The sequence below is a fragment of the Mya arenaria genome, chromosome 11 (assembly GCF_026914265.1).
Source record: "Mya arenaria isolate MELC-2E11 chromosome 11, ASM2691426v1".
Classification (NCBI taxonomy): Eukaryota; Metazoa; Mollusca; class Bivalvia; order Myida; family Myidae; genus Mya; species Mya arenaria.
Window position 1 is genome coordinate 43,946,747 of NC_069132.1, and position 107,611 is coordinate 44,054,357.

General features: G+C 34.8%; 5 protein-coding genes and 3 long non-coding RNA genes across 12 annotated transcripts in view; 4 read left to right on the forward strand and 4 right to left on the reverse strand.

The window, feature by feature from the left end:
- The window catches only part of LOC128209768 (putative glutathione-specific gamma-glutamylcyclotransferase 2), a 2,908-nt gene extending 1,621 nt beyond the window's left edge, over nt 1–1,287 (reverse strand). The window contains exon 1 of the mRNA XM_052913969.1: nt 1,092–1,287. Within this exon, the coding sequence (XP_052769929.1) occupies nt 1,092–1,271 (180 nt within the window). The 5' untranslated portion in view covers nt 1,272–1,287. The remainder of the gene's footprint in view (nt 1–1,091) is intronic.
- Nucleotides 1,288–9,791: 8,504 nt separating this feature from the next.
- On the reverse strand, nt 9,792–16,247 carry LOC128207194 (uncharacterized). Its single transcript, XR_008256663.1, has 3 exons — nt 16,096–16,247; nt 13,562–13,747; nt 9,792–10,229 (listed from the first exon to the last, which is right to left on the reverse strand). It is a non-coding gene; the product is annotated as an uncharacterized LOC128207194 (long non-coding RNA).
- A 16,423-nt stretch (nt 16,248–32,670) lies between these two features.
- LOC128209116 (uncharacterized) lies at nt 32,671–73,813 on the forward strand. The gene is made up of 17 exons (XM_052912990.1): nt 32,671–32,890; nt 33,622–33,741; nt 34,269–34,414; nt 41,026–41,248; nt 41,863–42,065; nt 42,787–42,960; nt 43,216–43,335; nt 43,633–43,827; nt 44,738–44,841; nt 47,235–47,331; nt 66,529–66,684; nt 67,376–67,571; nt 68,116–68,336; nt 68,604–68,708; nt 69,492–69,655; nt 70,817–70,959; nt 73,149–73,813. The coding sequence occupies exons 1-17, from the start codon at nt 32,812–32,814 to the stop codon at nt 73,217–73,219; spliced, it is 2,517 nt and encodes an 838-aa protein (XP_052768950.1). The 5' UTR covers nt 32,671–32,811; the 3' UTR covers nt 73,220–73,813.
- Nucleotides 51,498–56,285, reverse strand: LOC128209119 (uncharacterized). 3 transcript variants are annotated; one of them, XR_008256941.1, is made up of 5 exons: nt 56,174–56,285; nt 55,006–55,082; nt 54,587–54,672; nt 53,680–53,810; nt 51,498–52,612 (listed from the first exon to the last, which is right to left on the reverse strand). It is a non-coding gene; the product is annotated as an uncharacterized LOC128209119 (long non-coding RNA). The 3 variants fall into 3 exon arrangements; XR_008256942.1 differs by having other exon boundaries at nt 56,181–56,257; XR_008256943.1 differs by lacking the exon at nt 56,174–56,285 and adding an exon at nt 56,050–56,156.
- LOC128209117 (uncharacterized) lies at nt 56,303–63,407 on the forward strand. 3 transcript variants are annotated; one of them, XR_008256938.1, is made up of 4 exons: nt 56,303–56,440; nt 59,458–59,569; nt 59,862–59,985; nt 61,569–63,407. It is a non-coding gene; the product is annotated as an uncharacterized LOC128209117 (long non-coding RNA). The 3 variants fall into 3 exon arrangements; XR_008256939.1 differs by having other exon boundaries at nt 59,458–59,540; XR_008256940.1 differs by lacking the exon at nt 56,303–56,440 and adding an exon at nt 56,469–56,487.
- Nucleotides 73,814–74,457: 644 nt separating the features above from the next.
- Nucleotides 74,458–77,776, forward strand: LOC128208561 (glutamate receptor-like). The gene is made up of 4 exons (XM_052912119.1): nt 74,458–74,496; nt 75,940–76,095; nt 76,543–76,723; nt 77,484–77,776. The coding sequence occupies exons 1-4, from the start codon at nt 74,458–74,460 to the stop codon at nt 77,774–77,776; spliced, it is 669 nt and encodes a 222-aa protein (XP_052768079.1).
- Nucleotides 77,777–84,148: 6,372 nt separating this feature from the next.
- LOC128207614 (cardiolipin synthase (CMP-forming)-like) lies at nt 84,149–94,961 on the reverse strand. The gene is made up of 7 exons (XM_052910653.1): nt 94,573–94,961; nt 93,281–93,418; nt 92,453–92,582; nt 91,385–91,470; nt 87,856–87,924; nt 86,869–86,960; nt 84,149–84,795 (listed from the first exon to the last, which is right to left on the reverse strand). Exons 1-7 carry the CDS (start codon nt 94,900–94,902, stop codon nt 84,699–84,701), a joined length of 942 nt encoding a protein of 313 aa, XP_052766613.1. The 5' UTR covers nt 94,903–94,961; the 3' UTR covers nt 84,149–84,698.
- Nucleotides 94,962–95,150: 189 nt separating this feature from the next.
- LOC128208855 (glucosamine 6-phosphate N-acetyltransferase-like) lies at nt 95,151–105,831 on the forward strand. The gene is made up of 6 exons (XM_052912501.1): nt 95,151–95,273; nt 98,725–98,878; nt 99,142–99,204; nt 100,385–100,515; nt 101,006–101,067; nt 101,469–105,831. Exons 1-6 carry the CDS (start codon nt 95,256–95,258, stop codon nt 101,611–101,613), a joined length of 573 nt encoding a protein of 190 aa, XP_052768461.1. The 5' UTR covers nt 95,151–95,255; the 3' UTR covers nt 101,614–105,831.
- Nucleotides 105,832–107,611: the final 1,780 nt, after the last annotated feature.

Consider the following 107,611-nt stretch of genomic DNA (forward strand, 5'->3'; position numbering starts at 1 on the left):
AATTCTTAATCATTAAGAATTCTCTTCTTGTCATCTAACTACTACACAACCACCTTTGACTAACACGTGGATGTTACGTGGTGCAAAAGTGGAATTGAAACATTAAGTGGGACGGCCATGGTACGCCTTTAAAAAAGAACAGTAACAATGGTCCTGGTTTCTTTTAGAAACAATAATTAGAACATGACCACGTTTGCAAAAAAATACTGTTTCACGACAAATGAAAATGGAACTTCCACATGAATTGTTATTGCTGTAATTATTGTTTTTAAAATCGATTTCAAATCTAAAGACATTCACTATTGGATTTGTGCCATGTTATGGTTTGCTATGATTAAGATTGATCACAGTTCATGATTCGTATACTTGTATACAAAAAGCGATGCAAGCTTAAAAACCGACACGTCTTTCTCTTTTAAATTGTGTTCTAGCTCTTATTCTTATATTGAAGTTCACGTTATAATTAACACTGAAGTAAACACATACATGTGGCGCAAGTAACACGCTGTAAACATATAAAACCTGACCATGCAATCTTTTAAATAACGATTAATCAGCCTGACAGAGACAAAGCAGACTCGCATAAATTATAAAGTATTATATTGTAAAAATATAACATCGAGTTCACAGAGTGTATATTAAGCGAATGTCGTTTTAGGCAGTTTATTTTAAACTGTTTCACATGTAACGTTAGAATTAGACACCTTTTTAAATCGGTTAGCATATATACACCTTATATTTAATATTGTTAAAAACTATTCAGTATATTTATATTTACTTTTTACTTTTTATTTCTTACTATTTAAATGTTCACATCAGTGATGTATCGACAAACAGCATGTAAGGTTAAGTCCAGTACATGTATTTATAATTAAAACTACAGTATAGTTTTAACTAATATTTTTACCCTACCAATATCGAATATATAATATACTGGTAAAAATTGTCAAGTAGAATCTACAAGTATAGTATAAATAGTGGACATGTCAATCGCATTGTCTCGAACTGCGTAGCAATTGCATTGTAACTATCATGATCTAGTTGAATGTCTTCTCAATCATGCTGTACTGGTACAGTTATAATTATCTTACATTTCCTGGTACACCTCGATGATCCGTACTGCCCTGCCAGAATCTTCTCTGGTAGCCTTTAATGAATCCAGTTATCTTCCGTTTAAAAGGAAAATCCACTTTCCAAATAAGAGAACCGTATCCAAACACCCACATTATGCTGTCACTGACAGATTGAGAATGAAAGTAGGTCAATAACATGCGTTTGTTTACCACTGAAAATAATAGTATTACACGTAATCAAGCAGGTGCGCGAAAGGTTAGATTATACTAATTTTATTCGAATACGAATATCGCCGTGTTTATCTTGGACGAATATTCTCCACCGTTATTTTGGAATAGGATTGTTATTGGTCTCAGGAGTTATATTCCAGTTTCAGTTTTACTTCAAAAACTTTCGGGCCCATAGATATTTGTCATTCTTGCATACCGGTCGGGTGTTTCCGGTCACCTGACCAGTGCTGGAAAAAAACCCACCTTACACCCGCCATGTAAGATGAGGCACGCGCAACAACGCGCAACTTTTCATTTCTTTTATTGGATGGTTTATGAAAAGTACATTGTGCCTTTTTAAGCGCAATAAAATATGTAAGTATGCAAGACTTTTAATTAAAACTGAAAATAAATAAATCATGAAAAATGCGATTTTTCAAGGAACTATTAAAGAGACGTCAAGAGATCTAATTCCAAGGCTTTATGACGTCGGTAAAGAACTTCGCACGCGTATGTAGGAAAATGCGTATTCTAAGAATATATTTTTCAGCAATTTGATAATTTTATTTGTGCAAAAAATCAATCATGTTTATCCTGTCCGGATCGAAAAATCTCTTTACCGGCTTACGCGCGTGCCCTCGTGTCAGGTTTTTCTATCCGGACCGAAAACACATGATAGATACTAGTATTATTGCATACCGGACGTGCGTTTCCGGTCATGTGACCAGTACTGGAAAAAAACAGTCTAACACCGTCAATGTATGATGAGTCCGTAAACAACATGGCACGTGCTTGTAAGTGAAATGTACAAAATGCGTTTATTAATCCGTCATTTTCTCCACAAATTGATAATTTTAGTTACGCAAAGAAATATATCGATCATGTTTTCCGTCAAGGATCGAAAAATCGGACTCTCGGGCACGCTATGTGGCCGGTAACTGTGAAAGCCTTTAAACCGGTTAACGCGCGTGCCTTTGGGTCGGATTTTTTTTTTAATTAGGATCTGAAACACATAAAATAATCTTATATTGTTAGTCCACCCGTACTTCCGTTCGTGTGTCACTGAGTTAATCGCCCGTTTGACGTACAATATATATTGTTCCATTTATATCGGACGTTTAAAACAAGCGTGTTTATATATTCATCGTCAGTCAGGGATATTAGTTATACATATATGCAACATTATTTTAAACGCAATAGGCGCCTTCCACGCTCCACTAGCAGTTCTTTTCAGGAGACACTGCATGCTGAACATTGGCAGCGATAACTGGTAGTTTCTTTCCAGGAAACTCCGAATACTAGAGGGCTCCGCATACTGGACAACAACAATTGCCATCCTGCACTGGCAGTATCTTTTCAGAATGCTTCGCATACTGGGCACCAAAATCGCCATCCTCCACTGGCAATATATTTCCTGAAGGCTCCGCTTACTGGGAAACTTCAATGGCCACTGGCAGTTGCTTTCCAAGCGTTGCATACTTGACAACAACAACGGCCATCCTGAACTGGAATTTTCTTTCCAAAAAGCCTCACATACTGGGCAACTACAATGGCCATGGTCCAGTGGCCATCCTGCACTGGCAGTATCTTCCCAGAAGGCTCCGCTTACGGTGCAGCTACAATGGCCGTCCTGCACTGGTAGAATCTTTCGAGAAGGCTCCGCATACTGGGCAGCTACAATGGCCATCCTGCATTGGCAGAATCTTTCGAAAAGGCTCCGCAAACTGGTCAGCTTCAATGACCATACAGCACTGGCAGTACCTTCCAAGAAGGCATCGCATACTGGGCAGTTACAATGGCCATCCTGCACTGGCAGTATCTTTCAAGAAGACTCCGCTTACTGGGCAGCTACAATGGCCATCATGCACTAGCAGTTTCTTCCCAGAAGACTTCGCATACCGGACAGCTACAATGGGCATCCTGCACTGGCAGTATCTTCCCAGAAGGCTCCGCTTACTGGGCAGCTACGATGGCCATCCTGCACTGGCAGAATCTTTCGAGAAAGCTCCGTATACTGGGCAGCTACTATGGCCATCCAGCTCTGGCAGTTGCTTTCCAGAAGGCTCCGCTTCCGGTGCAGCTACAATGTCCATCCTGCACTGGCAGTATCTTTCGAGAAGGCTCCGCTTACTGGGCAGCTACAATGGCCATCCTGCACTGGCAGTATCTTCCCAGAAGGCTGCGCATACTGGTTAGCTGCAGTGGCCATTCTGCATTGGCAATATCTTCCCAGAAGACTTCGCATACCGGGCAGTTACAATGGCCATAATGCACTGGTAGTTTCTGTCCAGTAGGCTCCGCATACTAGGTAGCTACAATGGCCTTCCTGCACTGGCATTTTCTTTCTAGAATCCTTCGCATACTGGGCAGCGACAATGGCAATCCTGCACTGGCAGTTTCTGTCCAGAAGGCTTCGCATACTTGGCAGCTACAATGGCCTTCTTGCACTGACATTTTCTTTCTAGAAGCCTCCGCTTGCTGGATAGCGACAATGGCCATGCAACACTGGCAGTTTCTTTCAAGAAGGCTCCGCTTACTTGGCAGCTCCAAAGGGCATGCCCCACTGGCAGTTTCTTTCCAGAAAGCTCCGCTTACTGGATAGCAACAATGGCCATGCTACACTGGCATTTTCTTTCTAGAAGGCTTCGCATACTGGGCAGCGACAATGGCCATCCTGCACTGGCAGTTTCTTTTGAGAAGGCTTTGCATACTGGGAAGCTACAATGGCCATCCTGCAGTTGCAGTTTTTTTCCAGAAGGCTTTGCATACTGGGCAGCTACAATGGCAACGATCCACTGGCAGGTTCTTTCACAGAAGGCTTCGCTTACTGAACAGCTACAATGGCAACGGTCCACTGGCAGCTTTCTTTCCAGAAGGCTTCGCTTAATGAACAGCTACAATGGCAACGATCCACTGGCAGCTTCTTTCCCAGAAGGCTTCGCTTACTGAACAGCTACAAAGGCAACGATCCACTGGCAGCTTCTTTCCCAGAAGGCTTCGCTTACTGAACAGCTACAATGGCAACGACCCACTGGCAGCTTCTTTCTAGAAGGCTTTGCTTACTGGACAGGGACAATGGCCTTGTCCCTTAGCAATGTTCTCTGGAAATACAAATAACTATAGAAAATTATATTAAGACATGTATGAACTTTATTTTTATCATGATATCTTTTAACAGCCAATAGTATTTCATATTTAAACAGTAAATAATTGAAACAATAGTCACACCCAAATTTCATATACACAAAGCCTAGGTTTGACACACTCATTTGTAGCATTGGTATGCTACGCGAAGGCTGACAGAGGACATAAACACGCAAAAAGTGTGTCAAATATAAATATTATAAAACGTTTTTTTATGGTTAACTAAATTATGCTCTCCAATTAAGTTCCATGTTATGGTTGTAGTTATTGTTAACATAATATGAGTTTGGTATGTAGTCACCAAGCCGGACAAGTGGGTTTTCTCCGTTGTAATAACTTGTTTCACAATCGTTGTAAAATGAATATGTTTAAACTAAAAGTAATGATAAATCAGTATTTTTTAACTATTTATATGCTGCATTTTCTATCGCCGAAGCATATCAAATCTCGATCTGGATTGGGGAAATTTCGAATGTATAGCGAGTATGACCTTACGATAGATTTGCACTTGCAACCCGTTGGAGAGCTACTTTCCTTGGCCTGTTATGATGGTAAAATCACATCATATTTTAAATATGCATTCAATAGAAATACCAAGACTTACTGAAAAACAGCGAGGTCAAGTATTGGTGATGCTTGCTCGGGTTGAAATGAAAACGTCATGACGTCAGTAGAACGTTTAGAAGCCAGAGATATACAATATATTATGAACGCTTTCAACAAACTAGAGGTGTTGCAGATGGTCCCATATATGAAAGTTCACGTGAAACACACCAAGGAACGGTCCGTTTCATAACGTAACGCACCTGCGATGTCTTTGTAAACGGCCGCTAGAACAGCACGTGGTAACGGTATTATGTAGGAATATTAACTTTTTGCGACGTCTTTAAGAAACTCGCCAGCTTATATCAGCCAGGATCAATAATGCAACCACGCCATCGAGTTGCTCGTTTACAGTTCTTGAACAGAAATAACGTCAACGTTTAGCCTTGGCCCGCCATCATTACCAGATAAGAACCCTATTGAGCATATTTGGAACGAGCGTGGTTCCAAGGTGAGGTCTAAAGGCAACATTACCAACCTGTATGATTTGGCAAACGCTCTCAACCAGAAATGGAATACTATTCCCTTTGACTTCATAAGAAAACTTAATTTAGGAAAAGCCTCGTTACCTGGCAACGCAGGTCGGATTTTACTTTTAATTAGTTTATCATACACTTTATGTAAGCATTATTCTGATATTTCAATATATGGTTTCCATAAAATTTAACTTTAACAAAGCTTCAAAAAAAAAAACCTTATGACGTTATATTGAAGGAACTTTTGGATGTATGTAGTGAATAAAAAATACTGCGCGTCGTGACGTCAGTAAACATCATCGCACGCGCTTTTTGGTAGAATGTACAAAAATGCGGTTTTCTATGTCATTTTCTTTCGACAAAAAGGTAATTTAAGGTATGCTAGAAAAAGCATGTATGTCCGGTTCGGATAAAAAAAATCCTACCCTCGGGAACGCTGCGTAGCCGGTAACTCGGCAAGCTTCGTTACCTGGCAACGCAGGTGCCCTCGGGTCGGATTGTTTGATCCGGACTGGAAACACATGGCATATATTATAAGACCATACAACGTCGAAGCTCCAACTATAACCCGAAGTTAAATTATAGTAGGCGACGATGTGATCAAAGTCCAGGTGTCGGGTGTTTGCTAGGAACGTGCAGCCATGTGTATACACCTTGTCTAAGTTGTCTAAGGTTATATTTTGGCAAAATTGCAAATTTAAATAATTGTATTGGTAAATTGTAATTATTGGGTAATCGTTTTGGTTAACTTCGACCAAATAATTAAGTAGTTGTATGAAATTGGTTGCTGTCCTTAAATGGTGAGCTTGATCTTGAACTAATGCGCCTGGAACATTCGTTCTACATTTCGTCTTGATTCGTTGAGCATTTTGCCAAAGTTTGAGGAAAATCCTTCAAAGGGTGTAGGACTTATTGGGGCTTTCACACAGTCCTGCTACCTTGAACGGTGACCATGAACTTTGGTCGGCGAGGCTTAAAATTTTATATGCGTGTTGCCCGGATAGGGTGAATATTTACCCAGAAGAGAACTATAATCCGGTAATGATCTTAGAAGTAATGAGTCAAAACAAACGGCACCATTACTACACGTTACACAAAGAAATTTTCCCAAAGTACATTGTGACTCTGCCGTTGAGCTATGGTCCTGCACATTGTCTCGATGTGGCTAACTCTTGTGATATTTTTTTTGTATAAAATCGGTCCATGCACCATGAAGTAACTGACCGGACATAAACTGCGACGGACGGAATCGAGCAATCCTATAGTCACAAAAAAATAAAAAAAATAATGATCGTAAATGCATTGCGAACAATCATGATTTTCGTCAAACAGATATCAGTATGTTTAATGTTAAAGGATAACATGTTTATGACCCTGTATAGCACCTGTGACCTTGACCTTTGGTCCAATGACCTAAAATTGTCATTTACTCAATATGTTCTAACATCCTGTGCACTATGAGAGCTATATCGGATAATTGACAAAAGCTGTTGTTCTTTTGGAATGTGTGACGTATTCGTATGAACAGTATTTTGACCGATGTTTTTTGTTGTTTTTTTTTACATGTGACGTATTCGTTTTTGTATTCAGGGGGGATTTTCACAAATGTGTGACATATTCATACGAATTAGTCACACAGGTGTGAAGAATTCATACGAATATGTCACATTAGTATGTGTGAAAATTACGGTTCAACAGGGCATGCTGAAGGCTTCAATCGACAAGGCAACGGAAACAACAGAATCAGTTCTTGGTAAAATACAATTGCATCTAATTAGGATAAGTTCATGTAAAAAGTGATAATGATTTATATACAAGCTAACCGTGGTTAGTGTGTGAAAAATTGGCTGTGCATGTTTTAAAACAGTCAAATCCATCGTATGGCCACTCCAGTATGTCTCTGAAGATGGTTGATATTGTTACGACCAAGTCCCTGTGGTTGGGTGGTGCTAAACTTTGGGAAGTTTGGCGAATCAATGTGACCCCTTGCGCTGGTTAGTGAGTTCCCAGTGTGTTCCGTCTTTCTATATTGTGTTGATTGATCCCACAATAACTAGTTCATCGGAAGTACATGTACATCTCAAACGATGTTTACAAGTTTGATAAATGTTGAAAAACAGTTCCCCACGGTAATAAATCATCATTTCTACGTCAGAAAAGTATATGCAATCAAATATTTTAAAACCCGAAAATCAGAGTAAAATGACTGAACTGAAATTGACCCGAAGCAAATTAGGCACTTTAAGCCAAATTAGGTTACATGACCCAAATCGGCTTACAACCAAGAGCCAATCCAAAATAGCGTCAACATAGACAGTGTGAACTATAGAAAAAGTAAAAAAAAAAAACATTTAACACGCTAAAACATGCAGATCGGGATAAGCACGCACAATTATGAATACTGCATTGACATTTCAATTAATTCTGCGCCATGCAATTTGTATACCTATACCATCCAATATTGATACGAATGGACACAAACTAAGCCGCAGAGTTATACACTTAATATAGATTTACTCTATTTTGAGTATATCATTAAAGATGTCACACATACATAGTATGAATATATCTTTATCACAATTCTTCGGCCTAACATTACTAAACGTGAAATATCAAAGACACACCGCAACTGATAATGTGAAACGATAAAAGACAAACACCGCTAATCCTATCAAAGTACAACACACTCAAACACAATACAGGTGTTTCCTTCAATTTAAAAGTAGGCCTTTTTGGACCAGGCCTTTCGGGACCTGGCCTTTTTGGTACTGGGCCTGACTCGACTCCTCTTCACACAAAGCCATACTAGTGTGTTTACACAAAACCCTACTACTGTGTTTACACAATGCCATACTACTGGGTTTACACATTGCCAGTCTACTGTGTTTACACCATGTCACACTACTGGGTTTACACATTGCCAGTCTAATGTGCTTACACCATGCCATACAACTGGGTTAACACATTGCCAGTCTACTGAGTTTACACAATGCCATACTACTGGGTTTACACATTGCCAGTCTAATGTGTTTACACAATGTCACACTACTGGGTTTAAGCATTGCCAGTCTGCTGTGTTTACACAATGCCATACTACTGGGTACACCATGTCACACGACTGGGTTTGCATATTGCCAGTCTAATGTGTTTACACCATGTCACACTACTGGGTTTGCGCATTGCCAGTCTACTGTGTTTACACCATGTCACACTACTGGGTTTACGCATTGCCAGTCTACTGTGTTTACACCATGTCACATTACTGGGTTTACACATTGCCAGTCTACTGTGTTTACACAATGCCACACTACTGGGTTTACACATTGTCAGTCTAATGTGTTTACACCATGTCACACTACTGGGTTTACACATTGCCAGTCTACTGTGTTTACACCATGTCACACGACTGGGTTTACACATTGCCAGTCTACTGTGTTTACACCATGTCACACTACTGGGTTTACACATTGCCAGTATACTGTGTTTACACCATGTCACACTACTGGGTTTACACATTGCCAGTATACTGTGTTTACACCATGTCACACTACTGGGTTTACACATTGCCAGTCTACTGTGTTTATACATTGCCATACTACTGTGTTTACACATTGCCAGTCTACTGTGTTTACACATTGCCATACTACTGTGTTTACACATTACAAGTCTACTGTGTTAACACAATGTCACACTTCTGGGTTTACGCATTGCCAGTCTGCTGTGTTTACACAATGTCATACTACTGGGTTTACGCATTGCCAGTCTACTGTGTTGACACTATGTCACACTACTGGGTTTACACATTGCCAGTCAACTGTGTTTACACTATGCCATACTATTGGGTTTAAACATTGCCAGTCTACTGTGTTTACACAATGCAATACTACTGTGTTTACACAATGCCATACTACTGTGTTTACACATTGCCAGTCTACTGTGTTTACACAATGCCATACTACTGGGTTTACACATTGCCTGTCTACTGTGTTTACACAATGTCATGCTACTGGGTTTACACATTGCCAGTCTTCTGTGTTTATATCATGCCATACTACTGTGTTTACACATTGCCAGTCTACATTGTTTACAAAATGTCACACTTCTGTGTTTACACAATGCCATTTTATTGTGTTGACATAATGCCATATTAATAGCCACAGAAAGTTTGTGTTCATCGTAAATGGTAGGACTGACGAAAAGGTGTCAGTCAGGCGGATATTTTTAACTTGTTCAGCCTGTCAAAACATTCTGAGATTTGGCGTTTGTTGAAGAATAAAAAGAAATATTCCAGTTGCCTCATTTTTTATTTTGAATCCAGAATAAAACAGTCATGTCCAAAAATCAATAATATAAAAAAACAATTCTATAGTTTATATTAAATTATGAATTGAGAATGACCTCTTTGACAGTATTATAGTATTATATATTTTTTTGCAAAGCTTAATGGTCGAAACCAAACAAATTTTGTTCACGTCTATTTTATTCATCACTCAATCAGAATTGTTTAAGCAATACACCGTGATACGTAGGATTGGCTGCACCAACCCGGGGACGTTTCTTTATAATGGCGCCAACCGCCAATCGCCACCGCCGCGTAGTAGTCAAGGGTAACATTCTTGCACCAAAGTCGGTTTCTTACTCTAGAATCGGTGTTACATGTAGCTTTGATATTTCGGTACAAACGGTAGTCGCAAGCACTTCTCGATATTCCATAAGACTTTCCCTGAAAATAAATATTGCTTAAATGAGGATTTTAACATCCCCTAAAAATAAACACGAGTATGCCTTAAATAATTAGTACTATCATCCCTGAAACATAAACACGCGAATATCTTCAACAATGAGTAATAACATCCCTGAAACTTTAACACGCGTATGCCTTAAACAATGGGTACGAAACTTTAACACGCGTATGCCTTAAACAATGAGTAATAGCATCCCCGCAACATTAACACGCGTATGCCTTAAACAATGAGTAATAGCATCCCCGAAACATTAACACGCGTATGCCTTAAACAATGAGTAATAACATCCCCGAAACATTAACACGCGTATGCCTTAAACAGTGAGTAATAACATCCCCGAAACATTAACACGCGTATGCCTTAAACAGTGAGTAATAACATCCCCGAAACATTAACACGCGTATGCCTTAAACAATGAGTAATTACATCCCCGAAACATTAACACGCGTATGCCTTAAACAATGAGTAATTACATCCCCGAAACATAAACACGCGTATGCCTTAAACAGTGAGTAATAACATCCCCGAAACATTAACACGCGTATGCCTTAAACAGTGAGTAATTACATCCCCGAAACATTAACACGCGTATGCCTTAAACAGCGAGTAATAGCATCCCCGAAACATAAACACGCCTATGTCTTAAACAGTGAGTAATAGCATCCCTGAAACATTAACACGCATATGCCTTAAACAGTGAGTAATAGCATCCCCGAAACATAAACACGCGTATGCCTTTAACAATGAGTAATTACATCCCCGAAACATTAACACGCGTATGCCTTAAACAGTGAGTAATAACATCCCCGAAACATTAACACGCGTATGCCTTTAACAATGAGTAATTACATCCCCGAAACATTAACACGCGTATGCCTTAAACAGTGAGTAATAGCATCCCCGAAACATAAACACGCGTATGCCTTAAACAATGAGTAATAGCATCCCCGAAACATTAACACGCGTATGCCTTAAACAATGAGTAATTACATCCCCGAAACATTAACACGCGTATGCCTTAAACAATGAGTAATTACATCCCCGAAACATTAACACGCATATGCCTTAAACAGTGAGTAATAACATCCCCGAAACATTAACACGCGTATGCCTTTAACAATGAGTAATTACATCCCCGAAACATTAACACGCCTATGTCTTAAACAGTGAGTAATAACATCCCCGAAACATTAACACGCGTATGCCTTAAACAATGAGTAATTACATCCCCGAAACATTAACACGCCTATGTCTTAAACAGTGAGTAATAGCATCCCTGAAACATTAACACGCGTATGCCTTAAACAGTGAGTAATAGCATCCCCGAAACATAAACACGCGTATGCCTTTAACAATGAGTAATTACATCCCCGAAACATTAACACGCGTATGCCTTAAACAGTGAGTAATAACATCCCCGAAACATTAACACGCGTATGCCTTAAACAATGAGTAATTACATCCCCGAAACATTAACACGCGTATGCCTTAAACAGTGAGTAATAGCATCCCCGAAACATAAACACGCGTATGCCTTAAACAATGAGTAATAGCATCCCCGAAACATTAACACGCGTATGCCTTAAACAATGAGTAATTACATCCCCGAAACATTAACACGCGTATGCCTTAAACAATGAGTAATTACATCCCCGAAACATTAACACGCATATGCCTTAAACAGTGAGTAATAACATCCCCGAAACATTAACACGCGTATGCCTTAAACAATGAGTAATAGCATCCCCGAAACATTAACACGCGTATGCCTTAAACAGTGAGTAATAGCATCCCCGAAACTTTAACACGCGTATGCCTTAAACAGTGAGTAATAGCATCCCCGAAACATAAACACGCGTATGCCTTTAACAATGAGTAATAGCATCCCCGAAACATTAACACGCGTATGCCTTAAACAGTGAGTAATAGCATTCCTGAAACTTTAACACGCGTATGCCTTAAACAGTGAGTAATAGCATCCCCGAAACATTAACACGCGTATGCCTTAAACAGTGAGTAATAGCATCCCCGAAACATAAACACGCGTATGCCTTAAACAATGAGTAATTACATCCCCGAAACATTAACACGCATATGCCTTAAACAGTGAGTAATAGCATCCCCGAAACATTAACACGCGTATGCCTTAAACAGTGAGTAATAGCATCCCCGAAACATTAACACGCGTATGCCTTAAACAGTGAGTAATAACATCCCCGAAACATTAACACGCATATGCCTTAAACAGTAAGTAATAGCATCCCCGAAACATAAACACGCCTATGCCTTAAACAATGAGTAATAGCATCCCCGAAACATAAACACTCGTATGCCTTAAACAATGAGTAATAGCATCCCCGAAACATAAACACGCGTATGCCTTAAACAGTGAGTAATAGCATCCCCGAAACATTAACACGCATATGCCTTAAACAGTGAGTAATAGCATCCCCGAAACATTAACACGCATATGCCTTAAACAGTGAGTAATAGCATCCCCGAAACATTAACACGCATATGCCTTAAACAGTGAGTAATAGCATCCCCGAAACAGTAACACGCGTATGCCTTAAACAGTGAGTAATAGCATCCCCGAAACATTAACACGCATATGCCTTAAACAGTGAGTAATAGCATCCCCGAAACATTAACACGCGTATGCCTTAAACAGTGAGTAATAGCATCCCCGAAACAGTAACACGCGTATGCCTTAAACAGTGAGTAATAGCATCCCCGAAACATTAACACGCGTATGCCTTAAACAGTGAGTAATAACATCCCCGAAACTTTAACACGCGTATGCCTTAAACAATGAGTAATAGCACTCGTATGCCTTAAACAATGAGTAATATCATCCCCGAAATATTAACACGCGTATGCCTTAAACAATGAGTAATAGCATCCCCGAAACATTAACACGCGTATGCCTTAAACAGTGAGTAATAACATCCCCGAAACATTAACACGCGTATGCCTTAAACAATGAGTAATAGCATCCCCGAAACATTAACACGCGTATGCCTTAAACAATGAGTAATAACATCCCCGAAACATTAACACGCACATTGCTTAAGCAAGGTGTGTTAGCACCCCTGAAACATACCCATGTTTATCCTTTAAACATGCAGTACTAGCATCACTGATCCCTAAACTCTTTAAGTGCATAAGCAAGACGTACTAGCTATGCATGTGAGAAAAGTTGCATTAGTCCCTCTACCAAATATATTGTTACATTATGTACAGTGCACACTAAATACTGCACTACTCTCTAATATGACACCAATAACAAAAATAAACAAACTCGTCTTACACAGGAATAGCAGATGTCGTGTCTATTGCAGTCACGTTCGAAAACGTCCTTGTAGAAATATGGCAGGTCCCATGGAATACTACATCCGTTTATATCCGGGGCAGAGTTGCAATCGCCGGCGACGACTGGACCTAACGCGGCCAGAATGAACAGAATAATGAAGCCGGGACCCATTTCAATAGTCACCTGTGTAAAATATATATTTTAAAAATCATTTTTGGTACGATCATGATAAAAACAGAACTTTGTCGAGTATCAATATTTTGATATCTATATCGTTTATCAAAGGAACTTTCTTATAGATAGCACCAAAATGCATTATCCATTAAATTGACATTAAACTACTTACGACTGTTTTCATTTTGACACCAAGAGCTATGGAGCTTTTTGTTATCATAATCATACCAAACTGTATTTTTTTTCTCATTTCGAGTTATGCTACTTTTCCTTATGCGCAATTATAAATAATAGGTTTGATTGGCCATAATTAGACTCGAATACAATCGGGACATCTCGGCCATCTCCGCAATACGACGGGCCTCGGATAAATACCGGTGCATTAGTAAAATGAGTTCGTAAAATTACTAATATCAATAATGATAAAGTATTGTGTTTTAACGTATAATTTTATTTATAAATTCAAATTGATTTCACTTGAATCGTAGTATTGAATAAATCATTAAGATTGCTGAATATTAAAGTCCTAAGGCTTAACTGCTTAAATTGAAGTTACAACGCGATCTACCGTGGCGTAGTTAAATGTCAATAGTTCTGCAATTATACCATCCATATAGGCCAAACACCACTTAATAAAGTTCTTTTGTACTGAACATTAAACAGCCTTAGAACTTTTTTACGTTTCTCCTTAGAAAAATAAAAATGGTTGAACGTAACCACTGTGTATTCGGTAAAATGACAATATCGGGTTTACGAGGACATGTAAACAATATAAATTAGATCAAGTAGATCCAGCATGTTCAGTCTGTTTTTAAAGCACACACCATTCAGCTTCAAGACCTATAAATATGGGTTGATGGTCTGAGATTGTATAACATGTGTCAATTAAAAGAAATAAGGCATGTAACAATTAGTAGACACCTCCAAATAGGTGTACTTTTCCCTATACATCCGAGGTTGTTTTTGAAGCCCAGGATTTACTACCACACATGTATTTTAGTTTAAACACAAAGTTCCCTACATCTGTAGGGAGCGTACCTGTACATGATACGAATAAACTCCATTGCGTACAAATTCGGACACAGCGGATGGAAAAATGAAAACGTTTCTAACGATAAATATGTAATGATTATCGATGGCTGAGGAGGGGTGAAGCACGCACTTTGCATCGAACGATTCAATATTATCAACTAAAAAGATGACTCAATAAAAATCTCTCTAAACTGTGATAGCACATGTTTTCATATAGAATGAAACTACACTTGTATAAAAAAAAATGAAATTTTTCAAAAGTGCATGTGCAAATTCTTTTAAAATAATCAGGAAACCAATCCTTTCCATTTAAAGGGTGAGAGCGGGTACTTGTAAACATGTCCATCTCTCATTCAAGAAGGTGTGTTTTTTTAATTCCCTTCTCACGGCCTATTAAAATACTAGCACAAGGAATATAAAAAAAAAATCGACTTTATTAATTCGCTAGAATACAGCACAAATCCTCATTTCAAGGGCTTAATTCAAAGTGATGCAGTGACATCCTAATGGGTAACGCAGGAAAAAAAAATCACATGAATGATTCAGAACAGTACAATTATTATATCAATAAATATATCATCATATCTTATAAAAAAACGCTTATTGTTCTTAGTTGTCAATTACTTGATAACAACTTTCAACGGTATTTTAATTTACACACCATACTACTACTGCCTGCTGGAACTGCCTTTATTCGTCTGTTTAAGGTTAATTTAAAACATGTGACTACGTGTTTAGAATAAATAACTAATTCTTTACCAATTCCTTATACATCAGGGTGTGGATACCACGTGATAAATTGCGTCATAAATACTACGTCGGGAGGCAATATTTTGATTTGAAAAATACTTTAAACAAAGATAACTTCACTATTTCTTCACAATTTTGAATGAAACATAACGCAGTCTACGCCACTGACGGAGCCCTGCCTCAGTCATTTACCCTGCAGAGATTGATTGAGAGTTTGGTTTTTTTAAAACACTTCGACAAACCTTTGCACAAAACGGCCGTCTGACGGAGAACGGCCAAATTTCATTATGGAAACAGGTTTGTCGTGTTATCAAACTTCAGTAATAAAACGAAGGCTGGGCTCTTTAAACGACATAGACTGACATTTGTTTTATTTAAAATGGTGTAGTAAAAGAAAGGTTATCTTTGATTTAAGTCTTTATTTTAAGCAAAATGTTGCCTTCCGACGTAGCATATATGACGTAATTTGTCACGTGGTATACACACACGTATGATAATATAAAGCGATCGAAGTCGTTGTTGATCACTCTAACCAAAATCAATCAATGAACATTGTGTAACATTAAAAGTGTTACCTGAAACTAGTAGCTAACACGTTGAAGGCGCGGGTATGTCCACTGATACAGAGGCAGTTCCGACTTGTTATATACCTTTTTCGTATTACATTATTTCCCTATAAGGATTTGTTTTGCAAATGACTTGTCGAATAGTATTGGGAAGAAGGAAACAAATGGCAAAAATAAGTATAGAACTTCTAGTTACGCCCAAGGAAAATAATACTTACATGTGCACAATCAAAATAATCTTCCTTGAGAATTGAACATCATTAGTTCATCTTTCAACAATAAATCCTTGTGAAAGGCTTTTGAAGTCGATTGAAAAGAGTTTTATGTTTATGGATATTTCAAATACCTGACTAAAGGTGGTAAACAAGTTGTTACTATTTAAGTGCAGAGTCATGTGAAGAATAATTCTTCCTCCTTCAGGACACTAGTGAGGTCTCATGTCACAGAACATTAAAAATAACAAAGTCATGTTCCCTTATATTTGTACGATAAGTACGTTAACATATACTTTTAATATTGTTTTTTTTTAAATACATTTGTTGTTGTTTTTATAATGTGATCATACAGATTAAAGGGAAATATGCCTTGAAGGTAACGTAAAACAATGAAGACAGAACGGAAAAGGCCAGAAGCTAAACATCTTAACGAATACCCTGTTTAGATGTAAAACCTTTAGGGCGACAGACTCTAAACGATATACACACACAACGACACAAAACAATAAAGACATACTTCACATGCATCATGATATAATTCACTACCGGATTTAGTGGGGGCGCCCAAGGGACGCCCCCTTACCCCTTAAAATCGACTTTACTTTTTGTGTCAATATCGGAGAAACAACGTAATAAAATATGCTCAAAGCGACCATTTCGTGAAAGAAATTGTTAAAAGTTCGGGGGGGGGGGGGTTACCCCCTGCCTACATTTTAATACACTTAAATTACGCTCCCTCTAACGTTAATTACTGGCTCTGCCCCTATACATGTTTTTATCATAGATAAATGTGGTGTTACCGCCTTCGAACGGTAAGCGCAACAGGAGATCACTGGGGGTTTATACATCAAAATGCCCAACATAGTTGTCTCAACATTTATTAATTTAAGCAAAACCAAAACAATTAAGCCTAGCAACCATCATTTGCAAGACAAGGGAAAATAACTACACCAAATCAAATAACACTAATAAACTAAGTTCAGTTACTCAACGACCAGATACAGATATCATATGCAAATGAATTTATCATGTCTGATTAACAGTTTCAACTCCTGAAAGATACAACACAGTCATACAAAGACAGATATCCGATACACAGGTGTCCGGTACGTTGTTTTGACCCTCAGCCCCTTAAACTACCCCCTCCCCCTACAATCCACAGAAAATATCAAAAATCTCTCAAACATACCCAAGTATTGATTTAACATCATTATTTGACATGACATTCAACTTCTGACAATTTACCGTCTGTGAAAAAGGATATTATCTAAAGGTAGACATGAGAGCCTGCTGAAAATACACGCATACTTGCTATAAACGCCATGTAAGAAAATTGACAATCCTGACAAATAATGAATCGTGTCTTAGGGGAAGGACCCCTCTATAAGAATAACCATTAAAACTACTATCGCTGTTCAAATGTTTAACATTAACAGCTAAAATACTTCCAACATGGCCTAGTGAGATTCACAGGTAATTTAGAATGGTCTGACAAACTTACTAATAATTATTTATGTGTTTGTAATCCGTTTGTGGACAAAACGATGAAATGGTGTTGTTTTTCTTTCAAACTAAATTTAATCAACGATATGTTTGAGAGATTTTGGCAATCTCATAATAAATGTATAATTGTACAAATCAGGAGGTCAAACAGAATAAAAATATATAATTACACAAGGAAATAAATATGCTGTCGAATACACACGAGCTGTCCCGGACAAATGTTAAAACAAATGATTCCGAACTCTTGAAAACAACCTTTTTAATATGAGACTTTACATAGATGTGATCTAATTAAAATAAAGATATAAAAAGCATGATTGTCCATGTCTTTATTGAGTCATTAAGGTACCAAACCCATAATAACAATCTCGTACTCCGTATGATAAAATAGCGGGGAAAAAAGAAAATTGTCTAAAACTGACTTAAACTTGGCATCGATGTGTACAATACATTGAAACTTACCAACTGAAGTACCACAGTTTAGCAGTTATTTCGTATTTTTCCATTATTACAAGATTATTGGGTATGTCTACCAGGTAGATTTCATTCCTTATGCGTGATTGGCTAGTCGTCGTTATCACGTGATATTACCAAGGTAGGTGTATAGCTTAATTATGTCACCAAATTTGTACAAACATTAGTAGCTCAGCGTGTAAGACGCTGCTCTTCAATTTTGGCGACGCGGGTTCGCACCCGGTCTCCGACACATTTTTTTTTTTACATTTTGGTACTTATTTATACAATTATAGATATCATAGCGTATTCTATTAGATAATTGTCCTGAGATTCGTTACAGAAACAAACTTTTTTTGGTGCCAACACAGTCCCTTTAAATTCTAATAATGAATGTGAGCGCCAAGTAAAGGAAATCAAGCGAAGAATTACCGAAAAGGAATTAAAGGTTCTAGAGGTACAAGAGTTAACTCCCTTATAAGTAAGATGTTCTGATACAAAACAATGCAAATGACATTGTATACTCATCTCAACTACCAGATTAAATGAGTCGTGAAAATGGCAGTGTGTCTGATAAATAACTTTAAAGATGCAATACAAACGAGTATTAACAGTGCACGTATTACCTAAGCTATGGTTCCCGGCCAATTATCATATTTCTTGACACTGGGCAGGTGATTGTAGTGATCAATATATACATTCAATATAACAATTGAGAGTGCATCTTTGTAATGTCTTGACTTAGATATATATAGGTTGTGTCACATTTTTTATCGTTTTTCTATCACAGGGTTTAATAACTTAAAGGGGAAAGAGCCTTGTGATGAATTTGCCACATTGCTGTATTATTTCAAATCTGCATTTTAAATGACTTTAAGCCATAAGCTTGTTTCGTTTGTATTTTTTTCAGTGACCCGATGTCCGTGCGCATTTTCACCTTATGCCTAAAACCTAAAAATCGCGGAATAGAACTCATATTAGTTGTGTATCTAATGTTTTATTGATGTTTGTTATAACAGTCTGTTCGAGTGCAGCTTTATCAGTTATTAACAGTTGTAAAAGGTTTATCAGTCAAAATTTACGATGGTTATAAATGTGTATTTTGAATAAAGAGTGCCATTACAAGGTTCATGTCGGCTTTCTTTTTACGAGGTAACTTTCGTTGCTAGATAGTCGTTGCACACAAACATCTCTCCTGTAGGGTAACCAATTCACATTTGGACCTTACTCAATACTTTAACTTCCCAAAAACTGAAATATTAGTTCATCAAATAATTAAACATAACGAAAAATTAATTTTAATATTTATTAAGTTCAAACAAAATTAATATAGTTTGATACAATACAACACTGTAAAAGATATCTTTACGTCCCTCCGCACAAAAGACAAACACATGTTTGCATGGGCAAGACTTCGATATTTATTTTGGCACATGTTGGAGCAGTGTGGCACACACAAACGCATATATTTTCTTTTAAATTCTCTACATAAATACTTTAACAGCACTGAAAAGCTCGAACATACTGTTCCATTCTGTCTAAATGTTGCCGGCCCATCCGGCACATGCCCTGATCAAACCTGTATATTACCAGTCGTCAAAAATAAATAATTACATAGTCTTAAAGAGTCTTACTTGCGCCTCTTAATTCTTATTAACGGTGATACAGATTTGATCATATATCCTTCGTAGGAATGACAGCCGCCCACGAAAAACACCCGGTGGATGAAACGTGTTACCGTAGCGATGCACGCGGGGCTTAAAGATGCACTCTTACTCCCAAATAGGTTTTACCACAATTAAAACAATCGTTTTGATATACCAAAAAGGATGAATAAATTTCGAAAACAATGGTTTTTATGAAGGATACCAAGTTTAATTTGAAAAAAAGTGCAAAAAACATGGTATTTCTACCTTATAAGACTATAGTAGGTCACTGTAAATCTTTTAGCATTCATCAATCATTTAATATTTTTGTGTTTTCAGCCATTAAATTCACGGTTACAATCTTGTTACTAGAAATCAATATTTTCCCTAAATGCATTATTTAGTAAGTAGTTAAAGGTGTATCACTCAAAATTTATGATTTTATACATGTGTATGCATTGGTTTGAATAAGAGTGTCACTTTAAATTTAAAAAGATAACCCCTAATTCATTCCTCAGAATATAGGAACTACGGTATCCATCCGAACATGCATGCATGTATATCAAACATCCTTTTTCGAATAATGACAATTTACACCTGTATCTTAAAGAACTCGCGCAATAACTTACTGTTAAACTGACAATGGAAGAATGTCACTTTACAATTAGAAGGTTACATCAATGTATATATTTGAACCATCAACATAAGAATGTCACATCGATATAAGAATGTCACATGAATATAAAAATGTCACATCGATATAAGAATGTCACATCAACACCTTAATGTCAAATCAATATAAGAATGTCGCATCAATATAAGAATGTCACATCAATATAAGAATTCACATTACATTAGAATGTCACATCAATGTAAGAATGTCAAATCAACATAACTTCAGTATAAGAATGTAACATAACCATTATAATGTCTCGTCCATATAAGATTGTCACATAAATGTAAAAGTCATATCGATCAACACAAGGCCCAAAAAAACAGCGTCAGTGTGTTGAATATTTCATTTTCCATTTTGTTTCTCGTGAAAAGGTCGGATCCTTTTTAGCAATCAAGCCATTGTGTCATCATTGAGGTGTTACCCATTGTGTCATCACTTAGTTGTCACACAGGGCCAAAAGTGTTTAATGGAAGACAGGTATGTGCGGCCTTCGGGCTGAAATTGTATTAAACAACAAACTATCAATCATGGTTAGGTATCTTGAAGACAAAATCATTATCCTTTAGCATAACAAGATCAGCATCATCACCAACAGCACCACAATTATCGTTTTGACAATCTCCATTATAATTTTAATCATCAACTTTAATATCAATTTAAGTTTATATCTTTGTTGTACGAATGCTATTCGAACGAACTAAAGCGATATTTCCATTAAATATTATCTTTATTTAAGTTCTCAAATCCAATCAGGCAATGTTTTGATCATATCGTACCATTTCAAATGCCACCGACGGAGCATCGTTCAAGTTGCAAGAGGTATCACTTCGAGTTGCAAGTCGGGACACCTCCGGTTCCCTGGACACTAAAATATTTAACCACATATGGGTCTAGTGAGGGTTAAGTTAATAATCATCATCATCATAAAAAATAAAATCGATCAAGGATAATAATTTGTATTTATGATATTAACGAATTATGTAATCTTAATGTTAGATGGCCGTGTACAACTGTTAAGAATGAAATTCATTTAATAAACGTCATTTCATATCTTAGTAAAACCCAAAAGTTCTAAGTCGTAAACATGGATGTATGTAACGTTATTGTTTGATGGCCGTAAACAATTGTATCAAGACAACTGAATAAAGAGTATAAAAGTTATGTGAAAATCGCAACTTCCCTAAACAAATTACAAATAAACACTGTACCCAAAACATAAACCCAAGGTTAATCTAAAGTCTATCAGGGGTCATAATTTGTATTTAGTATGAAATGGAGGTATGTAATCTAATTGTGTGATAAAACTGAACAAGGCTGTAAAGTATGAACGCTGACAACAATGCTTAAACGATAAGTACAGCCCTCCCTATTCTTTGAAAGGTCAAGGTTGAAACAATACGATAATTTTGCAAGACCAAATTGACAATCAATAACACTAGTATCCCTTGTACAGCGACTGTAAGTATTTTCCATCAATATTACAATGGATCATGTATAAACGAATCATTGTTATATCATTTCTTTCAACCTCAAGTTTTATACACAATGCTCACCTGCTCCTGTCTAAGTACCATACGTGATATGTCATCCTAAGCTTAATGCATGGAGCATCGATTCCAAACCGGATGGTGGGACACACACTGAAACATTGAATGAACGCAGTAACTTATATTAAAAACAACGTTAAATATATAATTAAATCAAGTTTCATCATCAAATAAACAAATCTTAACCATATGAATTAAAGAGCTAATCAACAAATATCAAAATAAACCCATCCAATGTGCAATATTAAATGAGTACATATTAACACGAGAACATGAAATAGGCATTTTCTGCTACCCGAGTTCAGTTAAAGAAATCTTGGGAAAGGATGCCGGCACCTTTTAGCATTTTCACTGTAAGATTTCTAAAACCAACAGAAAATGCCTTTTAAATTTTCGTGTATTTGGAATGAAGATTCATTAATTCGAAGAGTCATTGATATGTCGAATAAAATAATTTATTTAATAAGAACGTTTAAAAATGAAATACAATTATTTTAATTAATTCATAATAAGGCTATATAAAGTGACCTACTTAGTGAAAACATTCTTTCAAGATGAATTGTTTAAAAAAAAAACATGCTGAGACAATTAGTACAAACAAAAAAGTGTACAAAATAATACATATCTTTCTTGATGAAGTTGTCCACAAAACCTTACGCAAACCTGACTGCAACTGTAGCCGTATTACGCCTCTTCGCCAACTCCACTGCAAAGGGCATCTCTTCCGGTTGGATGGCTGGCCACTTCAGGTACCGTTGACGCTGTAACATTGATATCTATAAAATTATAAAAAAAACGATTCAGTAACTTATTTTAATAAGTAGTTTATATATAAAGTAAGAAAGACCAATAATTAAATAAGCAGTTGTTAAACATGTGAATTAAAGTAGTTATAAACAAATATCATTCCAATTTAATTAAATTATGTTCATTAAACAAATAATTTCATATGCATTAAATCAGTTTTATATTATTTTGCACTCTCATTTCATGAGCCCTTCCTACCAGTTTTATCATAAACCACGTTTAGATTTATACAAATGAAACCCCTCCAATAAGATACATTTTATTTTAAAATATTATATTTTGACATACACGAAAATGAAATAAACATTTTCTGCTACTCGTGTTTGGTTAAAGAAATCTTGGGAAAGAATGCTGGCACCTTTTAGCATTTTCACGGTAAGATTTCAAAAACCAACAGAAAATGTCTTTTCAATTTTCGTGTATTTGGAAAAAAAAAACATAATTTATTTGAAGAATCATTGTTGAGTTAAATAAAATAGTTGAATTAATTAGAACCTTTAAAAATGTTGTCCATATATTATAATTAATTCATCATAAGGCTATGAAATATTAAGTGACCTACTTAGTGAAAACATTCTTTTAAGATAGATTGTTTAAAAATAACAATGCTGAGTCAAATAGTGCAAACCAAAACTTATACAAAACAGTAAGCAAAATAATACATATCTTTGTTGTCCGCATAACCTTACGCAAACCTGACTGCAACTGTAGCCTCATTACGCCTCTTTGCCAACTCCACTGCAAAGGGCATCTCTTCCGGTTGGATGGTTGGCCACTGAAAGTACCGTTGACGCTGTAACATTGATATATATATAAAAAAACCGATTCAGTAACTTATTTTAATAAGTAGTTATATATAAAGTAAGAAAGACCAATAATTAAATAAGCAATTGTTAAACATGTGAATTAAAGTAGTTATAAACAAATATCATTCCAATTTAATTAAATTATGTTCATTAAACAAATAATTTCATATGCATTAAATCAGTTTTATATTATTTTGCACTCTCATTTCATGAGCCCTTCCAACCAGTTTTATCATAAACCACGTTTAGACTTATACAAATGCAACCCCTCCAATAAGATACATTTCATTTTAAAATATTATATTTTGACATACACGAAAATGAAATAAACATTTCCTGCTACTTGGGTTCGGTTAAAGAAATCTTGGGAAAGGATACTGGCACCTTTTAGCATTTTCACTGTAAGATTTCTAAAACCAACAGAAAATGTCTTTTCATATTTCGTGTATTTGGAAAAAAAAATCATTTATTCGAAGAATCATTAAAAAGTTTAATAAAATAGTTGAATTAATTAGAACCTTTAAAATGTTGTCCATATACTTTAATTAATTCATCATAAGGCTATGAAATGTTAAGTGACCTACTTAGTGAAAACATTCTTTTAAGATAGATTGTTTAAAAAATAACAATGCTGAGTCAAATAATGCAAACCAAAACTTATACAAAACAGTAAGCAAAATAATACATATCTTTGTTGTCCGCATAACCTTACGCAAACCTGACTGCAACTGTAACCGCATTACGCCTCTTCGCCAACTCCACTGCAAAGGGCATCTCTTCCGGTTGGATGGTTGGCCACTTCAGGTACCGTTGACGCTGTAACATTGATATATATATATATATATATAAAACCGATTCAGTAACTTATATTAATAAGTAGTTTATATATAAAGTAAGAAAGACCAATAATTAAATAAGCAATTGTTAAACATGTGAATTAAAGTAGTTATAAACAAATATCATTCCAATTTAATTAAATTATGTTCATTAAACAAATAATTTCATATGCATTAAATCAGTTTTATATTATTTTGCACTCTCATTTCATGAGCCCTTCCTACCAGTTTTATCATAAACCACGTTAAGACTTATACAAATGAAACCCCTCCAATAAGATACATTTTATTTTAAAATATTATATTTTGACATACACGAAAATGAAATAAACATTTCCTGCTACTTGGGTTCGGTTAAAGAAATCTTGGGAAAGGATGCTGGCACCTTTTAGCATTTTCACTGTAAGATTTCAAAAACCAACAGAAAATGTCTTTTCAATTTTCGTGTATTTGGAAAACAACCATCATTTATTCGAAGAATCATTGTTGAGTTAAATAAAATAGTTGAATTAATTAGAACCTTTAAAAATGTTGTCCATATACTTTAATTAATTCATCATAAGGCTATGAAATGTTAAGTGACCTACTTACTGAAAGCATTCTTTTAAGATAGATTGTTTAAAAATAACAATGCTGAGTCAAATAGTGCAAACCAAAACTTATACAAAACAGTAAGCAAAATAATACATATCTTTGTTGTCCGCATAACCTTACGCAAACCTGACTGCAACTGTAGCCGCATTACGCCTCTTCGCCAACTCCACTGCAAAGGGCATCTCTTCCGGTTGGATGGTTGGCCACTTCAGGTACAGTTGACGCTGAAACATTGATATATATATAACAAACCGATTCAGTAACTTATTTTAATAAGTAGTTTATATATAAAGTAAGAAAGACCAATAATTAAATAAGCAGTTGTTAAACATGTAATTAAAGTAGTTATAAACAAATATCATTCCAATTTAATTAAATTATGTTCATTAAACAAATAATTTCATATGCATTAAATCAGTTTTATATTATTTTGCACTCTCATTTCATGAGCCCTTCCTACCAGTTTTATCATAAACTACTTTTAGACTTATACAAATGAAACCCCTCCAATAAGATACATTTTATTTTAAAATATTATATTTTGACATACACGAAAATGAAATAAACATTTCCTGCTACTTGGGTTCGGTTAAAGAAATCTTGGGAAAGGATACTGGCACCTTTTAGCATTTTCACTGTAAGATTTCAAAAACCAACAGAAAATGTCTTTTCAATTTTCGTGTATTTGGAAAAAACATCATTTATTCGAAGAATCATTGTTGAGTTAAATAAAATAGTTGAATTAATTAGAACCTTTAAAAATGTTGTCCATATACTTTAATTAATTCATCATAAGGCTATGAAATGTTAAGTGACCTACTTAGTGAAAACATTCTTTTAAGATAGATTGTTTAAAAAATAACAATGCTGAGTCAAATAGTGCAAACCAAAACTTATACAAAACAGTAAGCAAATTAATACATATCTTTGTTGTCCGCATAACCTCACGCAAACCTGACTGCAACTGTAACCGCATTACGCCTCTTCGCCAACTCCACTGCAAAGGGCATCTCTTCCGGTTGGATGGTTGGCCACTTCAGGTACCGTTGACGCTGTAACATTGATATATATATAAAAAAACCGATTCAATAACTTATTTTAATATGTAGTTTATATATAAAGTAAGAAAGACCAATAATTAAATAAGCAATTGTTAAACATGTGAATTAAAGTAGTTATAAACAAATATCATTCCAATTTAATTAAATTATGTTCATTAAACAAATAATTTTATATGCATTAAATCAGTTTTATATTATTTTGCACTCTCATTTCATGAGCCCTTCCTACCAGTTTTATCATAAACCACGTTTAGACTTATACAAATGCAACCCCTCCAATAAGATACATTTCATTTTAAAATATTATATTTTGACATACACGAAAATGAAATAAACATTTCCTGCTACTTGGGTTCGGTTAAAGAAATCTTGGGAAAGGATACTGGCACCTTTTAGCATTTTCACTGTAAGATTTCTAAAACCAACAGAAAATGTCTTTTCATATTTCGTGTATTTGGAAAAAAAAATCATTTATTCGAAGAATCATTAAAAAGTTTAATAAAATAGTTGAATTAATTAGAACCTTTTAAAATGTTGTCCATATACTTTAATTAATTCATCATAAGGCTATGAAATGTTAAGTGACCTACTTACTGAAAACATTCTTTTAAGATAGATTGTTTAAAAAATAACAATGCTGAGTCAAATAGTGCAAACCAAAACTTATACAAAACAGTAAGCAAAATAATACATATCTTTGTTGTCCTGCAACTGTAACCGCATTACGCCTCTTCGCCAACTCCACTGCAAAGGGCATCTCTTCCGGTTGGATGGTTGGCCACTTCAGGTACCGTTGACGCTGTAACATTGATATATATATATATATAAAAAACCGATTCAGTAACTTATATTAATAAGTAGTTTATATATAAAGTAAGAAAGACCAATAATTAAATAAGCAATTGTTAAACATGTGAATTAAAGTAGTTATAAACAAATATCATTCCAATTTAATTAAATTATGTTCATTAAACAAATAATTTCATATGCATTAAATCAGTTTTATATTATTTTGCACTCTCATTTCATGAGCCCTTCCTACCAGTTTTATCATAAACCACGTTAAGACTTATACAAATGAAACCCCTCCAATAAGATACATTTTATTTTAAAATATTATATTTTGACATACACGAAAATGAAATAAACATTTCCTGCTACTTGGGTTCGGTTAAAGAAATCTTGGGAAAGGATGCTGGCACCTTTTACCATTTTCACTGTAAGATTTCTAAAACCAACAGAAAATGTCTTTTCAATGTTTGTGTATTTGGAAAAATAAGCATCATTTATTCGAAGAATCATTGATATGTTCAATAAAATAGTTGATTTAATAAGAATCTTTCAAAAATGTTGTTCATATATTTTAATTAATTCATCATAAGGCTTTGAAATATAAAGTGACCTACTTAGTGAAAACATTCTTTTAAGATTAAATGTTTAAAAACAATGCTGAACCAAATAAAATCTTATAAAAAAAAGTGAGCAAATTAATACATATCTTTGTTGATGAAGTTGACCACATACGCTTACGCAAACCTGACTGCAACTGTAGCCGCATTACGCCTCTTCGCCAACTCCACTGCAAAGGACACCTCTTCCGGTTGGATGGTAGGCTCCTTCAGGTACCATGGACGCTTTAACATTGACATCATATAAAAAAAACGAGGCAGTAACTTATTTCAATTAGTAGTTGATATATAAAATAAACAAGTATCATAATTAAATAAACAATTGTAAAACATGTGAATTTGGTAGTTATAAACATATAGCATTCGAAATCAATTAATTTAAGTTCATTAAAAAAATATATGCATATGAATTAAATATGTTTATATTGTTTTGCACTCTCATTTCATAAGCCTTTTCTTCCAGTTTACTATAAACCACTTTTAGACTTTTACAAATGAAACCCCTCCAATGTGAAACATTTTATTTAAAAATTCATATTTTGACATACACGAAAATGAAACAAACATTTTCTGCTACATGGGTTCTTTTTAAGAAATCTTGGGAAATGATGCTGGCACCTTTTAGCATTTTCACTGTAAGATTTCAAAAACTAACAGAAAATGCCTCTTCGATTTTCGTGTATTTGAAAAAACAACAACATTAAATCGAAGAATCATTGATATGTTCAATAAAATAATTGATTGAATAAGAACCTTTAAAAATGTAATCCATATATTTTAATTAATTAATAAGAAGGCTATGGAATGAAAAGTGACCTACTTATCGAAAACATTCTTTTAAGGTGGATTGTTTAAAAAAAAAAAAAAAACAATGCTGGACCAAATAGTGCAAACAGAAACTTATACAAAAAAGTGAGCAAAATAATACATATCTTTGTTGATGAAGTTGACCACCTATGCTTACACAAACCTGACTGCTACTGTAGCTGCATAACGCCTCTTCGCCAACTCCACTGCAAACGGCACCTCTTCCGGTTAGTTGGTTGGCCACTTCAGGTACCATGGACGCTTTAACATGGACATTATTTGAAAAACCGATGCAGTAACTTATCTCAATAAGTAGTGTATATATAAAATAAACATGTGAGTTAAAGTAGATATAAACAAATATCATTCGAAATGAATTAAATCATGTGCATTAAAAAATATATATCACCACGTTTATACTTATACAAATTAAGCCCCTCCAATGTGAAACATTTAGTTAAAAATGTTAAGTTTCTGCTACTTGGGTTTGGTTACAGAAATCTTGGAAAAGGATGCTGGCACTTTAGGCATTTTTATTGTAAGAATTTGAAAATTGTATGTGAATATTTTAAACCTCATCGATGATACACTTCTCACCTGGTACAGCCCAGTCATCATCAGTGAGTTGTCCCTCATCACCTGGTCACTTAGCCAACTCCACTGCAAGGGGAATCACTCCCGGTTGGATGATAGGACAATGCCGGTACCATAGACGCTGAAAGTACTGAACCATTGAACTGATGCAGTCACTTATTCAATTAAGTGTTTACTAAAACAAATAGTATAATGATTTATTTTCTTGATGTATTTCTTAAGCCAGCAGAAAAAGCCTGTTTGCAATTCTTTAATTTTAAAATTCAATATTTTTATTAAGTATTAATACGAAGACAATTTGAAATATAAAGTGACATATTTAGAGAAAACAGTTTGAGCTTGACTTTTCATGGGTAATGATCCTAATAGTGCCGATCGTCAACAGATCTTGGAGAGACGTCAGCGACTATTTGGACTTTATAAAACTGATTTTAAATACTTCCGGTCAGAGCACTCATTTATAAAATCATTCGACAGAAAAATGTAGATGAAGCTGACATACTTGTAAATATTTCGCTATTTAACTGTTTAGCTGGTACCTTTTGAATGATCCAATGTCCTGAACGATTTGTTTCACAACTAGTCAGTGAAAGAAAGGGACAACTCAATGAAAACAGTTCCGCATAGTCCAACACAATATTAAATCCCAAACAGACGAGATTTTTCTCATGGCAGCCACTATTAGAATTTCTTTTTTGTTTGCTTTCCTGCTTCGATTGACCAAGGTATAGCTAACACAGGTATAATATATCTGCAAGGTTGACCACATATGACTCCGTTCACTCAAACATAATTGTACACATGTCCAGGGGCTAGAATTCATTGTTTGAATATATTATAATCCTTCCACCGTCTATTTTGTTTGGATATTTAAAATGTAGAGTGGTTGCTGTCCTGGCACTGATTAGATGTATTATGTTTATATAGCGCGTTCTGTCCAGGTAGGGCGAAATTAAAGTATGCATTTATTTTGTATAAAACAGGTCACACGTTTTTATCGACCAATCAGCATTTTGCCTTTGGCCGATTACACAAAAGAAATATTAATATGGCCAAGACACAAACGTACATGAGCAAAAAACTTCATAGCATCTGATATAAATTATTAAATTTAACTAAGCTAGGCAAGTTTGATATAATTCAATGTTTTCTACGCATATCACTCTAAGGTGAACAACATATTAGACACTTAAAGTCTGACTCAAAGGAACACATAATTAACATTTACGTTTCTGCCCTTATGTATAGGATAGACAACTTCGTGGACATGTCTATCCGACTTAGACCACTTGAACTAAAGCGAGGAAGTTTGGTTCTTGTTCTTCAATCTAAAGACTCATAAAACCCAAATACCATTTAATTTTGTATACCGAAGACAATGCGTATTTGGGTTTGGCTTAATCACTCAATTTTCTATGGTTAGAGAACTAGTGCTTGCGTACACATTGCAAGGTAATGATTTAAACCTAGTTGTCAGAACTGGAATTGCCGTATTGGAATTCCGTTAAGAGTCCATGGACGGAATGGTATTGAAAAGGGTGGTCGAAAATTTAAATTGAATATTATTTTCTGCATAAATATAATTGATATTGAGATCGGCATGAAAAGTATCTGTATTTTTTTCCATCAAAAAGGGTTCATGTTTGTTCATGAACAAAAAAGCACTTAATGTTTGATTTGTAACTTGTTGGAAAATGTGTAGTTTTTTCAGTGTTATTTACTGTTGTTTGGATGTATAAATATCGCCATTGAACTAGTTATCAACGCTAGTGTCTGCTAATAGAGATAAGTCAAAAATATCTAAAATGAGAAAAGCATCATGCACAAGACTTTAGTCAGTTTGTTATTGATCATTCATTGTCTTTCAATGCTTAAATTAATAAAGCAGTTTCGATGTACATTTTTGTATTAAAAATATAACGAAGAAATGGCAACTCTCCTCCCAGCATGTAGCGTGCTGACGAATAAGCTAAAAAATAATGATGATTTAGAGAACTTATTCATTCATTATACATGCCATATCCCCCGGCGGGGGGGGGGGAATCCCCCGGGATTTCGAACCATCCTCCGGTTCCCCAGTGGAGGGATGAATATCCTCCAGAATTAAAAATTATGAAAATGGTGATTATGAAAATCCGCCGGTATGGGACTCAAATTCCGTGGAATTCTGAACAAAATCCCCTAAGGAGCCTTTCAAAAATATGGCATGTGTGATTCATGAATAGATTTAATGGCAAGTTGTTGTTACAAACCAACAACCTCATGTCATCATTGGGAATAAAACTAACTCTCCTAAAACGCTTTTAAGTAATAAATGGTACAAGGGTGTGCAACTTATTCCGGCATTGGCTGCATCCCAAACTCTGTGCAGTATCAAGTTCTTCCATCTCCTGTGTATGCTTATCGTTTAAATACCTATGTTTATCTTAAAATAACATAAAATTATGTGTGTTTATATTTTAAATTACCAAATGTTACCTTTATAGACTATGTTTATCTTTAAAAACATGTTTACAAAATAAAAATGTGGTAATTTTTAAAACCTTCAAATGTGTTCATCTTTAACAGCCTCAAAAGCATACATAAAACAAAAGAGGAAAGGAAACTATTTAACCTTTACTGAGCGTATGTCATACTGATATGTGTATTTCCTAATTTGCGACGTTCTTGAAATGCGCTAAATTACACGTTTGGCACAGGCGACGTCATTTGGTAATTTCAGCGTTGGCAGTGAAAGGGTTTTAAATCAGACATGGAATAGTATTCCTTTTGACGCCATAAGACGTTCTGTTCGGCCAATTCACTTACGCATTATGGCGTGTATATTTAAGGAATGAATTGCGGGATTGATGTCATTATCGGGGTATAATCGCAGTTGAGGTGGTCTAAGTGTGTGGAGTCCGAAGGACTCGACGCGTTCTTTGACCAACCCAATTGCGTTCATATCCCCGATAATGACATCAATCCCACAATTCATTACTTATATTTACACCAATAGTTCATTATTTTATTCAACAATTGTGTAAAACAGTTTTCCTTTCTCACACATTCATTTAATTAAACGACCCGACCGTAACCGGAAACATTTTATCAAATGACGTCACAATAACGCGGGAAAGGCCCCAAAACATTTTAAATGTTAGCTATTTAAATTAAAAAAACAAAAACAACAACAAAATCCATTTACTTCTCAATATTGTAATATGAAACATCACACACAAGCTTTTGTGAGAAACATATATTCAATGACAAAAACATGAGTGGACACTTTTTTGCAACAGAACAGAGGATATTCTATTCGTGATATATTGAAATGGATTAAAACGAAAGCAGAGCTTATTTTCTCTCCTGGATTTAATTGATTCGGATCTCATGCAGACGCGTGTGCGGAGTTGATTGTCTTTTTTTATTGAAATACGAACTAAACAGACTTAAACAAATACGAAAGATTGATCCCGTAATTACATTTGTATTATAACAAGTGCCATACGATTTACCGATGAAGGGAAAAATCTCACTACAGAGGCAATAGATTTTCCTAGTTTGAACCATGAACTGCCCACCTGGGATCGGAAATCGGTTATGTTCACAATAGCAAAATTGGATCCGCATCCCGAGAGAGTTCGGCGTTAGACGTTGATTGACGAATCTTGGTAGTTTTTATCGAACGTTAAACGATTCTATAGATGTATTGAAACATTTCTGACAAATAGCTATAACGTTGTTTAGTTGGGAACAGGTAGCTTTTAATAGAGTTCCTGTATTTTCAAAATGTGGTCTGTTCTCTTCGGATTTACGATGTTTTTTGTGGGCGAAACATTTGGACAAAACGATGAACCATTGGTTATTGGTAAGCTGTTCCTTTTTTAATACACTTAATTAATTCGTTTTCAAAATGCGCGTATTGACTTTTACTTGTGTTCAATTTCGTTCCGGCATTTTGTTCTTTGCAAATGTATTGTTTCAGAATATACCCATTATGATGAACTTATAATGGTGTAACAAAAAAGGACCCACTTAAAAATGAATAAATACAGTCGAACCCCGTTAGCACGAACTCCCAGGGACCGGCGAAAATACCTCGAGCCTATGATAATTCGAGCCAACGGGAATGTTTGCCTTCAGTATATAGAAATCGACCCTAATCATCCAGTTCGAGCCAACGAAGAAATCGAGCCATGCAAATTCGAGACAACGCGGTTCCACTGTATTTCTTAAGTGCTACCTTCAATCTAATAATCACCCATCATAGAACATGTGCAGAGTAGAAAAACGTAGTGTCAAAAGTATATGTATACGAACCCCTTTGGCTCGAACTCTCATGGTCCGGCGAAAATACTTCGACCCTCGGGGAAATTTGAGCCAAGCATGAATGATAACATTTCAGTATAAACAAAAGCGGTCTTTAACATTCAGTTCGAGCTAACGACGAAATCGAGCCAAGCGAAATCGAGCCATCGGGGTTCGAATGTATACATGTACATATAACTACCAACACTCTTACGTTTGTTACTGCTGCCGAAATATCAACTCCTGAGTTAACAGAGACAAAATATCTTACATCCTGTTTTCTATTTCTAGGTGCCATTGCTTCTGAGACTTACGACATGGCGGACATGACGTTCAACATGCAATTTGTAACGTATGACGTCATTGTGTACAAAGTCGACGCCTATGACGTTTATGACGTCCAAAAGACAGGTGTGTATTGATGAAATCATATTGCTTAAAATGCATGAAGATCGCAAAAGCAATTTTATTATATTAGATCAACGTGTTAAAAGTGCCACCAAAACAGTACCATACATAAGGTTTTGCAGATGACGTCGCTGGAATTAAATAAGCATATCTATATTTTATATATTTTGTATGAACTATATCAACAATAACATTCACATCCCCTTTTCCCATTTATACAAGCATAGAATAGAACAAAATTCAACTCAAAACAATTATCTAAAATACTTAGAGTATCCTATGTTGTTCATGAATACAAATCATAGGCGTCTGGACAATACACACGCACACACGCGCGCACATACACACGAAAAATGTCCCAGAAACAAATAACCTACAATGAATATTTGACTTTGTAGTGTTTTCGAATGCCTTATATTTTGTAATGCCTATTTGCAATTCTGAGCTATCGGTCAATTTAAATAAAAAGAATGGTGTACAAGAATATTGGCACATATAAATGTTGTTTATCACTGTTTTGAACGTTTCAGTCCGATTCCTGGACCGGAACACCACAGTTGACGTCATAGTATTGCTCGAGCTTACACCGGAAGTTCATCGCTTTTCCCACGTGGTCTTGCATACGACACGGGCACCTATCATTGTCTGGGGTGATATTGGTGGTCCCTCGAGTGAGGTAGGTATTTCAGTTATCATGTTTAAATACAAATACACTAGGCATTATATGGCGTCATTGACCACAATGTTGATTTCAATACCATAATGTACAATCGGACACCCTCGGCCATTTTCCATCGAAAACAACTTCGGATTTAAATGGACAGTATAAAATGTCAGAAATCTTTACATTTACCTACGCTGCATGTAGATCGCGTAATAATTTCAATTTAGCAGTTTAACTTAATGCCTTTACTCTGGGAATCTTAATTATTTATGCAATGATACACTTCATCGGCAATTAAGCTAACATAGTAATACCAAAAACACGTTTAAACACTACACTCAATTGATACTACTCGTATTATTAAATACGAACTACTTCTTCTGATGTAGCGGCAAACATCCCATGTTGTTTTCGATGGAAAATGGCCGAGCTGTTCCGAATGCATGATCCCATTTGAAAAGGTAATGCTTCCTGGTAAAAACAAATAACACGAAATTCTAGTTCATTACAGCTATTTCATTGTGTAATGTTTTCAATTGAAATCGAACATGAGATGACCATTTTGCAATCTATATACATCCCGAAAAGCTTCTTATATAATTTGTTTGGTACGTTTGTACATGGACGTATCTTTACAAATTACACCAAAGAAATATAAACTTACCGGCATCTCAAAGTAAAACGCGACCGTGAACTCTTTCTTATCAATTTATAACCGAATTGGTATATAAACATGTATGTATACTTACATTTTAAAACATAGTGTAAGTCATTAACCTTAATGAGTTGTCCACATGCCATATTTTAGCCAGTTTGCACATTTGAATTATTTGATTGATCGATAGTTATTCTTGGATAAATATTGACCAATCAATACAGATTTAGGTTAACTTTGACCAAAACAAAGAGTTATCCAGTTGTATATGTATGTTTTGTACTTGTCGCCATTTTGTATGACATTCGGCCACATGGGTCTATAATCTTCTGGAAAATAAATGTTCTGTTCTGTTCTATAATTTATCTTTGCTCTGTCTGTACATGTTTGAAAGACAGATGCTTACCGTTTCATTTGTGTATTCGCTTTGTTCACCCAATGTAAAACCCATGAACATTTTAAGCCGCAATTTTAAAAATGCAATATTTTATTCATGATAATAGTTATTGCTTGATAATAAATTCAGGGTACTATTTCCCGGAAGGTTGGAAAAATATAGGTACTTCATATATACAGTTGAATCCCATTGGCCGGAACGTTCAGGGACCGGCGAAAATACCTCGAGTGATAACATTTAGTGGATACGAAATCGGTCCTTAACATTCAGTTCGAGCCAACCAGGAAATCGACCCAAGCGAGTTCGAGCTAACGGGGTACGACTGTATTTAAACATGGGATATTCTAAACTTAATGGTACTTTCAAACATACCAATGAACTACGTATGTCACTGCTCCCGTTTTTTTCGTTACATCTATTTTTATTTGGGTTATAAGTACTGAAAATGTAAAAAATCAACATTTCCTATCTAGCATATGCTCAAATTCGTGTCAACCAGTTTCGCGTTTTACCTCAAATAGATGAATTAAAAGTTATTCCCAGGAGTATTGTGGTGGGAAACAATTTCATTTTAACGACGTAGCGGTGTGCAAATAATGCGGTAATGTAACAGTAACTGCATACAATACACTTATCAATAGAACTGTCATGGAGGTTTACCCTTGATTATTAATGTATAGATTAGGCGTAGTTCAATTATATTGTGAAATTCTTTAATCGAAGTCTGTATCGATATCCAGTCATGATTGGAAAGAAAGTTTCCGTAGGCAATTTAAAGACAACCATTACATATGTCAGTTGTAAAGTGCGTAAGAGTTGTATTTTTGTTATTCATGCGTTTAGAGTTAAAGAAGCATTTTAGAATTTAATAAAAGAGTGCCAAAATCTCTTTGACCAAGGGTGGTGGAATGTACAAAAGTTTTAGTTTTAGAAAAAAAATGAACGTAACTGGAATATAACTGAAATATAAATAAGAGAGAGTATTAATAAAGCGTCGAAAATTGCATAAAATTATATGAAGGTTTTTAAATAACAGAAGAATGAAAGTTAATTTTAATTCAACAAATTTCACTTGTATTCAACACTTAAAATCGTTTTCGTTATGTACACTTTTATTATGCATGGTGAGGAATTACATGACTTTAAGGGGTTCTCACAAAGGTCACCACGGATCACAACCGATGTAAACTAACAATTAAGTGACGTTAATTTCTAAATAACTTTTTTTTTACAAAAGCCATGACCGTGTTTTCTCACCCTGTATATATATACCCATCACAAATCCACGCCAGTACACAAAGGTCGTATTTCACTTCGCGATGTTAAACTGATGTCTTAAAGCATGACCATTAAGGCCAGCTGATGCCTTCAGAGAAAAGCAAGCTTAAGCTTGATGGGGTCGACTGGTCTTTATATACAGTAAATTCTCAATCCACATAAAGTCGAAACGTGCGTTTTTGGGTGAAATATTTTCCATTGGTTTTGTGGTAAAACTCGATAATCTCATACTGGCAGAAATATTAATCTGCTGCAATTTCAATAATGCTGATCATTTTGCCCTTTTAAGAGAAACTATTATAGCGTAATTTGAACACAAACTATCATTTGAATGAAGGAACGCTAGGTGCTTCGCTTTTAGAATCGATTGCAATAGAGAATCGAGTTTTATTCATTCGTCTGGGTCCACAAAGGCAAATTAAGCCAATTCTTAAGTGCGTACTCATCATCAGTACATGCCTTATTTATTTTAAAGGGACTGTTCTCCGTATGATGAAATAGCGGGGGGGGGGGGGGGGAAAGAAAATTGTCGAAAACTGACATAAACTTGGTATCGATGTGTACAATGCATTGAAACTTACTATTACTGAAGTACCACATAGTTTACGATTAATCTATTTTTCGTATTTTTTTTCGTATTTTTCCTTTAAAAAATTCACTAGGTATATCTATCTAGTAGAATGCATTCCTTATGCGTGATTGGGTAGTCGATGTTATCACGAGATATTACCAAGTAAGGTTTATAGCTTAAATTATCCAACTGTTTAGTGTAAGCCTTCGTAGCACAGTTGATACAACACTGGACTGCAATTTTGGCGACACCGGTTCGAATCCGACCCGATATTTTTTTACAATTTGGCATTTTTTTTTACAATTATGATATCAAAGAGTAACACATTTTATTAAATAATTGTCCTGAGATTCGTTACAGAAAAAAAAAACTTCTTTTGGTGCCAATCTGGTGTACAGTCCCTTTAATTCAGATGACCGTGCATCAAAGCATGGTTATACCATCTCAGACAATTGGGTACCTTCCATTTTGATAGGTTTTGAAGCTGAATGGTTTGTGATTTCAAAAACATGCTGAACATGCTGGATCTGCTTGGTTTACTTTTTATTGTTTAGATATTCACCGCTTTGTTTGTCCTCGTACATTCGGAACTCCTAGGCCATTTTTATCGAAAACAACCTCGGTTGTATGCCGGTATATCAATTGAAGTAGTTTGTACTTTTTTTTAAATTTTATCTTTGATTAATAGTAGTGTATTACAGTATTATTTATATTGATCTAAGTTTACATTGATTGCCAGTGAACTGTATTATTGCAAACACAATTAAGATTCCCAAGAGTTAAGTCATAAAGTTTAACTGCTAAATAAATTAACTACGCGATCTGCTTGCAGCGGACGTACCGCTTTTTGAGTATGTAAACCGTCCAAATAAATCCGAGGTTATTTTCGATAAAAATTGTCCGAGTGTTCCGAATGGTCCTAGTTCGCCATATTTTTACCGGATACACGTACAGTGGCTACATTCAACCAATTTTTATTTTTTCTAGGAAAAACGTAACTTTTTTTCTAGCGTTGTTCAATGAACAGTACACAAGTGGAGCTTTCTCCCTATGTATGGTGTTGAGAGTCGTGAACCAAGAAATCAGTGTTACGCATATTGATCAATTGACTATAGAATATCTTGGGAATCTGTTTAGTGGTGTCTGACCACAACTTACTGCATACACTCTTTCTTTGGGCTGTTCTATTTTTTCTCTGTAATTTTCAAAGTATACAGTCGAACCCTGTTGGCTCGAACTCGCTTGGTTCGATTTCCTCGTTGGCTCGAACCGGATTTAAACGACCAATGTCTTTATACCGAAGCATTCCCGCTTGGCTCGAAGTTCCCGAGGCTACGGGTTATTTCGCCGGTCCCTGGGAGTTCGAGCCAACGGGGTTCGACTGTATTTATCATTACTTTTATAAACCTTCCTGGCTTTAATCTAGTGATCTATAATGTTACAACTGTACACAAATGACTAAGAAGACAATGATTTAAATTGTTGTCAAGTTCCAGGGATATCTTCTGGTAAATACCTGAACAACTATAATCCTTGCATTCCTCCATTTTCTATTAAATTGTTTTAGATTGGACTGTAAATCACCCTTTCTATTCTTAATACAATATTCGCCTATTAAAACATAGCTCCAATATAAATATCGGTCATGTCAGGACAAACACAAGGTGACTGAATATCCTTTACATCATTTATAAACTATATAAGGCCTTTTCTACTTATTTCATCGAATTTATACTTCCTGCATTTATCGATCTGCATTGCACAACTGCTTGGCATAATGAGCCCTAGTTTCGACCATTGTGCAACTACTAAGCGTTTTGAGCCCCTAATTTCTTCTTGTGCGCCATTACTTGGCGTTATGAGACCAAATAGTGTCGTGTGCGCAACTTTTTGGCGTTATGAGACCTAATTTTGACTTGTGCGCAGCTAATTGGCGTTATGAGACCAAATATTGTCGTGTGCGCAACTTCTTGGCGTTATGAGACCTAATCTCGTCTTGTGCGCAACTACTTGGCGTTATGAGACCTAATTTCGTCTTGTGTGCAACTACTTAGCGTTATGAGACCAAATTTCGTCTTGTGCACAACTACTTGACGTTAAGAGCCCTAATTTCTTCCTATGGCAACTACTTGGCTTTATGAGCCCTAATTTCGTCCTATGGCAACTACTTGGCGTTATGAGCCCTAATCTCGTCTTGTGCGCAACTACTTAGCGTTATGAGACCTAATTTCGTCTTGTGCGCAACTACTTAGCGTTATGAGACCTAATTTCGTCTTGTGTGCAACTACTTAGCGTTATGAGACCAAATTTCGTCTTGTGCACAACTACTTGACGTTAAGAGCCCTAATTTCTTCCTATGGCAACTACTTGGCTTTATGAGCCCTAATTTCGTCCTATGGCAACTACTTGGCGTTATGAGACCTTATCTCGTCCTATGCGCAACTACTTGGCGTTATGAGCCCTAATTTCGTCCTATGGCAGCTACTTGGCGTTATGAGCCCTAATTTCGTCCTATGGCAACTACTTGGCGTTATGAGACCTTATCTCGTCCTATGCGCAACTACTTAGCGATATGAGACTTAATCTTGTCTTGTGCGCAAGTACTTGGCGTTATGAGCCCTAATTTCGTCCTATGGCAACTACTTGGCGTTATGAGACCTTATCTCGTCCTATGCGCAACTACTTGGCGTTATAAGACCCAATCTTGTCTTGTGCGCAAGTACTTGGCGTTATGAGCCCTATTTTCGTCCTATGACAACTAATTGGCGTTATGAGCCCTAATTTCGTCTTGCGCAAGACTACTTGGCGTTATGAGACCTTATCTCGTCTTGTGCGCAAGTACTTGGCGTTATGAGACCTTATATCATCTTGTGCGCAAGTACTTGGCGTAATGAGCCCTATTTTCGTCCTTTGACAACTACTTGGCGTTATGAGCCCTATTTTCACTCTATGGCAACTACTTGGCGGTATGAGACCTTATCTCGTCTTGTGCGCAAGTACTTGGCGTTATGAGACCTTATATCATCTTGTGCGCAAGTACTTGGCGTTATGAGCCCTAATTTCGCCCTATGGCAACTAATTGGCGTTATGAGCCCTAATTTCGCCCTATGGCAACTAATTGGCGTTATGAGCCCTAATTTCGCCCTATGGCAACTAATTGGCGTTATGAGCCCTAATTTCGCCCTATGGCAACTAATTGGCGTTATGAGCCCTATTTTCGCCCTATGGCAACTAATTGGCGTTATGAGCCCTATTTTCGACTTGTGAGAAACTACTTGGCATTGGGGCACATAATTTCTGCTTGTGTGTAATCACTTTGCGTTTGAACTCATAATTCTACTTGTGCGCAACCGCTTGGCGTTTGGAGCCCCTAACTTCGACTTACAAATTTCGTAGCAATATGAGTAGAAGTTTCGATATACGTAGAAGTTTCGTTATATTTTAAACTTCTAGCCATACACATTACGTTGACAAGTTGACAATTGCGCGATAATCATCGACCAAATCCGAACGAATCTTACAACTTGTCGTGTATTTCAAGTTGTCGGTCGACAAGTCGATAGCGGTAAAAAAGATTCCGTATACATAAGCTATATTAAATGAATGTTACCTTCATAGCCCTCTCGTTGATATGATACAAGACAGCCACGTGGCTAAACTAGTGCATGATACACAACGTACATGGTTCGTTGCGTAACAATTCATGTATAACCTTCTTATAGGTGATGGCGACCAACCTGGGAACAACTCCAGATAACAGGCGATGTGGCTTATACCGCAAACCAGCAGATTTCTCCACAAGCACTCCAGCTCCAAGCACCGATAATGGTCTCAAGGATAACCTAGTCTTAGGAAAGACCTTGTATTCCGGTCCACTGGTTATTGCCTCCTTGGTGGAGCGTTTGGATTTGAAATACGTCATCGTCATCTACGAAAATTATACATGTATGTTGTTTTTCATATGTAGTTCTATTTGTTCATTCTGTGTAGGATAATGGCAATTTAATAGAATGTCAATTTTTTGCAATGTATGGGATTTATACGTATTGTGTTTTTAGAAGAATAGGCATTATTTTCCTTAATGTTAAAACAATGTTCAATATCTAATAAGACTGGTTAAGCTGTCGATTCCAAGTTCGAAGAAAGTAGTTCTAGGGCTTGGTATCCTCGTCTACTGAAACACTTTATTGACGTATTTGTATGCAGTCCCTTTAATCTTGCTATTATACTTATGACTTATTACAAGTATTAAAGATGCACTCTTACTCCCAGATAAGTTATACATTTTTTAATTAACCAAAAAGGATGAATACATTTCGAAAACAATGGTTCTTATGAAGGATACCGGTTACAATCTTGTAGTCAGTAATTGATATTTAAATGCATTATTAAGTGAGAAGTTAAAGGTTTATCGCTCAAAATTTATGTTTGTTATAAATGTGTATGTATTGATTTTAAATACGAGTGTCACTTTTAATGAATTATCAGAAGAAAATGGCGAAACCGCTTTCAATGCTTCCTTTATTCTCAAAAATAAATATATTCAATTTTGTTTACAGTACTAGAGTTATCGCCCTTGCTAGACGCGATGTCCGCCCGTCGCGTCCTGTATGCACTGTATCACGTGGATGAGCTGCACGTGCTCAGCACTGACGTTAAACGTTCGTACACAAACTTGAACGGATTCACGACGCGCACGCAGGACAAGGTCGATTTTGTGGTACTGTGCAGGCAGGCCTGTGTAAATACCGTGCTCAAAGAGGTTATAACAATTGTTTGGTTTATTGGTTGACAATTAATGGTTTATTTGTTTATAATTAGCCCGTCTGATAGTAAAAGAACCATCAATATTTTGTCAAAGCCTTTGTCAAAGCCATCAGCGTCATTGTCATCAATAAAAACTTGGTAGCCATAACTTGGGTACATGGGGCCATATCATTAAAACTGCTTAATGAATATTTTCTTTTTTCGAATTTTTAACATACCCACTTTTTGTCATCAAATTTATTCATATAATTTTATTTAGAGTGTTTTCTTGATTATATTCATACTTTTGATGTAAAAGCATTGTTAGATATTATAAATCCAACTTAGAAAACTCTATTTTTCTTCGTGAGATGCTTTTTAATTAGGCCCCTGCTATTCAAGAAATTATCATGAAACTCGGTACATTACTATGGCCTTATCATGATTAAATAAGGAAATCGTAAGCGCATTGGAATCCGCTTGCCGTGCTTTTGTTTAAATTATCTTTTTTTGATATATATGTTAATTTAAATATAGCGGGTATTTATTAACATTTTTCGATACACCAACTAAAACAATCACAAATCGTATATCAAATCAAAGCGCCAAACGCGCTTTAGGATGGTCTTGTTCTATGCTACATTTTGTTTAAATTCACCATTCACTATTTTGTCAGACATAGGTTAAATATACATGCTAATGCAGTTTGTTTGATACAATCTTTATATCACTTACAGGCCAATGATTTCGATTCCAAGTATAACGCGAATAAAACAGTTTTACGCAACTTATCTCGCTGGGTGGTAGCGGTATACGGTGACGTCAATTTAGAGGAGGTGAAAAGAAACGCCTTTGACCTAGACAATGTTTTAGTAGTTCCTGTTCCAGAGATCATTTATGACAAACATGAGGTAAACACCATTGACCAAATGCACACACCTTTAGTACTGAATTGTTTATGAGGACAATATAAAATCTTATTCATTTTTTTTCAAGGAAAATGTCATTATTTATCATATGATTTTATGTATTTACACATGCATAATGTCATTTGTTCTTTTAAAAAATTCGTGACGAATATTTCGATTTTATTTTAAACTTTAAGTATTATAATAAATATTTGAACCAAAAACAAAACTAAGCTGTCAAAAAATCTTTAACCCTAGGTTTTTACGAGCTCACTCAGGACGGTGAGTTTGGACGTAACGTCAAACGTTACTTTGGGCCTCGCCGAAGAGCCGCACGCTGACGATTGGAAACGCAGCTTTATTCGTAACTTAGAACAGGTATGTTGATAGAGCTTGTTTTATCTTTACAAGATATTCATTTTTGAAATGCCCAACATAAACTTTATGAAACGCACATGCTTACTTCCAATGGTAGTTATGGAATAAATCTCATAAAAATCCCAACGTGATGTTCATTTCATTTCGCAACGACGTAAAGCGAGCATCCAGAATATTATTTCAATGAGATAGAAATAGTATGTATCTACTAATTTTAAATTGATACGTTAATGCGAAAAAAAACTACTTATGCTAACCAAGCCGAAAATGTCAATTATTCTAATGGAATTTGGACAGGCTTCTGAAAAAGTTAGTACCCTTGCCGGCTGCGGGGGGATACTCATCGAGACGTTGCTTTGGATACAGACCGGTCGTGACTTTTCCTCTGTCGGTTACGTGACTCCGGCGGGCGAGTTGGTTTTAACTGCAGACCTTTTTCCAAACGTTAACAGTGGTTATAACATGAGACGATTCCACGTCTCAGTCATTGAGGTGAGCAACGTAAAACTTCGGTGTTTTATCACACGATTGCTTTTCTAGCACATTAAAGGGGCTATGCATCGTATGATGATATAGCAATAAGAAATTGACGAAAACTGACATAAACTTGGTATCAATGTGTACAATGCATAAACAATTATGTTATAAAAGAGTAAAACATTTTATTAAATAATCGTCCTGAGATTCTTTACAGAAAAAAAACTTTTTTGGTGCCAATCAGGTGTATAGTCCCTTTAAAAGGGATGAGCAACATATAGGATGACTGTTCTTATAATTCATTTATAAAGATTAAAGAACTATATATCGAAAAAAGACGATGCCCCAATTTCTCGAAACATCTTAAGTCCCTTATAACAAGACTAAGCTCAGCAAACTATTTTTTATTTGGTATAAGTGATGTTATATTCTCTCTTTTAAGTTTAGAGTTTTGAGGCTTGTAAAGGAAATAATATTTGAGATTAACAAGATAGATTACTTTTTGTTTTACAAAATCATAATATAGTGAGTAATTTTGCTGTATGAAATGAGATTCTTCAGTTAGTTACGCTTAAGATTGTTTTGAGAAATTGGGCCAAGAGTTCAAAAAGAACAATATCAATATCTCAATACCTTTTGGCTTTAAGACGCGCATGTTTTTCGTAATCTGCTCGTAATTTTGGTGCCATTTTCAGTTGTTTTATTTATACATATCTATACATATTTACTCTGTGATAAACATACGTAAGAACGGAACATGTTCAACATTTATGTTTATGACGCATCGACACTAATCTACCAATGCGTTAGAACACGATTATACTGTAGTACTACTATGTTATTTAAATTTTAAATAAATTCGTACTGTTTTGCACTGCCAGATAGCTGCCACTCTCTCTTTCTCTCTCTTCTGTATTCTATCTAGTTCCCGCCATATGTTATCAAAGTTAACAACACTGCCAAGGGCGTATATTTCACTGGCTGGTGCATTGATATCCTTCGAGAACTGGCAATTACTCTCAACTTTACGTAAGTTTAAAAAAATAATATAACTTTACACCACTTATACATACGGAATCATGGATTTGCCTCATTGCAGACGTCGGTTTAAACAACCAAAACACAAAACTTTTCTCCTTCGTTCTTGTTGTAGGTCCAATCTTAAAGCTGCACTCTCACAGATTAAACGTTTTGACAACATTTTTATTTTTTGTCTTGGAACGATCAAATTTTTGCGTAAATATCGGCAAAGCAGTGATAAGAGACTGTTGACAAAAGAGCAGATCTCAGCTTTTCATATTTCCGTCCCCAAATGGATGTGTTATGCATTTTTCTAGTAACTGTTTAAGCCATAAAAAATATTGGAATGGAAATATGATAATCTGCTATCTGATCTTTTGTCAGCAGTTTTGCATCACTGGGTAGCAGGTATTTAAGCAAAAATTTGCTAATTCCAAGACAAAAAATAAAAAAAGATGGAAAAACGGTAAATCTGTGAGAGTGCAGCTTTAACAAGCATACTATATGTATATTTTGTTAATGTTTATGGGCGCTTGAGAGCCTGGTATTGTAAGGACGATATATCATACTGATAAGTTTATGTAGTTCCAAAAGCAATTGTTCAAATGCAAAAGTGCGCTAGAATAATAGGAATGGTAAAGTACCCCAAAATGCCTGAAATGATCCAAACAACTATGTTTTGTTATCTTGATCCTGATTTAGGTACCTGTAAAATACTGACCCCAAACATTATCATATAGTAAACAGACGTTTGTCCCCAGGCAGACGGTTTTTCAAATATACCGTGATAAAAATAGTACGTAGGGAGACAAAATAAAACTATAAGATATTTTGTCCGTTTCTTTAATTAAACCTACAGTGCTGCACAGCAGGACATTCAGATCTGACATCTAGAAGACAGCATAGGGCAATAAAGGTTAAGATAAATATACAGAAGTTTTGTACTAAACTAAGCGGATTGAACACGGGGCCGGGGTCACCGACAGAAGGCTAAAAGGAGGCTTTTAAGCTCCTGGACGCAATGAATTATGTAGCGACAAATTTCTTTTTTTTTAATTGGAGTACCTAAAAATAAAACATATTTTCTTAAAATTAAATGTATTTAGTGTTGATACACTTTTGTGTATTTGACTTAAGCACTTTTAAAACGTCAATTTAGTAGTAACATACATATTTTTCGGCTTCCATCATTATGTTATGTATAAGTGGTGTAAAGAAATGTTTGAGAAATAATCTACATGTATTATATCCACATAATATATTTTACAGTATTCGCCAAATGTAATTAAAGTAAATTCATCGGGATCGAACCAATTCGTCGGATTCTGTATTGATGTTTTAAAGCAACTGTCTGTTACTTTAAACTTTACGTAAGATTGTCGTTGTGAACTATGCATGACATATAAATAACATATGCTTTCTGCAAATAAACTCATATTGGTATGTTGTCTGTATCGAATGTCCTATTCGCACAGCAAGATATTGCTATGATATTACATCGTTTACATATATATTAAGTCTTTATATAAACTCTTCATTGTACCATTATATAACCGGATTTACATTGTACAAAATTATATGTATATATATGCATGTCTATGAATCTATCAAGCATTATAATATGTTACCCATCTCTAACCATTCCGGTTTTACCATCAGAACACGAACAATTCGTTCAAAGCTTCGGTGACATGGTCTTCTCTTGACCTATGATTGAATCATTGGTGGAAGTATTTGTTTATAGGGATGAACACACCTTATTTTAAATATATGTGCATTAAATCTGCGATAACTCGAACATGCGATAACTCGAAAATACATTTGAAAAGCAGTTGTAGATATTATAATTATTTCTATAACATAAACACATTTTATAAGTGCATGCATTTAAGGTAAAGAGTGATTATCTCTGGCCGATACTGCTTTCTTTGGGAAAGTTAGTATATTCAGTCGCACTGCATTGAGCAACATCCGTATACAGTGTGTGTATACCACGTGATAAATTGCGTCATAAATGCTTCGACAAACCTCTTCATAATACGGTCGTCTGACGGAGCACTCTCAAAACATAATTTTGGAAACCGGTTTGTCCAAGTGTTTGAAGAAACTAATCACCTTATCAAACTCCAGTAATAAATCGAAAGAGTGGCTCTTTATGCGGCATAGACTGCCCTTTATTTCATTTAAAATGGCTGGTAAAAGAAAAGTTATCTTTGATTTAAGTGTTCATTTCAAGGAAAATGTTGCCTTCTGACGTAGCATATATGACGTCATTTTTCACGTGGTATACACACACTGTTATAAGAAGGTGTTGCTCTTATTCCATGATACTGTTTTATTCAAAAAAATTTTTTGGGAGAAACGATGACATACAACTCATATATTATACGAGTTATTTGAAGGTATTATATAACGGAAGTCCCTGACAACAATTACGGCGTGGTCCTGAACCGCGAGAATATGACTTTCAACGGGCTCGTCGGACAGCTGCAGAGAAACGTAAGTGAATAATTACGATCAACGTTTCCCTTAGAATACTTGCAAACAGTTAAACCATTTTTGACTGCCATGCCATCAAAATAATTACGATCAACGTTTCCCTAAGATTACTTGCAAACAGATTAACCATTTCTGACTTCCATGCCTTCCAATCGCCTCATCACCCTAAATCTGGTGCCGGCATGAAACAGTTTGCGGGCCTCTAGAGAAAATAACGATTTAGTATTGAGTATCATTTATCACTTAAATATTACATTCGTTGGAACAGTGAATTATTTGAATCTAGAAAAAAATATTAAATCTAGAATGCTTAGACCAAGTTGAGATTGATATCTTTTATCAGCACAGTGCATAGACTCTATACACTATATGGATATGCTCGATACACCGTGACAGTACATACACTGGTGTTATATTCTATACCAGTATATACTGTGCACGGTATATATTCTATTCATTCTCAGAGGTGTTGAAGCAGTGTGCTTCAACACCCCTGTTCTCTATACAATGTATACAGCCAGAGATTTTGAAGATTTACTTCAACTCCTCTGTTATAGTCTATATACATTGTGGAAGCGTGCACTATACTCTATTCATTGTCAAGAGGTGTTGAAGCAGTGCTTCAACACCCCTGTTCTCTATACAATGTATACAGCCAGAGATTTTGAAGATTTACTTCAACTCCTCTGTTATAGTCTATATACATTGTGGAAGCGTGCACTATACTCTATTCATTCTTAGAGGTGTTGAAGCAGTGCTTCAACACCTCTGTTCTCTATGCAATGTATACAGCCAGAGATTTTGAAGATTTACTTCAACTTCTCTGTTATAGTCTATATACATTGTGGTAGCGTGCGCTATACTCTATTCATTTTCAGAGGTGTTGAAGCAGTGCTTCAACACCCCTGTTCTCTATGCAATGTATCAACCAGAGATTTTGAATCTTTACATCAATTCCTCTGTTATAGTCTATATACATTGTGGTGGCGTGCACTATTCTCTATCTGTAAATTTGAACCTGTGTTATAGTCTATATACATTGTGGTAGCGTGCACTATACTCTATACTCATTCTCAGAGGTGTTGAAGCAGTGCTTCAACACCTCTGTTCTCTATTCAATGTATACAAACGGAGATTTTTGAACAAAAAATGGAGAAAACTGCACAAAAATAATTTTGATGAATTTATGTCATATCAGGCAACATATTTAATATACTTAAATCATAGAACAATTATATGGCGCAAAAAAGGATTTTTGGGGTAAAATGTTGGAAAAATTAAATGAAAATGACAATTTATGAATTTTGCCAATAACTCTGCCTTATTTTGCAATAAAAACACCAGAACTACTGCAGCTAATATATATCATTTAACATTATTATATATTATATAGAAACACAGTTTTTTAAAAAAAATATGATTTTTGGGGTAAAATGTATGAAAAATTAAATGGAAATGAGAATTTCTGGAATTTGCCAATAACTTTTTCAAATATTGCAATAGAATGACCAGAATTACTGTATTTCATAAATATTACAGTTTAATATATCAAAAGTAAAGAAACTATGTAATTTTGTGAAATGTGAATTTTGGGGAAAATGTTTGAAAAATTAAATGAAAATGAGAATTTCTGAAATTGCAAATTATTAGCACAAATTTTGCAATACAATTCAATAGATACTATAATACAGTATAACAAACCTAAAGTGTAGAAACCATGTACATGTATTGTGTGAAGTGTGATTTGGGGGGTAAAATGAAATTAAATAAAAATCGACACACAGCAGTTATCAAACAACACAAATAAACAAAAATCATTTATGTGCATTTTTCTGAAATTGTCACCTTAATTTTTGAAGCTCTGCATCAATCCTCTGTCAAATCAATTAACCTTGTTCTCTGTATTGATTTATGATGATCCCCTTTTAGTTAATAAATCTTTTGAAATCATTGAAAATTGACCTTTTTCTCTGTCACCTGTATGTCGATGAATTTTATAATGCAGATATTTGCCAGACTCGCAAAATTCATAACAAACCAAAAGCCCAAGGCATTTTTTCAAGAATATAATGCGACAGTCACTTGGGTGTGGAGCCTTGCCCAGCAACGTCTACATTTTTAAATTGTCATAGCCTAAAATTGTCATTTCCCAACATGCCAACATTTAGACATATCCAACATGATAACCCAAACTAAGGTCTCCCTAGGCTAAATACTTTTCCAGCTAGACACTAGAATTGGACCTACAATATCGAAGATGTCCATAAAACCCAATTCACATAACAGGACAGGAGACCAGGACAACCAAAAGACATGGTTGTCTATGTTATAAACAAACAAGACTATGCATTTACCATAACTGTATCTATTTTGAACATGAACAGAACATTAGTAAATTTAATCCTAAGAATCTGATGTCAATAATCCCGTACATGTATGTATATCTATGTCCATCAATATGATAAGAAATGGAAGTTTCTTCTAAAACATACACAGAAACAGCTATTGTTCATATAAACCATAACATAAGGTGTCTTATAATTATGTCAACAAGAGCTGTCTTTGGACAGCACGCTCAATTAAAGAGGCTTTGTCTTAAAAATGAATACAATAATTATGTAATATGTGCCTGTCGAAAGCAATAAAAAGAGTCAAATTAAAAAGTTAACTAGAAATGCTGCAATGCAACAAGAACTTCAGCCTTTATTGTGAGATTCAGTTTTAAATGTATTAAAACTGAAGTTATTCAGTACCAAGCATTTATCTATTTTTAGTTACAGTGACCATGACCCTAGGGACCCAAATCAAATATAAAAATGAATGGAAATTTTGCCTTTAGACAGTTATTAAATGGTAAATAATATTTGACAGTTATCTATGTACATTTACATTTTAACTTTAAAAAGGTTTCCTTGACATTAAACAATCATTTGTTTTTATAAACAAAAAATTAACAAAACAATGTGGCGAACAGATCAAGAATCTAGGTTTAAGAAGTGACATTTCTAGAGGCTTACCATGTGCTCCAATATGTATGGAACTTAATAACCATGGTTTTATTGAATTAATACTGTCATATAGGGTAATGTGCAATATAGTTAACAGAACACTCAAAAGTACAATGAAACATTTAGGTTAGAAGTTAAAATATAATTAGACAATTAGCCATAATTGACCAAGTCAGCATGGAAATTAACAACAGCACAAGGTAACTAAAAAAAAAATATAGATTCAAAATAATAATATATGATTTGCATTCATTTAATTCAAGTTTAAAACAAACTTTTAATAATGAGCTAGCTCAATTGTTACTAAGCAATGTGCTTTATTGCTCACCTCAGAACCAGACACATTATTTGTTTCAATAATATGTTCACAAGATTTTATTCACTAAAATATGAGCCTAATTATTAACTTTTTACATGTTATGCCTTATTTGTTGAAAAGTCTTGCTGGCTAAGTTGTGATTTATGATGAGGAAACAATACCTCTATGAATAGCAATTTTTAAGGTTTTTAATACTTGATTTAGTGACTCCTGTTTCATCTTACCTACATTCATTCTTTAAGGAAAGCTTGGAAAGAGAATATGGCCTATAAAACTAGAACATAGTTTTTTTCTAAAACTTGACCAAATTTCATTCATATAAAGTGGAACTTGAGGCCACTCTAATCAAACACATTTTGACCAATAAACAAGTTTCACCTAATATTATTTAAATGTTGACGAGAATAAATACTGACAAATATCATGAAAATTATATATATAGTTTCTGAAGCATTTACAGTTTATATTATAAGAACAAACAACCTACATGCTTTTTGTCCAACCTGAACAGTTATCAATCTCTACTAAGATTTTTTCGGTAAACATATTCTGGCCAGTATGAATAAAGACCAAAGAGACAAGAGCTGTCACAGAGACAGCGCTCTCGACTATTCCGCTGCTTTTCAGTGAAAGGATTGAAAAGTTTTGGCGAAACATGCATGGATCACTGTTAGATTAGATTTCAATGCAATACATGATGTGCGGAGATATTAACATAAATGTGGTTACATGCAAAATTTTAACCAGAATTTTTATCTAACTTGATTATTCAATTAGGTTGGGTGGTTGTATAAAGTCTCAATGCAATTCATCCAGTAGTTGCTGAGATATAACCTATGTGTGCTTACATGCAAAACCTTAACCAGAATTTCTGAGTGAAATAATAAACGCAAGTATTTGCATTAAATGCAAACTATAGTTATATAACTTGGAAAATTAAGTAGGTTGGATGGTTGAGTACCATTGTATCAAGTCTCAATGCAATACCTCAAGCAGTTGCTGAGATATTAACCTATGTGTGCTTGCATGCAAAACCTTAACCAGAATTTCTAAGTCAAATAATAAAGGCCTATTATTTACATTAAATGCAAACTAGAGTTATCTTACTTGTTTAAATAAGTAGGTTGGATGGTTGAGTACCATTGTATCAAGTCTCAATGCAATACCTCAAGCAGTTGCTGAGATATTAACCTATGTGTGCTTGCATGCAAAACCTTAACCAGAATTTCTAAGTCAAATAATAAAGGCCTATTATTTACATTAAATGCAAACTAGAGTTATCTTACTTGTTTAAATAAGTAGGTTGGATGGTTGAGTACCATTGTATCAAGTCTCAATGCAATACCTCAAGTAGTTGCTGAGATATTAACCTATGTGTGCTTGCATGCAAACCTTAACCAGAATTTCTAAGTCAAATATTAAAGGCCTATTATTGGCATTAAATGCAAAGTAGAGTTATCAAACTTGGTTAATTAAGTAGGTTGGATGGTTGAGTACCATTGTATAAAGTCTCAATGCAATACCTCAAGTAGTTGCTGAGATATTAACCTATGTGTGCTTGCACGCAAACCCTTAACCAAGGGGTGACGCCGACGCCAACGCTTGGGTGAGTAGTATAGCTCTCCATATTCTTCGAAAAGTTGAGCTAAAAATGAGTCCCCATACTAAAGTGTTAACACTGTATGAAACTGTTAATAAAAATGAAGGACAGACTATGATCAATCACAATAGTTCAACATGAGCACTTTGTACTGTGTTGAGGTAAATGTTAATCATCCAACTTATCTAAGGGTAATCTATTTTCAAATCTATAATGTATTTGTCTGTTAAAAGTTAAAATTGGTATATCATTCCAATTTTAGTGAATCTTTATGTGACGGATGTCTTGTCCATTAAGTTGCCTTCAATGAAGATTTTGAAGTCAGACTGTCTCTTGTTGGATGTGGGGAGTTTTCTGAAAGAAAAAGGAACATTAAGCAATACATAAACACAGTTCCATTGTTGGCTTCAAATATTGAACTATTAAGGAGCTTTTCATTCATTTGTGCCATTGGCTTCAATGTTAAAATTTGATAGTTACCCCATATAAGTATCATTTGAAAGGGCTTTGCATACTGATTACTTATATGTAAAATCAATGACAAGAACATATTTTCACCTTGAAAAGTTATTGCTGGCATCCCAAAATCACATTATTGTTCATCAGATACATTAAGTTATTATCTATCTTGCAAAAATGGTTGATTTTGAAATATGATAGTTCTTATACATATTATATCTTAATATTAAAAATTAGCCACACTTTTTGTGATATAGATTTTATATATATGCACATAAAAATATGTAACAAAAAATATACAAATAAATAAGAAACGATAAAAACACACAAATCTTAGTTTATTTTACATTGATAGATAGTTCATATAAACTTTGCTAAACACAGAAAGAAAATAATTGTTTCTATTACAGGATTTGAACCTGGACAATTAATTTTAATGTGAATGAGCATATTTGAGCATGATCACAACTGTGCATTACAACAAAGGATAACATTGAAAACTAACAAAGGGCAACTACTACAAAAAAAATCTTGAGTTATGGTTTCTGTGCACTGCACTTCTGCTAAATGAGATCTATCTGTACATATTTGAAGTTTGAGATCAACACCTCAAAGACTTTTCAAGTTCTGCTGCAGACAAAAACTCAGTATGAAATATAACAAAGGGTTATTACAAAAAGAACTGTAAACAGAGTTATGGTCCCTTAACACTGCACTTCTTCTCAATAGGGATCTATCTGTATATGAAGTTTGAAGTTAATACCTGGGGGATTTATGCTCAAGATTACATTCCGTGCACACGCACACACATGCACACAATTACTGTATCCACTTTGCCTTTTGGCAAGGGATAATCAATAGATTAGTCCTCATCATCACGGTCTTAAACAAACATGATGAACATAATCATAGCATGCATAAAACAGTATACAGTTGTATCAAATCTGGAATAAAAACTGTACCTAGATGAATTTGTAACAGGTGGCGATCAGTCATCACTTTCCTGTTTCCTGTTTCTCATTGTGTCATTCCTGTATCTCATTGTGTCTTAGTTGGTTTAGTACAACTCTGGCCTGGTCCACAATTGCAACAACTGAAAAACAACTGAACAATTAGCAAAAGAGAACTTATACCTTAAATGTACATAATATATTGCTACTAAAAAATGACTCATACTGTCAAACACTTGTTTCCATGAAAAACTACAGCTATCACCTATTGTAATAAGAGGTTTCACTGAGAGTGATGTTTGCTTTTAAGCATACAGTAACCAATTAGGCAATAATTTTAAAACTGCCAAGCACAAAATAAACATAAGAAAATAATCCTTAATATACCAAAAACAGAATAGTGTTTTGTTAAATTAAAGTAAAAAATGAAAAAAAGTTATGAAGAGAAGAAAAAAAATAAAAAAATATAAAGATAATAATCAAAGGTTTACAATTCTTTGACTACCATACACAATTTAATGATTCATATGCACAGCTATTTTTCTTATCACGTCCAATATGTGCATGAAGTTTGAAGTTAATACCTCAAAAACATAGAAAAGTGAAAGAAAAATAATCAAAGACCAATAACTCTAAAATACCATAAACAAAAATGTTTTTTGCACAGCACTTCTCCTCAACATATTTAATATGTGTTAGAAATCTCAGAAGCATTTGGAATTATGGATAAAAGAAGACTTGTCCAAATGAACCCTAACCATCAAGTGGTAGGAGTATAATAGCAGAGACAAATCATACATATGTCTTTATATTTAATATGTCAATGTATGTTTGAACAGAATAATTATGTTAATTCTCATTTCTTGGCTTACCTCATATTTATATTGTTATACATAGAATTAATCCAAAGAGAACTTACCATTCACTGACAAGATTTCCTCATTATACACAGGAGTATAGATCTTCATACTTTTAGAATCTCTCCATTTTTCTTCTCCATGGGAACTGCAATGCATAACACATAAGAAAGGAAATCAAACAATTGCATTTTTTAAAACAATTTGTAGAGAAAAATAAAACATGACTTCAGACACATGCAGAATTATTTGCATTTATTTTAAGCAAGTTACAAGAGTAACTGTACCCTATGCCATCTGAGTAAAATCTGCATGCAACAAACATGTGCATGCAAAATTGCATGGACTTTCATTTATTTGCTTAACAGTTTCAATTAAACCTAACAACCTGACCAAATACTTGAAATATCTTATACTTGAATACATTATGTTATACTAGTAAATGACATTGAGTACATGTAAATATGTGTTAAAAATCTACCTTTCAAATCCAATGCTTTCTTTGCATCAAAACGTTTGTCTGTTTGCCCTTAAATTGGTCCCTCAAGAGTATCTGGTCTGAAATAAATATAAAATTCACCTACTTTTAAGCTAAAATTAGCTATAATACTAACTTGGCTGATCTAAGGAAAAATGAGTCTTAAAGCTGCACTCTCACAGATTGACTGTTTTAACATAATTATTATCTCAGAGAATCAATGCCTTTAATTGCTAACAATAAAACAGATGTCATGTATTGAGAAATCTGCTTATTATTTCATTTTTCTGAAAGTGTTCAAATTTAAGTCACAGAACAACAATTATGAACGTACATATGAAAAACAGCTATCTGATATTTTTTCAGCAGTTTTAAATCATGGTTCGCGGACATAATTTATGCACTAACATTGCATGATTCATTCCATGATGAAAAAAAAGTTGTCAGAATGGTAAATCTGTGAAAATGCAGCTTTAATAACAATCCCCAACAGTTCCTCCCAAAGACTTGTTTAAAAGGGGCTGTAATCTGTTTAATGAAATAGCGGAAAAAAAGAAAATTGACGAAAACTGACATAAACTTGGTATCTATGTGTACAATGCATTAAAACTTACTAACTGAAGTACCACATAATTTACAATAAAAAAAATTCGCCAATATATTACAAGTGAGGTATAAAGATTAAATATTCCAACTGTTTAGGATAAGCCTTCATAGCACAGTGGATACAACACTGGACTGCAATTTTGGCGACACCGGTTCCAACCCATTCTCTGACTTGATATTTTTTTTTTACATTTTGCATTTTGGTAATTTTTTTTACCATTATGATATCAAAGATCAAAAGATTTTTTGAATAATTGTCCTGAGATTCTTTACGATTTTTACAGAATATTTTTTTTTTTTTGGGGGGGGGGGTCCCACCCCTTTCTGGATCCGCTAGTGTGGGTTACTCCCGTAAAATGAACTGAATTTAATTTGGTGCAAAGCTCTAATAAAAATTTGTGTATTCAATTAAATTCATAAAACTAATTAATGTAAACAAACCATTTGCAACTATCCCTGAATAACTTTTAAATGATAGTGATTATTTTCATTTGCATGATAACTAAGAAAATATAAAATAACACTTGAGTGTCCTGTATGGTATCCCGATATAGTCAATACTTACAACTTACATGTGCAGGAATCAGGAAGGAGTTCCATTCTACCAACTTAATACCATTCTTATTTGTCGTCTTCTTAACCGGATGCTTGAATTTTTGTAAACAAACCCAATGAACCCTGTATCGTTCCACTAGACTTTCTCGCTTAATATTTACGCTCGGTTGTGCCTGTATCGAAGAAAATGAAGACCAGTCCAAAACATTGCGTCATTTAGTATTTAGCACGCGCTAGAGTGATTCAAAACATCGAATTTGACCGACACTGAACAGAGGTAAATGGCTATTTTCTTTGAAAATATAACACTTTCTAGTTCAAAAGGTAATTGAATTTATGTAGATACGTAAACAATTGACAGTTTAACGAGTATATTTTATTGATATAACGAAGTACTCCTTAAAGCTGCACTCTCACATACATACATGTATTTTGACAACTTTGTTATTTTTTATTTTTGTCTTGGAGTTTGAATGAGCCAGTTTCTGTGTAAATATATGCAAATAAGTGATATAAGCCTGCTGACAAAAGATCAGATCGCAGATTTACATATTCCGTTAAAAAAATTGTTTTATGGCTAAAAGTGCTACTAACAGTTGGAAGAAAAATGCATAAAACATCATTTTCTTAAAGCTGCACTCTCACAGATTGAACATTTTGGCAACTTTTTTATGTTTTGTCTTGGAATGTACTAATTTTGGCGAAAATCCATGGAAACCAGTTTATAAGACTGCTGACAAATATAGGTCGCAGATTTTTATATATACCAGTTCAAAAATTGATGTTTTGTTCATTTTTCTAAAACGTTTATTAACGGTTTTAGCCATAAAACATTAATTTTCAAACGGAAATATGAAAATCTATGATCTGGTTTTTCGTAAGCAATCCTATATCATTGGTTTGCAGATATTTATACAAAAATTTGCTCTTTCCAAGACAAAAAATAAAAAAGTTGTAAAAATGGTATATCTGTGATAGTGAAGCTTTAACTAAAATATATATGCAATCCAATGTTTTTTTAAGCAGTCTTGTGTCACTGTTTTTCTTGCACTTATGCATTTATTGGCTTGTATAAAGACAAAAAATAAAACAGTTGTCAAAACATTTAATCTGTTAAAGTGCAATGTATACTTGATGCTTGCCTCAATCATTGCCGCTGACGATCATCAGATGACAGCACCAACATCCAACAATGCAGCGATATTTTTAAAGTCTCTTTCACATCATTCTGTATCCTAATATTTTAATTTATTTAAGATAGTTGCTTATCAAGATGTTGAATGCATATTTTACAGCCTTTTAGGCTTTAGAGTGTATTCAATGTCATTTTCAGACAGAAATATCTTGATCGAAGCTAGGAACAAGCTCACAACTGGCATTAGTGAGTCATGCCTGTCAAAACTAATTTTGGGGTACATGCATGTGTCTTTTAAAGTAGAACAGTAGACATCAACTTTACAATGTACATGAATACATTGCATTCATACTTTAGTTATTTATGTATTCATGTACATTGTAAAGTTATTGTGATGTAGATCGTTGATGAGAACCAGCCGTTCAGTTAGCTCAGTTGGTTACAGCGCCATGATAGTGTTCCAGCAGTTGTTGTTGGTTCAAGCTCCACACTGGGGCACTTCTCCTCCCAGGTTTACTTAAATGGTGGCAGCGGTACATGGCAGGAGTGCCTCCGTCAGCTTTAAACTACAGTCGAAACTCGATGGCTCGATATTCTAGGGACCAGCCAAAATACTTCGAGCCTCGAGAATATCGAGCCAAGCGGGATTGCTTACAGAATGTTATTTTTTTATTATTCGTTACAAAAAGTCTTGTTTACCTCGTTTGTTATTGGCTATGCTATCTCCGCAAAGAAGAGTATTAATTGGACATAGTTACACGTCTTAAAGTTCGTAACATCACTTATTCGATACTTAGAAAATATTATTTGATTGTTTTTATTAATTATAAAAATTATGCGAAAACAACAAACAAGTAATTTTAAACAGTGGGTAACAAAAACATAGCTTATTAGTTATATCAGGATGCATTGAAATTTATACATGTATAACAATTAGGGAAAGAACTTAGATAAAGTGATGGCATGTTTATTCAAACTGTTAAGTCATTCAAATTTGATAATAATTATAATAAATTGAATTAATTTTTATCGATTAGCGCCGTGTGCTAAATGAAGCCAACAAAACAAATCAAGGTGTGAGGTTCTTACCTGAACCCGCGAAAATGACATTGACCCAAGCAAACAAAATTGTGAAATTCTTACTTGGAACCGCGAAAATGACTTCGAGCGTGGAGAAATATCGACCCTCAATATATCGAGCCATCCGATCAAATTTTATATGAACAAAGAGTTAAACAAAACCGGTTCTTTTAATCTGGTTCAAGCCAACGAGGATATCGAGCCATGAGATATCGAGCCAACGAGTTTCGACTGTAATATATATATAAAGGGTTAATGGAGAGGAGTGGAGTGTATTGTGTGTCACTGTCAGTGTGTAAGAACCAGCCGCTCCGATGTGGAAATACTTGTACCATAAGTCATGGTTTTTAAGTTTATTGTTTAAAGTTCCATTTTCTAGTTTTGACCTTAAAGGTGCACTCTCACAGATTGAACGTTTTGACAATTTTTTTGTCTTGGAATGAGGCAATTTTTGCGAAAATCCATGGAAACCAGTTATTTAAGACAGCTGACAAAAAATTAGATAGCAGATTTTTATATTTAAGTTTAAAAAGTAATGTTTTATGCATTTTTCTTAAACCATTAGTAACGGTTTAAGCCATAAAACATTAATTTTCGAACGGAAATTAGAAATCTACGATCTGATTTTTTGGCAGCAATCATATATCATTGGTTTGCAGATATTTATGCAAAAATTTGCTCTTTCCAAGACAAAAATAAAAAAGTTGTAAAAATGGTATATCTGTGAGAGTGCAGCTTTAAATTTTATGATTTAATGACAACTGCCTTGAAATAGATACCTGATTTAAGCATTATGCCAATGTTTATAAATTTCTATTATATTTTACTGTGAAATAATGTAAATATATACATATAATTGTTTGTGTTAGTTTAAATTTGCTTGATTTATCATTAACCTAATTATATATTATTTCATTTTTTTTGTATTAACCCAATATTATGTCATATAATATATCTATGGGTATATAATACCAAGGTAAACACATGTATACAAATCACTTATTATTATGTATAGATAGTTTTTATTTCCATGTAACTCATTTGCCTACATACATTTTGGAAAATGTGGTCCATTACAGATAAAACCCAGATGTATACATGGCCTGGATTTCCATATTATGCTGCCCAGAATAAAAGACGATGCAGTCCAGATAAAAACATTGTATGGCTCAATAATCTTTACCAAACTTGGTAAAAAAAACTTTGTCATATTATGAGAAATCCCTGTTTTTTTGTTAATTATGTTCATTCACAGTATATGCAATTCACCAAGCAACACAAGACTTAATGTCCACTTGACACATTTCTAGTATATTTGGCTTGTACATAAACATCACTTTTTCATAAGAGAATAAATCTCATGTAGGACATTTGGATTGCTCTAAAATAATTGCCAAGATGTTTTGCATTTGAATCATAAAGCATACCCAACATTATTTGCATTTATTGTGTTCATGATTGTGTTGTATTCTTCCTTTTTAAGATGCATCAGATGAAGTCTTTGACTATCTAGAAAGGGATTTTGTAAGCTAGTACTGGACATGAAGACAGTCACTTGGAAATGATGATTGTGCAACAGCGGTTAAACATATGCAATACATCATATGGTAATTTCTTTTCACCTCAATGAATATTTAAGTGACCTACCCACAAATAAAGTGATTCTCTAATAGTTCCAATTTCCACTTTGATTTTGTAATCTGGTATTCTTCATTACTACTACCCGTAACTGGTATCTAAAAATAAACATTATAATATTCATCAATAATATCGTAAGACCATGTGAATATTCAGTAATTTATATATGTAATCAATTTGTTTTTGTGTATGTGGTGTTTATATGTTGGAGTTTGTAGTTCATTGTCAGTGATTTTTTTATTGTGAAAAACTCCATTTTCCCCAAAATTAAAAAAAATTACATTACATTCTGGATTAAAATAGCAATGAATTTCTTGAAATATAAACAAAATCTTGACAAGTCTTACTCTTTCACAGCATAAGGTATGCATAAAAAAGTTAAAAAATGTATATTTGCCATTATATAAGCAATTTTGACCTGATTTTGTATTTTTCCCAAAGTTGACTTTTTACCGAATTTGCGAGGTACATTGTACAGGCAGTAAAAAGAATTCATAAAAAAATCACTGATTGTTGTTAAGTGTTTTTTTATGAATGTTGTTCAAGTTTCTTCCTTGGGGTCAAAGTTGTCCCAACCAGAGTTCCCCTGTTACTGATAATAGACTTCTAGAACAAAAATTGATACACATTCAAATCAGGCAATGACTTCTGCAGTAATGTATGAATTCCTTAGAAACTGATGTCTAAACTAAAAGGTATTTAGTTTCAAAGATTATGAAACAAGTTGTTACAACAATATAATAATCACCTTTTGGCAGGATGTTAAGCAAGGTTTTGCCTTATTGAGGAAATCGTAGACCTCGTAGTACCCTTAAGGAACCCACTTGTCTAACTTAGTGACTACAATCCAAACTCACAATGTCTTCCTTAACAACCACTTTATAAGCAACCAAGGACATCCTTATCAAATACTTCATTTACAGCAGCCAATGACTTCCATAAAAAATGATGACTTCCTAAACAATCCTTGGCTTCTTTATCAACCAATGATTGCCTTAGCAACTACCTTCATCCATAGCAACAAATGAATCCCCATTCAACCAATGACTTCCTTTGCATCCAATTCCTTCCAACGCATCCATTAACTACCTTTATAGGCACCAATGCCTTATTTAGCAACCACTTTTTTCCTGAGCAACAGCCAACATCCATAGCAACCAATTACTTCCTTAGTAATCATTTACTTCCATAGCAACATTCTGGTTCATTACCGTAACATCCATTGACCATGGGAACAACCAGCTTACCATAATTCTCATTTCTGTTAACAAAGAGCAGCCTTCTTTGAGGAGTCCTTATCAACCATCAAATAACACAGCAACCACTAACCTGCTAAGCAAATAGCAACACCTTTCATAACCAGTTGTTACCTGACTGACTTGTTCATGGTCATTTTAATCAGGTGACCAATTAAGGGCCATGCTGGCCCTTTTGTTTTGAATGTACATTTCCTTAGCTTATTCATTTAATTCAGCAAATGTATAAACATAGTGTACAATACTTTCAAGTTTTGTCATTATTATATATTATCAATGTTTTAATTTTCAAACAGGTGACCAGACAGGGAGGAAACTAGGGAAATGGTTATCCACCAACAGCCCAAGTGCTTGGTTGATAAGAGGAGCCACAGCATTAAACATTACTGCACAAAGTGGTGTGCTAAATGCTAACACTTATGATTGTGATTTGATAAAAAAAGCAATGAATGAACGCTCATTATTCATAACTATAACTAAAACATTGATGTCAAAAGTTGTCAATTTTCAACATATATAGTATTTGAGATATTGATCTATAGTTGTGTGCAATGGATTATCAAAGAAAAACAAAAGAGTGGGCAACAAAATGAATAGCATAATGCACCAGTCAATTGTAACCACATCCCGCCCCCAGGTCCGGGGACTTTTGACTTTTGGTCCAGCCTACCCCAGGTTAAATTCCCTGAACTGATCCTGAACTAAAATCCCTGCCAAATTCCCCCGCATCCAACATACCATAGGTAAGACAAAACCACCGCATTCACACCCAGTATACCCCCAGACGGGGGTGGTGGTGGTTACAATTGACATGTGCATTACCCACTACCCATTTACACCAGTAATTCATAATTATATTTGATAGACATGCCTCTTGTCAAAGGTTTTGAAGGGTATGAACGTCAGAACTACCTGCCTATGGCCTTTCAAGATTTTATAACATTGTTAAACTAAAGAAATTATTATTAAGTTTATACTAGATCTTTGTTAAGAGTGACCCCTTTGATAATTCTGGAGAAAAACTATTAGGATTAGGTTCTGTATTTGTCCATAATTTGTCATATGACATGTAAGCAGGAGTTCATTCCTTCAAAGAATTGTGAATCTTATATAATTATGTATTTGACATCTTATGAATTTTATCACACTTTAACCTAGAGGCAGTTCAAATAAATACTGCTATGATTGAACCAATACTGAATAAGGGCAAGAATTCCAAACAAGACAGTATACATCTAGTATCATGTTTGTCTGATAATTTTGAAATCTAAAAGGATGTTAAAGCTGCACTGTCACTGATTAAGAGTTTTCACATTTGCTTTGAAAAAAATAATTAAATAAAAATAGTCTGACTTTTGCATGAATGCCTTCAATCCAGTCATATAAGATAACTCTCAATGAAACAGAATTCAATTGTCTGAAAAACTGCCAAAATTTTCATTTCTTCTCAAGCATTACTAACCATTAAACATAGAGTTTTAAATGGTAATAGGAAAAACTGTGATTTTGTATGCAGTCTCATATAACTGTTATCAGACATGTGCACAAAAGTTTTTCATTCCAAGTTAAAAATAATAAAAATTCATATATCTGTGAGAGTGCAGCATTAACAATGAAAACAATTATTAAAAATGGTATTTCCAACTGTGTATAATAATGCAACAACAATTTACCTTCTACTAGCACATTGAATTACAAGTTCTTCTTTTTCAAAGAAAACTGGCATATGGGAAGTACCATCACTTCCAGCGATATTTTTGTTGTAGCTTTTTTTTATAAGAGACATTGGCAAAAACTGTTCATAGATTGTGTTTTAAGGTGTATGTTTTATAGACAGTACTCCAATTCTCTTTAATATATAATATGTTTGTTTCATTTAAGGCTTTCGTATGTTTTGGGGCTGTTTCAGACCATTCCTGATATCGTATTTTCATATAAACCCTGCAATCATAATTGCATACCTCTTTGCAAAAGAATAATAAACATTCACGGAAATTAAACAGTAACGGAATTTTTCGAATTTTTCTCAACATAAGAAGAGACTTTTGTATTTTGGCCCAGCTAATGTTATTATATTGTTGACTAACATAAGCTTACAAGCAAATTAACAGGCAGAATAGATAAAGAAAAGATGAGCATGTAGTCTTGTTTTGCATACAGAAGTAATGGGCTTAGCTAGCCCTTTATATGTGGATTCATAATTGCTAGGTGGGTCTCGGGGCATGCCCCCTCAGAATATTTTGAAAAACATGGTGCATTCTGGGCGTTCTGAGGTGCTTTATTTTGTACTGGAAAATATAAATGACATTGAAAGGATCATGTATACTGCAACTTTGGCTGATTTTTTTATGTTTTTATCAGAATCATGTGGATTCATCCGCATACTAGTGTTATATGCAGCTTCACGCCTTGTATCTCAGACAGACTTTTTATACCCCCCAAAACAAAGTTTGGGGGGTATACTGGAATCGGGTTGTCCGTCTGTCTGTCCGTCCGTTTTTTTTTTGTCCGGGATTCATCTTTGTCGTTATTGAACAAATCTTTTTCAAACTTTCAGATATTAATGGCCATGATGTAAACTTGCGCCTCTGTGAAATTGGTACGGGTCACATGACCCTGACCAGAGTTATCTCCCCTTGATGTGTTAAAGTAGGCAAAATAAACCCTGTCCGGGATTCATCTTTGTTATTATTCAACAAATCTTTTTCAAACTTTCAGAAATTAATGGCCATGATGTAAACTTGCGCCTCTGTGAAATTGGTACAGGTCACATGACCCTGACTGGAGTTATCTCCCCTTGATGTGTTAAAGTAGGCAAAATAAGCCCTGTCCGGGATTCATCTTTGTTATTATTCAACAAATCTTTATCAAACTTTCAGAAATTAATGGCCATGTTGTAAACTTTTGCCTCTGTGAATTTGGTACAGGTCACATGACCCTGACTGGAGTTATCTCCCCTTGATGTGTTAAAGTAGGCAAAATAAGCCCTGTCCGGGATTCATCTTTGTTATTATTCAACAAATCTTTATCAAACTTTCAGAAATTAATGGCCATGTTGTAAACTTTCGCCTCTGTGAATTTGGTACAGGTCACATGACCCTGACTGGAGTTATCTCCCCTTGTAGGCAAAATTAGCTTTGTCCGGCCTAACTCCAGGGCAAACAACCTAGACATGGAGGGGTGGGGGGTATTCGTTAGCCTATGGCTTACAGTTCTAGTTAGGCTTATGTAGATGTTTGCAAGGCAAGGCTTGGCAAACCAAGGAGCCTGTCTCATTATATTGGTTTCAAAGTGCTTTTGCATGTTGTTTGCAATTGTGCATTTTGCGCGACTGGTAAATATCTGCAATATAAAAACTTAAAATTCATTGATGCCTAGGTGACCAAATTTCAAAAAATTTCATTTCATTTGTCAAACATTGTGCCCCAAAAGCACATTTCACATAAGTATGTAGTTTCTTTACTTAAGGTCTATTATACTGTAATATAAAATATATTTAAAAACAGTAATTCTGGTAATTTTATTGCAAAATTTGACAAAGTAATTGGCAAAATGCAGAAATTTTCATTTTTTTTTCTAACAAATTTACCTAAAAATCATATTTTACAAAATACATAGTTTGTATATTTCAAGTATCTTATAATGTTACATAATATCTGTTTTAAAAAGTTATTTTGGTAATTTTATTGCAAAATTTGGCAGAGTTGATGCTAAGTCCAGAAATTCTCATTTTCATTTAACTTTTAAAACATTTTGCCCAAAAATTATATTTTGTACAATGTGATTGTATTATACTTATAGTATATTAAATGTGGTGTCTGATATAACACAAAACCAACAAAAAAAAATCTAAGCATTTTTCTCCCATTTTTCATTTTCACTGGACAAAGAATAAATAGAGGTGATGAGGTGTTGAAACTCTGCTTCAACACCTCTTTATTCAAATAGAGAATAGTGCACGTCACCACCATGTATATAGACTATAACAGGGGTTCATATCTACAGATAGAGAATAGTGCACGCTACCACAATGTATATAGACTATAACAGAGGAGTTGAAGTAAAGTTTCAAAATCTACATTGCATAGAGAACAGAGAATGAATAGAGTATAGCGCACGCTACCACAATGTATATAGACTATAACAGAGGAGTTGAAGTGAATCTTCATAATCTCTGGCTGTATACATTGCATAGAGAACAGGGGTGTTGAAGCACTGCTTCAACACCTCTAAGAATGAATAGAGTATAGTGCACGCTTCCACAATGTATATAGACTATAACAGAGGAGTTGAAGTAAATCTTCAAAATCTCTGGCTGTATACATTGTATAGAGAACAGGGGTGTTGAAGCACTGCTTCAACACCTCTTGACAATAAATAGAGTATAGTGCACGCTTCCACAATGTATATAGACTATAACAGAGGAGTTGAAGTAAATCTTCAAAATCTCTGGCTGTATACATTGTATAGAGAACAGGGGTGTTGAAGCACTGCTTCAACACCTCTGAGAATGAATAGAATATATACCGTGCACAGTATATACTGGTATAGAATATAACACCAGTGTATGTACTGTCACGGTGTATCGTGCATATCCATATAGTGTATAGAGTCTATGCACTGTGCTGATAAAAGATATCAATCTCAACTTGGTCTAAGCATTCTAGATTTAATATTTTTTTCTAGATTCAAATAATTCACTGTTTTGGGTAACAGTGCTACTGAAACTGCACGGTCAAGCGGACCCTACTATCCTGTCATGGATCGATAAGAAATCGGACAAATATACTTCACCGCCCATCCAGAATAAGATTATTCAGATCAAAATGTATTAAATGTGTTTGAATTACTGTGACAATTTGTAACTGTATTTGGTGCAGAAATAGAAAATATCGTTTAGTAACATTTATTCATGATTACATTTTATATCTCTCAACTATTTTAATCGAACAAAGGTTAAGATAAAAAACATGAAAATGAAACCTGAACTAACTGAAAATCGAGTCTTCCAATGCTTAAAATTGAAAAAAAAAATATCGAGCCCACCCCTTCCGCGGCCCCAATGTCAATTTCCTTTCACGCGCCTGTCGAGTCAATATTGTATCCTAATTTTGCGACCATCGCCAGTATGCACTACACTATTATCCAAGGTCATGATTTGTATTATTACTTTCAATTTTTTGCCAATTTGAACGATACACTTGAGGTAAAGAATACTATTGTGATTTAAATTATCGTCTTTTTAATTGTTCAAAGGAAGTGGATCTTGTGGTAGGCGACTTGGCAACCACGCGGGACCGGGAGCAGGTGATAGACTACACGTACCCGTTCCACTTTGGCTACACCACAGCGATACTGAAACGAGAAAATCTGGACAAATACAAGTGGAGAAAACTCCTCGATCCATTTAAGGTATGCAGTTTATATTATTAAGTGTATTTATAAATGAATGTATAGTTTTTGAATTAATATATTCCGATAGATTGATAGTTCCGAAGCACAAACAAAACACAATTGATGTATGTTAATTGGAAAGTGACTTGGTTAGCAGTAAAGCGAATTTGGCGAGGGTTTGGTTTGCTTGTGGTGTGATTATTTGTGTTTGTGGTGTAATATTTTTGGGGTTTTGTAGTTTAGTATGTGATGTCAATATGTGTGTATCTATAGTTCATTGTCGTTTTGGCCCTTGCATTGTGTCCCTTAAAGGGCTTTGTTTTTGAAGTTTCGACTACTGGGTTTCTCCCTGTATTATTCATAGTATTATTGTTTTTGACTTTAGTTGTTTGAACACCTTCGACACCCTTAAAATAAGCTTGAACGCTTCATGTATTCTTATTCAATTTTTTTTTAATTGATAGTATCTCACGATTACATAAACTTTAAAACAAGAGAATACAACCAATGAAAAGTCCGATGAACAGTTTCAGTTTTAAGGCATCTTTATCCGCCCTCAAAGATTGTCCTTTACTTCCGTTCTTTTTCTTTTTAATTATCGGCCACATCTGCGCAGTCCATTCAGGAAAGTGTACGTGCGTGCAATTTCGTCCAAACATTTTCACGTGTTCATAAACATATGTGAACCTTTAGTGTTCTTTGAATCTAGTGGCAAGTTATCGCGGTGATCGGCGGAACGCTAGTTGCATGCGCGGGTATCGTCTGCGTGATGGAACAGCGAAACCCTTTCTACATTCGCTTGCACGAAACCTCAGCAGAGGAACACAACTGTCGCCAGCAAAAGTGCGGATTCCAGACATATGTTGGAGCCTTCTCCTGTCTGTTTGCCAGCCTTTTTAATGAAGGTAAGGAACAACTTTTGGTAGACGTAGACAATTGTGAACAATCTGGCATTTATAGTATTTGTATTCTGGTTTTGCTGAATGCCAAACCGGTAACCCCGATATTTATACTTGTAAAATGAATGCCAAACCGGTAACCCCGATATTTATACTTGTAAAATGAATGCCAAACCGGTAACCCCGATATTTATACTTGTAAAATGAATGCCAAACCGGTAACCCCGATATTTATACTTATAAACCTAGCATTCTTTGGGCGCTTCTTAGTTTCTAAATGGTTTCCCCGATATTCATAATTAGTTTACAATTGATAAATGGACTGATTATCTGATTTTACTACATGAAAACTTGTAATAATGTTCCTTTTGTTCTATTTTAACTTACAATGATGTACCTTTCATTATATGTGAATTTGCAGTTATGTTCCATTCATAATATGTGAACTTGCAATGTACCCTTATTATATGTGAACTTGCAATATTATACCCTATTTTATTATATGTGAACTTGTAATAATGTACCCTTTCTGGACTTCTAATAAATCTAGGTGACCTCCATGTACCCCAGTCAATGACGGGCCGGTCGTTCATGAGCGCCTGGTGGTTGCTATCTCTGGTGCTGTCCGCCACATATTGCGGAAATTTAATTGCATTCCTCACCGTTACAAAGGAGAAGATGCCATTTGACACGCTCGCTCAAATGGCGCAGATGGCTGGCTCCTATAAGTGGGGAACAATCGGTGGAACGCTCTGGGAAGACAACTTCATGGTATATATGATAGCAAACATGTATAAGACTTGAGGAATGGAGCAAAGATTAGCGGCAGCTCTTGTTCGCATAAGGATAAAATAACATAGAATCAATGTCTTAGTCAGAAACGTAATCAAACGAAAATAACATGAGGTAGACTGCCAAGTAGTTATGTGATAGTCCAACAATTATGTTATTTACATATATATATGTGTGTGCTCTAGTTGGTAATATATTTGATAAATAATTGTTCCCTTTTTTCTGAGCTGTATTCTTCTTTTACAGACATCGGAGAACCCCACATATAAAGAAGTCGGGAATGGCATCAGAGAGTTTAACAAATCTGACCCGACTGTCCTTGCGAAGTCGCCCAAGTTCCACGTTGACAGGGTAAGTGTTACTTTTATAACTCGTGTTGAAACCTTAAAACAAAAACCCTGTTGAAGATGCACGCACGTTTCAATCCACGGGTTTTAGTGTTCATGCACTATAAAATCAATATACTAGGTAGTTGAAGGCATGTGCTTTGCTGATTATATTGAAATGTACGGTCTTTATTCCCAGAAGGAAAAAAATAGCCAGTTCTCGGTATGCATGTTTAAAGCCCAAGTTGCGTGTGCTTTTAAAAATCGTTGCAATATAGAATAATGTACATGCTACATGTAATAATTATGACATTTTGTTTTAATGTGTACATGGCCTCTCAAAATGGCATTCGGATCACCTCAACCATTTTCCATCGAAACCAACCATGGATGTATGCCAGTACATCAGTAGAAGTAGGTCGTAATATTTTCAATAATAGTTTTACTTTATTGCTGCCGTTTGGCGTCTATTCTGTATCACTTAGTTTTAATTGATTCCCAGTGAAGTGTATTATTGCATACATAATTAAAATCCCCAAAAGTTAAGTCATTAAATTTAACTGCTAAATTAAAATTACTACGCGATCTACTTGCAGCGTAGTTAAATATAAAGTATTCTGACATTGTAAACCGTCCATAAACATCCTAGGTTGTTTTCGATGGAAAATGGTTTAGGTGTTCCAAATGCTCAAAATGGAAACCAGAACTGTTGTTTCTCGAAGTTGATTATAAGCTATCAGCTTACTTTCGTCAAAGTCGAACTAAAAGAAATAAGTATTATAAAAAGCTGATTAGTGAACATTTGTAGGTGATTACCAGTGAGAACTACGCATTTATCGGTGACGACGGCACTATCGATATCGCTATTGCAAGTAACTGTGATCTCGCTAAGCTCAAGGAGCGAGTCATCCCACTCACGAACGCATTTGCATTCCCAGATAGGTCCCCACATGTCAGCATTTTTGCTGAAAAGTAAGTTTTTTTTTTTTCCTTATCTCAGCAAATGTGGTTCACGACCAATACATTCCAGTTTCACTGACCGCTTTAAAGCTGCACTCTCACAGATTTAACGTTTTGACATATTTTAATTATTTTTTTTCTCTGGGAACGAGCCATTTTTGCGAAAATCCATGGAAACCAGTTATATGAGACTGCTGACAAAAATTAGATCGCAAATTGTTATATTTAAGTTAAAAAAATGATGGTTTATGCATTTTTCTTAAACCGTTAGTAACTGTTTAACCATAAAACATTTATTTTCGCACGGAAATATGAAAATCTGCGATCTGATCTTTTGCCAGCAATCTTTTATCATTGGTTTGCAGATATTTACGCAAATTTTTCCTTTCCAAGACAAAAAATAAAAAAAACAAGTTGTAAAAATGATATATCTTTGAGAGTGCAGCTTTCAGGCAGTGTCCACAACATTTGACTATTTAAGAAATTTTAATGTAGTCTGCGTTGTTGTGAAATAGTTTTTAATTTTGACTGCTAGGATTGTCTATGTGATTTTCATTTAATTTAACTAATTTTGAGAAAATTTAATAATTATTAAGGGAGGGAACTCTTTCTCAGCTCCGAATGTTTAATTGTCCGCCCTTCTTTATTTGGCGCCTTTCTCACTTGTTTTCTAGTTTTAATCCGGTTCGGACGTGTGTTTTATGGTTATTATGTTCGCACATATGCTTTTTAATTGTAATAATGCAAGTTTACATATATATCCATTAATAGAGCTCAAAGTTGTCCCACCTCAAACATGACATGCAAGAATTAGTAATTAAATATTGCAAAAATCTTGACATTACAAGTACAGTTTCGACATTTAATTTCGGTTTTCAAAAATGCTATTAAGATAATTATGCTCGCAGATATGCCCTTTTATTGGAATGATGCAAATTTACATATATCCTTCAATACGAGTTCAAAATAGTCCCACCTAAAACATGACATGCAAGATATTTAACTGTCAGATAAGGAAAATCATCCAAATAAGTCGATATCTATTCTTTGTCGATATAATTGCAAATTCAGTCTAAGTACATGCAATGTTGTGGATTCTGTTTTGTTCCGACACTTACAACACCCTACACGCCATGGGTTTATGGTTGTGAACAGTTTATGTATATATCCCAGGCTGATGTCTATGCACGAATCGGGGTTGATGGGAAAGTGGAAGCGACGCTGGTGGCCCCAAGGCACCGTGTGTGAGAACGTCCGAACAACCGCCAAACCTATACAGCTTACAGACGTTCAGAGCGCTTTTTACATAGCTTTAAGTATGCACATTATGTATTCTCTGGCGCAGTTTACTGAATTTCTTAATCTTGATTTGGAATGACTGACGAATTGAAAACTACTGTATGCGACTTAAGACGTACTTAGTCAGTCAACATTATGGAGCTGTATTTTACATTTGGTTTTAACATTTTTTATTTCATGAAAAGGTTGAAATAACAACGTATATTTAAATACAATTATTTTCGATTTGCATACTTCTTAATATTTATATTTGAATTTTCTTTCAATATAACATTAAAGGGATGCATTTGCATATGCATAAATTTATTATGTTGAATGTCGATCGCGACTGGTGATTTTTGTTATCATTTGTATTTTAAAAGTGTTGTTCCTTGTTTTAATCAAGGAACAAAACTTTTGAGTTAATTTGTATACTTGTTAGTGACCATTTTTTGTCTATACAAATTGTTCGCCCGTTCTAAAGAACAATTGTTAAGTGATACCATTATGATTATTTTTCATACAAATGATTCTTTGTGTTCAATTGAAGGTCAAAAAAAACAAAAACTTTTCGCAAAAAAAGCAATTTATCAGCAATATTGAAACTGTACCAGGTTACGCCACATTCCTTCCAGCGGGTGATAATTGACTTTTACAACTTAATAAAATGAAAAATATTTCATCCCCAAGATTATAATTAAAAAAGAGCCATATATTCAATTCTATAACATTTAACCAAAAAAAAAAGATAAAATGTTTTGCGGGCAATCGGGAACATTCTTTTGAGATTTTGTATATTATAACAACTATCGCCATATGATAGGTGAATTATTGGTACAGTCTAATGCCATTTCAGTGGGTATTCTGTGATTCTCGAGTAATTCATGAAAAACCTCCATTTCCAAGCGAAAAGAGGTCTGTAATCAATAATGAATCTCCAATATGACAGGAAATTAATTTCAAAAGATATTTTCATGCACTCAGCATGAGTGTACCAGCATCGGTTGATTGATACCGTTGCCGTGTAATTATCTAATGTAAATAGGATATAACGTACAGACAATGGTAAGCGAGTGCAAGATCACAGTAATGAGTCCCCATGCAACGATCTAGGCTGAGTTGTATCGATTCAGTAATTATATAAAACGTCTGATTGATGCTTGTTGCCAAGTTAATACAGACTACAGTTTAATGACTCTATTATTGGCATTGATGAATAGAGAAGTGGTATAATGAATAGAATAAAATTCCCAGATGAAACATTTTGCCAGGAATATCACATAATGATTCAGATATTTAAACAATATCTGATCTTGAATATTGAGTTGAGTTTAGTCAAGTATCGTTTGTTAGTTCATGTCATCTCATTATGATGGTACAGTCAGTATTACTTGATGTTTGAACTGAACTTATATGTCAACATTTTTATGCCCCACAAAGTGGCGGCATATAGGGTTGCCCTTGTCCGTACGTACGTCTGTCTGTCTGTACGTACGTACGTCCCGAAGATTGTTTCCGATCTAATTCTTGAAAACCGTTTGTCCAATCCTCACCAAACTTTAAACAAATGTTTGTGACCATAATATCTTGATCAAGTTCGATAGTCATGGAAATCGCTTTAGTCATTTAGGAGTTACGGCCCTTTTTTGCCAAAAATACTTCAAAAATATATGTTTCCAATCTAATTCTTGAAAAGTATGTGTCCAATCCTCACCAAACTTTACATACATGATTGTGACCATAATATCTTGATCAAGTTCGATAGCCATGGAAATCGCTTTTGTCATTTAGGAGTTACGGCCCTTTATTTGCAAAAAAAGACTTGAAAAATACGTCCCGAAGATTGTTTCCGATCTAATTCTTGAAAACTGTTTGTCCAATCCTCACCAAACTTTTAACACATGTTTGTGACCATAATACCTTGATCAAGTTCGATAGCCATGGAAATCGCTTTAATCATTTAGGAGTTAGGGCCCTTTATTTCCCAACAATACTTAAAAAATATCTTATCCGATCTAATTTTTTTGTCTCTATATCTCCCTTCTCTCACTTTCTCTCTCCATCCCTCTCTCTCTCTCTCCCTCTTTCTCTCTCCCCACCCTCTCTCTCTCTCTCTCTCTCTCTCTCTCTCTCTCTCTCTCCCAATTGAATTGGTGTTGTATGCATTAAAAATTACATCTTTAATCATGAACCTTTGTTAAATTGACGACAATATTTTCCATTTCAGTCGGGTTGTTCCTCGGGTTTTCAACCTTCCTTATAGAGGTTATCATGAACAAAAGAAGAAGAAAAATCTAGCCCCAGATCCCACAGGCGTTCTGTACCGGCATTGGGCAATTGTCATACGGACAGCATGTTCTTACTCAAGGATACATTGCTTTTTAATTTAGATACTTTGTCCTAGTTTATCCGGTGATTCAAACTACTTTGGATGTGCATTCTATATCCGTGTCGGCTGTAATTATTGCGCTCAGGAAAAACAAAGACACAAGTAAAATATAAATTTAATTTGGCCGAAATAAAGGGCTGCTAGATTGTAAATGAAATTAACATAGATATAAAGTTTTGTCAAAAGCAGCCAAAAATCCTCAATGCAAGGATACACTACATCAGAAAGCATAATAAAGTGAAAAAAAACATAATATAATATTCAATATCCTTAAATAAAAGAGGGAAGAAAAGGGGTAACTATGTAAGCAAAGATAAAATTGAAAACTTGTTCGACAAAAAGAAATAAAAGAATCGGGCGGGAGGGAGGGAGAAAACACACGTCCGAACCGGATTAAAACTAGAGAACAAGTGAGAAAGGCGCCAAAATAAAGAAGGGCGGACAATTAAACATTCGGCGCTAAGAAAGAGTTCCCTCCCTTGATAATTATTAAATTTTCTCAAAATTAGTTACATTATTGAGAATGTACTAATATAATGATTCTTACATATTTCATATTTATTTATTTAACTGAGTCTGTAATTATAATAACGTTTTAAATTAAATAAATTACATTATATTTAATATGAAGAATACTTGTATTTCGAATATCCAAAATACGGAGATTAGTTTAAAGCAGTTTAAAGAGTGACAACTTTATTCGACGGCCGTTAAAAGAGGTAAGCATTTTCAGTGTTTCTTTGAGAGTTCAAACTGTATGCAATGCATGAACTTGTTCATGTTTTCACTTGCCTGATTGTTGTCTTATGTTACATGTACCTCGTATGCACACAAATTTATCCTATAATATATAACATATCAGAGATTTCTACTTGTAAGGCTGATATGTTTTAGTCATATTGCTTCTATGTCTGCCAAAATATATAGTATAAATACATAAATTATACGAAAATGCAGCCGTCAGGTCAAACATGTATAAATATTTTTCATATTAAAATATTTAATTATATCTTCGTTCAAGTAACTCTTGTAACACTGCAATCCATAAAATATTATGTCAGACCCACGTGCCTTATTTCCTCTACACAGGTATCGATTAACGGAAGTTCCAGACGGGAATTACGGCGTCTTGTTGGACCGGGATAATATGACGTTCAACGGACTAGTCGGACAGTTACAAAGAAACGTAATGTCAGAAAAATCCATACTCGTATATATGTATATGTTTCATAAAATATTATAACATCCAATTATTTTTTTCTGTGACATAAAATCTTAGTGTTTTTAAGATTTTTTAGAACTATGTTCCCGCCTCAATTAATTATATTTAACATTCAGTTATATATTTATTTATTCAGACATGATCAGAACCATTTGCACAGTACCTCTCATAAAGATTGACCATTTTAACGAAATCGGAGATTCTTTTAAGAAAACAATAAGGATTAATAAAAACACGACCAATTTTAACGTGCAAACTACACAATATCGTATTATAAAGATTTTAAAGTAACTTAAGTTGGAGTCACAGATAATTCTTATGTCTCACGTCAAAACATATTTTCGCGGTAGTTTTTGTTAATGATCATAATAATATTGTCGGATAACGAAATGCGACAGTAGATGGTTGGTTGTAAGATTCCTTTAACATTTGTTATTTAATTGCATCCCAAAGAAATAAAAGTAATTTCCATAACATTCCATTACTGCCATGGTAGATGCTTTTCCTCCCACGTCAGTTTAACAAAATGAAATTAAAATGTATTATTCGCTGGAAGATATGTGATGATCTGTGATCGTCGAACATATGCGCGCAGTGATTCAAAATATGTTAATAGTCAAATCGTTCTTTAAATAGTTCTGAGGATAGTGCAGCATTATTCCTTGAGCGCAGTCTGAACACTTCTTTTGTGCAATTTAAAGCAAGAAATGATTTGGTTGGGTTTTAAATACATGTATTGCCATAAGACATGGTTTCCAACGATTAAGATAGGTAATTGAGTGAAAACAATAAAAAAAAGTTCCATACGGGTACTTTTTCATCATTGCCCAGAAAAGATAAGGATTTCCAGCATGGCTAAATAATTATATCTACCTATCTAGGATAAAATTGACATCTAGAGATCAGCTTAGCACAGGAACAGGAATTGATTTCACTACCCGTTCATGCATGCATCTTGGCACATCAACTCTCATTGAATTTAAACGTTTTAAGAAAGTAGGGATTTCTTGGAAAAAGAACAATTAGTCTTGATAAAAACACGACCTTTTCTCAATGGGTATACGTCAAAATACTGTACGATAAAGAATTTTAAGTGCTTTCAGTAAGAGTCACAATTCAAATAATTTCAACGTCTCTCGTCAAAACTATTGTTATGATTATACCAAAGATACTTGAAAGTACGATACGGATCCCAACGGCTGCCCCTGGCTTACTTTAAATAGATGCCTGTGGTAAAATCAGTCTTGACCCTGAAAAATAATACAACTTATTGGGCTGCTTATCACGTCTTGGGACAACTATTGACCATGATCATTGACAATTTTCAACATATAATCAAAGCTAAAAAACCATTAGGGTTATAAAAGTGTCAATATAACAAGTGATGTATATATATATTACTTACAGGAGGTGGACATGGTTGTTGCTGATTTAGCGGTCACTAGGGACCGGGAACAGGTGATCGACTTCACCTACCCGTTCCACTTTGGATACTCCACCGTTCTGCTCAGGCGGAGTGACCCTGAACAGTATCGATGGAGGAAACTTCTTGACCCTTTTAAGGTTGGTCTGTGAATAATAATCGTTAAATTAAGTATTTTAAATGTATTGGCGACTATGTCTTTTACCAGGTTTTACTTCGTATTGGGATATGTCTGTAATTGGCGTCAACACTTCGTGTCCAGTAGGTAACATTTTTGTTCATTGTTGGATTTTGATATAATTTGGCAGAAATCTTAATCTTATCAGGACAATGCAGCTTTTTATGGAGCCAATATAAACATGAAGTCCTAGACCAATGGCGTTGCGTCATTCGCGATATAGCTGTATACTTTAATTTCGGATTAGACCTATTTGCAGATATTCACATATATTTTCATATGTATTGCTTTAAAATAAGCTGTATACTTTAATTACAGATTAGACCTATTTTCAGATATTCACATATATTTTATTATTGAATTGTTTTAAAATTGGCATGTAGTATACTAGTATTATCCCAACCCTTAGTGGCAGGTGATCGCGACGATAGGAGTAGCATTGGTCGCCTCCTCTGTGGTAATTCTCCTCCTTGAGCGAAACAACCTTAACTACCGCAAGCGGTCTTCAGCAACTCCTGTCAGATACCACTGCGCGTTCCACTCATACATCGGGACCATCTCTGCCTTATATGCCAGTCTTCTCAATGAAGGTGCGTGCATATATGTGCATATTGGGGCGTTTTCTTCGTTTTGTAGCCAATATCGACTCGGTCGTATAAACGCTCGCTTCGAACGTTCTGAATATAGTTATGAACATAGCTTCAAACCAAGTTCAAAGAATGTATACTTAAAGGTGCTTGCTCATGTTTTTGGACCCAACATGATTTTTTCCCCTGAAAACACTTTTTTATGATATCGAAATTGCAGAAAAATACAGTTTTAGTGTAAAAAAGTATTTTGTTTTAGTGGGGCGAACCCACGCCGGGGGATTGAGTTTTATAGTAAATCGAAACCTACGATACACAGCGCAGTTTATCCATTTTTAAGGTTTGAATTGAGCAGCGCGAAAAATGTAAATTTATTTTGACAAGAAGAATCAACTATTTCGTGGTGTTTAATGCTACAAAGCTCAAAATGGATAAACTGCGCTGTGGACCCCATATAACTTACTTCTGGTCACAATATTTATAAAACTATCATCAAACTGACCTGCTGTTTTTGGCACAGTTACAAAAAAGGCACCGTGACAATATTAAGTATGTAATATATTTAATGCAGCTTATATGATTGTCAACAGAGCATATGAAAAAGATAGCCGACCAGCCCTTTTGTTTTACTGTAAAACAAATGTCGTACCATCGACGTCACCGACTTAAGTATTGCATTATCTTCGTTGAAGAACATAGAGTCATATATGTTTGGTTACATACGATGCGGCATTGTCGATTTTCTCTTTTATTTATAATGCAGCTGTGGTTGGGACGCCCCAGTCAACGACGGGTCGGTCATTTTTAAGCGCTTGGTGGCTGCTGTCGATAGTAGTGTCCGCCACCTACTGTGGCAATCTGATCGCCTTCCTCACTGTTACTAAGGAGAAGATGCCATTTGACACGCTTGCTCAGATGGCTGACGTCGGAGGCCAGCAGTGGGGAACAATAGGCGGCACGCTCTGGGAGGATATTTTCATGGTGACGTTTCATGGCAGACCATTCGACGAAGAAGGAGGGCTATACTACTCGTCCTGGTCTCATGTTGAAGTTTAAAGCTGCACTCTCACAGATTGAACGTTTTGACAACTTTTTTATTTTTGTTTGTCTTGGAACGAGGCAATTTTTGTTAAAAACCATGAGAACCAGTTATATAAGAGTGATGACAAAACATTAGATCGCAGATCTTTATATTTAAGTTCAAAAATTGATGTTTTATGCATTTTTCTTAATCCGTTAGTAAAGATATTTACGCAAAAAATGCTCTTTCCGAGACAAACAAAAGTTGTAAAAATGGTGTGAGAGCGCAGCTTTAAGTGCACGTTGGTGTTTTCCCTTAAAACTGCAATAGCCTTCATACAATTCACTCACGGTCATTAAACAATTAAGTTATACCACGCCATATTAACCTTAATACGAATAATGGCCATTGATTGACATTTCTTTGTCCTTTTTTTGTTTTAGACAGGCACATATTGTCATATTACATCATAAATACAATTCTTGTCAAGAAAAAAAAACGACAAATAGTCGAGCGCGCTGTCTGACGACAGTCCTTGTTGGATATGAATTTGATATGCAGTGTAAATAGTTTAACATTTTCTTCTGCATAGTTGTATTGCGGTTATATTCAAGACCGTTGACTGCGTTTGTATCCATTCTTGTGTTTTCTGTCTTTTAAATATTGGGGATTGAGGACTGATTTTTTGTTCTATAATATGCACATGAGTAGCCTATTAGATATCACTTTTTAATATGCTTATTTTTGCATGTTCTTAAAGTCAGCGCCTTTATCCATTTCGGAATTCAGACAGTCCTACATTTAAACGAATAGGGCAGGGAATTAGGAAATTTAACCAGACAGATCCGTCAGTCTTACACAAATCTTTCGGTTTTCACAAAGAAAAGGTATGTTTGTATTTTGTGCTATTATTTTCCAGTGTTCAATGCGATGAGTGTGCCAATTCTGTTGTATGGCAGTGAAGTGTGGGGTTTTGAAAGCCTTAATATTACAGATCAATTTCAGTTTTTGCAGCAATGGCAAAGTTCTGTACGTTTGCGCGTGGGAATATTCGGAATCCCTAGCTATTTTCAAAAACAAATTACACAGTTTTTGTCGGAAGAGCCAACCTATCTGAGTGTTAAGTTTTATCGTAATAGCTATCTTGTGTCAAAAGTAACATAGGAAAAACCTCCATTTCCGGCCGAAAAGGGGTCGCTAACCAGTAGACAGTTTCTTCAAAATGTATAGTTTACCGTTGCTTTAAGAATGAATTCTGTTTTGAAATATCCTGATATATTTCCGTATAGTCTTTGTAAATTACTATGTAAGTTTAGAACTACAAATCATATTGTACCCATAGTATATGGGCGACATTTAAACATTGTACAAAACCTTATTACTTGTTCTCTTTGTGATAAAAATGTCATTGGTGATTAATACCACTATCTGTTAGAATGTAATATGATTTGTGTACTTGTGACCGACAACTGTGCTCAAGTGCTCGACTCATTTAGGTTTCGACATTTCGTCAGTATATTCAATATGAAAATAGAAGGAATAAAGGTCGGAACTTAGCTACCACCTCGAACAGTCCGCATATCTCGAATACCCGCCTGTTCGAGTTAAAGCGATTTTTACTGTACAGTCTAATCCCATGGGCTCGAAATCGCTTGGCTCAATTTCCTCGTTGGCTCGAACTGAATGAAAATGACCGATTTCTTTCAACTGAAGGAAAGCATACCCGCTTGGCTCGAATTTCTTGAGACACGAGGTATTTTCGCCGGTCCCTGGGAGTTCGAGCCAATGGGGTTCGACTGTAAATGAACAAAAATGGTGCATTTACGGAGTTGTATACAGATTCAATTTACAACTTGTATCAAAATACTACTTCTTGCAGGTACTGAAGAATGATAAGTATGCGTTCATCGGTGACGATACGGCCATTTCGGCGACCATTGCCGAACATTGTGAGCTGGTGACGATCCGAAAAAGATTTATACCAATCTTTTCCGCCTTCGCTTTCCCGAACGATTCGCCGCATACTCAACTCTTCTCACAAACGTAATGTAGTTTAATGCAACTGTGCACCAAATGATCAAATCGCAAGAAAAAAGAAAATTGTCGAAAACTGATATAAATTAATTGGTATTAATGTGTACAATGCACTGAAACTTACTAACTAAAGTACCACATAGTTTTACAATTAATTTATTTTTCGCAGTTTTTTTGTATTTTTCCATTAAAAAAAATTCGTGATATTACCAAGTTATGTTTATAGCTTAAATATACCACATTTTGGTACTTTTTTACAATTATGATATCAAAGCGTAACACATTCTATTAAATAATTGTCCTGAGATTTGTTACAGAAAAAAAAAAATTTTTGGTGCCAATCTGGTGTACAGTCCCTTTGTGTACATATTCAACTAGTGAATACTATTGTTTGTGTTCCTGAGCTTTTTGTATTTAAGTCTAATCCATAATATGCATGATTCTCTGTACATTATATGCTCATGAATATTTATGAGTTTGTGTAAATTTTCAGGCTCATGAGTATGCATGAGTCCGGGTTAATGGCGCTATACTGGAAGTACTGGGTGCCGCAACAACAGATCTGCGAAGACTCAAAGACCCAGGATAACCCCGTCCAGTTGAAGGACGTACAGAGTGCCTTCTTCCTAGCAGCAAGTACGTCATGAAAATGTTTTGTTCCAACCGTGGTCACCATCATTACAGTCGCCGTCAGCATTAAGCATACAATGCACTATTATCTCAAATGTCCTATTCATGTTTATTTGTCCTATCACTAGTATGCCCTTTACACAAATCAATATTGCATGTTTAGCTAAACATAGGTCCGGTATTCAATATTTCCACTAATTGGATCTAAGATCGATGTAGCTAATCGGATTTAACTTTATTTTTAATAACTGGCCAATATAATGAATGGATTCATTGATGTATGACCATAAGATTGACCCAAGTCGCTTATTGAATACCACCCTGCTGGCCCCGATTTCTCGAAACTTCTTAAGATTAACAGGCTTAAGTAGCTTATTTCAATAGCTAAAATACATACTTAAATTGAACTTTTATGAGAGGAAAATTGAGTGGTTAATTGCGATTATCATAAATTTAGCTGAAGAAGTTAATATTACGCAAATTATTGAAAAACAAAAATAGCTAGCTTAGCTTAATCCTGTAATAAGGGACTTAAGAAGTTTCGCGAAATTGGGCTCTGGGGCCGTATTCAATAAGTATCTTAGTAAATATTTTCATCTTAGTGAAAATTTTGTAATTTTTGACAAGAATTATTTTAAATACCCTCTACTTTTCAACAGATTTATTCATATGCATATATTGTTAAGACCATTTTCTTGCTTATTTCCATATTTTAGGTGGATAAACATTGTCCATTTTCTAAAAAACCAAATTAGAAAAAATGACAATTTTTCACTTAGATAAAAAATGTTTCTAAGATGCTTATTGAATACGGCCCCTGGTCTACAATTAACTTGAATTAAATGTTGGTAGAATGTTGGATATAATGGTATTGTTGAGCATATTTGATGTATTTGTACATGCTTGATACATACGTTTTCAGTTGGCATCCTGGTAGCAGCGGTTACTTTTATTGGCGAGAAAATCAAGTGGACATTTCAGTCAAAATGTAGAAATCTTGAACAAGAGATGGCATCGTAACAGAGGAATGCCGTGTATTTATACAGATACTGCATGTAGTATTAAATCTCTATCATTATGGTTAAGTAAATAAATGTATCGAGAGGTGGGAACGAAGTAGTATAAATCTGCTTCTTAATTTTAATGTCACTAAAGGTGATCCATCCATCATTAATACAAATAATATACCGGTCATCATTTTAAATTCACAAAATGTTAAATTTGAATATTTATAAAGTTTTCAGAGATTTTTTTTTATATAGGAATAAATTTATAAAATTGCTAAATTAGTATTTTTTTGGTTTTATTACCTCCCTTTAATATATCATATCGAAACAGTAGTGTCATAAATAAAAAAAGAGGCCCAAAAGGGCATATGCTCTACTGGCATGGCTCTTGTGGTCATTTTCAATCCAGAGCATGTACGTTTGAGTAATAAGCAACAAATATATAGTTCACTTTTAGTGTTTGGGTTAGCTGAAAATGCTGCACGTTCAACATCTGAGGACAGGAAGTGTTGTAAGCAGATTAGTTGCATGAACTATTTTAATATGTGCCAAGTAAAGGTAATCTGAAATGCTTTCAAAACTGTACTCATCGTCAAAAATTCATTTCTGTAGCTTTAAAAATAAAGTCGTCAAAGGCCAAAGTCAAGGACATGTGAGGACAACATTAATGCTTGTTTGCAAAACTGTTCACATGGTCAAAATTTCATTACTGTAGCTTTAAAAATTAATAAGTATGTCAAAAGGGGTGGGGCCAACTTTTGCCCAAGGGGCATTATTTCAAATGTTTTCAATTGCATCATATGATGCTCCACAACAGATATCAAAGGTATGGGCCTTGTGGTTTGAAACAAGATTTTGAAAATATTTCTTAAATAAGTCTCTATGAAAAGGGCAGTGCCAGTTTTGACCCAAGGGGCATAATTTGAACAACCATGGTAGTGGACCACTAAATAAAGCCTTGTTCAATATAGCAAGGATTTGCATAGTGGTTTCAGACAAATAGGTTTTTAACATTTCCCAATTTAAGGGGGGGGGGGGGGGGCGTCCCTTACAAAGAAAAGAGAATTCTTCCCTGGGCCTCCGCCAACGTCGCCGAGGTCGTTTGCATTTGCCGCACTGGTCCCTTGCGGGACAATCTCTGTGGGGGGCAGTAATGACCCCAGGGGCATAATTTGAACAAACCTTCACAAGCAATTGTGACTTTACGTGTAAACTTGGCTAAAAATAGACTTTGCTCATGTAGACTTGGCTAAAAATACATTTTTTATACTTTCAAGACTCATAATCCAGGCATGCATGGGCAGATCTGGCTGGTTTTCAAAAGGAACCAAGTTCTAATGGATATCTAAATACTGTACAAGTTTCATCGAGATACAATCAAAACTGAAGACTGTATCATGTTCATAAGCAATTGTTTACAGACGAACTAATTTTTTAATACTTTCAAGGCCCATAATCTAGGCATGCATGGTCGGATCTGGCTGGTTTTCGAAAGGAACCGAGCTCTAATAGATATCTGAACACTGTATAAGTTTCATCGAGATACAATCAAAACTGAAGACTGTATCGTGTTCACAAGCTAGTGTTTACACAATAGCATTTTTTTATACTTTAAAGGGCCATAATCTAGGCATGCATGGGCGGATCTGGCTGGTTTTCGAAAGGAACCGAGCTCTAATGGATATCTAGATACTGTACAAATTTCATCGAGATACAATCAAAAATGAAGACTGTATCGTGTTCACAACCAATTGTTTACACAAAAGCATTGTTTTATACTATCAAGGGCCATAATCTAGGCATGCATGGGCGGATCTGGCTGGTTTTCGAAAGGAACCGAGCTCTAATGGATATCTAGATACTGTACACGTTTCATTGAGATACAATCAAAACTGAAGACGACTGTATCGTGTTCACAACCAATTGTTTACAGATGCACGGACGCACAAACGCACATACTACGTACACATTACCATTGCCTTTGGCCAGTAGAGCTAAAAATGTAGTCCAGGCAAAAACAGTATAATGGAAAATCAATTTAAATTTAAAGGAAGAAATAATCTGGATATCTAAGATGCACTTATACATCTCAGCATACTAATGATGAATATATAACCTTAAACTGTTTCATTTTCAACCCTACTCACGATAATGTCTGATGATGTACCTATGTCATATTGTATCTTCTATATCGATCATCACTTAATAAATAATTTGGAATACACTATAACAGCCCCTTTTCATTCCTACCGAGTTTGAGATTACTACGACCGAGAGTTTATGATAGGGAACGAATTTTCAACAAGGTCATTACAACCTTGACCTTTGACCCACTGACCTATAAACACTGTGGTTCATCTTTTGGTCATGACCAACCTGTCTACCAAGTTTGAAATCCCCGTGCCTTAGCATTCTTCAGTTATTGATCAGAAACGGATTATCGGCTCAATGCGACCACAAACTTGACCTTTGACTGACTGACCTCAAAATCGTTAGGGTATGACCAACCTGTCTTCCAAGTTTCATGTCCTTTGGCCGTAGCATTCTTTAGTTATTGATCGGAAATTGATTTTCAACTTAAGGTCACAATGACTTTGACCATTGACCCACTGACATCAAAACCAATAGGATGCATCTGTTGGTCTGGATTAAGTATTTACGTTATTTGTAATAAAAATGTTGAAAGGCCCAACATCACTCATACAGCTCATATGACAAGTACAATGTCAGATGGTATGTGTTTTTATTTTATTTTATTACCAATATACTATACAAAACAAAATCATGTCAAGAAAATAATTATATAATTTCATCATAGATTAAAAAAAAACGTTCCAATAAACATCAAATTTCTCACTTGATGGACAAAGTTTTTGTTTTAACATGATATTTAATCATGTTTGTTGACCTTTATTCTTGTGTGTTGACCTTGACCTTTAAATAAGAAACCACCGTCTTGCGTAAAACATGTTATCATGATGTATTTACAGTTGTCTGATGTTTTTTTTCAAATCCCTGAACCTTACACAATTTCAATACAAACACAATATCTTGTTCATATGCATGTATATGATTTGCTCTTGAATTTGACCTTAGGGTTTGTGCACAGCACAACATTTCATTTTGATAATTCAGAATTTGATATCTCCTTTCGCAGGACCGAGATTCAGTGATCCTACATGTACCATTATTTCTGCCCTGTAAGGCACGCAAACAAAAGGTGAATGTAATTAATGCTCCAATCCATTTTTATTGAGAAAAACGGCCATCATAAAAATCCCTCTGGTCATTTTGCTGGTGGTTGTTTGGGAAACTTGATATACTTGTTTCTATTTATGGCATAGTCCACACCTGTCCCCACAGTTGTAATGGCTGTCAGGTACCTGAAACAAGAGATGGCAACAATACAAGGTTGTTCTATATTATTTTTTTTGAGCTTAGTTTTAAACTTAATTCATTTCACAACGATGGTGAATAATTATGCTAATTCACTCTCCTTGTCATGATATTCGTGAGGATGTGGTCTTGTGTTGTGGTGGAAACCTGAGAAATCCCACTAAACTCAAATGAAGTACATCTTATCATATTGGAGGGAAGAGACAAAATATTGATAGGGATTTACAGAATATTGATGGGGATTTCTGTTTTCTAAGGAATGAGTCCTTTGTTTTATCTTAAGCTATAATGGATGCTCTCAATGAAATGAAGAATAAAATATAAAAGCTTAATGCATGTAAATTGGAAGACTAAACTAAAACATAGTATGAACAAGAAAATATGAAGTTGGTGAAGAAAATAATACAGTATTATAAATGAAAATAAATACAATATTTACAAAGGCAATCCATGGGCATTTTTTGGAGTTTTTCAGTTTATTTGTTGCAATGCCTATACAGGTGGCAGACCTCTATTTCCTTGGAGAGTGTGGTAACTCATGTGACACTGTTTACATAAATGAACATTACATATCTCACATCCATAGTTTGTTTCTTTTCGTTGTTTCAAGGGGGCATGATACTTGCATGTTGACCTCTTGATGCACATTCAAGTGGCCATCCAAGTTCTCAGGAGCTATTCCAACCCGGGTCTGTTCTCATAAGACGATCTCTTTCGTTTGCTAACTCTGACTATCAACTGGTTGATAAGTTCCTTGCAGAAATCCAGACGAGTAAAGCGCTTTTTCTTGTTTGTCCTTCTTGATGCTTGTTTGAGCGGAATAAATGAGTTACGATAGCACTATTGAGAAGAAACCCAAAAAGGTAGCGCCACCACTTCTTGGAGTCCCGGCCTACCGTGTACTTAGCACATAGCTGATCATGGAGATCCACTCCACCCATAGACTTATTGTATGCTGACATACTGTGCGGCTGGCGAAGATCCATCACATCTTGCCCCATTCTCCGTGTGCATGCACGTATGTCCTCTGGGTCCGAGAGGGAGGACAAGGTGTAAACAGGTTATCAGTCCATCCATACTGCTGCAGTGACATTTGTATTCCCTTTCTGTATAATTTTTAAGTCCCCCCTTGCACGAACATCCTTTGGTTTTTTTAATGCTGGAGGAAAGCCTTTCCTGTTAACACGTACAGTACCACATGAACATAATCCATTCCCCATCAGATTTTCTGTAAGGGGCAGTCTGGTAATAAAATTGTCAAAAAACAGCCATTGAAACGTGTTTCTCAGTAACTAGTAAAACGCGACACAACATGATGTCCAAGTCCATGCTCACTACGTTATTTTCCATCCCAAGGTAGACTTTTAATTTGGCCTGGTACCCGTTTACTGAGTGGCAGAGCATTCATACTTTGATCCAACGCTTGATTGGCTTTGCAGGCATGTACTGACGGAAGGAGGAGCGGCCAGTGTACTTAACCATTGCTTCTTCGACAAAAAATCCTAGAAGTGGTTTCGTACCTCATATATATGTTCAAAAGAAGAACTAAGCTGTTGAAAATCACTCCTAGTTATGAAATTTCTCCTAGGAACCACACTTGCCCTGTTTTGAGAAACCAAAAGAATGCTGATCGTCTTTGGCTCATACCATGACCTCTGTATTAGACACAGACACCTATACACCTATACGCCAATTTTGCTGGAAAATTTTTTACTTTAGGAGACAAATTTGCCCTTTTTTATACAACTTCAATATACAGCTTGATTGAAACAAAAGCTGATGGCTAAAAATAGCACTGAACTGCTGTTGTGGAGCATGCATCATTTTTCTAGTAAAGGTCACCATGACCTTGACTCTTGACCTACTGACGCCAAAATCAATAGGACTCCTTTACCGACCATGACCAAAGTGCATACAAGTTTGGAGACACTATTCCAAGTTGTTCATGAGAAATTGATTGGAAACAAAAGTGCAACAATCGTCAAATGTGCCAGCCATGATTTGCTGGAGACACAGTTAATTTCAGTTTAAACACGCTTAAATTAAAGAAGACTACATACCAGAGAGCTTGGATAACTGGGTGGTCAATAAAATCGAAGACTGGTGAAGCCATAGTCAGGGACAGCAGACTCAGCTGGAAGAATGTGTTTCTCTGCAATTTACAAGGGAATTATAATTATCAATATCAACTTCATTTATTCTACTGCCTCGTCCACCATTAAATGACCCTTGGTGTAAGTTACACAGTGTCAGATCAAGAAATTCATAACTGGGGGACAAATTACTGTCAAACCCTCACAAAACTTTACTTCACTGAGGTATTAAAAAAAGACACATATACAATCATTCAGGCATTTCAACCTCTCTTTCAAGAACACTTTCAAATATATAAAGTATTCATACTTTTTGATTATGTATATATCAGAGTTACAAATGTTAAGATATCAATTTTAAGTTAAATCAAGGTGTTTTAGGGTTCATTTACAGGCCAACTTGGGGGGCACAGGCCCTTATGCTCACCCACACCCCTGCTAGATCCGCAACTGTTACAGTAATCAAAATTTAGAGTTTGAATTCGAATGACTGTAGTCATTACATAGCCATTTGACAATTAAATTGTAGCAAGCTCATTAATTTATATTGCACATGACTGTACGTCATCCCTGCGGGCTGAAGTTTACAACTGGTGAGATAGTGAAATTTTATTTAAGGCGATCATGTACATTTTTGCAATGTGAAATCTTACTAAGATGATGATAATGATGATGATGATGATGATGATGATGATGATGATGATGATGATGATGATGATGACGACCACGATAATGATGATGATGATTTAATCATCATATAAATAACTTTACATAATTACATGTAACACGTTCTTATACAACAGCAAATACATGTGCCATAAACAGCTGCTTATTAATTGAACTGTCTTTCCAGATAGTACAGTTGCTTTTAAAATTTTATCCCAATAAGAGTGAATAATATTATGCTGAAATTATTGTACCAAAATCAATGTAAAATAACCTGGGATCATATACCTTGCTCAAAGTAGATGGCTCAAGTTTTGCAGTTACATTGGATAGATCCAGATAATCTTTCAGGGTTCTCTGAAAATATATATTGAAGTATATAGTGTATGGAATTTGTCAATTATAATCAAACAAGAGATGTTTGTCAAACATTATGCCCCCCCCTGAGCGCCATGTTGTCAGGATTATATGGACAATTGAATGAAATATGCATGGACCGATATGACAGCTGATTTGTTGCCGTTAAGGCAGTTTTAAGATTATGACCATTAAAGTGTGTTGAAAGAGTGTGTTATGACCATGACCTTTGACTTTATGAACTCAAAATCCAGAGTCATCAGCTGGTCACCAGAAACCTAAATGTCAAGTTCGAGGGCCATGGGTGCAGGCATTGTCAAGTTATCACACAGACAAGTTTTTTTCGTTCAAGGTCACTGTGACCTTGACCTTAGACCCCTTAAATCATAAGGGGTCATCTACAAGTCAGATGCAACTCCAAGTCAAGTTTGAAGGCCATGGGTTCAGGCATTGTTGAGTTATCACTCGGACAACCTTTTACCATTCAAGATCACTGTGACCTTGACCTTTGGCTCTATGAATCCTAAAATCAATAAGGGTGATCTACTGGTCAGGCTTAACATCCATGTCAAGTTTAATGATCATAGGTTCAGGCATTGTTGAGATATCAGTGGGAGAAGATTTGTTAACTTTTTAACGTTAAAGGTTACTGTGACACTGACCTTGGCCTGATGACCCCCAAAGTCGATAGGGGTCATCTACTGGGCAGGCCCAACCTTCATGTCAAGTTTGATGACCATAGGTCCAGGAATTGTTGAGGTCGCTTTTAAGGTCACTGTGACCTTGACCTTTGACCCCTAAAATCAATAGGCCCAACCTCCATGTCAAGTTTGAGGGCCATGGGTGCAGGCATTGTTGAGTTATTACTCGGACAACCTTTTATCATTCAAGGTCACTGTGACCATGACCTTTGGCCCAATGAGTCCTAAAATCAATAGGGACCATCTTTTGGCCAGGCCCAACCTCCAAGTCAAGTTTGAGGGCCATGGGTGCAGGCATTGTCGAGTTATCACTCGGATAACCTTTTACCATTCCAGGTCACTGTGACCTTGACCTTTAGCCCAATGACCCCTAAAATCAATAGGGACCATCTTCTGGCCAGGCCCAACCTCCAAGTCAAGTTTGAGGGCCATGGGTGCAGGCATTGTCGAGTTATCATTGGGACAACCCTTTACCATTCCAGGCCACTGTGACCTTGACCTTTGGCCAGATGACCCCCAAAAACCATAGGGGTCATCTCCTGGTCAGGCCAATTCTCCAAGTCAAGTTTGAGGGCCATGGGTGCAGGCATTGTCGAGTTATCACTCGGACAACCTTTTACCATTCAAGGTGACTGTGACCTTGACCTTTGGCCAGATGACCCCCAAAAACAAAAGGGGTCATGTACTGGTCAGGCTCAATTCCAAGTCAAGTTTGAGGGCCATGGGTGCAGGCATTGTCAAGTTATCACACGGAAAACCTTTAACCATTCAAGGTGACTGTGACCTTGACCTTTGGCCCGATGACCCCCAAAAACAATAGGGTCTTCTTCTGGTCAGGCCCAACCTCCAATTCAATTATGAGGGCCATGGGTGCAGGCATTGTCGAATTATCTCTCGGACAACCTTTTACCATTCAAGGTCACTGTGACCTTGACCTTTGGCCCGATGACCCCCAAAAGCAATAGGGGTCATCTACTGGTCAGGCCCAACCTCCAATTCAATTATGAGGACCATGGGTGCCGACATTGTCGAGTTATCACTCGGACAACCTTTTACCATTCAAGGTCACTGTGAACTTGACCTTTGATCCGATGAGCCCCAAACACAATAGGGGTCAGCTACTGGTCAGGCCCAACCTCCAATTCAATTATGAGGGCCATGGGTGCAGGCATTGTCGAATTATCACTCGGACAATCTTTTACCATTCAAGGTCACTGTGAACTTGACCTTTGACCCGATGAGCCCCAAAAACAATAGGGGTCAGCTACTGGTCAGGCCCAACCTCCAAGTCAAGTTTGAGGGCCATGGGTGCAGGCATTGTCAAGTTATCACTCGGACGACCTTTTACCATTCAAGGTCACTGTGACCTTGACCTTTGGCCTGATGACCCCTCAAAACAATAGGGGTCATCTACTGGTCAGGCCCAACCTTCTTGTGATGACCATACGTCCAGGAATTGTTGAGTTATCACTCGGACAAGCTTTGGTCTACCGACGGACCGACCAACCGACCGACATGCCTGTGCAAAGCAATATACCCCTCTTCTTCGAAGGGGGGCATAACAAGAGGGCTGGGGAGCTTGTTCCATAAATGAATCATTTATAAAGCCAGAGTTATTTGCCTTTCAAACATGTGCGTATTGTCTTTGGCAACATGTGTGCCAAGTTTCACATGACTATCCTAAACTAATTTTGAGATATGTCCAATGTTTAAGTGTTTGCACAACGCTGCAAACCACACCAAGGCTTAGTCTCACAATGAACTGACCTTTTTTGTCACATAGTCACATGAGCATGGCAATGCTGATTCATTTATTTCAGTTGGTTAGAGGGTTAATAATTACTCAACAGATAGGGCAGTGGTTATTTAACCGCCTTCTCAAGGCATCCCAGGTTCAATTCCCTGCTTGGGCAAGGTTTGTGGTCACAAAGCCGGACAAGTGGGTTTTCTCCGTGTATTCCCGTTTCCCTCACAATACAAGACCATACTCTTACTCAACAATGTGCCAACGACATTGACTTTGCATACCAGGTACACTATATTAATATAACTTTCTTTACTATTGTTTAAAAATAAATATAGCTTAAACCAACTGAACAGTTACTGCAGCCCAAGTTATAAATCTTAGCATGCCCATGCTTACTGCCAATGGTAACATGTGCACTAAGTTTCATGTGAATATCCTAAACGGTTATAATGTAATGGCCAAGAATAAATGTATGATTCTGCCGACAGCAATCTAATACATGCATGCATTACTAGGACTTTTAATCTTGCAAGACATTCAAAATGTTTGTGTATGACCTAATGGGGCCATCTTATTAACGGTCGTATGACCAAATATCGTAGTTCTAGAATTGCAGTTAAATATTAAGCGAGTGTCAAATCAACATGGAAACTTGAATTATCAAATAAACTTCAAACACTGACCAAAAAACGCTTAGTTTAGAAATATCAGCACATGCACATGCATTTTATATGTCCTCAAATTATACACTAACATGCTCAAATCCAGTTCCTATTAATTATTAAACTGTATCCTCATTCAAATAAGCAATCATACCAGTACCTATAAAGTAATAGGACAGACAATCACATAGAGTGAAATCAATAGTTAAAACTTGATCGAAAATCATGGTAATATATAATTATTATTGTTTATGGTTTACTAGACCATTTATTTGGCACAAGACAGCAGAGGCATAAGCATACGTTGTAACAGTACTTTTCATGCATTTTTTTTTATTTTTTATACATACTGGTTTTTGTAATGTGGTATATCTGATGACAAGTCCAGCTAATATGAGCAAGACATCTCTTGATATGATTAATACTGCAAGTGGTACTGAAAAGAAGAAAACAAAACACAATCAAATAACTACATTTACAATAGTTTTAGACATTTCAAGATATTTCTACATATGAAACAAACAATTTTAACTTAATCAAAATGATTTGGCCGCAATTTTTAGAAACATCTTATGTCCCTTATAACGGGATTAAGCTTAGCTCACAATTTTTGTTTTGGTATAATATCCCTAATGTTTACACTCTTATGTGTTTTGGACTTATAAAGGAAATTATCTTTATGATATTGAAAATCAATCCCGATAAACTAGTTTTATTTAATAAATTCAAGATTAAATAAGAAATTTTGCTTAAAGAAATAAACGACTAAAGCTTGTAACACTTTAGAACTTTCAAGAATTTGATTTGAATTGGGCCTGGTATTATCATGTGTATATAAACAATACTTAACAATACTTAAGTTCAATTGTCAAAACAGCTATTAACTGTCAGATATAAATCAAGTTTCCTGTTATGGAATTTGTGAGTATCTGCTGCACATTTTGGTGGGTACCAGAGTGCAATTTTAGTACCTGATACTCAATCGATACAGCAATAAACAATACATAAAGTTTTCTTGATTTATTTCATGTACTTAGCTTACATAAACAGCATTTCATACTTTTATTTTTATATAAATTTGACAAACGAGAACAAATCTTCCAAACAGCTTGTATTTATTTCAGAAGACATAGCAAATATTTCACAGGATAAAACTGTGTATTTACTATTCCATGTCAGGACTGATCTGCGGAATGAAATATATATATATATGGTTACCCACGGGTAATTGACAAATAGGTACCTGGGTCCAAAATTTCTAGCCGCCCATAACCTATTTCATGGGTCGATTTCATGGTACCAAAATAAATGTCTTTTTTACAAGACAACTTCATGATAATTAAATACAATGATATAACAAGAACAGCTAAAATTGAGGACCACACATTTGAAGATTTATATATTGTTTAAATACTTACAAGGCAGCAGATTAGCAACTGTCAGACTTATGGTGATTGTGTTGACTAGAATCTTATCTGCCAGAGGATCTAATGCTGACCCCAATGTTGATGACTGGTTCTTGAAATTTCTAGCAATGTAGCCATCTAGCTGAAAATTCAGATTTGCAAGAATATATAACTAAAATATATACAGTCGAAACCCCTTGGCTCGATATCGCTTGGCTCCATTTCCTCGTTGAATCAAATAGGATGTTAAGACCAATTTTATTTTACGCTTTGTAAATATCTCCGCGTCAACGGGTTTCGACTGTAGGTACAAAAGAGTTACATCATATTTTATTCAGTGTTCCATGCAAAGTAAGTAATGCTTTTCATTTTTAGACAAAACAGGTTATTAATATTTAGTTTAGATCTGGAATGTTGTATTAGACTTTCTAGATTTCACTAGCCAAGTGAAATCAAAATCTGCAAGTCAAATATGATATGTATATCAAAGGAGCCATTTTCACCCGGTAATAAATTACATTTTAACAAAACACTATTTTGCTATCTGACATTTTACATTACATAATAATACTTGTTTTGATGTGATGTCCACAATTATCATGTACAAGATATCGTGAGTACTTGTTATGGCACAACAATTTATGTTTTCAACAATTTATGTTTTTATTTTTTCTAACAAGTAAAATATGTTTCTTTATCTCAAAATACTCTACAGTGTTATTTTGGAAAATTCTACAATTAAAAGTAAACAAAGCATATTTTAAAGATTGGTTAATAAGAAATACATCATACATGTACCATAATATTTTTGAAAAGGAATCAGCAATTAAAGTTACTTACTGAGTCAGAAATTGCAGCCACAATAAATATTCCAAGGGCCCAGGAGAAACTCTGCTGAATTATCAGGTAACCTATTACCGGCGTGACTGCCATGCGGGTCACAGTTATTGCATTTGGAATAGTGTAGATGTTTTCTTTCTGTTTAATTGAAAAATCACATTGTTATGTTATATATATTAAATTTATTAACATTTATTTATGTAACTAATTGTAGGGTTTGAACAGTTTCATTTTAAAAGAATTCTTGTAATCATCCTTTCTCTAATATTGTATGACCTTCTACAGTTATAATTATGTATACAAATCATCCAGGAATGTGCTTAATTTACATAAAATCAGTAAATGCAGTCATTGAAATCAGACTTTTGGATGAAAAGGCCAAATTCTTATGTTTGTGCTTGCATCAGTTTTTTGATAAGCCCTGTAAATTACAAATTTGAGCAAGCCTGGAAAGCATTTTACCAAGTCCTTGTGGGCTTTAAATGCTCTTATTGAAAGAACTGTAAATGCACATTGAGAGAAGGATCTGTAATTTTATGCAATCAATATTTATGTTTCAATTTGATTTTCAAACAATTAAGTTTTGTCATTGTTCAGTTTGAAAATTCTCAGCAAAAATTTGAAGGCTAAATTAACCACTTGATAACATAGATTAATTAAAAAAACACATTTCAGACTGTAGTTTTCATCAGCGGCCAAATTGTGTGCTCATTACTATATTCAGTCTTCAGGCTCACATTCATGAACATTTGAATGTTTAAGCATTCAGATTTTTTCCATAATGTATGGTCTGATAACAAACCAATTGAACACTCTGCACTTTCCTGGACTGGCATAATAACACATATGTAACAGACTGGACAAATTGCTATGTGCATCAGTCAGCATTCGAATCCACGACCTCTTGCTCTGCAGGCGGACACTCTACAGCTTCGCTATAAAAGCTAGCTATATAGGTAGACAGAATACAAGTGCTGCTATATACATATCGAGTACCCGGTTACACATTTCCCCTCCATTTTGAAATTTGTCCTCAAATTTCAGAGACTAAGGTCAATTTGCAATGACCTTGAGGCTTATCGTGCAATGCGGGTCCCTGTTGGGTGCCAAATGTAACAGACTGCACAAATTGCTATGTGTACCTGTCCGGGTTTGAACCCACAACCTCTGGCTCTGCAGGCAGACACTCTACCGCAGTGCTTTTAATCTTAGCTCTATAACGAGACACTGTCAGTGCCAATATAAACATATAGAATACCCGTTTACATATATGTATATTGTACTTTACTTACAGTGCTTTTTTTACTATTATTCGATGGCAATGCGTTGGAACTGAAATTCCTACTACATTCAGTAGACAAACAATGACCATTTGTATTGTAGAACAGTCCACCTCTTTTCCAGATAACACATAAACCATTATTTTTAGCGTCTTTGTTCCTAGGTCTTCTAACGATTGCATCTCCATGAATGAATTTGACAGCTGTTAATTCTGTTAGTTTTCTGTGACCTCGATATGTCAGATATTGCTTGAAGTACGAATTGTCATCTCCCAAATATATGCGTGATATATTTGGTAATACTTTAATATTATATCTACAAATCATTATTGGGAAACGCATCTTTGGAAATGATTCTTTTTCCAAAAAGCTCCGAAAGTATTCAGTCGCCGATTGTTATGGGCGCAGACATATTGGAAATAGTCTCTAAGATCTCTAAGATCACATTTTGTGTTCAAGGTTTCGGGTTAAGTTATAAATTTTATTTTAGAATACAGTTATTAACTTATTCGTATCGGAATAAAGAACATTTATCTGCTTGGTTAAAAAATGAGGAGTTTGATTTATTATGATTTTATTTAGAGATTAAAGTTGAACCCGGAAGTAAAAGACGATATCGTGACAGCGAGTATCTTACACATCAACTCATCGATATTAAGCGTGTCCAATGATGCAATAGCGTTTTCAATATCAAGATGAGTGACAGTTTAACGGTATGATCGACATTCATTTACTTTTTCATTCAATTATCGGTTTTGGCCGCCGGGAATGTTTCTGATTCAAATAGTTTGAGCCTGCCCTAAGACGATATAATTTGTTATTTAGAAATATTTTTCCCATATTACAGGCACAGGAGAGAAAAAATATTACAAATGTTCATGCAGCTCATTCTGAGTGTTTCCTTTTTTTAATATGTATTCTTAAATTATACTTTATCAAACTTGTGCGGCTTTTTAACACTTTGACATTCATTATGTTTCCCTTATCAGGCGCGTAGCTAGAGCCAATTTTGATTACGCAGATCGATGCCTTGGGGTAGGTGTAGGAGAGGGAATTTCAAATTCCGGCATTTTGGTATGACAAAATCTTTGCCCTGTCAAATTTCATTCTGCTACTGCGTATTTGTTTACAGCCAGCTAGGCGCCTGCTGATGTTTAAGTAGAGTTGCCAAAACACTAAATCATCAAAGTATCAGAAGCGGCTGTTTACATAGACTACAGAACAGCCCTGCTGTAGAATTAATTGTTAAGTGAACTAAAATAAACAACAACTTTATAATAAATAACTTAAAGCCATTGGAGCAAACATTATGACATTTTAACTGTTACAATGTCATTAATGTGTGCTCCAATGGCTCTATAGTGGCTAGCAGGAAACAAAATATTTGATAAAATATAAAAAAAAAAAGGTTTTAATAAGAATCCTTCCAACAATCCAATTTGCGGAGACATGAGTGTTAGATTTTACTAGTCTTGATAATCTAGAACTTTAACGAATAATTCCTTTTCTTCATTTACTGATTTAGACATTTAATCTAGTTTGTATCTTATTAAAACAGCATGAAAATTGAAGGATAGCTTTATACACTTGTCAATAGTAGTAAAATCAATTATGGACGTTCAGGACCACTTATTTAGTGATTTAGGTAATGAGTTCTAAATCTTAAGAAGGGTATTCTGTCTTTTTCGAAGCACTCTTTTGCCCTCATAGAGACTAGCAAGTATACCCTGATGCCTTCATAGAATTAAATGCTTAAGATAATCAAATTTCTTTTGTTTTGATTAAAACATAAATACATACTAAACTCATCTGTGATTATAATTACATACAATCTTCACACTGGTAGTTGAAACCTAGTTCACAACAAGTCTGTTATTGATGGTTCTAACAAGTATGACAAAAAAGACACTAAAAGGCATCATCTTTCAGCAATGAATTTATTTAAAGATGCACTCTTACTCCCAAATAAGATTTCCCACAATCAATACATTTGTTTTAATATATCAAAAAGGATAAAATAGATGTCGAAAACAATGTTTCTTGTGAAGGATATTGAGTTTAATTTGAAAGAAAGGTGCAGAAAACACAGTATTCTTTCCATAAGGATAAAGGTTCACAGTAAATCTTTTAGCACTCACCAATCATTTAATAATTTTGCATTTTCAGCTATTAAAAACACGAATAAAATCTTGTTATCAGTAATTCATATTTTCCATAAATGCATTATTTAGTTAGTAGTTAATTTAAAAGGTTCATTACTCAATATCTATGTTTGTTATACATGTGTATGTTTTGATTCACTTTAAATATCAACTTAGAGAAAGAAAATAAGATAATAAATTACTTTAAGGAGAAAACATTTCAGTTCATTATCTAATGCATTAGCTACTTTTTGAAAAGTGATTACATCTATTCAAATCAAAAAAGTTCATACCTCAGAGTGCATTGTCTGGGTATTTTCTATCCAAAAAAAACAACCGAGTTTACATAAATCCACTAATAAATTTGTTTGTAGATACTACTGATTCATCAATATGAAACATGGCTGTGACATGAAGTTTTATGTACATATTTGGTGGTTTTTAGTGTAATTTCAAAGTTTGTGTCATATGTTTGGAAACAATTACTCGGATAACATTCTTTGGGATGCGCTTTTTATAAATGTAAAAATTCATGCCATAAATTTATTCATATTGAGTTTGAATGTTCTTCATAAAGGTACATTTTTTGTCCATACAAGTTCTGTATAATTATATATACTTAACAAAACTTTAAAATTTTTACATATTGAGTTTGAATGTACTTCATAAAGGTACATATTTTGTCCATACTCTCTGCATAATTATATATACTTAACAAAACTTTAAAATAAACCTGACACAGAAAGACAAATGTAACTTGGACTACTTTGTACCAACCGGTATAATTATTTCCAAGCATGGATTGACACATGTGTGGCATTGCAAGAAGATTATATAATGCTTGTACGTATGTTTAAAACTGCTTTTGTAACCCAAATTGCAAACATGAAACAAATCCATTCTATTTGATAACTAAAACATGATGGTTGTTGTCCTGGATTTTTTTTTTACTTATTTTTGCAAATGAACGTATCATTTTCAAGCAATAAATGATTGTGAATTTCGAATTACTCTCAGTCGGTATGAAATGCTAAAAAAATTATGTTGGAAATCACATTTGTGGTGGTATAATTTGACTGTCACTTCAAGTTCATTGCAAAAAAGCATAATGATTAAGCCTACTACGTAACCATTCACTCTCATCAGAAGGATACCGAGTTAAATTGAAAGAAATTAGCATAAAACATTGTATTTTACCTTAAGAGACTATAGTAGCCCACAGTAAATCTTTTAGCATTCACCAATCATTTAATATTTTTGCGCTTTCTGCTATTAAATACCCGGTTATCAGTAATTAATATTTTCCCTATATGCATTATTTAGTAAATAGTTAAACGTTTATCAGTCAAAATTGATGTTTGTTACACATGTGTATGTATTGGTTTTGAATAAGAGTGTCACTTAAAGTATTTTTCACTTAATTATTATTTAACTAAATAAAAATAGGTTTTTGTGATTATCATGAAGATCATTTCTCTTAACCTCCAAAAACACTCAAGCATGTAAATGTTACACAAATTATAAGACAACATGCAATGTACATAGTGCAACTCGGTAATAAGGGACTGAAGATGTTTGGAGAAATTTGGGACTGAAGTTTATTGTTCAGACTGATAAATTCTCAACTAATTATGCAGATATCATGACAACAGTAACCTCAAAAAGTGTCTGATGCAGGGCTTCTAAAAACAGGCAATTTGCCGGTCTGGACTGATTTTGACCGAGCCGGACCGATTTCAGTTTCAAAAAGGGTAAAAAATATCGGTATGAAATTTTCTCATCAGACTTTTGAACAAGTCTTTTTTTAGGAGGGGATTTTTTTTTGCAGGGGTGGGGGGGGGGGGTGTCGCCTGGTCCGGACAGATTAAGGTTCCAAACTTTTAGAAGCCCTGGTCTGATACCTACTCTCCTTCCATTATTTGCATCATCTTTTTAAAAGATCCAAGTCTACCATCATACAAATCGATGTTTTTACATTTTTGTATCTCTGAGACTTACTTAAAAACTATTTTACTACTCCCAGAATGGCGAGAGCGACGTTTCCTTGTTTGATGGCTCGATACTGAAGGAGCTGGATTTCTCCGAATGTCTGGCCACGTACAAGCCCACCATCTCTCATACCAGCCCTGGGGAAAACCTCATCATGAGGCCGCTGCAGCTGTCAGACTATGAGAAAGGTATTTATGTTTTAATCTGCATAATGTAATTAGTAACTAAATATATGATCATTGTACATGCGGGCGATTGTGTTCTTGTTTTGATATTTAATGATAATTATCCGATTTGTTTAAACTCCTTCAAAAAATAAATTTCTACAATATAATGTACACCTTACGAAACATTTTTGGTCATTTCTTAGTATTATGTTAAATGAGCAATAGAAAGCTAGCATTTTGTTGAATTCAATTAAGATCGTACATGATTTTAACTCGTATTTCAGGCTATATGAAGCTGCTGACACATCTAACAGTTGTTGGCGATGTTACCAAAAAAGAGTTTGAAGGTTAGTTCATTAATTGAAACCTTTCGCTGAACAATATTAACATTGTTTTTTTTTGTAACCATTGATTGTTGCGAATTATTCTGTTTTTAGCAGGATATTTGACAGCATCTAAAAAAATGATTTATTTTCATGGATGATTCATATAAGCTTGTCTGATGTTTAAAGGTTTGGGTATTTTGAAAGCATTTATCTCGGTCAAGGCGTCATTATGCAAAAACTTTACCTTGGCCTTAACTCGAAAACTGTTCAAGACATGCTGCCAGAGACAACATGCACAAGTACAGCATGGCCCATAACTATGGCTTTAATAATTTTAAATTATACCTCAGGTTTAAATAAATAAATGGACCTTGACATTCTCTCAATGCAATTTGGCTTACAAGTTTGCTAAACATTATAGAAATTTTACTTCATTAATTTAATTGTGTGAAGATAATTTCATTGAATGAATTAAGCTTAAGCAAAATTAAAAAAAATATGAACTTTATTACCAGGGTTTTTTTTCCAAAAAAGGGGACGGGGCCTGGGACCTTTGAGTCGGGAAAATTTTGCGGCGTTTTAGTACAAAAAGGGGGAAAATGTGCATGTTAATTTTTTATTTTTATTTTACTATCATACTTCTTATAATATTTGATTGTTGGATTACAAGTCCATCTCTCTCTTTTTTTCCTGTTCTTAAACTCCTCCATTAAATTAGCCTCAGCACTAGTTTTAGTTTTTTTATTCGATGGGGAGATTACATGTACCTCAGACTCGCTTTCACGTCGTGAAAATGCCGAATTTGGGAAATTTTACAGCTAAAAGAAAAGACTGTCTAGTCTCCTGCGAATTAGGAAATGATTTAATATCAGTTTCTTTTTCTTTTAAAAGACACAAAAAATATCAATTCTTTGGGTGGAAATATCTATTGCAATAATTCATGACAGATAATATTTCATACACTGATCTCTGAATGTGATGAAAATCAATGATTTCTGAGTTCAATTATCAAAGAAACTTAACATCACATAATTTATTAGGATGTCGAAAATGAACCTGTACAGGTAAAAAGACTTTGTAAAAAACAAACAAAAACAAAACGGCCCCTGTTATATAAGGTAAAAAACCCTTGAATTACGAAAGCAAAAGATGTAATATTTATTTTGATTTTAAATTCATTTGTTATTCATAATATGGTTAGACAGGTTTTGCAAGATGCGAGGGTGCGCAGACAGCTATTACGTGGTTGTTGTTGAAGACACATCAGTCGGGAAGGTGATAGGCTCAGTCACACTGGCAGTCGAACAAAAGTTTATACGACAGTGCTCAAGTGTAAGATTTGCATTTTATTTTTAACTCGTTTCCGATAATTTTAAGGAAAAAAACTTTGTACTTACTTTTATGATCCAAAAAAATGCCAAACAGCATCATTTGAAACTAATGTCAATCAAAGTCTGATTTTATTCAATTTTCAATAGGGTAACACTTTTTAGAAAAATAATGCACTTCCACCATCAGTCCAAGGTTCAATCACCAGCTGTAATGTTTTCCCTCTGCAGCTCCTTAAAGTGTTCACCTGTACTGGTTTTGATGAATGAAACAGATTTTGCAGTATTTACATCTGCCTATACATTAAGCTGTCTTGGTAATCAACTGAAATAAACAATGCTTTGTTAAGTAAATTTACCTGATAGGGGTAAGTTATCTTTTTGGGAGTTTCCTTGGCTAGCTTGCTCATTTCGAGGGGCGTCCAATACAGGGGTGTTTGGTTAGAGTCTAGCGACTCTTCTTGGTGTCTGCAATTAAATATTGTATCTTACAGAGGGCAAGAGTTGAGGATGTTGTTGTGGACGATGAATACCGGGGTAAACAGCTAGGCAAACTGTAAGTACAAGTATCGATGTAAGAGGAAAATACATAATATAAAATATAATTTTTTGAGGAAAATTACGATTTAAGTATTTTTAATGATTCCATTTTGCTTTCTATTGCAACCTGAGTGAACATGTATGAGTTTCATGCGTCCTCTCAGAAATCCGTGTGTCTCTGAGAATGGACACTCATTAAATTGAATCACTCAAGATGTTACAATATTCAGAATTCAATTATCTCCCCTATTTTTTACATTTTGTAATATTGGTAAATAGTTCGTTTTTTGCATGCACCGTTACTGTGTTCTGCTAGTATATATCTTCCGTCTGCTTTTTTCGACACTCTTTGTAGAGCTTTTTTCCTGTCTCCCCAGTCACGCTACATTATGAAAATCACTGTAATGTTTATTCTAGGCTGTTGGATGTGGCAATGTTGCTTAGTAAGAAGATTGGGTGTTACAAAGTCTCCCTTGAATGTAAAGACAAACTGGTGCCATTCTACGAGCAGTTCGGATACGTGGCTGGCGAACAAAACTACATGGTCAAGCGATACCAATAATCTGAGTGTGATATATAGTGGCTTGGGTTGCAGACAATGCAGGCTTTTTTATTACCAAATTTTACCAGTTTACAATTTATCCTCCTAAGAATATAAATGAAGTTATAGGTTGCGAAATCTAGGTTGTTTCAATGAACTTGGCATAAATTGTTTCAGTTTTATTTCCCATGTTTACTCAAAAAGTGATTAAGTTATTAAACTGCCCCCTCCCGCGTATTATCTATGGTAGAGTTTAATCTACAGAAGAATTCGGTCCGGTTTATGTTTATGTGTCAACATAGGGCACCATCCTGTTAAAATATCTATCATTGCCTAAAAATCCTCTGCACCTTCTCCTCTCAGATAATATCACTTTGAAAACAAGTATTAATACAAACTTCTATTTTGTCTTTGCTCCATAATCATATAGCAATAATGGCAAAGCTTTCCCTAAACACATAAGCTTGTAAATTTTCTTCATTGTTAACTATTATTCATCTCACAGTAAGAAATCTGTTTAAATAGCAGTTAATTAGTACAAAAAATTCCCCATCCAAAAAGCAAAGGAACCCCTTAACAGAAAAATGACCTGCATTGTCATGTCACTCGCAAATGTTGTGCTCATAATTTATCCTCAGACAGGCTGTTAATTATGCGTTGTTTAATTCAAGTAGGCTGTGGGTTTTTTTTTATTTCTGAACTTGAATTGTGTATAATTTCATATGTATACCATAAGGCATTAAACACACCTATTTGGCCTGTGATTTATATTTTAAGCTTACTTGTAACATCGTATTTGAAGATGTAGAAGTAAACAAACATTCCATATTTCATTCAAAAAGGCCTAAAAAAATAACCTGTGTTAAGGGCAGCCAGACCTAACCTGGCAAAACCTCTCGGCCTTAAGAGGATTTTATAAACGCCCAATTTTTTTAAAAAAAATCGGATTTTCCAATTTTTAGTTATCGTTTCCCATGAAATCCATTTGTGTCGATTACATTTAAAATCAGGGAGTATTAATTATGTAATACACAATAAATTGTAATGTTATGGAAAGTATGCACAACTTGCTTTTCTGTTTTGACTGGACTTGCAACAAAAACAATACTTTATTGCTACGCAACCATTTTTGAGACTGTTGCCCTTAACTGAGAGAATTTTTTTAGGCCTAACCAGCATTAAACTCACACCTTATTCTTACTCTTATTGGAACTAATTGTACATGTAGTACATTAATTTTGTTTTATTTCATTGACTGTTTGAATGTCAAAACTTTCATATCTTTATTTTGTGTCACCTGCTAAGCATTGCCAGACCTTTTGGGATTACTTAGTCCAGCATTGTCATTGTCCGTTTATGATCATTAAGGACTTGTTCTAGAGTCTTCAAACTTGGTACACAAATTGGTCATAGTCAGTAAATGACACCTGAAGATTTTGGGATCTAAAGGTCAAGGTCATGGTGACTGAGTAGACAAATGATGGGCACTCCCAACAGGCAATACACACAATTTACTGAGTTCTAGTTTATCAAAAGAAATTCAGCTAAATTATTTTGCTTTCTTGAATTATGTATATCATACGCTCATTGAGTCCCAGTCTTCATGAGGAAGACATTTACTGGTTGTGAATCTCCCATGGCAGCATAATATTAATGTCGCTGTTGTCCTTATGTAGGTCTATCATGACAGGTTGTAACTGATTTTGTCTGCTATATACATAGCTATTTACTAAAAACATCGAAAATCATGTATGAGATAAATTGAGCTGCTGATAAGCCAAACTTGTTTTCAAATTTCAAAGTTGTGTTTTGTGTGTTTTAGAATACAATTTGATAATAAGCATGTTTACTATTTAAATTGATTATTACAGCATTGTTAAGAATTGTTTTTTTGAAGAAATTACTTGTAAAGACCTTTTTTGCGAATACCGTTTTTAGCCAGATTATGCTCCGAAATCGATAAAAAGAATACATTTTTGGATAGTTCAAATCACAATTTCATTTGAAATGGGAGTTGAACTATGTAGATGGAACTTAACAAGAGGTAGTATGCGCAAAAAGGACTATATAATGGTTGGATTTGGTTCGGTCAGAAAGTACAACTGAGATTTAGAGTTTCTATGCAATATACATGTATGTTGTAACTGTTTTGTTGTGATAAGAATTCTCAAAAAGTTTTACAACCTCAAAATGCACTTACTCATATATCAAGGATTTTATAGTTGAGGATAAATCCTGATATCAAGATTGTGAGATTTTAACTTCAGACTATTGTACAGTTGTAAAGATGTTTTTTTTCTTTCATGCTTAACGATGAAATATGGGGTTTAAACAGTGAAATAACAACAGTGAAAATATCAATTTCAAACACTGAAAATATGTTTTTCTATGACACTCATGAAATAAAATACGATCTTACACTGAAATGAACAAATATCCTCTATGGCTTGGACATTTGTATCAAAAGCAGTAGGAAGTACTTTGATATGGCTATAAATGACTGAGGAAACGAATTTAAAAGGGGTCTTTTTTAAAGCTGCACTCTCACAGATTGAACATTTTGACAACTTATTTATTTTTTGTCTTGGAACGGGCCAATTTTTGCGAAAATTCATGGCAACCAGCTATGTAAGACTGCTGACAAGAAATTAGATCACAGATCTTTATATTTAAGTTGAAAAATTGATGTTTTATGCATTTTTCTTAAACTGTTAGTAACAGTTAAAGCCATAAAACATTAATTTCGAACGGAAATATGAAAATCTATGATCTGATTTTTTGTCAGCAATCTTATATTATTATTGGTTTGCAGATATTTACGGAAAAAAAATCCTTTTCCAAGACAAAAAAAAGGTTGTAAAAATGGTATACCTGTGGGAGTGCAGCCCTTTTACACTGCTCACGGCATGACTCCCCAGACTTAAACAGACGGCCAGCTATTGTCATGATAGACATTTGGTAGCGGTTAAAACCCTAGATTATGTCATTTCTAATGTTTATAGTGTTTTAGATTTATGTTCCATTTTTTTTAATTTTTCGACTTCAGCAAAAATAGCTGTTTGTACATTTTGAGGTTTGTACTAATATGAGTGCAATACAGTATTAGACTTTGGGCCAATTACTGAATACTTTGTTAAAGTTAACTTTGTTAACACTATCATTGTTAACTTTTAAAGAATAATTTTTATTGTGTGCTCATATATTTAAATAAAACTAGAAATAAAAGCTGGAATGTTTTTCTCAAATCTTGCACGAAATACGGCTGATCACAAGAGAGACAATAAAACGCACAAGGTAGTAAAGATTTGAAAGTTAGTGATGTTAACTTTAACAAAGTTCTGCAGAATAGTCGCAATGTATTTTTGTGTTAGATAAAAAAAATTATACTTGCTACTTGTTGATGTTTATAATTTTATATCAGTAAACAGATCATAACTGCTGTGTTGTCAATAAATATATAAGTGTTGTGATAAACATGTTTTGGTAATTAAGAGAAGTTTATTTACAAAATTATTGTAAATTGCAGTGGTCAAAATTAGCACAGACTAGTAACCAGTGTAGTGATAAAATGCATTCCAAGCTTGCTCAAATTCTGGATTCTATGTGGCTAGGTTTGTCAAAAAAAAAATATACCAAGCTCTAGTGTTTGGCTTATTCATTCAAAAGTCTTAATTCCTAAAACTGAAATTGTCTTTATGATAAATATTGTGTGATATGGATATACAGAGAAGAATAGTTGCCAAAGATATTTACATAAGTCAACCTTATTTGTTATTGTAATTAACCCGTCATGACTAAATAAAGGTCCAAACACTTCTATTCGGAATTCCTCCCTTTTTATACATACGTGTAAGAAAACTATTCATTTACTAACTTCTTAGTTTTAAACATGCATTTTGAAATTAAGTTATTGAAAGTATATACATTAATGATATTCAATTGTTTATAAAAAGTCACTCTTTATTCACTTGAATCTCAGATAAAAAAATGTTATAAATAAGTATCTTTTCCTAGCCTATGTTAGTATTGTAACAATCGTCTCACTTCAAAATGTCGGAGCTGCATGTTTTCCGGTTTTGGAATTTTCCCTCTCTAAAATCATAAAGGCGAGATAATCTAATTGCAACATGCCCAATTTAAAGATCAATGAAAAAAGTGGGCGAACAATGATTAGACATCCCTCAGAGAAATAGAAATACCGAACCTCAAGAATGGGTAATATCAAAAATTGAAACTTTGGCATTTTGTAAGAAAAAATTACCAAAAATGTGCTACTGAAAATTATGGATTTTGTAGCTCTTGCATTTTGAAGTGAGGCCATTGATAAAAAGCTTATAGTTTGTTAGTAATGGTTGCAGATTTTTGCTTATTGAATATTAATGATGAATTTCTCATGTTTTACTTCCTGGCCTTAATACTGGCATTGTTTTAATGTCTGATGTGTTTGTATTGAATTTATGTTGTATTAATTAAATAATTATGTAATAACTAACGTTTAATAAGAGTATCATGGAAAATGACAGATTATACCTTTATTAACTCCTTATATGACACTGATACACTTTTTTGCTCCCTATGTCCATAGAATACTAAAAAAACTCTAAAATTATATAACACGGGGATTAACTAGGAGTGGCTGATGTGGCCACTTCTCTATGAAGGGAAGTGTTAACTGAACTTCTTTTGAAGAAATTGAGGTATATAGTCATAGCTGACAGAGTTCTAAAAAACACTTTCACTATGGTCATTACTCAAAAACTAGACATGATTCTCACATGAAAGTTAAAACACATGCTACTATTGTGACTTTTCACATATGGTAAGCAAGGCACCTAAATTTGGCAGTTCTAATTGTCAAATGATTGATATTGGTTAAGGTATTTGATGTACTAAGAAGTTCTGTTTTAGGCCACTGTAGATTATTGCTAGATTTTCATCCAAGATTTTTTTTAAATGTGGGGTGGGGGTGGGGGTGGGTTGTTACATTTTACTTTTTATTTTTCTTAGATGACTGTCTCACTGTTGAATATGTGTTCATGCTCTTCCTAATTGCATAAGGGACAATAAACACATGTTTCTAGACAAACCAAAAACACCATTGTAACAGTTTCCCCTTTTTATATGTGAATGTTTACATTGACACCGGCTGGTATGAATAAATGCTGTTCCCAGACAGTACCGGACCAATACGCAAATTCAGATCTTTGTTCAACAACATTTTCATTTGAGTAAATAATAATTTTTTTTGGTGGTGGGGGGGGGGGGGATGGGAAAGAGGGGAGGGGCTTGGATAAAAATCTAGCAATTAATTTATAGTTGTGTCAATATGGTGCCATTCGAATTGTAATCAATGCAGAAAAAAGGTGAATGATTATAAATCAAACATAAAGATAATTTTGATGTTAATATCTAATATGCACTTACACATCTTTGCATCCTAATGATGGATGACTAACCTTTATACATATTAAATATACGGAATTATATTATGCTTTTTTGTTTTACAAAGTAATCTCATAAATTCATGGATCTATGTATGAATGTGGTCTCTTTGGGCCATTGTTGAATATGATGCTTTACATAGTAATAGTAATAATTATGCGTACATGTATATTGAATGATACAATCTCATGGTCTCAATAAAAAATGAAAACTTATTTTATGTCCTTTGAATTTTACACTGATATATTGCGGTGGTGAAAATTGTGAAAATTTACACTGATATATTGCGGTGGTGAAAATTGTGAGTGTGTTTGATGTGCTTTCTACAGTAAGATTGCTGATAAGCAGAGCACCTATGAATGGTACTGGTTAGCTGCCATAAATGCTTGCCCAAAAGAAATAGCTCTTAACATGTTCATTGCCTTTTACTAGTAAGGGAAATCTCCGCCTGTTTTCAGGTATGAGAATGTTAATGCTTTCTTTAGTTTTAACTTTTAAGATTGCTGATAAGCAATGCACCTATGAATGGTACTGGCTAGCTGCCATAAATGCTTGCCCAAAAGAAATAGCTCTTAAC

Excerpts from the sequence above, each read along its gene's own strand:
- LOC128208855 (XM_052912501.1), top strand. Across the intron at positions 99,205-100,384 it reads TACCAAAAAAGAGTTTGAAG|ACAGGTTTTGCAAGATGCGA; the intron begins GTTAGTTCATTA and ends TAATATGGTTAG. Across the intron at positions 101,068-101,468 it reads GGTAAACAGCTAGGCAAACT|GCTGTTGGATGTGGCAATGT; the intron begins GTAAGTACAAGT and ends TGTTTATTCTAG.
- LOC128209116 (XM_052912990.1), top strand. The coding sequence starts at position 32,812 with ATGTGGTCTGTTCTCTTCGGATTTACGATGTTTTTTGTGGGCGAAACA. Across the intron at positions 33,742-34,268 it reads TTATGACGTCCAAAAGACAG|TCCGATTCCTGGACCGGAAC; the intron begins GTGTGTATTGAT and ends TGAACGTTTCAG. Across the intron at positions 34,415-41,025 it reads TTGGTGGTCCCTCGAGTGAG|GTGATGGCGACCAACCTGGG; the intron begins GTAGGTATTTCA and ends ACCTTCTTATAG.
- LOC128207614 (XM_052910653.1), bottom strand. The coding sequence starts at position 94,902 with ATGCGTTTCCCAATAATGATTTGTAGATATAATATTAAAGTATTACCA. Across the intron at positions 93,419-94,572 it reads ATAATAGTAAAAAAAGCACT|AAAGAAAACATCTACACTAT; the intron begins GTAAGTAAAGTA and ends TCAATTAAACAG. Across the intron at positions 91,471-92,452 it reads AGTTGCTAATCTGCTGCCTT|TACCACTTGCAGTATTAATC; the intron begins GTAAGTATTTAA and ends TCTTCTTTTCAG.
- LOC128208561 (XM_052912119.1), top strand. The coding sequence starts at position 74,458 with ATGACGTTCAACGGACTAGTCGGACAGTTACAAAGAAAC. Across the intron at positions 74,497-75,939 it reads TCGGACAGTTACAAAGAAAC|GAGGTGGACATGGTTGTTGC; the intron begins GTAATGTCAGAA and ends TATTACTTACAG. Across the intron at positions 76,724-77,483 it reads TGCCAGTCTTCTCAATGAAG|CTGTGGTTGGGACGCCCCAG; the intron begins GTGCGTGCATAT and ends TTTATAATGCAG.